Source organism: Mesoplodon bidens, assembly GCF_964165515.1.
Source record: "Mesoplodon bidens genome assembly, chromosome: 9".
Classification (NCBI taxonomy): domain Eukaryota; kingdom Metazoa; phylum Chordata; class Mammalia; order Artiodactyla; family Ziphiidae; genus Mesoplodon; species Mesoplodon bidens.
Window position 1 is genome coordinate 56,940,016 of NC_138166.1, and position 144,179 is coordinate 57,084,194.

Consider the following 144,179-nt stretch of genomic DNA (forward strand, 5'->3'; position numbering starts at 1 on the left):
TGCTCCGCAACGGGAGAGGCCACAGCAGTGAGAAGCCTGCCTACCACAAAAAAAAAAAAAAAAAAAAGAGATGCAGGGACTACATGAGCCCAACCTAGGCCCTTGCTAGCCTCTCCTAATTGTGCTGATACTGGGACCAGCTATAGCTCCAGGTGTTAAAGGCCCTGCTTTGCAAGGTCATCTGGTATGTCCCATGTCATCATGAAGCTGTGGTTGGTCATTGGACTAACCCAAGAACATGCCTTATAGGCTAATCCTGGACTTCAAAAACTAGCCAAAATGTTATTAGGCCTGCATCCACAGCAATGAAAATAGCATAAAATTGAAAGTTTGAAAACAATCTGAATATCCAACAATAAGGGACTGTTAAATAAAGATAGTGTTTCAAGCTGATAAACTAGTATACAGTCATTAAAAACGAAAATTAGAAAGAGTAGGTGCTAATAAGTTATAGTAAAGTTATAATTAAAAAAAGACAGAAAAGTAAGTAAACTGTAACTATATAAATCATTTATGTTTATGGACGAGGCTTAAAAAGAAAAACATGGCTTCCCTGGTGGCTCAGTGGTTAAGAATCTACCTGCCAGTGCAGGGGACACGGGTTTGAGCCCTGGTCCAGGAAGATCCCACATGCCACAGAGCAACTAAGCCTGTATGCCACAACTACTGAGCCTGCACTCTAGAGCCCACGAGCCACAACTACTGAGCCCGCACGCCACAACTACTGAAGCCCGTACGCATAGAGCTCATGCTCCGCAACAAGAGAAGCCACCACAATGAGAAGCCCACGCACCACAATGAAGAGTAGCCCTTGCTCACCGCAACTAGAGAAAGCCTGCGCACAGCAACGAAGACCCAATGCCGTGAAAAATAAATAAATAAATAAAATATTTTTTTTAAGTTAAAAATAAATAAATAAAAAGAAAAACAAAAAGATCAGAAAGTTTGTTCAGGTGGTAGAATTAAAATGACTATTTCATGAATTGCCTTTATTGATAAAATATGCTTGTGTAAGTAATTTTAAAATATATTCATATTTTTAAACCTAGAAATTTGACTCAGCAATACTATTTCTAGAAATGCAGTCTAAAAAAATAAAATAGAAAAAATATACATTTAAGATTATTCAAAATAAGCATTATTTATCAAAGAGAAATATTAGAAGTAACCTATGCTGCTAAAAATAGGGTCAGTTACATCAAGAGAACTGTGTGGTTACATCCTGAGACCTGTATAGTTATTGAGATGGTGCAGATTTATGTTTATAAATATGGATAAATGTTGCTGATATGATGCTAACCTAAAGAGAATACAGCTATGCATATACCAACACAAAGTTTGAAAGGATGCAGGCCGAAATATTAACAGTGGTTATGTCTGAGCATTGCTGTTTCAGTGATTATTTGAATTTTTGCCTAATCTGGATTTCTAATTCTTCTACAATTAAAATGTACAGCTTATGTAATTTTAAAAAGGGGGACAAACTTAGGCATACAACTGTGCTGCATATTCTTTCTTATCTTCTTGCCTGAAACAATCAGAGGCCAGTTTGATGTCCAGGTGGCGTGTGGACAGTTGTGTTGAGCCCTAGTACACACCCCTGTCAGATGCACAGATGGGAGCAGCTATGGGAACCTGTGGCCCAGGGGAATGAGTAGCAATCCCAGAGTTAGTCTTAGTTCTACCGCTACTTCTTCAGCGCTTTGGACAAGTCCCTTAACTGCCACTTCTAATATTTTTTGAAAGCAGATTGAAAATAAATTCCCTGAGTCTTATTTCTCTGTTTACCAAATGAGAAAGTAATGCCGGTCTCTCCTATCTTGCAGAGGGGCTTTAAGAATCAAGTGAAAGAATAGGAAAATATTTCTAAACATGTCAACATCATCATTTCAAAATGACAAATATGGACATTATGAAACAACATGGGAAAATGTTTTCAAAATAAGTGAAAAAGAAAATATCACATCCTTGCACATACACACTGATGACACTGATATCACAGTGAGTAATATTTTTACAGTATTTTATTGAGACATAATTTACATACAATAAAATGCCTAAATCTTAAGTTTACAGCTCAATGACTTTTTTCATAGGTATACAACTATTGGACAATCATCCAGATCGAGGTAGAGAACGTTTCCTTCTTCCCACAGAGTTCATTCACGGTCATTTCCAGTCAATCCTCACCCCCACCCCAGAGGTAATCTGACCTTCATTTTAACCATAATGTTAATATTTAAAGGTTGGTTAGGAATTTCCTGGCAGTCCAGGGACTCTGTGCTCTCACTGCTGAGGGTCCAGGTTCAGTCCCTGGTCAGGGAACTAAGATCCCACAAGCCGCGGGAAAAAAGTTATTCAAAAATCCATTCAAGGTCATTTGACATGGAACCTGAAGTCCTGGGTTCATGCCTGAGATCTGCCCTTTCCTATGGGGAAGTCACAAATGTTTTTTGTGCCTCCCATTCCTCATCTGTTTAATGGGAATGATAATTCTCCCATGGCCTTCATGGCTGTGGGGAAATTTAAAGCACCATGAGTGAGTCCTGTTGCAGTGTCTGCTCACGGGATGCACTTCACAAACGTTTGTTGCTTGTGTATTTTTCCTGTAGTGATTAGTGTTCCAGGGGTTGAAGTCCTGGCTTTGGATCTCTGTTGTCTCCCAACCCAGCTGAGCGACCTCGGTCAACTTTTAATCTATCTCTTTTGCAATTTCATCATCTGTAAATTAAATACCTATTCTATTTTCAGAATATACAACGTACAGAGAAAGGCACAAGAATCTGCATGCAAAAAGATTTTGAAAGCTGGAGCTAGGGCACTATTCTGAACACTGTGAGGCTTTCCCAGGTTATTTTTTTAAACCCTTTTGGAAATGGGCTCAGAGGACCTTGAACACAGTGGATTAGTGACGGAAGTAAGATCAGTTTTGTGTCATGTCCAGGTTTGACCTTCACACCACCAGACATCTCTCTTCATAGCCATATAATTTAAAAAGAACAATGAAAGCATAAAATACTCTAGGGAAACCACTGTCAAATTTTCTTTCACTGACAATTTTTTTTAAAACAGGACTGTTTTGCTCAGAGACTACATAATTACATTTTGTTATCTTGTCATCACATACTTCTTTTTTTTATATATATAATTCATCTAGTTAATCCATGCTTATTGAGTCCTTCTATGTGCCAGGCACCATTCTGGGCACTGGACACAAGCAATGAACAAACCAGACAGAGACCCTATTCTCATGGAGCATACATTCTGGTGTGGGAGGTGGTGGTTGACAAAAAATATATACAGCTCCATGATCTCTTATTTCCAGTGATGAAACTGAAAAAGCTGCAAAGTAGTACCCTTGGCCCTAAACAGTATTCTTTTTATAAGGAAATATTTGTTTGGATTTACCTAAAAGTCAGCTACTTTCTATGTTCACCATCTTTTCTTGTGCTTTTTTCTTTGAATTTTTGAATTTTATTTTATTTATTTTTTTATACAGCAGGTTTTTATTAGTTATCCATTTTATACACATCAGTGAATACATGTCAATCCCAATCTCCCAGTTCATCACACCACCACCCCACCGCGGCTTTCCCCTCTTGGTGACCATACGTTTGTCCTCTACATCTGTGTCTCTATTTCTGCCCGGCAAACCGGTTCATCTGTACCATTTTTCTAGGTTCCACATATATGCGTTAATATACAATACTTGTTTTTCTATTTCTGACTAACTTCACTCTGTATGACAGTCTCTAGATCCATCCATATCTCAACAAATGACCCAATTTCGTTCTGACTAATAACCCATTGTATATATGTACCACATCTTCTTTATCCATTCATCTGTCGATGGGCATTTACTTTGCTTCCATGTCATCACATACTTCTAAGACAACATGGTGTCATCTATATCCATGACAACAGCTTCCAGTGCCTACTTCTGCCTTCGCCATGGGAACATGGAAAAACACAAGCATAATTGAGAGAAAAATCCCCAAACTGGATTTAATACAAAGTAAAAAAAGGCAAGCTTGGCAAAGCAAGAACTATTAGTAAAATACCTGGATGGTAAGAGCAAAGTGGAAACTGAGTATTTACAGTATATTATTAAAGGCAAAGCAGGAGAAGTTGTGCTTAGAAGCATTTCTAATAGCATTGTTTTATTTTTCAATTCCAAAGGTAATTCTTATTCATTCTAAAAAAGAAATGCTAAAATTGAGAAAAATTCACTATGTATTTTGATATATATTCTTCAATCTTTTTCATGCATACTTTAAAAAATCTTAGAATCAGATATAAACTCAGCTGTGCAAGGACTGTAACTTTTGAAACTTCTATATAAATGAACTTAATATTTTTTTCAAGCCCCCTTCCATCTAGGAGTAGAAAGTGACTCTCAGTAGATTTAATATCCCTCCCCTTTCTCTGCCCAAGGCTGGGGGGAGGGAAGAGAAGGCTAATGTCAGGTCTGAGCTCATTTTCATCTATCTACACTGGCTTCTTCAACTTTTGAATCTTAAAAATCTTCATCTCGGGCTTCCCTGGTGGCACAGTGGTTGAGAGTCCGCCTGCCGATGCAGGGGACACGGGTTCGTGCCCCGGTCCGGGAAGATCCCACATGCCGCGGAGCGGCTGGGCCCGTCAGCCATGGCCGCTGAGCCTGCGCGTCCGGAGCCTGTGCTCCGCAACGGGAGAGGCCACAACAGTGAGAGGCCCGCGAACCGCAGGAAAAAAAAAAAAAAATCACCTCTTCCACTGAGATGATGACTACCACATATTGAACGGGGAGAGAGCAAATGTTTCTAGGAAATGTGGGGGATCCTTTCTTAATCTCCCCAAAACATAATTACATTTTTGTTCAACTGCAACTTATTCCCTCATATGGATATTATAATTTATTTAACTACCTTCTATTATTAGATATTTTAGTGGGAATTTTATTTGCTTCCTTAGCACAAATTCCTTCAACTGAGATTGCTGTATCATGTGATATGCTAATGTTTAAGGATTTTGAAACAAAATGTCAAATTATCCTTGATTGTAGGAATTTACCCTTCCATCATAATATGAATTTCTATTTATTTGTACATTCCACACAATATGGTTTTGATCTTTCAGAATTGAAATAAATCATAAAATTGATATATGTTAATTAAAAAAATTAAGCAGTACTGAAGACCAATCAGCAGAAAGTGAAAACCCTGCTTCTCCCAACTCTACTCTCCACTGTTTTATCAATATCTTTCCAGGATTTTTTCAGATAGTAAGGTAGAGATAGATAGATGATAGATAGAGAAAGGGGGGGGGCCAGAGAGACAGAGACAGACAGAGAGACAGAGACATATATAATATATATAATATAATGTAACATAGAGATATATATGTTTTTAAAAAACAAAAAATGGAAATATATATATAGTTTTATAACTTTTTAAACCTAATATATTATAAACGGATTCATCTAATATTACTGAATATCTATAACAGTATATAAAACATTGTTTTATATACTATTTTTCCATGTCAATAAATATAAATCTGTATAATCATTTCAATGGGAGCATAGTATTCCATGCTATAATACACCATAAGTAATTAACAAATTCTCTACTATTATCATTTAAAGCTACATTTAATTCTTGTACAACCACCTTTGTATTTTTGGATTATTTTCTTAAATTTCCAGAAGGGGAAATGCTGAGGCAATGGACATGCACATTAAAAATGTTAATACATATTCCCAGATTTATCCTAAGAGATGGTTAACCTCACCAATAGGGTATGAGAATTCTTGTTTCTCAACATCTTTACCAAAATGGGCACTCCTTGTCTTCTTAATTTTTGCCAACCAATAGTCAAACAAACAAAAACCTCAGCTTGCTATTCTATTTTGGTTTTAATTAGTACTTATTTCTATATGCAGTTGAGAGAACCAATGAAACTTCTGAGCAGGGAAGGAAGGACTTTGCTCATCAATGTGAGGCCTGGAGTTTCAGGAGGAGGCCTAGAGGCAGGGAGACCTGATGTGAAGTACTGAGGTGTGAAGCAGGCTGTGAAGGTGGGATTGGCGCTTCAGGGTAGTCAAAATCCAATTAAAATCGTCTGGATGAAATATCAGGACAGTGTGGACTGATGTGGTTATGACTAAGAAAGATCAAACTGAATCATTTATATTGTCCTTTAAGAAAGAATTAACAAAAAGAGGATGATATGCATGACAAATTTGGGTGCATTTAGCCAGTTGTATGGAGGGGAGAGGGAACCTGACCCTAATGCTCATGAATGAATAAATGACCTGCCCCAGTGTACCCTGGGGGGAGAGCTAGATAGTTCATTCAAACCTACCACAACCTGGATTTTTTTTTTCAATTTAGCAGAATAATTTTTTTCTCCTGAAGGAAATCATGCTCACAAGGGAAAAAAAAATCAAACATCACTAATATTTATACAGCAAAAAGCAAGTGTCCTTGTCTTAAGATTGCCAGAGTTAGACACTGCTTTCCTTCCCTCTCTAGGTATAGTAATGATAATAGCTCAAATTTTTTTAGTGGTTACTACGTGCCAGAAACTAAACTTCCTACGTATATTAACTCATTCAACACCCCCCCAACTCTCAGAATATGTTCAGTTTATGACCTCATTTTTCAGCTGAGAACACTGTATCACAGAGAGTTCAGTAACTTGAGCAAGGTCGCAGGATTTATGAGCCGTGGAGCTGGAATTCAAACCCAGATGGTCTGGCTTCACAGCCCGTTTGCTTATAATCACACTGCCTAAAGTTCTTTTCAAGATAGAGGGATGGACATTTCTGGACACAAAGAGACAAGGGCCACTAAAAGGGCTTTACATTATTTCCTATCACAGGGATGCTAAGCAGATTTCATCTACCTGACTTCAGAGCTGGTGTGGCCCCCTGACTGGTAGGGGTGGACCCAAGTGGTTTGTCCATAGCTGCACATTATTACCATTTCTCATCTGTCCTTCCTGGGTTATATAAGTATAGGAATAGTGTCTCTACATAAGTTTTAACAAAGTGGTTACAAATTCACCTTGGACATTATTATTTTTCAATCCATAACTAACTTATTCTTTTTTTTTTTTTTTTCGGTACGTGGGCCTCTCCTGTTGCGGAGCACAGGCTCCGGATGCGCAGGCTCAGCGGCCATGGCTAACGGGCCAAGCCGCTCCGCGGCACGTGGGATCTTCCCGGACCGGGGCACGAACCCGCGTCCCCTGCATCAGCAGGCAGACTCTCAACCACTGCGCCACCAGGGAAGCCCCCTAACTTATTCTTTTTTATCAGCTGATATTCCATTTCCTTATTTAACCAATCCTCTGGTAATAGATGTTTAGATTGTTTCTAAACAATGCCGCAATGAATATCTTTGGGTAGAAGTCCTTTCCATAAGTGAAAGCCACACTATATTCCTAGTTGTGAAATCATTATACCAAAAGGTATATACATTTTAAAGTTTAATAGATTGTACTTAATTGCCCCGCAAGGTATACCAATCTGCATTGCCATCAAAGTGTATGAGAGCATCCACTTCGTGGATTAAATACAGTTGACCCTTGAACAACTCGGAGGTTAGGGGTGCCAACTTCCACGAAGTCAAAATCCACATATAACTTTACAGTTGGCCTCCCATATACGTGGTTCTGCATCCTAGGATTCAAAGAAATGTGGATCATGTAGGACTATAATAGGTATTTAGTGGAAAAAAAAATCTGGTATAAGTAGACAGCACAGTTCAAACCCTTGTGGTTCAAGGTAAATATACCTCTGTCTGACCGTCCCCACCCTCACCTCCAGAAATCTATACACTGATTCCGCGCTTCCAGGAAGCCTCCTGGTCAATAATTCTGCCCCCTGGGCAGAAGAGGAATACAGTTGATAGAGGACATGCCTATTCCCTTCACTGGATACTTATGTGCTCTTCATTGTAAAATTAACAAATAGACATGGTATGGTTAACCTAAGTCTGTCTGCTTAACTCTGGCTTATGGACAAAAGCAAATTTCTAGAGCCACAAATCTATGCATGAGACCCCAAAATGCTGTGACAACATCAAGGCACTGGTCATCACAGGTGGGGCCTTATGCTTTCGATGATAAGTTTGTTTGTTTTAAGTCAGATATGACTCCAGTTGTCTTTTTTTTAATATTTACTTATTTATTTGGTTGCATTGGGTCTTAGTTGCAGTAGGCAGGCTCCTTAGTTGCGGCTCAGCAGCTCCTTAGTTGTAGCATGCAAACTCTTAGTTGCAGCATGCATATAGGATCTAGTTCCTGGACCAGGGACTGAACCCAGACCCCCTACATTGGGAGTGCAAAGTCTTAACCACTGTGACACCAAGGAAGTCCCTTGATAATAAGTTTTAAATTTAAAATTACTGGGGGTAGAGAGGGTGGAACATGTAGAACCTTGTAGATCACTGAAAGGACTTTGGCTTTTACTCTGTAGTGGGAAACTATTGAAGGATTGCCATCAGAGGAGGATCTTTAAGGGGAAAAAATGCAGTAGAATTATCCTTTTCTCACTGGTCCTCCAAAGGGGTTTTGTGAGAACTTGGTTAATTGGTGTCACATTTAGAAGCCCTCTACTTAGTTGTTCTTTCAAGTCAGAAAATAAATCAATCAAGATTTTATATGCAGTATCATCTTTTAGATTTGGTGCTTACGTTATATGGCGTGGCTATGGCTGGATCTGCTCCACATAAGCAGATAGGGACGATGCATCACCTTACAGGGAATTTCACCACTGTTCTGTTAGGACCAGCAAGGATCTGGTCTTCAGATATCAGCGGGACCACTTAGATTTGCAGTTGGATACTTTCTATGCTTTGTTCTCCTTGATTTCTGCACTCCAAAGAGGTAGTTAGGCTCTTTAAATGTCCTTGTCTTATGTCTTTTTTACAGGACTTGAAGAAAGAAACTTCTTGAAAATGGCTATTCCTGCCTTTTGTGAAGAGATTATGCTAGGAATCCAGGAGTGGGCATGGAGGACAATGGATCAGGAATAGATTCCGGGAGAGATGGGCAACAGGCCGCAAACTTGGTAGTGTCCCCAGCAGGGGGCAGGCAAGCTAGACCCAGACAAAGGGATCCTAGCCTCTGCAGGGATTCCTGGTCCGCCACTCCCACTTCGCAGGGTGGCCAGACTTAACAGGGACCATGTGGCTTGGAAATGATTATATGAGTGGTGACTGATGAAATGGATATGACCTAGAAATCTGAGGTCCTCTGTTGTTTTCTAGATGCCCTGGAGCCCTCCAGTCTCTTGTGTGGAAGGTAAGGGAGCCCCAATAATGACTGAGATTGTACTTCTCACCAGTGTGGTGTGATGAAGACTCGATAATAATTAGATTGATTTAGAGAAAATAAAGAAAGGCAATACTTTGTTCATATCCTTTAGCAAGAACGCTGCATAGGTGATATTGTGTATTTCTGATTGCATCACATCAGAAGATCCCCTTATTTTAATTCTGTTTACACAAGGGTCTAGCTGTGTCACCTTGAGTAAGTTACTTAAACACTCTATGATTCAAAATTCTCATTAATAAAATGGGGAAAATAATGGTACTACCTTATAGTTTTATAAAAATTAAATAAGTTAATATATACAAAGCACTCAAAATAATGTCTGTATGTAGTGTTTGTTGCTATTATTATTCTTTATTTAAGTCATTATAATTCTTATTATAACCAAAACATTAATTTTTGGCTTGACACAAATAGCTGGTGGGAGCTCATCATGGCTATAGAGATGAATGCTGATGGACCTGGAAATATTTCTCAAGTCAAAACCAAAGCTTTATATCTGTACAACTGTTACTATTCACAAGCTTCTTCCGCATGCATGATTTCATTTGGTTCTTTAAACAAACCTTTGCAATGGGCAGATAAGGACTTCTGATTCCCATTTTATTTTTTATTATTTTTTATAAATTTATTATTTATTTTTGGCTGCGTTGGGTCTTCGTTGCCGTGTGCGGGCTTTCTCTAGTTGCTGCGAGAGGGGTCTGCTCTTCGTTTCAGTGCATGGGCTTCTCATTGCTGTGGCTTCTCTTGTTGTGGAGCATGGGCTCTAGGCGCAAAGGCTTCAGTAGTTGTGGCACGTGGGCTCAGTAGTTGCAGCCCGTGGGCTCTAGAGCACAGGGTCAGTAGTCGTGGTACATGGGCTTAGCTGCTCCACGGCATGTGGGATCTTCCCGGACCAGGGCTCAAACCCATGTCCCCTGCATTGGCAGGCGGATTTAACCACTGTGACACCACGGAAGCCCCAATTCCCATTTTAAAGAAGAGACATCTGAAACTCAGAGAGGTGTCTTTTAAAAATCTGTCCAGAAGAATTCGTTTGTATTTTAAGAGTATTAGGGCACCTGTGAAAAGGCTTGACAGATGACATTTTACTACTATTTTACATTTACAATATACATATTATATCACTATTGTTGAGATTTATCACATATTATATATTACATATTACTTATTACTGTTGTTGTTGTTGTTATGAAGAAACAGCACTGCTTAGGTTGGTAGCTCCAGTCTGGCTTCAGGTCATTTAAAATCCAGTACAGAGAATTTAAAGGCAGCTTAACTCAATCTACAGTAACAAGTCTTATTTGCACCTGTCTTAGAGTGAAAAGGGAATGATATCTTGGTCATGCAAAGACACAGTCTCTTTGAAATTTTGCTTAATTACTGTTGGCTTCTTTTGGTTCTGGGATGCACCTTATGGAGCACAGCTCTGAAGAGCAGGCAGTCACTGAGAAGCAAAGTCCTCTTCCAGTCATTCTCACTTGCTGGTGAGCTAACAAAGGAACAATTATATTCTGTTTCTGGCTATAAAATGAAGAGAAAATTCCCATTTCTCACCAATCTGGACTATGTATACACTTGAAATTTGAGGTATCTGGTAATCAAAATTGACAATAACAAGTAAAAATGCACCAGCAGCCTTTAACTTATGAAGAGGCTATTTTCTAATAGTTCATTTATCAGCCAGCTGTTTGGCACTAGGGCCAGAATTGCCTATTTCATCTACAAGAAATGCATAAGACAGTTAGACTACGCTACTGGGACTAATAACAGATGGAAGAAAAATTCCTACTATCCCATCCTCAACCCTGCGTATATTAATATCCATGACCACTGCTTGAGCAGGTATTATACATGTTGTAGAATATATGCTATTGAGCACTTACTATTTATTGTCCTAATAGTCCTAATCAAGCCTCGAGTTGTAAGTCTCTTGGGAATCTCCCAGATGCCCAATACCTTGTGAGTTATTTTAAACCTCTCTGATTTCCCTTGGGGAAATGCAGGCAGACAAGAATAAACCTTGTGGTATCTAATTGGAGGCACTGATGTATCTCATGATTTTGAATACATATACATATATTAGAAACTGAGATAGATATAAGTGTATATATGTGTATACATACTTATATTTCCCGGTTCTGTCCATTGAGAGGGACTAGAAGCAAGACATACTAGAAGCAATGAACACACCTAGCACCCAGGTCTTCATTTCTACATTAACTAAACATCATTCTCCCTGAAAAGGAATCAATGCTCCATGAGAAATGACTGATTCAGGGCCAGGGCAGAGAAACTACAAATGGGCCTGGAATGTCTTATTGTGCTGAAATGTAAGGAAGTGCTCAAAGAATTATGGGGGCATGTCAAAAGGACATAAAACCAGTACTGAGGGGCTCCCATTGTACAATATGTAATAATTTGTGCTATAAAAATAATTTTGATTCTTATAATCTATTGAATAAAATAGGAATCCTTGAGTCAGTTGTCACAAAAATAAATGAATAAACAAATGGAGAAAGTACATTTCTACCTTTTAGTAATACACCAACAAATAAATGTAGAAGGAATGACAAAATTAGAAAAACACCAATTGGTAACCACTGTAATAGTAATAAATGAATCATCAATAAATCCTAAAGTTTATGGTTGAAAGCTGGATGAGAAACAGGATATTTATATAAAGTATCTCTTCACAAAAATAGTCATTGATTACTTATTAATAGTACAAAATACTTACTAATTAACTTTACAGTGGGAAAACATGGGAGACGTTAACTTAACCAAGTGATAAGAGTTAACATCACCAGTAGTGGAACAAATAGACATGATGTGCCTTCTGATATGTTACACTGAGAAGAACACAGCATCACTTGTGTGTTTTTTTTTTTGCCAACAGTGCATAGCTTGAACATAATCACGAGGAATCATCGGGCAAACCCAAATTTCAGTGCGATCTACAAAGTAACCAAACTATTCTTTTAAAATATGTGAAGGTCATGAAAGACAAACTGTTCCAGAATGAAAAGACTACAGAAGCATAACAATAAGTGCAATTTTGACCTTGGACTGGATCTCAGACCTTAAAGGACATTATTGGAACTAACAGTGAAATCTGAATGGGGTCTGTGGATAGATGGACATATAATATCTATGTTAATTTTGTTGGTTATGTGGTTATGTAGAAGAGCTTTTTTGTTTTTAGGAAATACACCCTGAGGAATTAAGAGGTAATAAAACTTCATGTCTGCAACTTATTCTTAAATCTCTCAGAAAAATACATATGCAACATAAAGATAAAAATAAGGCAAATATGATCAAATGTTAACAATTAGGGGAATCTGGGTAAAGGATATACGGGAATTCTTTGTAGTGTACTTGCAAATTTTCAGTAAGCTGAAATTATTTAAAAACAAAACGTTAAGACAATGTTCAAAAAATAAAACAAATCACCATGCCTACAAGAAAATTCTGCTGAGCTTTCAAGGAATAGACCATTTCCAATTTAATAAAAGCCTTCCGAAGAATACAAAAGGGGAACTTTCCTGGCGGTCCAGTGGTTAAGAATCTGCACTTCCACTGCAGGAGGCATGGGTTCAGTACCTGGTCAGGGAACTAAGATACCACAAGCCGAGAGGTGTGGCCAGAAACCAAAACAAAATAAACCAAAACAAAAAAACAAAAGGAAGAAACACTCCTCAATTCATTCTGGAAGAAGGGGAAATTACAGACCTATCTCATACATGAACATAGTTGAGAAACCCTAAACAAAATATCAGTAAACTGAACCCAGCAATGTGCAGAAAAAATACACCTATATCAAATTCACTGTATTCCTGGAATACAAGTCTAATCTAGCATTAAAAGTTTTATAAATGCAATTGATTGCATTGATAGATTAAAGAAGTAAAACCCTATATTCTCAATAGTTGTTGAGAAAGCATTTGTGGAAAAAACCTTGGCAAACCAGGAAATAGTGAAATTTCTTTAGCCAGATAAAGAGTATCTACAAAAAACCTACAATCAAAATAATTCTTAGTAATAAAACATTAGAAACTTTCTCCTTAAAAACCAGGAAAAAGAAAAAGATGCTCACTATTATCACTTCTATTCTACACTGTACTAGAGTTTTAGCCAGTGCATTAAGTAAGGGAAAGAGGGAAGAAGGAGGGAGGGAGGGAAGGTAGGAAGGAAGGAGGGAAGAAAGACAGGCAAACATTAGGGTCAGAAATGAAGAAACAAAATTGGTTTTATTCACAGATGACAAATATCTACACAGAAAACCCAAGGTTATTCAGACAAATTAATAAATTTAGTAAGATGGCTGGATATAAAGCCAATATACAAAAAATCCATTATATTTAGATTCACCAGCCACAAAGATAACTTAATTTCCAAAATACCATTAACAATAGCAAAATAAAGACCCTAGTAATGGCTGGGACCTGGGGCCTTTTAGTGCCCTGCTTGCACCTGGACACATGTCTCCTCCAGCAGCAGAATACAAAGAAACTATAAGAGACTAAAAATAACTGCAGGGCTTCCCTGGTGGCACAGTGGTTGAGAATCTGCCTGCTAATGCAGGGGACACGGGTTCGAGCCCTGGTCTGGGAAGATCCCACATGCCGCGGAGCAACTAGGCCCGTGAGCCACAACTACTGAGCCTGCGCGTCTGGAGCCTGTGCTCCGCAACAAGAGAGGCCGCGATAGTGAGAGGCCCGCGCATCGCGATGAAGAGTGGCCCCCCGCTTGCCGCAACTAAAGAAAGCCCTCGCACAGAAACGAAGACCCAACACAGCAAAAATAAATAAATTAATTAATAAAAATATAACTGCAGGCATGTACAGTTGGGGCACATTATGAAAGAGATACACAAAGGCCAAAACTCAGCTGCCACTTCTGAGGTGCAGGGAGCAAAAGCAAGGTACTACCACATGATCCCTGCACACAGCACCACCAAGAGGGGTGGGCAGACACCCTAAGCCGCCCCTCCCGCCCAACCCACAGGTCCGCCCCCAACCCTCGTTGCATTTAAAGGACCAGCTCCCCACCCCCGCCTCCCCCTCAGGGAACAAGCAAGGGCACCTGTTACTTGTTCTCTCTGCCACTCACTCCTGCTCCACCAGTCCCAATAAAGCCTTGCCTGAATTCCTCATCCGGCCTCTTATCAATTGCTATTGATTAAAGAGTCCAAGAACCCAGGTCTTGGACTTGGTAATAAATTTAGTAAAAGTATACAAGACATTAAAGAACACTTAAACGCAGATATATCCATGTTCCTGGACGGGAAGATATTATCTTTGAAACGCGGCTCAAGAGCATAAACTCTGGATGCAGATTGCCTTTGGCTTTGCCACTTTGCAGCAGGCAAGTTACTTAAGCCCTCCTATCTCCGTAATAATAGCACTTACGTCATAAGGTTAAGAGGATTACATGTAGTAATGCATATGAGAAGTTTAGAACAGTACCTGTCATGTAGGAAAACTTCCAGAACACATGGTGAACTTGGGGTCGAAGCCAGGCGTTGTGGAGCAACCAAGTAAAAGCGTATTCCCTAACCAATGTGTATCCGCCTCTCAGTTCTTATGTTAGAAATACACTTCTATCTTAAGTCTCTCTTGTTTGGGGTTTTCCGTCCCTTACCCCTGAGCTTTATCCTAACTAATACACTGGCCAACTCAAGCGCCACGACCAAGCCCTGCTCTCTCCTCCATCTTCCACCAGAGCTGTTCTCCCAGCCTCTCAACAGCTGAGGGAGCCCACGTGACCCAGTTTGACCAATAGGCTGTAAGAGGAGTCCCCAGAGGGCTTCTGGGAAATTGCCCCTCCCCCCAAAGGGGAGAGCACCAGGGCAATAGGGCTTCTGGTGCTGCTGTCCCTCGCTTCCTGTCCCCTTATAAGCAAACTCTGAAGCAAGGATTTGAGCATCAGTGGTTTATTTGGAAGATGTTCCCAGGAAACATTGGTAGGGAAGTGGGGAAGAGATACCGGGAAGGTCAAGAAGCCAATAAAAGATGAGTTATCAAGGCAAGTCACCCAATGTGGCTAACTGAGACATATTCCCCCTGGGGGGAGCAATGTAGAACATAACTTTAATGTGATCCCCCCTTCCAGGGGCGAAGGAGCAGGATTTACTCACCAACTCTCATCAACTCTTGCTTGAGTGCTGCTCAAGCAGGTTTTGGTGGCCAGAGAGAGACCTCAGCAGGGTGAGGGATGCTGGCAGTTGGAAGTGGGGTGCTGGGATGCTGGCAGTTGGAAGCTGGGCCAGCACCCCTGAAAATGGAACAGGCCATAGGAATATGGGGTGATCGCATCTGCTACACACACCTTGCTTGCCCCGTTGAAATGGTTGTGAGAGCCACTGCAGCCATCTTGCAGCCATGATGGGAAGGTAGATAGAACTCAAGAGATGTGGACCCAGAACTCTGGTATGGAAGAGTTTCTGAACCCAAAGAGCAAAGCCCTACCTCAGGACTATCTGTTGTATAAGGAAAAAAGAAACTCCTCTTTATTAAACCACTGCTTGTTGGATTAAATGCATTCTTAATAGTCATACTGATTTTTCTTGATGTGTCACGCAGGGACACTTAGGTTAATCTCAGTGGGGTTAGGATTTTGGAAACCAGCCAGGAGACTTAATGATATTTCTGGTTTTTGCTTGAATGGAGAGAAAAAAAAAAGGAAAGCACTGTGGATGAGCAAGAGGTGGGGAGAGGAGAAGGAAGAATATGAGATAATATCTTTAAAATATTATCCTGCCACAGTGGTTCATGATGGCTAGAGCTTAGCATGTGGAGGCCAGACCTGCATCTAGGTTAACACCCCAGGCCCAGCTCTCACCTCAGTGTGTAGTCCGCTTGTCCCTTGCAGTTCTTTGTCCCACTCTCAGGTAGAGACCTGAGAACTGACTAAGAACATCAAGAATTCAAAACAATTCTGAAAAAGTCTGAGAACAACCTAAGTATGTAATTTGTTTCCCTGACCATACATGTTGGGTTTAAACTGATGTGGAGAAAAATCTGACCGGATATTGGAGTGTGGAAAGAGACTACTTAGAGTCACAAGGAAAGAGTGATACTTTCTGGGGAGAAATTACACAGCCTACCCTTCTTCCTTATGCTATCTTGGCCTCTTGTGTTTCTCTGTCAGGATTAACCTTATGGTTGCCTGCATTCGGTGCCTGAACTTCCTCTTTTAAAAGCTGCTCCTTCATGGGCTTCCCTGGTGGCGCAGTGGTTGAGAGTCCGCCTGCCAATGAAGGGGACGCGGGTTCGTGCCCCGGGCCGGGAAGATCCCACATGCGTGGAGTGGCTGGGCCCGTGAGCCGCGTCCAAAACCTGTGCTCTGCAATGAGAGAGGTCACAACAGTGAGAGGTCCGCGTACTGCAAAAAACAAAAACAAAAACAAAAAAACTGCTCCTTCAGTGACTGGTAGAAATTAACCTCAGCCTTAACAGGATCCTATTCCCTTGCTTCTTGTGGTTATGTCCCACAGTACTGTGTCCATATGGCCACCGTGTTCAGCCGAGGCTGGCAGATTTATAACTGCCTTCTACCCTTCTAGATACTATCTTCAGTGTACTGTTCTGTCTTGAACATTTTCTTTTCATGTTTTTTTTTCCAAACTTATCACCTTTCCAGAATCTTAAGGGAAGGGTAATGACAACATGTCAGAACTTTAGCTAGATTTACTCATATGTTACTGTCCCTACCACCCTGACAAGGTGTTGTTCTACCCATTGTGAGATCATTGATGGAGACATTTTTCAAGGTGTCCCAGAGGGATTGAAAGAAGGGGGTGCCTTTGAGATGTGATGTGATGGAAAAATTCCCTGGATGGAAGGTATGTGAGTCCTCCAAGAAGGACTATCAAAAGTTTGTTCTTCCTGGTACAAAAAACTGGAGGCCCTCCTGCAAGGTTGCCCCAGCCCAAAATCTTTACATGAGTTTATATTTGGGTCCTAGACCCTCTTCCAGACTTCAGGCTGGGTAGTTTGTCTTAACTACACACAATGCCTCTTTCTGAACCCTGCCTGGAAGGACTGGGTAGCTGCATTTCATTTTCTGGCAGGTCCAGGGCCCTGGGAGGCCTATGGGCTTGGTGGTACCTTTAGAAGTCTGACCTCTGACAAATGACCTCTGGGTTTTACCGAAGATCCTTTCCTCCTGCCAGGCATGAAAGAGGCAGAGCCTGGGCTCTAAAACTGTGGATGACTTGATGGTAACTAGCATAGGTTGTTATCTGATGACCCAAGGCCTCCTTGGTCCCTTGGCGCTGTGTAAGACCCCAAGACATTTGCCCAACCACAGCAGAGGTAGCCCCAAGAATAACTAAGATTGAATTTCTCACAGGTCAAGTGAAATGGGGAACTGGAGCCAGGTGGTTGATATAAAGAAAGTCAAGATGTTTCTTGCACACCTGAATTTATAGAGTGACATTAATATGGGTTACTTATAAACAAAGAAATTAAAGCTCAGAGAGTTTAAATAACACATCCCAGACTACACAGCTAATAAGCAGCAGAGTTAAAATTGAATGTACTTTTCCTTCCACAATCCAGGCTTTTCCCATTCTAACTTGCTACCTCTCAGGCATTATGAGAATGGCATTCTTTTCTGAAATTACTGCCAACGAAACCACTTGTAGTTAATCAAGACTGTCAATTTTGCTTTCTGAATGTTTCTCAAAACCTTTCATGTTCTCCACATTCATTGCCAACACCCTAGGCCATCATCTCCTACCTACACATTTGTAATAGCTTCCTAACTAGTCGCCTTGTATTCACTCTTCTCCATCCCACTCCCTTCCGCATTTCCACACAATCCAGAGTGATCTTCTTCCAAAAGAAAGCTGATCATATTCCTGTCCTATGTAAAATGCTTCACCGGCTTCATGATGTTTTAGAATTTAGCCCCAAATCTCTAACTTGGCAATTATCTATCCTATAACCACCTTAGCAGCTTCATCTCCTGCTGTCATCCCCCAGCTCTGTGCTTCAGCCACAGGACCTTTGCACATGCTGTTCCAAATGCCTCAAACACTCTCCTGTGTTCTTTCCCCATCCTTCCAGATCTTGTGTCAAATCCCATTTTCTTAGTGAAACTTCGCTTGATTCCCCCAGGTCAGGTCTTTTGGGTTTTACTTTCATAACATTCAATACTTTTTCTTCATAGCACTTAATACAGATGATACTTAATTATTAACTTTTTGGTTATTAGATTAACATCTGTCTCTCTTATTAGACTGTTAGCTCCATGAGGAGAGGGACAATATCTAGTGAACCAACTAGCTTGTGGACTGACACCTAGTGGGTGCTCAATAAATACATATTGAATGAATGAATAAACTTTAAGAAGATAAATATAAACCAAAGCAGGGGCAAAGGAAAGGGTGGCAATCATCTATGATTCTGAGTTTACTTTGATGGCCTTTCTTACACAGAGGGAATTGTGGAGAACAGAAATTTCAATATTTTTTAAAAAATAAGGAGGTATGGAGGTGATGTTTTCTAACTAGGGCATTGATATACAGCTGAAGTATATTAATTTCTGTACAGGAAAAATACTCCAGAACAGCCTGTGACTGGCTTCATCTGGTCCACACTAATTTCCAGGAAAAGTGAATCACAGTGAAACTGAAGAAAGAGAAATATTCCAAATAAGGCACTGGAAAAGGACAGACTGTGATTAGCTTTGTCTCAATGCTGCCTCACGCAATTCAATGCTACTTGTACTGATTACAAAAGGAACTGAACATTTCTATTGTTAATTTCATTTTCTCTCAACTGGAAATTGAAATAGGCTTTCTAGATAGTAACACTTAAAAAAATTCCAGAACCAAGCTGTAATCTTTTTAGGGCTTGACCAAGGTATAACGTGAGTTAGAAGAGACCTCTTTAAATAACTCATATCTTTGGCTTGATGAAAAGATATGGGTTGTTTGTTTTCTTCTCAGAAAATTTGTGGGTTTTTTTTCAAGGTTCCCTTTGCTTTGTGAAATAGATATTACAGGAAAAATTCACAAATGCTTTCTCTATTCTCCACACAATTCCGTTATTTAGTTGGAAATGTATTTCTAAGGAAAGAAAGGTTACCTTTATGTGTTAAAAATGCACCTAGAATTTGTTTTAATCAGATGTGGTAAGACCACAGACGTGGACGTGATTGTCACGAAGGAAGATGTTTATTCTCCCTAAACCCTAGATACAGGAGGCATACCACGCCATCCACACAGGGCCACATGGGGAAGGACCAGGGACAGGCAGGAGGCACAAGAGTGGGAGAGCGCAGAGCATGGCCCAGAGCCTTATCGAGATTCTTTCTTTCGGAAAGGATTGGCAAGGCAGAGTAGGTACACTGAAGAGATTTAGGACTGGATGGTTTGAATAATTTCAGCAGGTTCTGGGCTCTTTGGGTGGTCCCTAATTGCCAGCACCTGGCCTTGGGGCATTTTAGGGCAGGGAAAATACTGGCTTGATGTGTGACAGTTTGATAAGGAGAGGGTCGGGGTGAGAGTGCTGGATTGTCTGGATTGGTTGGTTCGTTTGTATATCAAAAGCGTACTTGCAGGGGAGTCGTTTGTTTTTTCTAGGAGTTGCCTGGCCCTGGGGATGGGGTGGGGAACAGTCTCTCCAGGATCAAGACCCCAAATACCAGAGCATCAAATATAGAGAAAACAAGTCAATACACCTTAGGATAAGCTGACTGAGGCTTTCTCAGCGGGTTTGTTTAGGTTTTTTTTTTCAGAGCGTTCCTTTTAGCTCGCTTCCTTTTTCCTTTCCTTTCCTTCCCTCATCTCCTCCCCGTTCCATCCTAGTGACTATTTATTGAGGCCCTACTGTCTGTGTGTCAGGCACTGTGTCTGGAGCTACAGATGTCTGCAGGCACAGTTCTTGACCTCAGGAAGCTCATAGTCTTGTGGGGAGGGTGGACATCAGCCTTGTGGTGGGGTTGGAACTTCAAGAATCTTTTCAGACTTGCTTTCAAAAAGTTTTTCTCCCGGGGCTTCCCTGGTGGCGCAGTGGTTGAGAGTCCGCCTGCCGATGCAGGGGACACGGGTTCGTGCCCTGGTTCGGGAAGATCCCACATGCCGCGGAGCGGCTGGGACCGTGAGCCGTGGCCGCTGAGCCTGCGCGCCCGGAGCCTGTGCTTCGCAAAGGGAGGGGCCACAACAGTGAGAGGCCCGCGCACCGCAAAAAAAAAAAAAAAAAAAAAAGTTTTTCTCCCTCTTTGCTGGTGTTGTCGTATCTACCTCTAATATTCCCTGTCCACTTCTGCTTTCTGGGCTACCTGATAGTGAAGAATTGCAGTAAATAAAAGGAAAAGAGGTCTGCCTGACTTTTAAGGGTCTCCTACCTGTGAGATGTTGGGCCTTAGGAATGGGGCTTGTACCTTCTTTGTAATAATCGTGGAGTTTTGTTGCAAGCAATTGTTCTGGCCACAATCCTCTAGTGAGTGGAGGTATTATTTTCTGTTTCATCTCATCTGGAAAATGTGTAACACTATTCCCCAAGGATGTCAAACAAATGAGTTATGGCAGAGACAAAGTAACGCATAACAGGGAATACCTGTATTTCCCCCATTTGACATTTATGTACTTTGACCACTCCCTTGGCAGGGGCATTGAAGTATAAAGTAAGATGGTGCATAAGAATGCCTGGCACATGGGACACCAATTCATGGCAACTGTTTTCAGAGCCAGTGCATTTTCTCGGCAACACCTGATCTCACTGTGGGCCAGAGCTGTGGCTGCTTCAAGAGCCCTGATTTTGTTTGTTTGTGGGTAGGAAATTCCCTTCATCTATGTGTATCTCAAATTTTGATTTCACTCTTGCATGATCACTTAGCTGGATAAAAAGTTCTAGGTTGTCAGTTGTTTTTGCTAAGCATTTCTGATATCTTGCTACTGCTGAGAATTCTATGGCCAGTGTAAATAATTTTTATAATCTGCTTTTTCTCTCTGGTAGCTTCATGGATACCCGTTTATCCCTGATGTTCTAGAATAGCACTTTTATTGCTCTAAGTGTAGTTTTATTCTTATTTTTCCTTCTTGGATTTTAGAGTGAATTTTCTATCTGAAGAATCATGCCTTTTAACAATTCTGGATAATTCTCAACTGTCATCACCTTAAACATCACTTCACTACCATTTAATCCAGTGTCTTCTTTTTGAGCACTACTTGTATTTATTTTGGATTCTCTCAATGTTATTATCCACATCTCTTAACTGTCTCTGTGATACATTCTGGGCAAATGCTGCAGTTATGTTTTCCAGTTTAATAATTCTTTCTTCACCTGTGTCCAGCCTAGAGTTTATCTCATGCATTAACTTCTAAATTTCATTGACTACAGTTTTCCTCAGAGTTTTAGTTGGCAATTTTTTGTTTTGTTTTGTTTTGTCTTTTGTGGTATGCGGGCCTCTCACCGCTGTGGCCCCTCCAGCCGCGGAGCACAGGTTCCGGATGCACAGGCTCAGCGGCCATGGCTCACGGGCCCAGCCGCTCTGCGTCATGTGGTACCCTCCCGGACCGGGGCACGAACCCGCGTCCCCCGCATTGGCAGGCGGACCCTCAACCACTGTGCCACCAGGGAAACCCCTAGTTGGCAATTTTTTATATCCAATTATTCTTGTTTTTCTTCTGCCTATTATGGATTTATAATTTCTTTTTTCTTTAATGGAATTGCTCATTTATTTGTCTCTTTTAACATCCTTAGAACATTCAGTGTTTTTTTTTTTTCCAATGCAGCTTCATCAAATTCCATGGCACAGAAATAACATAAAAGGACCATGAAAACAAAACATGAAAATAAAAAATAAAACAAACAAACAACAACAACAACAACAAAAAAGGACCATGAGACTTTGGACAATGGGCATCTCAGTGAGAACCAGTGGAGACTAGAGATCTGAAACTTCTTCAGATATTTAGCTCTGAGTAAAATCTCTGGCTCCTTTTTTAGCGGGGTGCGGAAGCAGGAATTGGATTGTGGGGGAAGGCATTAAGAGGACTTTAGTAACGCCTGAGATTGACTTTCCCACTAATCCAGTGCAGTAGGGTTTAGAGTCTGATTTATTTTCATAAACAAAATAGAGAAATGGGTCATATGCTGAAAAAATGAGATTATGGTTACCACTTTGTACTTACTATATGTGCCTTCTCTAAGAAAACAAAAATGAAAGGGTAATTTACACACCTTTTATAACCTGCCATTTTCCACTGCTTCTTTCCATCCTTACGTATTTTCTCTTGCTTTTGTTAACTTTTTAAAATTGAAATATAGTTGACTTACAATGTTGTGTTAGTTTCTGGTGTATAGCAAAGCAATTCAGATATATATATATTCTTTTTCAGATTCTTTTCCATTATAGGTTATTACAAGATATTGAATATAGTTCTTTGTGCTATACAGTAGGTCCTTGATGTTTATCTATTTTATATATAGTAGTTTGTATCTGCTAATCCCAAACTCCTAATTTACCCCTCCCCCCCCTTTCCCCTTTGGTAACCATAAGTTTGTTTCCTATGTCTGTGAGTCTGTTTCTGTTTTGTAAAACAGCTTTTTTGTACTGTTTGTTTAGATTTCACATATACTGATATCATATGGTATTTGTTTTTCTCTGCCTGACTTACTTCACTTAGTATGGTAATCTCTAGGTCCATATGTTCATTTTATTCTTTTATTTTGTTCATTGTTCAGATCAGTTGCTCCTTTATTTCTCGCATTTTGTCTTAATCCACTGTCTTTGTTTCGTTAATGAACTACTTGTGGGCACCCTAATTTTGTCCTGTGGAGGGAAGCTGGAGAGTGTGCTCCTTCAGGCCTGTCTGTTGCCATGGAGACAGAGACCAGCTGCTGCTGGGAGGCTTGTAAAGTAGAGCCAGTGCCAGCCAGGGTAGGAAGGGAAACCATAGCTGGCAGGAAACCATTCTGAGGTTGTCAGGTTGTCTGAGTCCCTGAAATGCTCCTCAAAGCTGCCTTGCCTTGAGGAAAGAGCTAAATGTCTTCTGCGCAGTGACATAGCAATAGGTGGACTTGATTGGGGTGGTCTGTCTCATGCACTGGAGAGCAATGTGGGAGAACATCTGGGCAAGGTCAGGGTTGAAGTTCACACGAGAGGAAAGAGACAAAGTTTCTCTCCCAGTTTGCCTCCATCACAGCAACCAAGGGGAAATTCCTTGAAGTAGATTTATGGTCAGTGGACAGTAATATGGGATTGTTGGAGCAGGAGAGGAAGAATATGATGATATGCATAATGTTCATATTCTAAGGTAAGTCAAGGAAAATTTAAACATAAAAATCTTTGTCTGCCCCTTGGCCTCCTCTCCCTGCTCTACTGTGCATTGTGTGTCTGCATTATGCATCTACCAGACCTACCCACCGGCAGAAATGCCTGCTCAACCATAAAGAACAACATTCTCCTAGCACCAACAAGACAACTCCTTAAAGATAACATTCCTTCTTGATTTCGTAAGGAGTCACAGTGACCCACCTCTGTGTACCTGCAGATCTGGATGGTGAAAACTATGTCATTTAATATACAGCCCTCTGTCTCAAAAACCTATATAACAGTGCTTTGACCTCTAATGGGCAGAACAGTTCTCTGAGCTTTCTGAGAGGCTGTTCATGGGTTATAATCCTCAATTTGGCATGAGTAAAATTTTCCATTTCTTTCTTAGATTGACTGATTAATTTTTCATCAACAATAGTCAAGAGTGATTATTTTTATTCACATTAATCTATATGTCTACATACTATTGAAAAAAGATTATGATGTAAAATGAGAAATCAAAATCCAAATTATTTGTTTAAAATTTTTGCTCCCATCCCGTTATTAGTTGTTTGACGATAAAACCAACTTTTGTACAGTATGCGTATGTACCATGGCAGTGTTTCTCAAGAAGGCAGGACAATCATGTAAATTTAAAGATAGAGTTTTGGATAGTATAGTATCAGTTAATTATAACTTCTGAACACCAAGTTCAGGCAACTTCCATTTTTATTGTCTGGATTTTGCAGTTTTCCCAGGAGATGGACGAAGGACTCAGTGTCTTTTTATTGACTCTGGAGTCAGAGGCAGGGCACAAAGCTGGCTTTCCCTAAAGGTCTAACTAAGGGCACTTTACCTGGAGATGGAAGAGATTCAGGAAGAGGATTACGTTATAATAAGAGCATTATAATGCTGTCAGAATCTTGGCTCCCTGTACACAGATGCCGAAGTGAGATATGGAGACAGAGTTTTGGAGGAGAAAGAAACGGTGGCCTCATTCTTTGCCAGGCAAAGAGGGGAACACAGCAGGCTGGCACGTCAAGAACTGTGCTCCCCTCCCTGGGGAATAGGGAGAGGTCTTATAGTCAGGGCTTGTGGTCAGGGGTATGGGATAAGGATCAAGGCAGTAACAGTCCTGCATTCTTCTTTCTTCTGCAGAGTTTCAAAAGGGTGGAGTTGCTAACAAGATTAGGGTGTGTGCAGGGTCTCAGGTGGTCTCCTAATCTTTTTTAAAAAATTAATTAATTAATTAGTTAGTTAATTTTGGCTGCATTGGGTCTTCGTTGCTGTGCCCGGGCTTCCTCTAGTTGCAGCGAGCGGTGGCTACTCTTCCATGCAGTGTGCGGACTTCTCATTGTGGTGGCTTCTCTTGCTGCGGAGCACAGGCTCTAGGGGCTCAGGCTTCAGTAGTTGTGGCACACAGGCTTAGTTGCTCCACGGTCTGTGGGATCTTCCCGGACCAGGGGACTAGGGCTCGAACCCATGTCTCCTGCATTGGCAGGTGGATTCTTTGCGGTACGTGGGCCTCTCACTGTTGTGGCCTCTCCCGTTGCGGAGCACAGGCTCCGGATGCGCAGGCTCAGCGGCCATGGCTCACGGGCCCAGCCGCTCCGCAGCATGTGGGATCTTCCCAGACTGGGGCATGAACCCGTATCCCCTGCATCAGCAGGCAGACTCTCAACCACTGCTCCACCAGGGAAGCCCTGGCAGGTGGATTCTTAAGCACTGTGTCACCGGGGAAGTCCCAGTCTCCTAATCTTGATGAGCTTCTCTGGTCCCTTTGATCTTGTCTCAGGTGGTTTCCTGGCTGCTCCTCCCTTGATTTGCAACTGTTGAATCTGCCCTTTGGACCTCAGGGAAGATCATGGAGGCTGGAGTCTTGCCTAAAAGAAATGGGGGACAAAAAAGCCTCCATGCCTGGGAGCCCCATAGGGCCCCACTTGGTTTCAATAATAATAAATAAAATTTATTGAGCACTTACAATGTATCTAGCACAGTTCAGGAGCTTTACCGGATTATTTCACTCAACCCTCACAACAACCCTATGAGGGTGCTTGTATTATCATCATTATTATCATCTCCCCTTTATTATCATCTATTATTATTATTATTATCTCCCCTTTTCAGATGGTAAAATGAGGTCCACAAAGTTATTTTCCCAGGATCACATAGTGAGAGGTAGTAAAGCTGGGGTTTGAATCAGTTAACCTGACCCTAGGAGCTACTTCAGAGGCAGGATTGGGGCAGGTAAGGGAATTTCTTCTTAAAAGCAATTTTATGGTGGTTTTATTAGCATTCAGGATTTCTTAAGCACAAGAGAGTCCCAGTTTTTTACCTGCCCACTGATAGTATAACAAAAAGTCACAACCTAAAAAAATTGGTGGTCACTTAGCTCAGTCCCCTGGATTCAGGTTGCACAGTACAATTCTTAAACTAGAAATACCACCTAGCAGCTAACCTGATGGAGTGGATTAAAATCCATTGCGTCATTCTATTCTGAATCCTTTTCATATTCTTCCTTTCTTTTAGGGCCATAATTCTAACAGATATTTAAATGACCTCCCATAGATTCTCTAAAAGTTTTTTTTTTTTTTTTTTTTGCTGCTCTGCCCACATTTGTAAGGGTGTGCTCTTGATGATACTAATCCAGAAAGATTTTAATTTTGCAGAAGCTCTTAGGATCTTAGATACATATTGCATTTTGTTTTCCAGTCAATGCTTTTCTTTGTGGAGCATAGGGAAAAGAATTTGAAAAATACACTTTAATTCGATTTTCAGAAGTGATCATGTTTACAGTCACTTGTGTGTTATAACTGGGGTGCAATTTTAGGAAGTTAAATACAGGTGATTCAAGATTCAGTGATGCAATGTCAGGATCCAAGATATTAAGACACAACATTGTAGATTTAGAAGTTTTGTTATGTTAAGCCAGTTTGGGTATGGAGGATAGACGTGTATATTTTCAGGTGGGCCTGTAATGGCACGGAATGATCATCAGAGCTGGCTGTGTCTAATGGGAAAATTCATGCTTAAATAATGAAATGTTAGGCTCCTGTTAAAAAAAGAGACAATAGGCCCCAAATGGAGTCACTTATGCTAAGCACTTATGCTGAGACATCACCAAGTGGGAACTTAGTACCTAACTTAATAGTAGTTTCAGCCTCTCCCAGTAAAGGAACGCAGTCAATCTGCAATTACCTGGTCAGCACTGGCGAGGTGAATCTCCTTGGTAGACCCCTGTCTCTTCCTAGAGAAAAGACATGACCTTGCCATGACCCATCTGCTTTTTGCTGTGATAAGTTCCTTGTCTTGCCTCCTTATGTCTGAAAAGACTTTCATTTTGTACAGCTCCTTAGAGCTCCCTCCTATCTGCTGGATTGGATGCTGCCCAATCTTGAATCACTGAATAAAGCCAATAAAATCTTTAAAATGTACTCAGTGGAATTTTATTGTTTTTAAAAACTACGTTTATTATTCTGCCATGTAGTCACCCATTAGCGGTTTAAGTGATTATTGCGGTTTTCCATGCAAACAGGTGGGTCAGATGCAGCCCAAGGTGCCACCTGGAAAATGGTTTACTGATTCAGGCTCCTTGGCAGACCTCATTTCTTTCCCCCCAAAGTTTCCTTGTGAAAAATTTCAAACATACAGAAAAATTGAAAGAAAATTTCAGTAAACACCCATATGCCCAGCACCTACGTTCTATCATTGACAGTCTACCGTTATCTACCATCCCTCTTCCCCATTCATCAATCCTCCCCTTAACTAAGGGGGCGAGGCGGAGTTAGCAAGCTCAAGGTGGCTTTCCAGTGGCGATTCCAAGGGCGCGACTTGCACCCCTTCAGACTCAGCTTGGGGCCAAACACGGTGCCTCCTCCGCAGCCCCATTTCGCGGACGCGGGAGGGGGAAGGGGGCTCCGAGCGCGCTGCGCACCCCGGCGGCCGCTCGGCTCTCCCTAGCCCCTGGGGCGGAGGGGCCGCCTCCAGGTCCGCGGCAGGGGGCGGGGCGGACCGGCGCCGGGCAGCACCTGGGCTGGGCTGGGCGGTGCGGTGGCCGGGGAAGCGGGAGGCGGGCGCGGAGCGCGGGCGCGGGGCCGCTACGTGCAGCGCGGGGCTGCGCTCGTGTGCGCTCGTCGCCGCCTCCGACGCGCCTTTGAGTCAGCAAGTCCGTAGCCCGCCTGCCCGCCGGCCCGCCAGTCCTGCTGTGCCAGGCTCTGCCCGGAGGTGCAGCCCGTAAGTGACAGGAGACCTGCTGGGTAGGCCTCCCCCGCGCCGCCGCGGGGAGGACCGCGGCTGGGAGCGAGCCGGCCGCCCTTTCCTTTCCTTTCCCGAGGCGTGGGGGCCCTTCCTGCTGCGCCCAGGAGCCACTCCCTGCGGGCTGGGAAGAGGTTTGGGTCTCCTGGGATTGGAGCCGGGCGCTGCCTTCTTTCCTGCTGGGGAGGAGAAACTGGTCGGCCTGTTTGCCAGGGGAGGGCAAGGATCGGATCGATCCGGCTAAAAAGACACCCCGGGGAGAGGGTGGAGCAGAGTTGGAATCCTGGATGCCAGGAAAAGTGCTGAGGCACCTTACACCAGGCCGGGTTGTGGGTGGGTATTTTTTAATTCACGAAAGGGTAGCTTTGAGTTTAGAAATTGGGAGGGGTAGGCAGGGGGTTTTCGTGGGATTGTGGGATTGCGGGAAAAGGCCCGAGAGAAAATCCACGTTGACTGATTACTAGGTCTGGTGCCACGCGAAAGCAACAGCCTGTTTTTCAGTTCTGATGCATCATACTTCTTTTTTTTAAAATTTAATTTAATTAATTTTTATACAGCAGATTCTTGTTCGTTATCTATTTTATACATATTACTGTATATATGTCAATCAAAATCTTCCAATTCATCCCACGACCCCACTCCGCCGCTTTCCCCCCTTGGTGCCCATACGTTTGTTCTCTGATGCATTATACTTCTGTAAGATGGTCTGCGGGTGATTGAGGGGAATGGTCACGAGGACGTAGAGCCACATGTCCTGCTCGAAAGGAAGGGCTTCTATTTCTGCAAGGCACGTTTACGTGTAAGAATAATGGAATTAGAAATTTAGAGCAGGAAGGAGGCTTTCATGTGATCTCCTTCAAACCTTTCATTTGAGGGATGGGAAACTAAGGCCCCAGGGAGGAGAGTCGTTCAGCGGTTCAGCAGGGTGGGAGAAGAAACAGGCCTAGATTCTGGCGGACTTCTGACTCCAGCGTTCTCCCCACCCCTAGGGTCCTGGGGTGGGTGTAGGCTTGGAATACATAAACAACCTCTTCTCCCCTGGGAGTGGGCTGGGTGAGTGAAGCCACTGGGGAGAACTGGCTGCTCCATCCTTGGACCAAACTCAGCTGGGGTGCCTCAGTCTGAGAATGGAGGTGAGTGAGGTGCTTCTCCTGCTTCTACCATCCCTTCCAGTGATACCTAGTCCTAAAGCCTTTTTTTTTTTTTTTTTTAAGGCATGGGAGATTTAAGGTTGCCTAATGGGACTGTTTTGAATAAAGATACAAAATAAAATACATCCAGAAGTAAATATATATAAGATGTGAAGTAAGTTGATTAGCACTGACCTGTATTTCACTGGATCACCCTGTTTCGCCTGCCGGTCTATTTCATTTTCATTTCCGAGGTGACTATTTCACTAGGGAGGAAATTGGTGTTGAGAGTGGGGACTTCTTGCTCAGGTGACACTGCTCCTCACCAGATGTCTCTTGACTGACTGGCATTCTGCTTCTCTCCCCACCATCCTGGGCTGTGGTAACTTCCTCTTATTTTACTTAGGGGAAGGCCTCCCGGATCTTGGTATCCAAAACGTAGAAATAAACACCTTCATTCTTTCCCATATAAAAGTTTGTTGTTTAAAGACTAACGTGTTCTACTGCAGCATTTCTACTTGATTTTGGAGCATTCTTTTTTCTTTTTTTTTAACATCTTTATTGGAGTATAATTGCTTTACAATGGTGTGTTAGTTTCTGCTTTATAACAAAGTGAATCAGCTATACGTATGCATATATCCCCATATCTCCTCCCTCTTGCGTCTCCCTCCCACCCTCCCTTGGAACATTCTTAATAATAGCTTTTCTCAGCCTTAGGGTCTCTACTTTCATTTTAGAGGGCTTAGTTTGTTAGTTCAGCTATTATGGGAAATGGCTTCCTTTTCCTCTTTTGGTGTCAGGGCTGTGGTTTAAGAACCACTTGCGAGGGGTTTAGAATTGACTGAGACCAGGGTCCAGCCTTTGCAGTCTTCCATTTCTAAGAGTGGCAAAGGAGGGCTTTTGGCCAAAGTCATGGTTGACCTCCATGGAGAATAGCCCGCATTTTGAACTGCTATCACCGTCTTTTTTTTTTTTTTCCTCTTAGAATCTAGTAGGTATGAATCAGCTTTTATGTTCTCTAAGCCCTGTTCAAACTAAGAGGTTATATGTGGTAGTGGTTACAACTTCTGGTTTCAGACTCATTAGTGTTGAAATCTGGGATTATCATTTGCTAACTGAGGTACTGTTAGCAGGGCACTTCACTCTCAAAGTCTGATTTATCCTTTATTCAGAGATAAAAAAAGGAACTGATAATCCTTGCCTCCCAGAACTGTTCATAACATTAGTTGACATTTAATGAGCACTGATTATGTGCTAGGCATTGTGAAAAGAGTTTTTATGTGGCAGGCTCATTAATTCTTACAACAAACTTCTTTTTTTTTGAATGTTTAAAATTTATTTAATTTTTTATACAGCAGGCTCTTATTAGTTATCTATTTTATACATATTAGTGTATACATGTCAATCCCAATCTCCCAATTCATCCCTCCCACCACCACGCCGCTCTCCCCGCTTGGTGTCCATACATTTGAATCCTTACAACAAACTTCTGAAGCAGATTCTGTTTGCATCTGGGAGAAAATGAGTTATCAAGATATCTATGGCTTTCCTAAACTCTTCAGCTCACAATCTTAACCACCCAGCAAATGTGTCCCAGATTTCTATAATATGGAATAGTTATTTAGGGCTTAGTGTGTGCCAGGCCTGGTTTCAAATACCATATGTATATTAACAATCCTTCAGATAGGTATTTTTAATCCTCGCCTCCTTTTTTCTTTTCTTTTCTTTCCTTTTTTTTTTTTTTTTTTAAATAACAGAAGGAACAGGCACAGAGCCTAAGTCAATTAGTAAATGGTGGAGCCATGATTTGAATGAGGCAGACTGGCTCTGGAATGGGTACTCTCCCTCAGCCACTTCTCTGTGAATGTAGGTAAAGGGCTTAGCCAGACCTCAATCAAGGGCAGCTCTTAATTGGCATTTTCATTTATTTTTCTCTAAGTAACCACTTCCTCCTCCCAGTCTCTGGGGAGGAGATGCTTTTAGTTCTGGAAATGATTCAACTTCACTTAAGGTTTTGTGATTCTGCATACATTTCTGTTGTATTCTCTGTTATTTTTTAAAAGCTTATGGTAGGTCTCAGTGATCTTGACCCTGGGAATACAGAGATAGGCTTTAGGGAGTCTGTGAACTCCCTGAAAATGTATGATTTCATACTCTTGTGCAAGAGTATATTATTCTGGGGGTGAGAATGTACAACTTACTTTAGATTCTTAAAGTGTCACCCATGGTAGAAAGAAAGGTTAGTAATGACTATTCTAGTCCAATAATCTTGTTTTACAAATGAGGCAGCCAAGGCCCAGTGGAGAGGCAGTATAGTTTAATCTGAACTATGCAGCTAATTAGAAGTAGAAAGGGGACTAAAACTCAGGTCTCCTGACTTCCAGTCTCATATTATTTCCATCACACCCCAATACCTCCTTTTGGAATGAGTGGTGCCAGGTGAATAAATTATGAAATGCCAACAGACGCCCGACTCTCCCACTAGGCTTCCCCACTGTGGGGGAGACCAGCAAAGCTTCCTGGAAGCTCTATCAAAATATATCATCCTTGGCATGCCATCTTGTTAGCTGAACCACTCTACAGTGATTTAGGATGGGAATCTACAATGCTGAGAAATACAAGCCAAGAGGATAAAATTTGGGGAAAAGACTTGGAAAGAGTCAGAACATGCATTGGTTGAGGCACAAGGAGGCTGTTTAGGCCTCTTGGTAGAATTGTAGTATTGGAAAGTTTTTGCCGAGAGATTTGTAAATTCAAGCAAAATTCCAGTAAGTCTGAGATTAAGGGTAGGGTGTGAATCACCGGGAAGTCAGCCCACCTCTTAGCCAAAGCTTGATGCCCCTGTGACTAAATAGGACTAATATTTAGTCTTATTAGAAAGGTTTAGTCCTAAACCTCATTAATATCAGGTAAGTGTGGATTAAAAGCAACCATGGTGGGACTTCCCTGGTGGCACAGAAGTTAAGACTCCACACTTCCAGTGCAGGGGCCTGGGTTCAATCCCTGGTTAGGGAACTAGATCCTGCATGCCACAACTAAAGATCCACACGTGGCAATGAAGATCCCATGTGCCGCAACTAAGATCTGGCTCAGCCAAATAAAATTTTAAATTTTTTTAAAAAAAGAAAGAAAAAAGCAACCATGGTGAGGGCATGGGAAAATAGATTGTCACCATATACTTCTCTGGGGAGTGTAAATTGGTACAACTTTTTGGAAAGGCACTTTGGCAGTATTTATAACATTTAAAACTTTGCATACTTTCTGATGTATCAGTTCCCCTTCTAGGACTTTATCCCTCAGAAATACTTGCCTCCTTGAACAAAGGAGGAAATCGCTATAAATGAGCTGATATGGAGAATGTCTATTATATATTAAGTAATGAAAGCAAAGTACAGAGCAGTAGGTATATTATGATCTCATTTTTTGGGGGAAAAAATAGTCTGTAAGGATATGCCCCTAATCTGTAGACAGTGATTATGTTTGGGCAGTGGAATTGAAAGGGGTTGGTAGTATGGAGGATTTCATTAGTAGATTCCTATTTTTAAAAATCTTCTAAATTTTGAATTGATTTTAACCTTACAGAACAATGACCAAAAGTAATAAATCTTTTTTTTTTTTTTTTTTTTTTTTTTTTTTTGCTGTACGCGGGCCTCTCACTGCTGTGGCCTCTCCCGTTGCGGAGCACAGGCTCCGGACACACAGGCTCCGCGGCCATGGCTCGCGGGCCCAGCCGCTGTGCGGCATGTGGGATCTTCCGGGATAGGGGCACGAACCCGTGTCCCCTGCATCGGCAGGCGGACTCTCAACCACTGCGCCACCAGGGAAGCCCAGTAATAAATCTTTTACTTTTAAAAATAATGAGTATATAGTACTGAAAATAAAAAAAATAATTCTTAAGAATACTTCTGATAAAAAAAGGACATAACATGATATAAATGCCTAGGGTATTTGATATAACATAACATAACAAAAAGGACATAACATGATATAAATGCCTATGGGTAGGGTATGGTTTCCCATGCGTGGAGGAGCCAGTCCTCTGGATTTCCAGGTGAGCTGTCCTCTCCCCAGCTGCCCTTTCTGCTACTCATTCCAAAGATGTGCCCCAGCCCCCACTCCTGAAGGCAGGAGTTGTATGTAGCAAGGAAGTTGCTCAGTTCCGAAGTACATTGGCCCTAGATTATGTAGTCTTTAAGCATTTAAAAAAATATCAGCATTCGTCTCTCAATTTAGTTTTTGTTTCCTGGGTATAGCGCAAAACTAGTTCTGTTACCCTTTCATGGTATTTTCTCAGCATCCTCCCTCCACCTCGACCCCGGTAAACGTCTAACCTGGGCTTTCTGACTTTGAGAGTCCAGATTGCATATTATCCACCTATGCAGTTAAAAACTGCACTCAAGAAATATATTCTCTTGAGAACATATTCTCCTGTAGAAGAGAATATAAGGGAAGAATATTCTCTCTTACTCAACAAATCTGGCTCATTAATAGTGGAAATTGGGCTTCCCTGGTGGCGCAGTGGTTGAGAGTCTGCCTGCCGATGCAGGGGACACGGGTTCGTGCCCCGGTCCGGGAAGATCCCACATGCTGCGGAGCGGCTGGGCCCGTGAGCCATGGCCGCTGGGCCTGCGCGTCCGGAGCCTGTGCTCCGTAACGGGAGAGGCCACAGCAGTGAGAGGCCAGCATACCGCAAAAAAAAAAAAAAGAAAAAAAATAGTGGAAATTATAATGAACTACATATGTAGATATCTTTGATGTCTGCCATCCCCCACACCCCCACCGCCCCGACAGCCTGGATATCCTTAGGAAGATAAGAAAAAGAAATCTCGAACCCCTTTCGGATTCAGACTGGAAATTCCTAATTTAATTCCTAATAGCTGGTGCCCTCCTCTAGGGAACGCTAGATTCCTGGAGATGGAAAAACAGAAAGAGGGAAGGGGGGAGGGGAATAAAAGGGGGCACCAGAGGACGAGACAGACTTCATCTAGTCCTAGTTCTGTGTCCAGGCATGTGATAAAGCTTTCTGACTTGTTTCCAGAAAAAATTTTTTTATATGTTTGGCATGATGACAGGTTTAGGAAAGAGATGGGGACCAACACCTATGCAGAATTCACCACACACCATGCACGGCCTTGGGCACTTTGATTTACATTATGTCATTGACCCCTGTGAAATAGGAATTATTATAGCCATTTTATACTGTGCAGAGATATTTCATGACTTGACCAAGTAGATAAGGCAGGAATTGAACCCACAGCTGCTTCCATGCCTGATTTTTATTTTTCTTCCGTGCTCTATTTTAAAATTCCCACCATTGTGTTTACTTTTAGGGCCAAGATGGCATGCTCTCTGACAAAAGGATTACGGGAAAATTTTGAAAGCCATACTGGGTGCATTATTAGCTATAGGACTATGAGGTTTCCATTTCTGATCCTCAGACATTCTCCATTCAGATTATAAAAGGCTGTAATTTGAGGGCTGCGTTATCATAAAGATTTTCAGTGATATCATAGGCAGCCAGGGTTTTGTCCTAATTATTTACGAACCGTGAGGTAGATTTAACACTTAAGAGCATTTTAGCTTTGAAATCAGTGGTGGAAAGTTATTTTCTTCTCCTTTTTTCCACCCCCCTTTCCCATTTTCCATCGCAGGTGTGCATTTTCCTTCTTTGTGCCTTTATATGCTTCCCTGATTCCGCTGAGGCTCCTGCAGCATTTGGCCAAATTTCCCTGAGCATCATAGAAAACATGGAAGGACACACGCAACTCAAGCCTCGGGGGCCCAGAACCTTAAAGGGCTGTCATCAGTGTAGGGTACCTGTCCCTGCTGAACCAAGCAAGCTGGGGTGGACGTCCCTTCAATGCATTCCTCTGGTGCTTAGATGTTAAATAGTAATATTAGACTATCTTTAGTTTTGGAGAAGAAAGACACATTCTCTTCTAACCTAGGTGTCATCTGGGGGCCTGCCAGTCCTTGTTCCTTAGAGAACCAATTAACCTTGGTGAGAACCCACGAGCCCATGGCCCAGGGAATTCCAAAGGCCTCCCAGGTTTGCTGCTAATTCCCCGGGCTGTGCGCTGGGGGAGGGCTCACGTGTTCTTCCTGGTTTACCTTGGTGACAGCCCTGACATGTTGATGGAGAAATCCACCCCACCACGTGCTTTGCTGGTTCAGAAGACTTTGCTAAGCTAGTGGAGCAGTCACCTTGCGGGGCTCCTGACCTTCTACGTTCTCCTGGGTCCCTCTCTCAGTCTTTCAGCCCTGCCCCTCCCCCTCCTCCCTTTCCCATGAGCTCCAGGGTCTTTTCTCTTTATTTTGATGACTGTGGATGCTCCCCAGTTCCTCTCAGACTTACAAACCCAAATGGTTCCAAGTGCGGAACAGAGCAGGGGGCATTGTACGTAGGGAACCTATGCTTCTTAGAAATTATAAACACAATACACGGGAAGGAGGTTTCTATTACTGATAATTATCCTCCCCTTTCTCACTGACACAGTGGCTCTGTTCGCTGTAGAGTGGACAGCTGAGGAGAATGCAGGTGTTCCCACAGCCCTGGGTTCTGGTGTCTCAGAGCAGGAGACGTGGAGCCTTTCTGTGGGCTATCTCTGGGTAATCAGACCCCGAGAATCAGGACTCCTTCTGCCCAGGTGCACGTGAAAATTCCTACACCAGGAAATCAACTTAACCTTTTACAGGGAGGCACAGACTGGTCGCTGGCTTTTTGCAGCCAGCTCATTTCCCTGACGGTTGGGAGACCTTGAAAAAAATGTGACCTCTGTTTTGAGAACTTTACCAAACTGAGTCTGTGGACAGATATGAGTCAGATGCCTTGGATTGCAGTCAGTGCTTCGGGAAGATAGTTTAAGGAATAATAAGTTTGGCATTTTACTCACTTTTAAAAGGACTTTCTCTATGTCTTTTCTCAGCCTTCTTGGGTCAAGGCCAGGCATTGGACACCCCTGGGTAAGTATGTGCCGCAGGGAATGGCCAAGGTGTGTGCTTCACCGCGTGGGCTGTTTCAGAGCATATAGATTTAAAATATTCTGCTCCTGTAAATATTACTGTCCCACCTGACAAATCAGATACTTGAAGGGGACATTTTTAAAAAGGCACATTTTTAAAAGGCACAGTGCTCTGTGATCATCAGGAAGAGACCTCAGCATTTCCCCCTTCAAGGGTCTTGGAAAAATCTAGACAATAATGAGCAGTGACAGTAGCTGACACAGTGAGCTCCAGGTGCGTACCTCCACATTCGCTCATGTGATCTGTCTTTACAGTGGATCCATGAAGCAGGCTCTTATCCTCATTTTACAGATGAGGAAGCTAAGGCACAGAGACGTGAAAGAATTTCCCTGGGCAAGGGGCAGAATAAGAATTCGCAGCCAGGCTTTTTGGCGTTCACTGTGCCCTTCCTACTCCTGTTAGGGGGACACTCCTTGCTCAAAAGTGAAATCTCCCTTCTTGCTGGCGCCTCAGATGCCTTGCCAGTTCTTCCTATCCGGACTACCCCTGGTGCTGCTGTCTTCCCATGTAATTGAACTTGCCTCCCCAGTGGCAGTGCTTTGGCCAGAGGTGGCGAGCTTGGTGGGAAGACTATTTCCAGTGTGTTGCAGTGATTTCCTTTTTGAAAGAGAATTTATCACTCAGTTTAAAAGGGGAACATTTAATGCTGACTTTTGTCTCCAATTTGCATGCCTGTACCCTTTTCTTATCTCAGCCCCAAACTGTTCTCCAGGTGCCTGAAGACTGTGCCGTGTGGATGTCCATCATCATCGTAGCTTGTTCCCAAACTGAACTCAGCTTCTTTCTCTCTTACCTCTAAAAACAGACCTCCTTTCCAACTTCCCCATTGCCTATGACCCCAGCCTTCTTCCTGTCACCGGCTGGTGAGTCAACCTTGACTCCCTTTCTTCCATCACGCTCTGTCTTCAAGTTATTCTTGTTACGTACATCTTTTTTAATAAACTTGATTTTTTTTTGGCTGCACAGCTTGTGGGATCTTAGTTCCCCGACCAGGGATTGAACTGGGGCCCCCTGCAGTGGAAGCACAGAGTCCTAACCACTGGGCCACCAGGGAAGTCCCTAATAGACTTGATTTTTTGTGTTGTTGTTATTTATTTATTTATTTTTAAATGACCATTTCGTATTTATTTATTTATTTACTTTTGGCTGCATTGGGTCTTCGTTGCAGTGCACGGGCTTCTTGTTGTGGTGGCTTCTCTTGTTGTGGAGCATGGGCTCTAGGCGCACGGGCTTCAAGAGTTGTGGCATGTGGGCTCAGTAGTTGCGGCCCGTGGGCTCTAGAGCACAGGGTCAGTAATTGTGGCACATGGGCTTAGCTGTTCCGCGGCATGTGGGATCTTCCTGGACCAGGGCTCGAACCCAAGTCCCCTGCATTGGCAGGTGGATTCTTAACCACTGAGCCACCAGGGAAGTCCCTAGACTTGATTTTTGAGAGCAGTTTTAAGTTCACAGCAAAACTGAGGGAAAATACAGAGACATCCTATGTCCTGCCTGCTTCCCCTCTCCCATTATCAACCTCAGCATCAGAGTGTACATATGTCATTACAGTCAATGAACCTGTACTGATACATCATTGTCACCCAAAGTCCACACTTTACATTGAGGTTCATTTAACTCATAGTGTTGTACACTCTGGATTTTCACAAGTATATGATGTGTCCACCATTATAGTATCACACGGAATGATTTCACTGCCCCCCAAATCCTCTGGGCTCTGCTTCTTGTTATTTTCAAATGCGCTTGGCCATCCCCCCTCCCATCTTGAGTTCATGATCTCTTCTGCTGGCCGGTGCATTCCAGCAGCCCTGTGATGAAGCTCACGGCCTATCAATCCATCCTCCACCCCATCCCCAGATGAGTCATCACCATCGTGGCAGGCTTCCGTGTACTACATCCCTGCCTTTAACAGAAGTCAGCATTCCTCCTCTCGTCATTCAGGACTTCCCCATCCTAGGATGCCCACTGAAGCTCTTCCAGACTTACCTCCTTGTGATATTCTGCCAACACAGTCCCTTCACTCTTGGTTGACTGGACCCCTAGGTATACTGAAAGTGGTGCTGCTGCTGCTTTTTAATTTTTTTTAATTTTTGGCCATGCCATGTGGCTTGCGGGATCTTAGTTCCCCAACCGGGGATTGAACCCGTGCCCCCTGCAATGGAAGCTCAGCGTCCTAACCACCAGACCGCCAGGGAAGTCCCATGTGGTGCTGCTTCTTAATCACCCCAGGCTGGTCCTGTTTTCTCTGCTTGTCCTCATGCAAGCATCGAGGCCTCATCAAGTGCTACGTTCTTCGTGAAGCTTCTCTCTCTCCACTGGCCTCCTTCCTGTAATCCTGTTACCAGTGCTATTTTTTTTTGGCACATACAGTGAACTTTGTATTAGAAGCAAACTGTTTCATATCTGTGTCTGGACATCTTTAGGTCTTAGAACTCAGAGAGTGTGACTTAACCCTCGCCAGGACCAATCCTAGAACCATCACACAGTGGGCTCTCAGTGATTGCTCATTGAATTGGATTGTTGTTGTCCTCTAGTTATTCTTGGGGGTCCTCCTTTATAGCTAATGACCCTAAAGAGGTCATATGAAGGCACTACACTTCTCTCAACATTACCTCCTTTCTGAGGATGAAAAAGTCATTTCCAGATGTTTGGTTGTTGGCTTTCCCAGTTCATGTATAGACAGAACTCTGCCCCCAACCTGACATCCCTAAAGCATTTGAGACATTAATAACTCAATGTATTGGTTGATATTCTCCACTTATTGCTATCTTTTAAGCATTTATCTCTAAGCATGTACCTTGGATGCCATGTTAGATGTAGGCAGGTACCGTGTGGTACCTAGCTGGGTTTGGACCCTGGCTCCTTCACTTACTAGCTGCATGACCTTGGACGCTATTTCCTTATTTGTAAAATTGGGATAATAGGGCTTCCCTGGTGGCGCAGTGGTTGAGAGTCTGCCTGCCAATGCAGGGGACACGGGTTCGAGCCCTGGTCTGGGAAGATCCCACATGCCGCGGAGCAAGTAGGCCCGTGAGCCACAACTACTGAGCCTGCGCGTCTGGAGCCTGTGCTCCACAACAAGAGAGGCCGCGATGGTGAGAGGCCCGCGCACCGCGATGAAGAGTGGCCCCCGCTTGCCACAACTAGAGAAAGCCCTCGCACAGAAACGAAGACCCAACACAGCCCTAAATAAATAAATAAATAAATAAATTAAAAAAACACATAGTGCCATGTCCCGCCCCAGAATTCCTAAGTCAGTGGAGCTGGGGTAGGATCTGAGAATTCGCTTTAAAAAAAAAAAAAAAAATTGGGATAATAAGACTTGCCTGTGGAGCTATCTTGAGGATGAGATGAGATCTTTCATGTTATAGTCTTTGTACAGTGTCTGGCGCCATAGTTAAGTTATTTTTTTGTTGGGTTGCTGTTTTTGATTATGAATGGTGTGTCTTTAACATCATTCTCCAGTCTCATCCTCCACAGTCTAGTGGAGTTAGGTCAGGAGGAAAGAGAGAAGACAATAGAGGAAGGCACATGGCCTTCAAGACATTCCATCCTGGATTGTTGCTGGATAAAATGCTTTATTTTCTCCCAAGATGAATGAGTAACCATGAGCAGAGGTGGGCTGCGGGAGGGGCCGGGAATGTGTTCTCTGTCCATCCTCCCAGCCCACGTGGTTGGACTGCTTAGAAACTTGATGGTGATGTAGAAATGGAGAGAATTAGCTGGGACTAATTCAATCAAACTTAATTGACCCTATTTTTTAATTTATTTTTTTTATACAGCAGGTTCTTATTCATTATCAATTTTATACACATCAGTGTATACATGTCAATCCCAATCTCCCAATTCATCCCACCACCCCCACCACTCTGCCGCTTTCCCCCCTTAGTGTCCATACGTTTGTTCTCTACATCTGTGTCTCTATTTCTGCCCGGCAAACCGGTTCATCTGTACCATTTTTCTAGATTCCACATATGTGCGTTAATATACGGTATTTGTTTTTCTCTTTCTGACTTACTTCACTCTGTATGACAGTCTCTGGGTCCACCCACGTCTCAGCAAATGACCCAATTTCGTTCCTTTTTATGACTGAGTAATATTCCATTGTATATATGTACCACATCTTCTTTATCCATTCGTCTGTCGATGGGCATTTAGGTTGCTTCCATGACCTGGCTATTGTAAATAGTGCTTCAATGAACATTGGGGTGCATGTGTCTTTTTGAATTATGGTTTTCTCTGGGTATATGCCCAGTAGTGGGATTGCTGGGTCATATGGTAATTCTATTTTTAGGTTTTTAAGGAACCTCCATACTGTTCTCCATGGTGGCTGTATCAATTTACATTCCCACCAACAGTGCAAGAGGGCTCCCTTTTCTCTACACCCTTTATAGCATTTCTTGTTTGTAGATATTCTGAAGATGCCCATTCTAACTGGTATGAGGTGATACCTCATTGTGTAGTTTTGACTTGCATTTCTCTAATAATTAGTGATGTTGAACAGCTCTTCATGTGCTTCTTGGCCATCTGTATGTCTTCTTTGGAGAAATGTCTATTTAGGTCTTCTGCCCATTTTTGGATTGGGTTGCTTGTTTTTTTTAATATTCAGCTGCATGAGCTATTTATATATTTTGGAGATTAATCCTTTGTCCATTGATTTGTTTGCAAATATTTTCTCCCATTCTGAGGGTTGTCTTTTCATCTTGTTAATGGTTTCCTTTGCTGTGCAAAAGCTTTGAAGTTTCATTAGGTCCCATTTGTTTACTTTTGTTTTTATTTCCATGACTCTAGGAGGTGGGTCAAAAAAGATCTTGCTGTGATTTATGTCAAAGAGTGTGTTCTTCCTATGTTTTCCTCTAAGGGTTTTATAGTGTCCGGTCTTACATTTAGGTCTCTAATCCATTTTTTTTTTTTTTGGCGGTACGCGGGCCTCTCACCGTTGTGGCCTCTCCCGCTGCAGAGCACAGGCTCTGGGTGCAGGCTCAGCGGCCATGGCTCATGGGCCCAGCCGCTCCACGAAATGTGGGATCTTCCCGGACCTGGGCACGAACCCACGTCCCCTGCATCAGCAGGCGAACTCTCAACCACTGCGCCACCAGGGAAGCCCTCTAATCCATTTTGAGTTTATTTTTGTGTATGGTGTATTTTGTGTATGGTGTTAGGGAGTGTTCTAATTTCATTCTTTTACATGTAGCTGTCCAGTTTTCCCAGCACCACTTATCGAAGACACTGTCTTTTCTCCATTGTATATCCTTGCCTCCTTTGTCATAGATTAGTTGACCATAGGTGCATGGGTTCCTCTCTGGGCTTTCTATCTTGTTCCATTGATCTATGTTTCTGTTTTTGTGCCAGTATCATATTGTCTTGATTACTGTAGCTATATAGTATAGTCTGAAGTCAGGGAGTCTGATTCCTCCAGCTCCGTTTTTTTCCCTCAAGAATGCTTTGCCTATTCGGGGTCTTTTGTGTCTCCTTACAAATTTTAAGATTTTTTGTTCTACTTCTGTAAAAAATGCCACTGGTAATTTGATAGGGATTGCATTGAATCTGTAGATTGCTTTGGGTAGTATAGTCATTTTCACAATATTGATTCTTCCAATCCAAGAACATGGTATATCTCTCCATCTGTTGGTATCCTCTTTAATTTCTTTCATCAGTGTCTTATAGTTTTCTGCATACAGGTCTTTTGTCTCCCTAGGTAGGTTTATTCCTAGGTATTTTATTCTTTTTGTTGCAGTGGTAAATGGGAGTGTTTCCTTAATTTCTCTTTCAGAGTTTTCATCATTAATGTATAAGAATGCAAGAGATTTCTGTGCATTAATTTTGTATCCTACAACTTTACTAAATTCATTGATTAACTCTAGTAGTTTTCTGGTGGCACCTTTAGGATTCTCTATGTATAGTATCATGTCATCTGCAAACAGTGACAGTTTTACTTCTTCTTTTCCAATTTGTATTCCTTTAATTTCTTTTTCTTCTCTGATTGCCGTGGCTAGGACTTCCAAAACTATGTTGAATAATAGTGGTGAGAGCATCTTGTTCCTGACCTTAGAGGAAATGCTTTCAGTTTTTCACCATTGAGAATGATGTTTGCTGTGGGTTTGTCATATATGGCCTTTGTTATGTTGTGGCAGTTTCCCTCTATGCCCACTTTCTGGAGAGTTTTTATCATCATAAATGGGCGTTGAATTTTGTCAAAAGCTTTTTCTGCATCTATTGAGATGATCATATGGTTTTTATTCTTCAGTTTGTCAATATGGTTTTTCACATTGATTGATTTGCGTATATTGAAGAATCCTTGCATCCCTGGGATAAATCCCACGTGATCATGGTGTATGATGCTTTTAACGTGTTGTTGGATTCTGTTTCCTAGTATTTTGTTGTGGATTTTTGCATCTATATTCATCAGTGATATTGGTCTGTAATTTTCTTTTTTTGTAGTATCTTTGTCTGGTTTTGGTATCAGGGTGATGGTGGCCGTATAGAATGAGTTTGGGAGTGTTGCTTCCTCTGCAATTTTTTGGAAGAGCTTGAGAAGGATGGGTGTTAGCTGTTCTCTAAAAGTGTGATAGAATTACCTGTGAAGCCATCTGGTCCTGGACTTTTGTTTCTTGGAAGATTTTTAATCACAGTTTCAATTTCATTACTTGTGATTAGTCTGTTCATATTTTCTGTTTCTTCCTGGTTCAGTCTTGGAAGATTATACCTTTCTAAGAATTTGTCCATTTCTTCCAGGTTGTCCATTTTATTGGCATACAGTTGCTTGTAGTAGTCTCTTAGGATGCTTTGTATTTCTGTGGTGTCGTAACTTCTCCTTTTTCGTTTCTAATTTTATTGATTTGAGTCCTCTCCCTCTTTTTCTTGATGAGTCTGACTAATGCTTTATCAATTTTGTTTATCTTCTCAAAGAACCAGCTTTTAGTTTTATTGATCTTTGCTATTGTTTTCTTTGTTTCTATTTCATTTATTTCTGCTCCGATCTTTATGATTTCTTTCCTTTTGCTAACTTTTTGTTTTGCTTGTTCTTCTTTCTCTAGTTCCTTTAGGTGTAAGGTTAGAGTGTTTATTTGAGATTTTTTTTGTTTCTTGAGGTAGGCTTGTATAGCTATAAACTTCCCTCTTAGAACTGCTTGTGCGGCATCCCATAGGTTTTGGATCGTCGTGTTTTCATTGTCATTTGTCTGTAGTTTTTTTTTATTTCCTCTTTGAGTTCTTCAGTGATCTCTTGCTTATTTGGTAACGTATTGTTTAACCTCCATGTGTTTGTGTTTGTTATGTTTTCTTCCCTGTAATTCATTTCTAATCTCATAGCGTTGTAGTCAGAAAAGATGCTTGGTATGATTTCGATTTTCTTAAATTTACTGAGGCTTTATTTGTGACCCAAGATGTGATCTGTCCTGGAGAATGTTCCTTGCACACTTGAGAAGAAAGTGTAATCTGCTGTTTTTGGATGGAATGTCCTATAAATAGCAATTAAATCTATCTGGTCTGTTGAGTCATTTAAAGCTTCTGTTTCCTTATTTATTTTCATTTTGGATGATCTGTCCATTGGTGTAAGTGAGGTGTTAAAGTCCCCCTGTATTATTGTGTTACTGTTGATTTCCTCTTTTATAGCTGTTAGCAGCTATAAAACTGTTAGCAGTTGCCTTATATATTGAGGTGCTGCTATGTTGGGTGCATATATATTTATAATTGTTATATCTTCTTCTTGGATTGATCCCTTGATCATTATGTAGTGTCCTTCCTTGTCTCTTGTAACATTCTTTATTTTAAAGTCTATTTTATCTGATATGAGTATTGCTGTTCCAGCTTTCTTTTGATTTCCATTTGCATGGAATATCTTTTTCCATCCCCTCACTTTCAGTCTGAATGTGTCCCTAGGTCTGAAGTGGGTCTCTTGTAGACAGCATATATATGGATCTTGTTTTTGTATCCATTCAGCAAGCCTGTGTCTTTTGGTTGGAGCATTTAATCCATTCATGTTTAAGGTAATTATCCATATGTATGTTCCTATGACCATTTTTTAAATTGTTTTGGGTTTGGTTTTGTAGGTCCTTTTCTTCTATTGTGTTTCCCACTTAGAGAAGTTCCTTTAGCATTTGTTGTAGAGCTGGTTTGGTGGTGCTGAATTTTTGTAGCTTTTGCTTGTTTGTAAAGCTTTTGATTTCTCCATCGAATCTGAATGCTATCCTTGCCGGTTAGAGTAATCTTTGTTCTAGGTACTTCCCTTTCATCACTTTAAGTATATCATACCACTCCCTTCTGGCTTGTAGAGTTTCTGCTGAGAAATCAGCTGTTAACCTTATGGGAGTTCCCTTGTATTTGTCATTTTTCCCTTGCTGCTTTTAATAATATTTCTTTGTCTTTAATTTTTGCCAATTTGCTTACTATGTGTCTTGGCGTGTTTCTCCTTGTGTTTATCCTGTATGGGACTCTGCGCTTCCTGGACTCGGGTGGCTATTTCCTCTCCCATGTTAGGGATGTTTTCGACTATAATCTCTTCAAATATTTTCTTGGGTCCTTTTTCTCTCTGTTCTCCTTCTGGGACCCCTATAATGCGAATGTTGTTGCGTTTAATGTTGTCCCAGAGGTCTCTTAGGGCTATCTTCATTTCTTTTCATTCTTTTTTCTTTAGTCTGTTCCGCAGGAGTGAATTCTACCATTCTGTCTTCCAGGTCACTTATCTGGTCTTCTGCCTCAGTTATTCTGCTATTGATTCCTTCTAGTGGAGTTTTCATTTCAGTTATTGTATTATTCATCTCTGTTTGTTTGTTCTTTAATTCTTCTAGGTCTTTGTTAAACATTTCTTGCATCTTCTCAATCTTTGCCTCCATTCTTTTTCTGAGGTCCTGGATCATCTTCACTATCATTATTCTGAATTATTTTTCTGGAAGGTTGCCTATCTCCACTTCATTTAGTTGGTTTTCTAGGGTTTTATCTTGTTCCTTCATCTGGTACATAGCCCTCTGCCTTTTCATCTTGTCTCTCTGTGAATGTGGTTTTTGTTCCACAGGCTGCAGGATTGTAGTTCTTCTTGCTTCTGCTGTGTGCCCTCTGGTGGATGAGGCTACCTAAGAGGCTTGTGCAGGTTTCCTGATGGGAGGGACTGGTGGTGGGTAGAGGTGACTTGTTGCTCTGGTGGGCAGAGCTCAGTAAAACTTTAATCCACTTGACTGCTGATGGGTGGAGCTGGATTCCCTCCCTTTTGGTTGTTTGGCCTGAGGTAACACAATAGTGGAGCCTACCTGGGCTCTTTGGTGGGGCTAATGGGGGACTCTGCGAGGGCTCATGCCAAGGAGTAATTCCCAGAACTTCTGCTGCCTGTGTCCTTGTCCCCACGATGAGACACAGCCACCCCTCGCCTCTGCAGTAGACCCTCCAACACTAGCAGGTAGGTCTGGTTCAGTCTCCTATGGGGTCAGTGGTCCTTCCCCCTGGGTCCTGGTGTGCACCCTACTTTGTGTGTGTCCTCCAAGAGTGGAGTCTCTGTTTCCCCCAGTTCTTTCAAAGTCCTTCAATCAAATCCCAGTAAGCTTTAAAGTCTGATTCTCTAGGAATTCCTCCTCCCGTTGCCGGACCCCAGGTTGGGAAGCCTGATGTGGGGCTCAGAACCTTCACTCCAGTGAGTGGACTTCTGTGGTAAAAGTGTTCTCCACATTGTGAGTCACCCACCCAGTGGTTATGGGATTTGATTTTACTGTGATTGTGCCCCTCCTACCATCTCATTGTGGCTTCTCCTTTGTCTTTGGATGTGGGGTATCTTTTTTGGTGAGTTCCAGTGTCTTCCTGTCAATGATTGTCCAGCAGCTAGTTGTGATTCTCAATTGACCCATTTTTTATTGGGCACTTACTCTATGCCAATCATTCTGCTTAGTGCTAAGGTTATAAAGTGTGAATGATTTAGACACGTCCCTGACCTCATGGCACTTTTGAGAGGACAGGCAATAAACAAGAAGGTAAATTAATAGATGAAAATAATACAGACTGTGATACATTCTAAGGAAAAAAAATTAAAAGGATAGGGCATTACTGGGGGAATTTGCTTTAGTGGGTGGTCAGGCAAGGCTCCTCGGAGGAGGTGTCATTTAAACCAAGGAGCCACCTTGGTGGGTTGGGCCGGGGAGGTGGGGGGATGTCAGAGGGAACAAGAGGTGCAAAGGGCGTGAGGGGGGAGTTTCAGAAATTACCTGGTTAGGGTGAATGGAAACTGTGATGGTGCAGAAGAGTTGGGGGTACAGAAGAGAAAGTGTGTGTGTATAGGGATTGTGCAGACACAGACCCTGTCCTCTGGACAGTGATTTCCAAAAATTTTCTACCATCAATACACTTGAAGGGGCATGCTATGCACTCGTGGGGTGGCACTGTTGGGGGGTGGGTGATGGGGAATGCTGGGGTATGTGTGATTTGAAAAGAACCCTCCATAATTTAAATATAACTCACCTTCTCCCCCTCCATAAATTGAGAAGCACTGCTCTTGATGACCCACTCAGAAGCCTTGGGATCTGGGGACATTTACATCTCTTACTTCTCAATTAAATTTTGCAGGGTTATATAGGCACACTGTAGAATTCTGTCTGTTGCTGAGAACATTGGCACAGACGTTTGAGGATGAGTCACTGTTTAATTGGATCACTGTGTGGCCCATTTAAATAAATAAATACTGTTTTTTGAAAAGAAAAGTTATTCATGTTCTTTGGACATTATTCGGAAATGCCTTTGGAGATGTCCTTTAAGATTTTAATGCATATGGATGTTGTCCTTTTGTGGAGAGAGGCGGTGGAGCAGAGAGGAGAAAACAGCTTCAGGAGTCCTCAGTGTGAGTCTGGACCACACAGTGTGGCTTTGGGTGGTCGTTTACCCTCTCTGGGTATTGGCTTGGGAAGTTCTCTTCTGTAAAATAAGACAGATAAGTCCTGTGCTGCCTGTCTCACTGATTGTCATGGGACAATGTTTTATAAACCGCAAAGTATCAGAAAATAAAAGTTTCTGTATAAAAATTAAAATCTGTTTGCATATGTTATAGCCAGTAGCACATTATAACCAGGATGTAATCCAAGACCATAGAAAATAACTTTTCACTGCTCATAGATGACTGGTCTCTAGAATAATCCAAAGGAGCATATTTTTATAACTTTGCAGTAGGAATGGGCTTTCTAAGTATGGTACAAAACTTAGAAGACATAAGGAAAAGATTGATAAAATTCATTGCTTAAAAACAGTTGGCATAGCAAAACCCCTGTAAGCAAAACAAAAGACAGGTTACAAATGGAAGAATATATTTGCGCTTCATGTTATGCATTAGGGATTAATTTCCCTAATATGTAAAGAATTATGAATCAATAAGGAAAAGAACAGAACTCTATAGGAAAATGGTCAAAGGATATGAACAAATAATCCATATAATATAAATTAGTGGCTCCTAAACACATGAAGAATGCTTGACCTCACACATAATTTTTAAAATACCAATTGAAGTACATTGAAATATATTACATTTCACCTATCTGGGGTTGGCAAAAATAAAAGATTTTGATAACCATCCGTGTTAGGGAAGATGTGGGAAAACAGAACTCATACATACACACTTGGCGAATGTGTATTAGTTCCCCGCAGAGGGCATGTTGCCAGTATCAGAGTTAATAATTCACATGGCCTTGCTTGACTCAGACATTCCACTTATAGAAATTTATCGCTCAGACAAATTCACAGGTATTCGCTGAGCACTGTTTCTAATAGCAAAAGAGTATCTATCAGTGGGGGCTGGTGAAATGAATTATGCTGTGGCTGCACAGTGGCATAGTATACAAAAAGAGAACCAGGATGCTCTGTGGATAGCTGTGGAGCAGTCTATGTTGTTAAGTAAAGAGGGAGGCATGGGAAGGACTGTATGTGATGCTACCATTTACAGAAAAGAAGGTGGGGGAGGTAATAAATAGGAGTATATTCTACTTGCAGCTGCATAAAATTTCCCTGGAAGGATACCAAAGATGACTAAGAGGCAGAAGAGAGAGGGTGAGAATGTTTATTCTTGACCCTTTTGCATTTTTTTTACATTTTGAAACAAATGTTGTTTTCAAAAATAATAAAAGTAAAATACAAAGCAAAAAACAGAAAGTAGTGATGAGGTAGGAATTGAACTGAATGCAGTAGATTCATTAGCATTGTATTTGATCCTCAGATTATCAAACATCTTTATGTGTCCACCATGTACTATCACTATCACTATTTGGGGATACTCCTTCAAAGAGTTCTCAGTTGACTTGGGGGCACAGAGCTAATGTCCACCTCAATCAGAGGCCAGTGAGAGGACCATATAATCAAGCCTTCAGGGGCTGGTGCAGCTGAAGTATGATGGGGACCATGGTGTTCAAGGTTTATGTACAACGATTGTGGTAGGTAGAATAACAGCCTCCAAAGATGTCCACGTCCTAACCCCTGGAACCTGTGAATATTTTTCCTTGCATGGCAAAAGAAACTTTGCAAGTGTAATTAAGTTGAGGACCTTGATTAATGGGGAGATTATTCTGGGTTATGCAGTTGAGCCCAGTCTGATCACGAGAGTCCTTAAAAGCAGAGAACCTTTCCTGGCTGTGCTCAGGGAGATGCGACCACAGAAGGGTCAAAGAGATGATGTGTTGCTGGCTTTGAAGATGGAGGAAGGGGCCATGAGCCAAGCCTCTGGAACCTAGAAAAAGCCAGGAAACAGATTCTCCCTTAAAGTTTCCAGAAAGAACACAACGCAGCAGATGCCTTGATTTTAATCAAAAGAGATCTGTGTTGGATTTCTGACCTACGAAACTGTAAGATCATAAATTTGTGTGGTTTTAAGACACTAAGTCAATGGCAATTTGTTACAGCAGCAACCGGAAACTAATACGAAGATGATGTAGAAATACCCCGAAGCTTTACTCGTGAGCTTTCTAATCTAGAAGGGGAGAGAAGACAGGAACCTAACCAGTCCTCACACCCAGCCAGTGTGGAAAGTGGCATGGAGATTTGCAAGGGGTCAGGGGAGGCCTGGGGAGAAGGTGGCAGTTGAGTTGTGCTGTGAGAGGCACTGCAGCTCCCTGCTTGGGGGCAGGGACTCTGGTGCTGCCTGCTGACTCTGCCTCCTGCTAGCTATGGGGCCTTGAGACAGTCACGTAATCTCTGTGCCTCAGTTTTCTAATCTGTAAAGTGGGGATACTAATGATGCCTCCTGAAGGGGCTGTTGTGCAGAGGAAAGGAGTGGATGTGTGTACAGTGCTCGGAGTAGTTCCTGGCCTTCCTAAGGGATGTGGGAGTGTTTGCAGTTGATATTTTGCCCTCAACTGGGGTGGGTAAGGCAGGGATAGGCAGAGAGGGGAGGGGGGGCATCCGGAGATGCCGGGCCTCCTGCCTGGGAGAGGAGGAGGGGGGCACTCACCTCAGTGGTGGGAGCACTGGTAAGGAGCATGGAGCCAGATGATGGTGGCCTTGGAAGCTGGGCTGAGGCGCGTCCACTTTGTGCTTGAGCGGGTTCAGCAGGTAGGATGACAATGAGTGCAGTTAGGGTGCTGATCAGGTTTCTTTAAGTGGGGAGGCAGGCTTAGTTTCTGAGCCCTGACTCCAGAATCTGCTTCCCCCTCCCCTTGTCTTCTCTGTCTCCTTACCCTGAGTGGCCTGACCTCTAACCAAGATGATCACATCTCATCCTGCCTCTCTGCCCCCCGAGCCACCCTGGAGGTATGTCTGGATCAGGGGCCACCACCTAGTACCTGGTACTAGACCCCAGGGCTCAGTGTCTCTAGAGAGAGAACACTCTGGGGTCTATAATGGCTCTCCTGCATGGACACTCATGGTTACGTGCTTCTTCAAAGCCAGTTTTCTGCCTCTGCTGTGTCCCCGCAGAGAGAGGAGCAGAAACCCCAGCCCTGTGGCTTTGGCAGGTCCCCAGGGGCTGATGGCTGGGCCTGCCGTGTTGTCTTTCAGAAGCTGGCTTCCTTCCGGCCTCGGCCATTCTGGGCTTTGCCTCTCAGCACGTAGAGCTGCTGAGCCACCAGGCTCTTCGGGGTTCTTGGAGAGAACGGCACTTTAAGCAGAAATGGGAATCTGGATTTCCCAGACCCAGGGCCTCTTCCCTGTGTGTTCTCCCTCTGCCTTGTGGAAATTCCTCTTCCGCCACCACTGCTCAGATTCCTCTTGCTGACTCTGGGCTGCCCAGGGCCCAGAAGTCAGGGATCCGTCCCAAAATAAGGCACCTACCTAGTGGCTGGTTCTGTGCCAAGCAGCTGGTAACAGCTAGTGATGAGACAGACACAGCGCCTGCCCTGCTCTTGTGGGGACAGATAACAAACAGCAAATAAAAGCATTATGGGATGTCGGCTTACAGGTACACGGTAATGTCTATGACAGGGCCGAGTTGTGATTTGAAATGGTGGCCTTTGGTTGACCAGGACCAAGGCCTCCCCGTGAAGCAGCGGCCTGGCTGGTGGTCTGCTTGGTCCTGGGCGGTGGTGGGGAGACGGCTGAGAGCGCTGTGCTTTTCCTTTCCCTCAGCCGGTTTCCCCACCTGGAGCACAAGATATCACATGGTACATCCTTCACCGCAGGCACATCCTGCACCGAGGTGCCTCTCAGGAAAGAACCGAGGGGTCACATGAAACAAAAACGTGAAGTTAGCAAGGAAAAGGAGAGAGAAGCTAGGGTGTGTGTGTGTGTGTGTCAAAGAGGCGCGAAGGGGTGTTTGTGTCAGCAGCGTTTTAGGGATGTTGGTGTTTCTCTCCCTTAGTCCTTCCTGGAGGGCTCACTAGAAAACCACTTAGCAGATACCTGATTATTAAAAAAAATAATTAAGTTTATCGTGGTAAAAACATTTAACACGAGATCTACCCTCTTAGTAAGCTTTTAAGTGAACAATACAGTATCGTTAACGATAGGTACAAGGTTGTATAGCAGATCTTTAAATGTATTCATCTAGCAGATACTTGATCTTGTTAGAACCTACAAATGGAATTCTTTCCTCCCCAAGGCCTCCCCAAGGTTTCACTCACCTGAGGCACTTTTCTTGGTCAGGAAGTTGCTTAACTGGGCTTTTCAAGATGCTTTTGCTTGTCTGGTGCGACCTGCTTTATCCGTAGCTCTCTGAAAAGACTATGCAGAGGAATTATCTACCTATTAAAAAGGGCAAATAGTTTAGGCCTTATGTGAGTTTGAGGCTCTGCCAAACCAGTGCAGCTAAGTTTGTTATTTCCCTGTTTGTCCTGAACATTCATGTAGCAAAGCCCCACCTCCTGCTTGTCTCTACTTTCTCTCTCCTCTTAAAGTTTGTTGTTCACTTGTGGCATAAAAATAAAAACATTATGAAATCGAGCCTGTCATCGTGCTAATCAAATCCTGAGACCCTAAGAACCTCACTTTTTGACAGGCAACACATATAATTTTCTTTTTCCTTTTTTAAAAAAAATCTTTTTAGACTAAAATAAGTTGCCTGTGGATGTGTTTTCAAAGGGTAGTCTATTCTCATAAAGGACTTAATCCTTCTTCTGGTTTAATATTTTTATACTAGGAGTGAGTATAATGTGGCATGGTGCTATGTGACTTGCTTAAAATATAGTGTTCTGAAACCCTTGGGCTTTTCCTTATAACAGTGACTTGTGAAGAAGTGCTGAGATTTGATAATGGTTTTTGTTTTTGTTTTTGCTGCGTTGAGTTTTCCTTGTGGTGCGCGGGCTTCTCATTGCAGTGGCTTCTCTTATGGAGCACGGGCTGTAGGCGCGCAGGCTTCAGTAGTTGCAGCAGGTTGGCTCAGTTGTTGTGGCGCATGGGCTTAGTTGCTCCATGGCACGTGGGATCTTCCTGGACCAGGGATCGAACCTGTGTCCCCTACATTGGCAGGCTTATTCCTAACCATTGCACCACCAGGGAAGTCCCCTTGATAACTTTTTTTGTTGTGTATATAGCTTCCTTTATTTCAGTTGATTTCAGTTTTCTAGTTGAGTGTTAAGAACCTAGCCTGTGAATGGCATGTGATTCTGCTTAAAATATTTTAAGAAAAAAGATATTCAAGGAAGGGACTAGAAAGCAGATTACAATAGTGGGAAAAGTAATCAAAACAGAAATGAGCCATACGTAGTGAAAAGAATCAACCAAAATGAATCAGAAAAGCGATTTATTGTTAACAGTGTATTAATTGGATTGATGAAGAGTCCATACCTCGCACTGCCCTCGTTCAAATGCGAAGATGCTGCTGTGTCCGTCTCACCACTGCAGCACTTTGTACCTGAGATCCTTTTCCCGTTCCGAAAAAGACCTCTGCCTCAGCATTATCTTGACCCTCCGAGTGAGCAGCTGGCGTGTGGTGCCTGCACATTGACGAACACTGGGCTGCCTGTGCTTCCTTGGTGCGTTGCCCAAGTGTCTGGGTGATTTCTGAGCACTGTTTTTTCCCATTTATTTGTTCAATCAGTGTAAATGTGTGCAGAGGACCCATTAAGTGCCTGGTGCTGTGACAGAGGCCAGAGGCCCTAAATAAAGAACAGTGAGAGTTGTGTTGTCCCCAAGCCTACAGTTTGGTGGGGAGACAGACATTAATTCAATACTTAAATGAATAAGGGTAAGACTATCGCTGAGATCAGAACTACAGAGTTAGACCATGGTGCAGCGGAAGTGTAACGAAGGGGATTTGCCTGTGCTGGAGGAAGTTAGGGCGAGCCCCCCTGAGTTAGTGAGAATGGAACCGAGATCTGAAAAGTGAGTAGCAGTTATCTAGTGACAGATGGGTTTGAATCCCAGCATTGCCCTTGAGCAAGTTGGTGACCTTGTGGCGGTGACCTTGAGCAAGTTACTTCCCCTCTCTAAGCCTTAGTGTCTTCATCTGTGAACTGGATGGTTGTGAGAATTAAATGACACAGTGCACAGCATATACTCAGCATGGTGCCAGCATACAGTTGATGCTTGTAAATGGTAGCTGTTTTTATAACTGTCTGTGCTTTCTGTTTATTTTGCTGGACACTTTGAAAAGATACTTACTTAAATCTTTCCTTGTTCTGGTAGCAGGAGCCACTAAATAACTGAGAATAGTTTACTTGGAAAATGGAAGCTAAAGGGAGATTTAATGATGGTCTTCAAATAGGCCAAGTGTCCTCAGCATCTAAGATGTGGGAAAGGTTCTTATAGAGCCTTTGGTGTGAAGTCACATTCATGATGGGGCTGCCTTGGAAGCAATTGGAATATACTAGGATTTTAAGACACGAGTATTATTAGATCACATCTCCTACATTTCTCATGGCAGTCAATCATACATGGCTAGGCTAATGTATATTTTCTGTTCTAACACCACGTTCTATTTGCCCAGTGATTTTTGCTGCAGTGTTTGTAGTTATGTATGGATATTTCTTACAGCTAAATGTGCAGGGGTCCCTGTGCATCCTTTGGGAAAGGCAAGTCTTGCTTTTCTCTCTTTGATCTGTGGAGATATACATGTATATGCATATATCCAGTCCAGCTTTTTACCGGATTGGATATGTAATTTTATGCATTTTCCATTGTTCTTACATTTTGAAAAGAAAGGTACCAAGAATTCAGCCAGTGGTCAAACTTAATTTTTATTTCATGCTTGCTAAGTGCTTTAATTACTTACCTGATTTAGTTCTCACAGTAACCTTATGGAATAGGCACTATTAAGGATGCTTTTCCCTCCCCTACAAGAAAATGGAAGCTCAGAGAGGTTAAATAACTTGTTCAAGGTCACACAGCCATGAGTGGCATAGTTGGGGTTGAACCCAGGTGTGAGTGGCTCCAAACCTGAGCTCCAAACACTCTGATGCTGCCTTTCAAGCTAGTTTTTGAAGATTATCAAACCCCTGTGTCAGCAAGGTAGGTATGTGTCCAAAGGTCTATTATACTTTTATATGGTCATGAGAAAGGCTTATGAAAAATGTTGATGCCTCTGAAGAGCATGAGGAAGCTTATGGAATTTAGATTTATTCAGTGAATCAGAAGTGGACACTGTAGCAATGTCTTCTAGATGATTTTCCTGATTGTTATAAACCTTGGTTTTGCAGTACAGACCTTAAGGAGCATTAGTGTATATCAAGCAAAAATTAAATATGCTTATGTGTATTAAGGGTTTATACTTAAAATAACCTTTTAGTTTTTTCCTTATTCTTACCTCAATTCCTATATTAATAGCTTTACCATCTTCAGGTCAACCGTTGTTCGCTGCCTTAAATCTATTGGGGAACTACTTCACATTCATCTGGAAGCAAGGGGAGGATGCATTATAAATAAATAGTATATTCAGAGATGGATGCAGGCTCTGTGGGTGGAGTTGGAAAGGTATATCAATGAGACCTTCGGCCAAAAAAACTGTTGACTATCAGTGCCTGATACCGCTGCAGACTGGCAGAGCTCACTTCTAAACCGCTTTGCTCTGCACTTCTTGTTTTGTTTTCTGCTAATTCAAATCCTGCTTCAAAAAGTAAGTGTTCTTGGGCTTCCCTGGTGGCGCAGTGGTTGAGAGTCTGCCTGCCGATGCAGGGGACACAGGTTCGTGCCCCGGTCCGGGAGGATCCCACATGCAGTGGAGCGGCTGGGCCCGTGAGCCATGGCCGCTGAGCCTGCGCGTCCGGAGCCTGTGCTCCGCAACGGGAGAGGCCACAACAGTGAGAGGCCCGCGAACCGCAAAAAAAAAAAAAAAAAAAAAGTAAGTGTTCTTGATCAGAACTAAATAAAAATCCAACCTGACATGTCAGCTAAGGGAGGGAGAAATATCAAACAGTTGCTGGAGAGAGGGCTTGAGTGGTCCCTTCTCCAGCTTTGCTTTCTGTCCTAGTAATTGGTTTTTCCTGATTCAGCAAGAGGAATAAAGATGCCTTGGGGGGGGGCTCTTGTTTATTTTATATATATGTACTTACATATTTATTTGATCTGTATTTTCAAATCACAAAGGTAATATATTAAAAGAAAAAGAAGTTAACAATCCAGGAGTGTATCAAGTAAAAAAAAAAAAAAAAAAAAGGAAGTCCCCCTCCCCTGCTCCAATTGCATTCATTTTTTTTAAGTTAAAGATTTTTTTATTGGAGTATATAGTTGCTTTACAATATTGTGTTAATTTATACTGTACAACAAAGTGAATCAGCTATACGTATATATATGTATACATATATTCCCTCCTTTTTGGATTTCCTTCCCATTTAGGTCATCACAGAGCACTGAGTAGAGTTCCCTGTGCCATACAGTAGGTTCTCATTAGTTATCTATCTTATACATAGTATCAATAGCATATATGTGTCAATCCCAATCTCCCAATTCATCCTACCCCCCCCTTTCCCCCTTGGTATTCACACATTTGTTCTCTATGTCTGTGTCTGTATTTCTGCTTTGTAAATAAGGTCATCTATACCAGTTTTTTCAGATTCCACATATATGTGTTATTACATGATATTTGTTTTTCTCTTTCTGACTTACTTCACTCTGTATGGCAGTCTCTAGGTCCATCCTTGTCTCTACAAATGACCCAATTTCGTTCCTTTTATGGCTGTGTAATATTCCATTGTATATATGTACCACATCTTTTATTTTTTTGAATTTTTGAATTTTATTTTATTTATTTTTTTATACAGCAGGTTCTTATTAGTTATCCATTTTATTTTATTTTATTTATTAAATTTTACTCATTTATTTTGGCTGTGTTGGGTCTTTGTTGCTGCGTGTGGGCTTTCTCTAGTTGCGGCGAGTGGGGGCTACTCTTTGTTGCGGTGCACAGGATTCTCATTGCGGTGGCTTCTCTTGTGGAGCATGGGCTCTAGGCGCACGGGCTTCAGTAGTTGCGGCATGCGGGCTCAGTAGTTGTGGCACACGGGCTTAGTTGCTCTGCGGCATGTGGGATCTTCCTGGACCAGGGCTCAAACCTGTGTCCCCTGCACTGGCAGGCGGATTCTTAACCACTGCGCCACCAGGGAAGTCCAGTTATCCATTTTATACATATTAGTGTATATATGTCAATCTCAATCTCCCAATTCATCACACCACCACCCACCCCCTGCCACTTTCCCCCCTTGGTGTCCATATGTTTGTTCTCTACATCTGTGTCTCTATTTCTGCCCTGAAAACCGGTTCATCTGTACTATTTTTCTAGATTCCACATGTATGCATTAATATACAATATTTATTTTTCTCTTTCTGACTTACTTCACTCTGTATGGCAGTCTCCAGCTCTATCCATGTCTCTACAAATGACCCAATTTCATTCCTTTTTATGGCTGAGTAATATTCCATTGTATATATGTACCACATCTTTTATTTTTTTGAATTTAAATTCTAAAATACTTTATTTTTTGAATTTAATTTAATTTATTTTTTTATACAGCAGGTTCTTACTAGTCATCAATTTTATACACATCAATGTATACATGTCAATCCCAGTCGCCCAGTTCATCCCACCCCCACCACCCCTTAATGTCCATATGTTTGTTCTCTACATCTGTGTCTCAGTTTCTGTCCTGCAAACCAGTTAATCTGTACCATTTTTCTAGGTTCCACATATATGCATTAATATATGATATTTGTTTTTCTTTTTCTGACTTACTTCACTCTGTATGACAGTCTCTAGATTCATCCACGTCTCTACAAATGACCCAATTTTGTTCCTTTTTATGGCTGAGTAATATTCCATTGTATATATGTACCACATCTTCTTTATCCATTTGTCTGTCGATGGGCATTTAGGTTGCTTCCATGACCTGGCTATTGTAAATAGTGCTGCAATGAACATTGGGGTGCATGTATCTTTTTGAATTATGGTTTTCTCAGGGTATATGCCCAGTAGTGGGATTGCTGGGTCATATGATAATTCTATTTTTAGTTTTTAAGGGACCTCCATACTGTTCTCCATAGTGGCTGTATCAATTTACATTCCCACCAACAGTGCAAGAGGGTTCCCTTTTCTCCACACCCCCTCCATCATTTGTTGTCTGTAGATTTTCTGATGATGCCCAGTCTAACTGTGTACCACATCTTCTTTATCCATTCCTCTGCTGATGGACATTTAGGTTGCTTCCATGTCCTGGCTATTGTAAATAGTGCTGCAATGAACATTGGGGTGCATGTGTCTTTTTTAATTCTTCTGGAATCTTTTTCTATGCATCTCCAAGCATATCAGTGTATACAAGTGTACGTACACACTGAAACAATGGGATCACACTGCATGTTGTTCTGCAATTTGTTGTTTCCACTTAGTGCATCCTGGACATCCCCCCACCTCAGCACTTCCAGATTTCCCTCTTTTTTGAACAACGGCAAGGTATTCCGTGAATGCAGCTCACTTTATTTAATCACTCCCTTAGGAATGGGCATTCGGTTGTCTCAACTTTTTTAGTTATAAACACAGCCACAGTGAGCAGCCTCACGTGTGGCTTGGCGCCTGGGTGCTGGTCTTTCTCGAGGATCCCTTCCCAGAGGTGGGGCTGCCAGGTCGAAGGGTGTGTGAGCTCTAGACTTCGGAGCCAGTGACCCTGTGTTCCGGTCAGGGTGGAGGTGCGAGCTCTGGCCTGACTTGGATGGAATCCTGTCTTGGTTTCCATGAGGCGGGCAAAGCAGCAGCACCCGGAGCCCTGGGCCTGGACAGAGCTAGTTAATGGGCATGATGCTTGTCCCAGCTGTTTCACCCTTTTCCAATTTATGAAGGTAACAAGTTTCAAATCTTGACTTTTGCTTGACTCCAGATGAATTCACAGAGAACTCCGGTATGCCAGGTCTGCTCCTAGAACAAGGCTGGTCTTGGTTTTCTTTCCCACTCCCCAACCACCTGCATTTGTTTTCCTTCTTGGTATTTTGTTAACCGTTGGACTTTAAAATTGCTGACAAGATCACAAGATTAGCCTTCTTTGAAAATGACTCCCACTGGCTTAGTTTAATTTGATCAGTTTTGTGACCCCTTCCCCCCTGAGCCCTTTCCTGGCCAGACTACCTTGGCCAAGGTTCCTTCCCAGGTGCACCGCAGCCCGGTGAGCTCATGGATTCCACACTGACAGCTTCCCACTGTTTTGGTGAGGCAGGCAATGAGTTATGTACCAGGAGGTAGCGAGGGAGGCTGGCTGACCGCTGGGCACCCTCGTGACTTCATTGTCCTCACTTCTCTGTGTTCAGCAACGACTTATGTTAAGGGGCTGAACAAGTCACTTAGATTTCTCACTTATAATTTTCCAAGTGGTTTTAATATTGGGCTCTGACATGTCTTAGGGGAGGGGTTATTTTTCTAGACACATTGCTCATGCCACTCTCCCTCCACTGCATCTCCCATCTCCTGCCCACCCTCCTCCTCACCATGGCAGGCGTCACTAATTGATTGAATCATTGATTGATCCTGCCTCTTCCCATAGAGCCAGAGGGCCTGGCACTCTAGGATTAGAGTTGGTACAACTGTGGGCCTAGTAAAACCTCCAAGGGCCACAGTTGAGAAGAAGGAGTGAGGGGAATGCAGAGATGAATGGTACCCAGATCTGTGGAATTCTTGGATTTTTAAAATGATAAAAGAAGGTTGAGGCCTAGCACAGGATCGCTAACCTTTTTTTTTTTTTAAATAAATTTATTTATTTTATTTTTGGCTGCTTTGGGCCTTCATAGCTGCACGAGGGCTTTCTCTAGTTGCGGTAAGTGGGAGCTACTCCATTGCAGTGTGCGGGCTTCTTATTGCAGTGGCTTCTTTTGTTGCGGAGCACGGGCTCTAGGCATGCGGGCTTCAGTAGTTGCGGCATGCAGGCTCAGTAGCTGTGGCGCACAGGCTTAGTTGCTCCGCGGCATGTGGGATCTTCCTGGACAAGGGCTCGAACCCGTGTTCCCTGCATTGGCAGGCAGATTCTTAACCACTGCACCATCAGGGAAGCCCCAGGATCGCTAACTTTTTGCTTTCCATATAAAGGGCATAAAAACCTCCTCACAACCTATCGGATACAATCCCTGTTGTCGTATAAAAAAATATTTTGATACCCCAAAAGTAAGAAAGGCATAATCTAAGAATAATGGAGAGTCCTTTAAATTGAAAGATTTTAGCTTTCTAAAAATTCAATGCATTGTTTTCTTTTTCCCATTTTACTCTGGACTGTTAAAAACTTGGTCATGGACCTAAATGCCATATAGGGACCCCTGTTATATATTTCAGACTGCTAGAAGTTTTTTCTTTATATTTTAGTGGGGGGGGTCCTACAAAGCAAAACTTTAATTCCTTTAATCCAGATGATATTGTTTATTGGTGTTGATGATGTGTTCTTGGATGAATATTTTGTTTCATTAATTTCATTATTTCCACATAATAGTACTGGTTGATCATTTTGCAGAATAACAAAAAGGGGTTTGTAGTACTTTGCTGATTGAATAAGGATCTGTTCTCACGGCAACTCTCCCATCCACTGTCGTTCACTCATTCTAGTTACTTGCTTTCCATCTGCTATTACGGGCTGGGCACTGGGTGCAGCAGTGAACTGGGCAGAGTCTCTGCCCTCTTGGAGTCCACATCACAGGGGAAAAAAAAATACATATAAACAAATACTATAGATTCAGATTGTGTTGAGTGCCATAAGGAAAATAAAATAGTGTAACTGGAAAGAGAATGACTTTGGGAGGAAATTTTAGTTAAGGTTTTGCAGCAAAGATGCCTCTGGTGACATCTGAGTTGAGGACATAGTCAGAGAAGATATAGAGAATAACATTCTAGAAAGAGGGACTAGTAAGTGCAGAGGCCCTGGGATGGAATGAAGTTGGTTTATATGAGAGATGGAGAGAAGGCCAGAGGGGCAGAGAGTAAAGAAGAGAGGGGAAGCAGGGGAAGCAGGAATGTAGGCTGGGATCAGACCACATGGGGCGTATAAGACATGGCAAAGGCTTTGGAGTTTATTCTTATTGCAGTGGGCAGCCATGGGGGGACTTCAGGCAGGAGAGGCATTTGATCTGAATTTTGTATTGAGAGGATCACTGCATGTGTGGCGCATGGATTGTAGGGGCAAGAATGCAAAGGCCACACACACACACTGGAATGGGTCTGGGAACCCTTGATCAGGGAAGAATGAAGAAATTCATTGGTCTAGAAGGGAATAGGGGACTCCCCTGTTCATAAAAAATAGAATTTGTGAAATTTCCTCCTAATTACTATTTCTTTTGACTCTTCCTCACCTATACACTGGTCCTGTAAGTACCCCACAAATTCACTTCCTTTAAAACTATCTTGAAGCCACCTACATGTTCAACAATAGAGGAAAGGTAGCATCTACCCAGTGGAATGCTATGACCTATTATCTAGGAACCTAGAATGCTATTTTTGTTGTAATGAAAATTGAAGAAAGAATATATAGGTTTGTTGAAACACTTGATTATGATGATAAAAAATATGCGTGTGAGAAAAAGACAGCAAAGAAATATACCAAAACTGTGGTGACAATTGTTTATAGCAGTGGATTATGCTAGGGTGACCAGAAATAACTTACCATTTAAACCACAGTACTTTTGAGCACTCTTAAAATGTGTGTGTATGTGTGTGTGCACTATTAGTAATTACAGTGTGATGAGTATAAACCAGGACTGTCCTGACTCACCCAGGGTATGTGGTCACCCTAATTACGGGTGGTAATTTTACTCCTCTGTTTTTCAAACTTCCTGAATTATACTACTTTAAATTTAATTTGAACTAAAATATGTAAAAATAATCATTTTGCTTTAGAATATTTACTCTCGGAGGTCAGAGAACATTTCTTTGGGCTCTTATACTTAGTCTGTCCTCCTGACCATGCGGAATGACTATGTTGGTCTCCTTCAAGCTGGGAGGCTTTCCAGTTGTGATCATTTTTTCCCCCTAGATTGTCATGCAGGAAGGAACTAGAATAGCACTTGCAGATTCCAAGATGCCCTTTTCCTGTGACTGATGAGATTATGACCCCAGTAGGTTCCAAATGACCCAAGGGCTTGCTTAGATTACTTGGCAGACCTGGTCTTCTTCTTCTTTTCTTTTCTTTTTTTTTTAATTTCCCAAAGCAGTTTTCAAATTAAATGTTAGTTTTGGGGATCTGCCTTTTAATTTCTTCTACTAAAGTGTTCCTAATATAAATTTATATTTGACTGAATTTTATATAACTTTGTAGTAGTGAGCTGTAAAGATGCAATGTATTGGCTCACACTTATAGTGCCAGGAAATAAAATCAGAGACAGATTTTTAAAGTATGTGTAATCTTTTCAAACTCAATCTGTATCAAGAATCAGTGCCGGGACTTCCCTCGTGGCGTAGTGGATAGGAGTCTGCCCGCCAATGCAGGGGACACGGGTTCAAGCCCTGGTCTGGGAAGTTCCCACATGCCGTGGAGCAACTAAGCCCGTGAGCCACAACTACTGAGCCTGTGCTCTAGAGTCCGTGAGCCACAACTACTGAGCCCGCGTGCCACAGCTACTGAAGCCTGCGCGCCTAGAGCCCATGCTCCGCCACAAGAGAAGCCACCGCAATGAGAAGCCCGTGCGCAGCAATGAAGACCCAATGCAGCCAAAAAAAAATGGATCAGTGCCAAGGGATCATGGCCCTGATATTTATCTGCATGGACTGTGGGGAGAAGGTCGTACCGTCTAGTTAACGGTAAGACCAACAAATCAGTGATTCCTTTGCCTTTTAGCTTTTCCACCTTCAGATGCAAGAGAACAAAATACTTTGGTTAAGAAAACAGAACGAACGTGCTCCTCCAACTGTTCACTACCTTGTGAAAGAGGGAGGAACTTTATATATCAAACACGACAGGCCAAGGACCTGGGCCAGGTGACAGGAAGCCGCATGTCTGATCCCACTTTTGCCTGAAGTCTCACTTTCCACCACTCCCTGGAGCCCAGCCACAGCGAGCCACTTCCTGTTCCCCAAAGTGGCTTGCAACTTCTTGCCTCCCTGGGGGTAAGCAGACTGTCCCCTTCACCTGGAACCCACCGCTGCCATCTTACCTCCATCCTTAGGGCAACACAACAGAAGCTTATAGGGATGACCAGCATGGGCACTGCAGCAAGACCGCGTGGGCTCAAATCTCAGTTCTGTCGCTTAGTAGCTTTATGACCTTTGACAAATGACTTGTTACCTTCTTGGTACTTCTGTTTTCCTAACTCTAAAAGGGGGATAATATTCATATCTGCTTCATAGGATTTTTATGTGGATATATGTAAAGTGCTTAGCACAGTGACTGTTGGTCAGAAGGACTCTCTGGGTGTTGGTTATTATTATTATCTTTTGAAGTCTGGCCTGTCCTATAAGCCTGTGTCCACTAACCAACGTGGGATTTAGGGACTGAGGACCTAAGTTTGAATCTGAACACTGCCCCTTGTGTTGGGTGGCCTTGGATGGTTACTTAACTTCTTTGAATGTCGGTTTCCCCATCTGGAGTACAATAAATCACATGGTTTCTGGGTGAGTCATGTGTGAACCATGTGTGAAATGCCTGGCTTAGTACTTGACAACTGGAAGACAATCTGTATGTGTTATTTTCTGTTCCCCTCCCCACATAGCACTCTGTTTACCACCTGATGCCTTGTACCTGCTTGGTTGCGTCTCCTCCATTAGACTATATATTCCTTAGTTTTCTTTGTTTCTACACAGCATTCATTGATTCTTTTGTTTGATTTCCTCATTCATCTGTCCACTCAGTCATTTTCTTTATTCATGCATTCTCTCTCATTTGTTCAAAAATCATTTATGAGCAGTTGCTAAGTGTGTTGGGCCCAGGAATCTACCATTGTTCCAGCTCGGGTCCAGGAGAAAAATGACAAGAGCCTGAATTAGGCCAGTGACATTGGGGGCTGTGAGAAGGGAATGGACTTAGCAGGCAGTTAGAGAGAGGATGGTCAGGGCTTGCTGACCAGCTGAATTTGGAAAGTAAGGGAAAGGAAGCAATCAAAGACAGTCTCTGGGGCTTCCCTGGTGGCGCAGTGGTTGAGAGTCCGCCTGCCGATGCAGGAGACACGGGTTCATGCCCCAGTCCGGGAAGATTCCACATGCCGCGGAGCGGCTGGGCCCGTGAGCCATGGCCGCTGAGCCTGCGCATCCGGAGCCTGTGCTCCACAACGGGAGAGGCCACAACAGTGAGAGGCCTGCATACCGCAAAAAAAAAAAAAAAAAGACAGCCTCTGGGATCTCACTTGAGTCAATGTGTGGATACTGACACCACTAACTAAAACTGGATGGCATAGGAGGTGGTAAATTGGCTGCGTTTTGGAAGGGCCAGGAAGAGGTGTCATGTGACAACCAGCCTGGATTGGACACAGTCAGTTTGAGGTGCCTGAAGGATGTCTGGACCGGGATGTCTACTAGGAGGTCTGATTGTGGACTCCTTTGCATGTGAGATGGGGGTGGTGGCCAAGACGGAGAACGAGTATAGAGTGGAAGAGAAGAGGGCTGCCAGTGGCCCTTTGGGGCATTACCCTGATTAAAGTGGAAGGTGACAGTGAGTCTGTGGCTTCTCCTGGGAAGCCATGTATGGTTCCTCACCACAGAAACCCCTCATCCTCCGCCAACCACACACCACTCACTGTCTGCAGGTCAAGACCAGCCTTTGGGGTGTCAGTGCAGAGGTGGGGAGAAAAATGCCCCCTTCCCCACGGGGGCCTCACTGCATCACCTGCAGGCCCTAAGCTGCAGCGAGTGTCTGTCTCCTTCCCCTGCAGCATGTCTCATAGAACCCTTCTTGAATAGATGCTGTGGTCCCTCTCTCTTAGCAACTGTGGCTCATCACTTTCTCTCTTGTCCAATTGGATATGCACAGATGAGGAAGCACACCAATAGCTACTTCCCCTCATACACACCTCTGCTGCTACTCCTGTGTCTGAGCCACTATCACCTCTGGTCTGCACCATGTCAGTAGCCTCCCAACGGGCCTCCCTGCTTCGGCTCTGGCCCCTGATAATCTATTCCCCACCCAGCAGCCAGAGGGATCCTGCTAACGCATAAGTCAGACTATGTCACTCACCTGCTGGAAATGCTCCCATGGCTTCCAGATTCTTCACTGTGGTCCACAGGGCACCTGCCTCCCTCTCTGAGCTCCTCTGTCTCACCCACCACACTCCGTCTGACCACATGGCTTCCTTGGCTCCCCAGGTACGCCAAGCTTGTTCTGCCTTGGGGCTTTGGCATGAGGTGATTGCTCCTCCTGGAGTGCTCTTTCCCAAGACTGCCTTGTACTGGCTCCCTCCTGCCTTTCAGGTTTCGGCTCAAATGTCACCTCCTCAGAGAAGCCTTCCCTGATGACCCGAATGTGAAGTCGTCCCCACCAAGTCCCCATAATGACTCTTGATCACATCATCCTGTTCCATTTTCGTCATTAAGCTTGTTTATTATCTTTTTAAAAATTGAAGTACTGTTGATGTACAGTATTATATGTTACAGGTGTACAATATAGTGATTCACAATTTTTAAAGGTTATGCTCCATTTATAGTTATTATAAAACATTGATTATATTGCCTGTGTTATACAATATATCCTTATACCTTATTTATTTTATACCTAATAGTTTGTACCTCTTAATCCCCTACCCCTACATTGCCCCTCTCCCTTCCCTCTCCCCAATGGTAACCACTAATTTGTTCTTCATATCTGTGATTCTGTTTCTTTTTTGTTATATTCACTAGTTTTGTTGTATTTTTTCGATTCCACGTATAAGTGATATCATATAGTATTTGTCTCTCTCCGTCTGACTTATTTCACTAAGCATAATACCTTCCGAGTCCATCCATGTTATTACAAATGGCAAAATTTCATTCTTTTTTTATGGCTGAGTTGTACATTTATTGGAGAACTTTCCTTCTCCTCCCACTCTGATGTAAGTGAAACCCGGGACCTGGGGTTGTTTTTTTTTTTTTTTTTTTGCCCCATCTACAATGTCTGCAGCAGCGCCTGGTCTTTCATAGGTTGATGAATTAGGCAGGGCTGCCCATCTACACTGGGATGAGTAGAACCTGAGCTTGCTTGCTGGGGAAGGAGAAGGGACTTATGAAAAGAAAGAAGCTGTAGTTATTAAGGGGGTGGAATAATTGATGGGCTGAGGTCTTGGAGGAGGTTAGGGAGATAAGATCATGAAGACAGGAGAGAGTTTGATGCTTTTCTTTGAGACTAAGGGAAGTGGGTGAATATATGGGTAGATTTCAAGGCAGCTGAGGATCAAGATGAAGAGTGTAAACCTGATGGTCTTACTATCTGATGAAGTGGGAGATACAGTTATCAGATGATAGAGGAGGAGTAGACTGGGAGGAGGAAGGAGGCTGGGTATGAGAGATAATGGTCTGAAACTGCTGGATGAGTGGAAAGACTCCTGAACCCTGGAGGGCTGCACTTAGGCTGGAACTCAGAACCCGGTGATGGAGCCTGTCACAGAACGACTGGATTTTTCTTCAGTATTGGACAGGACAAGAGAGAAAGTGGAGGAGGCAGAGGCTATGTTGATCCATGTTTGGGGGACTGGCAGGTAGAAGGAGCTATGTGTCAATGGAGCAGGAAAAAAAGGATGCTGGAGGGGGAAGAATATTTGAATGGTAGAAGGAAGTGAAGTCCAGAGGGAGAATAAGAAGGGTAGGATCAAAAGTTCTGGTGGCTTTTCATTCAAGTGGAAGAGCAAATTGGGTGAGAATGAGGAAGTGAGTAAAGGAAGGGTGGGCAGGTGGTGGTCAGAGGGGACTTTTTAGTTTTCCATTTCAAAGAACAGTTCCTGGTTGGGATGTAGCCACATGGTAAATACATTGTTGGTAAACAAAGTGTTAGGTCACAGGAATGAAGGAGAACAGGCTAAGGTGAGACCAGGGAATGTTAGGTCATTCTGTGAATGAGGTCCTCCTTGGAAGGATCAGGAAAAAGTGGGGAGGAGCACACAGAGGAGGTCCCTAAAAATGTAGAAAGGAAGAGCAGGAGCCTGGAGAGAAGGAATTGATGCTAGGAAGTGAGGAGAAGAGAGTTAGTTGGTCCCATGCCTGGGTTCTGGGTACTTCTTGGTAGGTTATTGTCTGGAGATAACAGTGACCAGGGAAATTTGGTTTCTCCTGGTCCTGAAAAACAGGAGTGCTGAGGAAATGAGTAGCTTTGACTTGGGAGGGTTACCATGGAAGGAGAGGGTGGAAGAACCAGGACCCAGCTAAGATAAAGCTGCTGAGATAAGTGCAAATGTGGGACATTTGCTGGCTCTGGATTGAGGGTTCCAGGGGCATATTGGAAGGCAGGGTTAGGAGAGATGGCGGAGGGACAGGAGCCAGGTAGGGATGAGAGAACCCCAGGGGAGGGATGATGCCTGGAGGGCCTTCAGCTTGGCAGACGTTGTGGTTTGCAGGATGAGTGACACTAGGGCCACGAATGAAGGGTTTCAGATAGTACTTTTTTTTTAAGTGGCTTTGTTGTGATATCTGCATACTATACAATTTCCCAATTGCAGTGTACAATTCAGTGGTTTTTAGCATATTCACAGATACGTGCAACCGTCATCACAACCAATTTTAGAATACTTCACTACCTCATTTTCACTGTCCTTTAGCTATCACCCTCTGTACCCCCAATCTCCACCCTTCCACCCACTCCACCCAGGCCCCAAGCAACCTGGAATCTCTTTTCTGTCTCTATAGAGTTCCCTATTCTGGACTTTCATGTGAATGGAAGTCATATAATATGTGGACTTTTGTGACTGGCTTCTCTCACTTACCATGGTGTTTTCAAGGTTTATCTCTGTTGTAGGATGGGTCAGTATTTCATTCTTTTTTATTGTCGGATAATACTCCATTGTATAGACATACCACACTTTGTCTATCCATTCGCCCATTACTGGACATTTGGGTTGTTTCCACTTTTTGACTATTATGAATAATGCTGCTATTTATATACCAGTTTCTCTGTGGACATATGTGTATATACCTAAAATAGAATTGCCGGGTCAAATGGTAAACTATGTTTAATTGTTTGAGAAAATGCGAGTGTTTTCCAAAGTGGCTGCACCATTTTATATATCCACCAGCAATATATGACAGTTCCAATTTCTCTACATTCTTGTCAACATTTGTTATTATCTGACTTTTTGATTCTAGCCAGCCTAGTGGGAGTGAAGTGGTATCTCATTGTGGTTTTGATTTGCTTTCCCAATGACTAATGACATCACGCATCTTTTTATGTGCCTATTGTCCATTTGTATATCTTCCTTGGAAGAATGTCTATTCAGGATCCTTTGCCCATTTTTGAATTGAGTTGTTAGTCTTTTTATTATTTTTTCCAGCTTTACTGAGGTACAGTTGACAAATTTGTGAGATATTTAAAGTGTACAACGTGATAATATGTGTATACGTTGTGAAAGGATTCCCCCACTGAGTTGATTAACACATCCACCACCTCACTTATTTACTTTTTTTTTTCTTTTTTGGAGAGAACATTTAAATTCTACTCTCTTAAAAATTTCAGTTATACAATACAGTGTTATCAACTGTAGTCACCATGTTATACATTAGATCCTTAAGTCTTTTTATTACTGAGTTGTAAGAGTTCTTTATATATTTTGGATAGTACAAGTTCCTTATCAGATAAATGATTTGCAGATATTTTCTCCCATTCTGTGCGTTGACTTTTCACTTTCTTGATGGCATCCTTTGAAGCGCAAAAGTTTTTAATTTTTGTGAAGTCTAATTTATCTATTTTTTCTTTTATTGCTCATGCTTTTATTATATCTAAGAATCCTTTGCCAAATCCAAGGCCATGAAGATTTACCTGTTTTTTCCTAAGTCTTCATAGTTTTTGCTCTTAACATTTAGGTCTTTGATCCATTTTGAGTTAATTTTTTTTTTTTTTGGTACGCGGGCCTCTCACTGTTGTGGCCTCTCCCGCTGCGGAGCACAGGCTCCGGACGCGCAGGCTCAGCGGCCATGGCTCACGGGCCCAGCCTCTCTGTGGCATGTGGGATCTTCCCAGACCGGGGCACGAACCCACGTCCCCTGCATCGGCAGGCGGACTCTCAACCACTGCGCGACCAGGGAAGCCCTGAGTTAATTTTTATATATGGTATAATGTAGGGGTCCAACTTTATTCTTGGCTATCCTCTTGTCCCAGCACCATTTATTAAAAAGACTGTTCTTTCCCCGTTGAATGGCTTTGGTACCCTTGATGAAAACAGTTGATCATAGAAATATGGGTTTATTTCTGGACTTTCATTTCTGTTCTGTTGGTCTATTTGTTTATCCTTGTGCCAGTCCCACACTGTCTTGAGTACTGTTGCTTTGTAGTGAGTTTTAAAATCAGGAAGTGAGAGTCCTCCTACTTTGTTCTTCTTTTTCAGGGTTGTTTTGGCTGTTTTGGGTCCCTTGAAATTAGATGTGAATTTTAGAATTGGTTTGTCAATTTGTACAAAGAATTCAGCTGGGATTCTGATCGATTGCACTGAATCTATAGATCATTTTGGGGAGAATTGCCATCTTAATAATGTTAAGTTTTCCAATCCATGAACACGGGATGTTTTTCCATTTATTTAGATCTTCTTTAATTTCTTTCAACAGTGTTTTGTAGTTTTCAGAGTATATGTTTTGCACTTTTGGTAAATTTAATCCTAGGTATTTTATTCTTTTGATGCTATTCTTCAGGTAGTGTTTTGATGGGAACTTTTGTGGTAATACTTTTGCAAAGTCTTCTTATCAGGTGAAGGGGTAGGGTGAGTGGAGAGTTAAAAAAAATGTCTCTCCAACTGTTGGCTGGAGAGAGGAGCAGGGCATTTTCTGTCATTCTTTAGGAGGCTGTGTGCTTAAGTCTTTCATGGTCCTATGGCAGGCCACTGAGGGATACATCAGCCTGCGAAGAACTCCATAAACCCAAAAGCCAATGGTTTTGTGTGGTGGGGGAGGAGAGTGAGTAGCTGAAGATTGATCACTCTTGATTAATAGGAATGCAATCCGATTGGACTAATTCACATTAATATTTAAGTTACTAATACCCCTCCCCCAACTTCTGAGATTTGTCTGCTTTTCTTTTTTGTTTGTTTGTTTTTTTTTGCGGTACGCGGGCCTCTCACTGTTGTGGCCTCTCCCGTTGTGGAGCACAGGCTCCAGACGTGCAGGCTCAGCGGCCATGGCTCACAGGCCCAGCTGCTCCGTGGCATGTGGGATCTTCCTGGACCTGGGCATGAACCCGTGTCCCCTGCATTGGCAGGCGGACTCTCAACCACTGCGCCACCAGGGAAGCCCTGTCTGCTTTTCTAAAAGGGGAAAATGAGTAGCCCAGATGAATCAGTAATAGGAGAAATTTAGTAGCATAAAAAAGGAAGGAGACGTTTGGGAAGTGTGAAAAATATTTTTGGATTTGATCTGGGAGGTTAAGGTTCTTGTGAGGAAAGAGGATGTCACAGCACAAGTTAGGAAGTCCATTGTTACCTGCCTGTCTGCTCTAGCGGTCTGCTTCTCTCTCCTACATCTGCTTTTTATGGCTTTTTTCCTTCCTCTGTTTATCCTAGTTGTGTTTTGCTCTCCCCTCAGTGGCTCTCCTTAGCATGTGTATGAAGGGAGGTGGAGGTCAGGCCCAACATGCACATGCCTGTGTCCGGAGCATCTGTAAGTCTAAGGTAGCACCTTTCCTAAATGCCACCAAAATGGTTGTGAGGCTAAAATTATATATATATATATATATATATATATACACTTTTTTTTTCTTTTTCTTGTCTCTGGATTTCAAACCCTAAATTTGTCCTAGCATCATATTCATGACCACAAATGGAACCCATTGTAGAGATTATATCATAGAGATTAGCAAGTTAGTGGTTTCATTATTTTATGTGTTATGAACCAGTATTTTTTTAGACTGCTAACCCTCTTTAATATATTTTTGTGTATGTGTGATCAATGCTGGAAAAATTGAATGGTTATTTTGTTTGTCTTTCCAACATTAACTGAATTTCAGATTTCTGCTTTTTTTTCCATTTTGGTCTTGCCTTTTGAAAGTTCTAAGATTAGACTGAGGAAGAACAGCTTGGGCCTGATTTACACATGGTTCTGCACACCTTGCCGCCCTCCTCCAAAGTGCACGGCTGCCCCACTTCAGTCCGTTCTCATGTTTTGGTGTAGCTCTTTTTTCTTTTTCTTTTTGGTTGAGGTCTTTTGATTGCACAAATTGGGATCTCCCTCAAGCTACCTTGAGTACGGTGCTGCTTATTGTAAGGACACTGTGCATGGGAACCCAGGAGACGCTGGGCACTTAAGCCACTGGGGAAGTAAGAACTCTGGGTTACGGTGCTGGCACCAGGCAGCCCTGTGGACATCAGCAGCTGAAGCCGGCTTCTGTAATTCAACTTTTCTGGTGGCTGGTTTCTTTAATATATCAAGAGATCTTTTATTTACGTCATGGCTTCTGTTTAAGCATAAGCTCTGGTCCCTTAGAACTCCAGTTAAGACATCATTATCTCTCCCTTTTCTCATCATCATTTCCTAGCTTCAGGACCCAGAGAACTGCCAAGTCTTAGTGTTTCCTAGTCTAAATGCTGGGAGGGAGCTGGTGCCCAGCCCTCCCTGCTTTCCATGCCAGGCCATGCCTCAGGCACCTGGCTAACCTGTGCATGGGCTTCCCTGGAGTCTGATGCCCATCACTGATGCTGTTTCCTGTATCCGAGGAGGGCCCCCCAGGTGATAGAAAACAGGGCTACCTGTAGAACTACCCCTCCAGCAAGACCCTGGCCAAGAACTTCCCCCTAGGGGAGATTTGGGAGGGCTATACCGGCCCCCACCCCCTGCCCCTATCCCCACTACAGACCTGCAAAGGACATAGGTAGCACCGAGAGCAGGTCTGGGAAAAACTGGCACTAAATTAAACTTTGAATTTTAAATAACCCCACTGATGGCATATCCTTGTACAGATGAAAGTAAGAAGCCAGTGATTTTTTTAATTTAAGTAGAAAAATTGCTGAACATTTAGGAGGAAATGAAACAAACACTGAAAGTGAAATTAGCTATTTGTTTTTTTTTTTTGGAGGGGGGAATAATAAAAGTAATTGAATACATTGTTTACTATCTTTTAAAAAATATATGGTTTTCTGGGAGTTCCCTGGTGGTCCAGTGGTTAGGACTTGGTGCTTCCACTGCCGTAGGCCTGGTTGGGGAACTAAGATCCTGCATGCCGAGCCATATGGCAAAAAAACCATATATATATAGTTTCCTTTTTCTTTTCCCACTTTCTTATTGGACTGTAGTTGATTTACAATGTTTCAGGTGTACAAAGTGATTCAGTCATATATATATGTACACACACACACATACACACACACACAGACTTTTTCAGATTCTTTTCCATTATAGGTTATTACAAGATATTGATATAGTTTCCTGTGCTATACAGTATCCTTGTTGTCTACCTATTTCATATATAGTAGTGTGTACCTGTTAATACCAAATTCCCAATTTATCCCTCCCCCCCCTTTGGTAACTGTAAGTTTGCTTTCTATGTCTGTGAGTCTATTTCTGTTTTGTAAATAAGTTCGTTTGTATCATCTTTTAAGATTCTGAATATAAGTGATATCATCATGGTTTTCTTACTTTAACAAATGCATTGTAAACTTCAGGAAAAATACAGAAAAGAAGGAAATAAAACAGAAATGACCACTGTTGACTTGTCACATGTAGGCTTCGGTTCTTAAATAAATAAGAAATAAAAACATACGTAAAAAGATCACTTAATACTTCTTGAACAGTCCCTACCATTTAATATTCTTTTTTTTTTTTTTTGTGGTACGCGGGCCTCTCACTGTTGTGGCCTCTCCCGTTGCGGAGCGCAGGCTCCGGACGTGCAGGCCCAGCGGCCATGGCTCACGGGCCCAGCCGCTCCGCGGCATGTGGGATCTTCCCGGACTGGGGCACGAACCCGTGTCCCCTGCATCGGCAGGCGGACTCTCAACCACTGCGCCACCAGGGAAGCCCCATTTAATATTCTTCTGTAACATAATTTGGAATGGCTACAAGGTGGTCTCTTCTGCAGCCCTACCATAATTCACTTTTCCTAGTGTACTACTTATGGACATTTAGGTTTCTATTTTATTTGATTTTTTAAATGAAAAATACTGCATTGTGAACATTCATATAAAAATTAATTGCACGTCTGGCCAGTTTTTTTAGGTTGAGATTCCAGATGTGGAATAATTGAGTCAAAGAACATAAGCAGTTTAAAAATGCTTTTGAAACATATGGCCAAATTGTCTTTGAGAAATATTGAAATAGCTCACATTCCTACCAGCAGCATTCAGTCCCATTTCCCATGATGCTTGCCAGCAATGGATATCATTGAAGAAACATTCTAATTTGATAGACAGAAATATGGCATCTCATTTTTATTTGCACTTATAGCAAGGTTAAACATTCAAAATAGATTATTGACCTTTTTATGAAAAAAATGTTACTTTTAATTGTGGTAAGAAACATAAAATTTACCATCTTGCCTGTTTTAAGCGTACAGTTCAATAGTGTTGAGTATATTCACATTGTTGTGTAACAAATCTCCAGACCTTTCTCATCTGGCAAAACTGAAACCCTATACCCATTAAACAAGAACTCACCATTTCCCCTTCCTCCCAGCCCTGGCAACCACCATTCTACTTTCTGTTTCTATGAATTTGACTACTTTAGAAACCTCATAAAGTAAGTGTAATCATAAAATATTTGTCTTTTGTGTCTGGGTTATTTCACTTAGCATAATGTCCTCAAGGTTCATCCATGTTGTAGAGTGTGTCAGAATCTCCTTCCTTTTAAAGGCTGAATGATATTCCATTGTGTATACACACACCACATTTTGCTTATCCCTCGTTTGTTGATGGACACTTGATTTGCTTCCACCTCTTGGCTGTTATGAATAATGCTGCTATGAACATGGGTGTGCAAATGTCTCTTTGAGATCCTGCTTTCCACTCTTTTAGATATATACCCAGAAGTGGGATTACTGGATCATAAGGTAATTCTACTTTAATTTTTTTAGGAACCTCCATACTATTTTCTATAGCAGCTACACCATTTTACATTCCCACCAGCACAAAGTTTCCAATTTCTCTATATCCTCACCAATACTTGTTTTCTGTTTTTTTGGTAGTAGCCATCCTTATGGATGTGAGGTGATATTGAGTACATTTCATAAGCTTTTTGGTCATTTGTACATTACCTTTGGAGAAATATCTATTCAAGTCCTTTGCCCATTTTAAAAATCAGGTTGTTTTCTTGTTGAGTTTGACCTTTATTGTTGTTGTTTTGTGAATTGATTGTTAGTAACCTTTGTTCACATTCCTACAGGAATATTCTTTGCTATAGATTTGTAAGAGCTTTCCAAAAATTAAGAAATATTAATACCTTGTCATACATATTATAAATATTATTATTATGTGACATTTGTCTTTAAATCCCTTTTCAAACATACAGCAGGTTTAATTTTCATATGGTCATGTCTATCACTGTTTTCTCAAGTTCTTTGTATTGTTTTTATGTTTATGTGAGGGTAGGGAGATGTTTACTAACCATACTACTAGGACCAATTCCTCTCGGTGTCCTAGAGGACTCCTTGGGGACTTCAGTGCCCTAGGGAGCATGATGGCCACAACATAAACTCCCTGGCATGGCCAGCCTTTCCCCTGTGAGGCAGTGAGCTGGTGAGACATAGGCATGGCACAACACGGCTCGCTCCTCTGTGCACACTTGAGGAGCCTCAGGCACAGGACAGGGTGCAGTGGGAGGAAGTTCTCCCTTTGAAGGGTGGGCACAAAGCTTTTGAGAACCCCAGATCAACACAGCTACTGGATGCCCCTGGAAGTAGCCACCCCCTGCCCCCCACTTCTTAGATACCTCTGAGACTGACCCAGGCTATTCAGCCAACTCCCCTTGGACCCTCTCAAGTGCTCCCTGGGGTTCCTATCTCACACCCTTTCCGCCCCTCTCAGTACCAAGGCTCTTGTCTAACTGTCTTATAAAATAACCCTCTCTGGAGGCAGAACTGTAATAGGAAAGGAACCAGGTATTCCCCAAGCATGGGTGTCCCGTAGTGGAGTCTCTTCTCTAAGACTAGGCAGGAAGCAGTGTCAAAGCAAGATGGTGAGACATGGAGGGAAATAATAATCAGATGGTATCTTTTTTAGTTTTTTGCCTTCTCCACACCCAACTTACAGGCCTGTCCCCAGCCGGAAGCCCCCCACTCTTGGAACCTGGCCACACTTCCCGAAGGGAGAAGAGGTTAAGTATATTTTGTTTGAGGGCTGACGACTACTCCTAACACAGCAAAGAAAAGAAAGATAATAAAGTCGTTTCCTTGTAAAAATACACTCATCTCCCCTTACTCTTAGGCCTTGTCCACCATGAGGTTAGTTATGAATCCACCTGCACTTTATTCTGGAAACACATGAGGTTTCTCTTGGTTTCTGTATTGGAAGTACAGGAAAACGTGTCTATTTGGTTTATGAAATTGTATATTGTTATGGTGGGTCAAAAACTGTATATTTTTGATAAAACCAGTTTCATTCTGTTCAGGATATCCTTGTGACTTTGATGTAAATTCAGATCTTGTTTCATGATTAACAAGTTTGTTGTTTGGACATGGGATGGTAGGAAAAACCAAAACTGTGCTACTTGAACCTCACCCCCTTCTATTTTCATTTTAAAGAAATCTATAAACCGTGCTTGTTATTCCTTATTTCACCGGTGGAGAACATGTGTAACCCTTTTTCACTCCACTCACATATAGAGCCTAGTTTTGGTCGGTAATTTGCTTGGCGGAGAGGAGACCACCATTAGGTATACAGACCAAGCTTAGCGATACAAAGGTTGCCCTCTGGTGATTTAAGAAAGGGCTTTTAAGGTATAGAACTGAAAACACACTACTCGACTGCTCTGCAGCAGGGGTCGGCAGAGTACTGTCACCTGTTTTTGTGGATAAAGTTTTACTGGAACACTGCCATGTTCATTTGATTACTTACCATCTGCGGGGACTTTCTTACTACAAATGGCAGATTTGAATAGTTGCAGCAGAGTCCATATGGCCTGCAAAGCCTCAAATGTTTACCATTTGGCCCTTCATAGAAAAATAGTACTGACCTCTGCTCTAGAGAATTCTGTTTGTTTCACAAACATTTTCTGTTTTATAGAAGAAATATTCCAGGGTGAAAAGTGGAGGCAGGTTTCTCCTGGAGTTTCTGGTTTTGGCAAATCCTACTGTCAAGGTGGTGATGCAGTCATGAAGACACATGTTGAGTCTCTCAGAGGATTCTCCGTAGCTGCCATATTTCCCAGTAGGGGGTCACCATGTAGCTCTGTCATCTGTGTGTCCCCAACTCTAACCTGAATAACAGGTTTGAGAAATCATCCCTGTTGTTTGGAATGGCTGTGAGACTGACCAGTTCTTGTGAGGAAGGTAAGCGGGAGGGAGAATGGATTGCGGTGGGTGACTATGGACGTGGGCTGTGGCTTCCTGGTTGTGGTGGGGAGAGAAAACGCTCCAAGGACAGCCTTGTTGATGGTCACCTGGGGTCAGATCGCCACACTGGTTCCTGTTTGGTCTTTCAGTGAGGCAAGAATTCTCCATATCCATTATTTTGACAGGCATAGGGGCTAGCCTGGGGAATTTGGAAATCTAAACAAATGAAAAATTTTACAACCCACCAGGAGGGCATAGTCTATCAGGGGACAGTTTCTGACTAGCGGCTTCGGTTTGCTAAATTATAGACATCTAACCTTTTCTCTCAAACCATTCTATCGTGCTATCATTTAATTTCCTTCTCCTCATCAGTAAATGCCATGGCAAGGTCCAGTACCAGATGACATTTCCTATTGCGTTATAAAAGTAGCATCTTTTCCTGCGTTTGAATCCGCTGTTTATTTTACATGAAGTAAAAATCTTCCATAATTTATGTTTGAGTCACTATTTCTTCTGTTGAATAACAAAAATTCAACCAAGTAGATTTAAAGATCTAATTAACATTATTGAACGATTCATGAATTGGGCAGCATCCCGTCTAGCAAGTAGAGGGGGGCTCCAGAGGGCTGCAGAGAGGGAGAGGTTTTCAAAGGCAAGACAGGCCATAAACAAACAAAAAGATTATTTCTGGCTTAGGTAACCTCCCTATGGGGGACAGAAGGAGTTACCTCATCTTCCTTTGGGGGGATCCAAAGAGTGACCTAATTGGTGCTGACTAGAAAATTTCACATTTTCTAGTTAGGATTACATTCCTGGGGAAGGTTGTAATGGCAGTTTGGTTAGGTATTAAGTCTTGGTTTTAGCACAGGTGTCTCCATTTTGGGCCTGTCATTTCTTTTTTAATACTTCTGATAGAATTATTGTGTTTATTTTTAAATGATTGTTACCTGAAAAAGTGTAAAATTAATTTCTGTTCACTGGAAAAATTCAAACAATGTGGAAGTGGATGGAGTGGAAAATGAAAGTCTTCTCCCCTCTAACCCCACCCCCATCCCTCTATCCAGCTTTAAAATATTAAAGCTTGACTGTGTGTTCTCTGTGATGTTTTGGAGCCAGTTTAAACTTTCAGCTTCCTATTTGTACAGTTTGACTTGGTCTCTAGCATCTCAGGTGGCCCTGTGAGAACTGTTGAATCCTCCTGCCTTGGGTGGGGGTGGGTGAAAAGCTCAAGTCCTTTGGGGAGAATTAAATTAAAGACCCCAAATTTGAACCGTTTGTCCAGCCACACAGTCATGGAGGCAGCCTCAGGCAATGGGAAGACCTGTGTTGGGAAGCAGACTGGCTTGAGTTCACACTGGACTAACTGAGCTCTCTCCCTCCCTGTGTGACCTGGGGCAACCTGCTCCCTCCAACCTTCTGTTTTCTTACCTGAAAAGCGAGGACACTCAAATCTCCCTCACAGAATGGTTGTGCAGTTTACACAAGAAAACGCAGATGTGCTTTGTTGGAGACATCCAGTCAACTGGGAGAAAGAGGATATACAAATATTATGATGCAAGTGAGGTTCATGCCAGCAGGGACTTGCACAACACGCTGTGTAATGAGGGTGAAGAGCTGGGGCAGGAGCGGGGAAGAGGGGTGGGAGTTGGCAGGACGATCTGGAAGGGGTGGAGGCATGGGGTCAAGGACCCACCCGATCAGTGTTTCGGCAGAATCCCAAGATGGAGGTAACCCATGGCCTATCCTTCAGCCGATGCAGGGATTCCTTCAATAACCTGAACTCTTGAGCTGCTCCTCCTTCCAGCCTCCACCCCTTTGCACACGCCAGTCCCTCTGCTTAAAATGCCTTTCTCCTGTAGCCTTCCTGGCTAAATCACACCACCCTTTAGGCCTCAGCTTAAGTGCCACTTTCTCAGTACAGCCTCCCCAGGCGACATTCCCCCACCTCCCCATTTAGTCTTTCCGTTCTTTCAAGAGGCTGTCCTTTCCTTTCCTTTCCTATCATTTCTACACTATATTTATGAAGTCATCTCGTAAGCTCTGAGTCTGCTCTGCCCTCCACTCTATGTTCTACTCCTACTCCAGCACATGGCACATAAATACTGAGTGAGTGAGTGAGTCAATGAATGAATTCCCCCTTCCCCAGCTACGTTCCCAGTCTGCCTTTCTAGTCTAATCCCCAGAGAGCCTCTCCGTATTAGTTTCCTGTGGCTGCCATAAGAAATTACCACCAACTTTGTGGCTTAAAACAACAGAAGTTTATTCTCTTCACCATTCCTGAGGCCAGAACTTTGAAATCAAGGCGTTGGCAGGACTGTGCTGCCTCCGTAGGCTCTAGGAGAGAAGGCCTTCTTGCTCTTCCAGCTTCTGGTGACTGCAGGTATCCTTGGCTTGTGGCTGCATCACTCCAGTCTCTGCCTCCATCTTCACATGGCCTTCTCCTCTGTGTGTGGATGATTTCTTCTCTTCTGTCTCTTATAAGAAGGACACTTGTCATTGGATTTGGGGCCCACCCACCTGCAAAGACACCTTTTCCAAATAAGATCACCTTCACAGGTTCCAGAGGTTAGGACACAGACCTACCTTTTTGGCAGCTTCCCACCTTCCATGAACCCTTTCCCTCAGCTGAACTGGCCTGGCCCCCATCTCTGGATTGTCCATCACGCTTTTCCCCCATCCTCTGTGTATGTCACTGTCACACCTCTTCCTCCTCTTTCCGTGAACACTGAAATTCCCCTGTGGGTCCTCTTGCTCGCTCACTCACTCTGGCTGAAAGGAGCTTCCTTCCCCTTGGAAGCACAGCCACTGCTCACGGTGTGGCTCACTCACCTCCTTCGGGAGCTCTTTCCTCTGCCTGCTCTGGGTTCTCCTCCCCGACACTCACCACGTGGGAAGCACCCACTTGCTTCCTCGTATTCCCTACAGTGCCAGGGATGTTCGTGGAGACTCAGGAAATACTTGTGGATGATAATAATCATCTGGAAAGTGGGGTCAGACTTACATTATCAAAATAAAGGCAAATCGTGACCATGCAGCCATAGCCACCTTTCTATTGTAAAATACCTGTGCATGCATATAGTGAGAGGATTCAATTTTTTTTTTTTTTGGCAGGGAGTAGGTGTTAAGTCCAACTAGCTAAGTGGGGTTTTAAGGAACAGTAGACAATCTTAGGAACAGGCAGGGCCTGGAATCAGCCGAGAGGCTGACTGCACTGACTGGAGTCTTGGAATCAAGGTTCCCATCTTCATCCCTCTTGGGGCCACACCATCTCTTATCTGAACTCTGGAGTAGTTTAAATGTCACAGGAGTGACCTGTCCCTTGAAAGCTTGGGTTGCTGGTGAAACCGTCAGGGCTGTTCTCAGTGGTGGATCTCTGGGCACCTTTTCCATTCTCTTCACCTCACTGCCAACCAGCATCCCCTGCTGCCCCTCATGGCCCTCTGCTCCCCAGCATCTCCAGCCTCCTCTGATTTCCCCAAGGCTCCAACTCCAGCCTGACCCTGCCTGGCCTTCAGTGTGAGGGCCGGTCATCATCTGGCTGTCTTGGCCTTGCCATGTCCTAAACTCCCAATTCCCAGATGGACCGATGTTCCCCTTGGTTGGGTCAGCAGGAGACAGGGTGGGGGAGAAGCACAGGTATACTTTTCAGAGACTGTGGGAGGGCAGGCTCTCAGGGGGGATCTGGGTGGGAGGCCCTGAGAGGCATATCTGCTCCTGTATGGAGGTTCCAAATCACTGAGTGTTGGTATCTTATTTTTCAGGTCGATCGTGTCCTGTGTTGAAGATGTTTCCAGAACAGCAGAAAGAGGTATGTCATCAGAAAGCCCAAAATAGATAATCCATGTGCTTTGACTCACTACAGGTTAGTTCTTCATTCTCTAACCATAAATCTGTAGAGGAGAGTCAAGATACCACAGGATGTCGTAGAAGGGGGCTAATGAAAGAACAAAACAGCTGCCCTCCTGAACCTGCTGACCCCCACTCCCCAGCATCAGTGCAGCCTTCTTGGCCCTACCCAGTACGAAGACCAAGCATGCTTCTTCCTTGTCCCTGTGTTAAACAGTACTGGGACCAAGGTGCTTGCTTCAGGAAATACCTTCTCTGTGAAGGTGGCCAAACTGCAAGTCTCCACACTGCCCTCACTTCTGATACCAATTTCAAATTTGGAGGCTCCCCAGACCATCTTCAGTTTTGATAATTCACAAGAAAGACTCAGGACTCACTGAGAGCAGTTATACTCACTGTTATGGTTTATTACAGGGAAAGGATACCAGTTAGAACCAGCTGAAGGAAGAGATGCAGAGGGCCAAGTTGGGAAGGGGCCCAAATGCAGAGCTACTGCTTCTTCTCTCCACAAGGAGTCAGTGTGTGATAATTTCCACAGGGAAGCTCCCCTGTGCCTTTGGTGTCCAGAGTTTTTATTGGGGATCATCCTGCCTGCATGGCCGACCTTTTTGTCCACTCCTCCCGGGATCAGACTAATACCTTTAGTCTCTAGTTCCTCCAGAGGTCACAGCTGATACAGCGTGGCCCTAAGCCTCCATCATATTCACATTGTTAAGACTGTCCAGTGGCCAAAGCCCAGGCAAACAAAGATACTCTTGTCAGGCAAGACATTCCAGGGGCCTAGAGATCACCTCCCAGAAGCCAAGGGCAGAGGCCAGACCTCCTTTCAGGTAAGCTACACACCTGTATTGGCCTGAGAGCGGAGCTGTGCTGACAGCCGGCACTATTCCAAAGGCTACCCATGAAAGCAACAAAGACTTTTTTCCAATGAGAAGCTTTTTTTTTTTTTTTGCTTGGCTGGTTTAATCACGCTTTTTAAAGTTCATTTCAGTTAATAAAAACTAGACACAAACTTTAACCAACTGCATAAAGAAAGCATTATATTGACCTTACAAAGTCCTTTATAATAACTAATTATATAATAATATTATGACATTAAGCAGTTTTAAACTGGAAAGTCCTTCCATTGAAAAAGAAAATACCGTTAAGGAGAAAGAGGTATAATGCCCAGAAATTTACTTGAGCCTCTGTCAGCAAGAAATGAGCACAGCAAGGCGAAATTCTGAATGTGCTGTGACATACTACTGTTCATCACGTATCAATTCATTTTCTATGTGTGGCCAGAATTTCTTGGTTTCTCTCACGTTGCTCTTAGAACAAAGTCCAAACTCCTCTGTGGTTTCCAAGGCCCTGTATGATCTGACCCTGCTTCTTTCCCCAGGCTGTCTCCTCCTTCTCGCTCCACCCAGTGCCCTTCTCACCACCCAGTGCCCTTCTCACGCCTTATTCTGGAAACTGGATTGCTCTGTGTGCCCTGGGCCCCTGGGCTTTCACAGATGTTTTTCCCACTGCCTGGAATAATCTCTCTCCCCAGCCTTCACACCACCTTGACAGGCTGACGACTCCTTATCTTTCAGGCCTCAGCTTAGAAGTCAAGGAGAGGCTTTCCTAAAGCCTCAATTATCAAGATATTTTTATCTCAGCAGCTACCCCATCAGCACCCTGTAGTTAATGCCAGTTAGAAGTGGAGGAGGTTTTGGTTGAGCCTTTAAATATCCTAGTGGCTGGTGGTTGTTTAGTGGAAAATAATTCAAGTCCCACCTAACTGCATATATAAGGGCTGAATGCAATATCACTGATTGTTCTAGAATCTAGACCAGGGGGGCAGTGTGTGTGTAAGCCCTTTGTACTTGGTGCCCACAGGAGACATTGCTAATTAATCGTAAGGTTGACATGTGAATTGAGACCTAGTTACCATCCTTGTTCAAGATGCAAACGGCCCAGGACTGACATCTTGGTTCTACCTAAGCTGGTAGTGCCAGCTTAGAAGTTTGGTAAAATTTTTTTTTTAAAGTTGGGGCGGGTAGAGTGGGGAGTCGATTGCAGTCTCTCTTGTTAAAATAGCTTTATTATCGCAATAAATCTAGAGAGTGGAGAACAGGGAGGGAGAGGCTCCCTTGTTAGCTAAACATGTTCCATTTGCACATTGGTTTGAATTCCCACGAGAGCAGTATCCGTGCTGATGGATCTTCCCTGTAAAAAGGCCTTGGCATCGGGCCATTGTAAAATTAAAATGAATTCAGATTCATTCATGCATGCAGCTTTAATTTACAATTAAAATATTATGGTTACATATTTTAATAAGAATAATTAGGTGGACCCAACTGAATCAACTCTTCTGTTTAATGAGACAGAACCCAGAACCCTAATGAAAAGGTAGGTGGCTGTGACAGGAGTTTCAGACGGCGTCTTGTGTGGAGCCAGGCGTTTTCGTTCTCTTTATATTCTAACACCCAGAATGAATAGGTTGATCTTCCTGCATCACTAAGGACCTTTGGCTTCAGCCACATTGAGCTCATCTTATGTGATATGTAAATAAGCAGTTTACACTCTTTCATGGAGTCTGACATTCTGGCCCCTCCAAGGAACTGTGTTTGTGTCTCTGCCCAGGGCTTGCTTGGTGTAAGTGGGATAGTCCTATATATGTGATGTGACTGGAAGGGTGGGCTGAAACCTCTTTTCTGTGTGTGTATGTGTGTGTGTGTGTGTGTGTATCTCCCCAACTCTCCTGGATCATGATGGCTGAATTCTACCTTTAGAGATTCATACCTTTTGTATAAGAGTTTTTTCTCCTTCAAAAGGTACATACTTTATATTGGATATAATAGTAATTAGCATTTATTGACACTTGAGTGACAGTAAATCTACAGCTCCGTGGCAGGAGATACCTTGAGTGGAGCAGAACCAAGTGGGCCCGGGACAGTTCCAGGCGCCATGAGGACCCTGCCACACAGGGCCCTACAGGGAGAGATGGGAAGGATGTGCTGCTGTTTTGGATGTGTTGGCTCTAAGCTTAACATTTAAGTGTTCAAGATACACTTACACTGATTGATGGTAACATTTGGGCTTGCTCTAGGAAAGCATGGTTTTAATATTGATTTCTGATTGGAAACTGACTGAGCTGGGACCAGTGAGTAACGTTAAAGGATATCCCATAAGCAAGACCTCCACCTGGTGTCCTGCGGTGCTGGGGACTTTGAAGGGAAGTGACAAGACCAGACCCTTTCCCAATCCCCAAAACTCAATTTGTTCTTCCTTCCTCCTTTCCTCCCTGCCTATGTGGCGTGATGTAATAATAGGGAAAACTGGGCATGGGATATATGGGAATTCTCTACTGTCTTTGAACAGTTTTTCTGTATATTTAAAACTGCTCTAAAACAGTTTTAAAACAGACAACATTGAATTATATGTGCTCACACATAAAGATTTCTAAAAGACTGTGCAATGAATAAACCAAGGTACAAAACAGTATTTACAGTGTGCTCCCATTTGCATTAAAAATTATATATACATGTATATACACACACACATATATACATATATGTGCCAATTATGTGTATAATAGAAGAAGTATATAAAAGTCCTAGATAGGCTGACAAGAAACTGGAAGTCCAGTAGGAGGAGACTTCATTTTCATGGTGTTCTCATCTGTACTTGAAATGATCTCTCTCTCTTTCTTTAACCACATACATATTTTATTTTTATAATAATGAAAAAATCTTATTTTTCAAAGGTAGATAAGTATTAGGATGTCATTATGTTAACAGTGTCAGTACCTGCTGGGCTCATGGTTAACGCTTTCAGATTCATGTTTCTGACTTACTTTCGCTTTCAAGTGCCACATGTGTCTCTTTTCATAAAGCAGTCCCCTTGAGATGACCTCTTCCCTTCTTCCCTTCCTCCCTTCCTTCTCTTCCTTTACTGGTTTTAACTTTTCATTATAAATTTTAAACACACAAAGTAGAGAGACTAATATAATGAGCCCTTATGTACCTGAGGGTTCAAGAGTTAACACGTTATTAATTCATGACCAAGCTATCACCCCACCGCCACCCATTCCCTCCTGCTACCACACAGTGAATTATCTGAAACGAATTTTAGGCATAGTGTAATTTCATCTGTCAATATTTTAGTATGCATTTATAACAAATGACCCTTCTTAGAAACAAACCACATTATCATACCTTAAAAAAATTAACATTAATTCCTTCATATCATCAAATAGTCAGTGTTCAAGTCTCCCTGATTATGCTGAAAAAAAAATTGTATATTTGGTTGTTCTAATCATGATCCAAATAAGAACTACACGTTGCATTTGGTTAATATATTGCTTAAAACCTCTCATTCTGCCCATTTTCCCCCTTGTGCCATTTATTTGTTGAAGAAACTGCATCTTTTGACCTATAGATGTTTTCACATTCTGGATTTTGCTGATCGTGTCCTTGTGGTGTAGTTTAACACAGGTTGGCAATTATTTCTTGTTGTAAAAGATGAGTTTTTTCCACTAATGTATTATGAAATACAAAAAGGTAACTCTCCTTAATTCTGGACGCTGCTTATGTAAAGAAACTCGTAACATCATGAATCATAAGTCATGTAAAAGGCAGGCCTAGTTGAATTTCATTCACAGCTATTTATCCCGACATAATAAAAGCTTTCTTAAAAGTCATCGTTCAAAACTGCCAGAGAACGGCATTTAAACACACTCCAAGCTATAAAGTGACGAGTAACATTCCTTGGAGGTTGTCTTTTAGGTTATTTGTCATAAATATTATTAGGAAATAAAGGAAGGTTACTTGATACATTCCTTGTGCCTTTCAAGCATGTTATTTATAGAGAATGTAGTGTGTGTGAAAGGGGCTAGATTTTAGTTTTGAGATTGTTATGTGGGAGTCCTGGATAGAACCCTGGTGAATAAGACATTGGTTAAATGTCAGTGCCTCGCACAGAACCAGGACTCAATACATTTTAATTGAATGAATGAGTCTCCAGTTCAAATACATAAACATATAAAATGGGTATATTCTTTGGAAGAGGATAAAAATGGCCTGAGAAAGTGAGCATAAAATGAAACAAGTTTTCATTTTTGTGGTAGAAGATTCTCATCAAGGCTATGAAAAACTAATACTAACACCTAGAGATTCTTTGTTAGCTTTTGTCTGTACTCATCTTTTTGTAATAAGAATAAATATTTTTACAGTTAGCACACAGTTATGTTTACTGTACTATAAAAATAGTAGAAACTGTGATAGGTATGTAGTGACATATCGTTGTGGTGTTAATTTGCATTTCCCTAATGGCTAATGATCTTGAACATCTTTTCATGCGCTTGTTTGCCATCTGTATGTCTTCCTTAGTGAAATGCCTTTTCGTGTGTTTTGCCTATTTTCTAATTGAATTCTTTGTTTTTTTTACATGTTGAGTTTTGAGAGTTCTTTATGTATTCTAGCTACAAGTCCTTTGAGGGATGAGTGATTTGCAGATATTTTCCAGCCTGTAATTTTTCTTTTCAACCTCTTTGCAGGAGGTGCAGGGCAAAGTTTAGGTTTGGCGAGGTCTAATTTAGCTCTCTTTCCTTACATGGATTATCATTTTGGTATCAAGTCTAAGAACTCTGTCTAGTCATAGGTCGCAAAGATTTTCTCCTATGTTTTTTTCTAAAAGTTTTATGGTTTTATGTTTCCATTTAAATCTACGATCCATTTTGAGTTAATTTTTACATAAGGGGCAAAGTTCAGGTCAAGGTTCATCTTTTGGCCTGGGGATGTCCAGTTGGTCCAGAACCACTTGTTGTAAAGGCTATCCCTCCTCCATTGAATTGTTTTTACACCCTTGTCTAAAATCAGTTGGGCATATTTGCATAAGTCTATTTCTGGGTTTTCTATTCTGTTCCATTGACCTGTGCCCCTCTACCCGTACCACACTATCCTGATTACTATAGCTGTATAGTAAGCCTTAACATCAGGAAGAAGGATTCCTCCCACTTTATTCTCTTTCAGAATTATTTTGACTATTCTAGGGTCTTTTCCTTTCCATGTAAATTTTAGAATAAGGTCAGCTGTATCTTCAAAAATTTTGCTGGGATTTTTACAGGAATTGCATTAAACTTATAGATCAATTTGGGGAGAATTTATCTCTTTACTATGTTGACTCTTCCAATACATGAACACAGTATAGAATATACTTACACAGATATATACAAAGAAGTATATACTTCTTCGATTTCTTTCAATAGCATCTTATAGTCTTCAGCATACAGAACCTGTACATCCTTTGGTTTTGAATCTTCTTTATAATCAGTTGGTTAATTCTCAAACATTTCATGAGCACTTACTAATGAGTGCCAATACTGTGCTTGGTGCTAGAAATATAAAAATGAAATACAAGGCCTTTGAGAAGCTAGTGGGACAGAGTTTCAGAAGAACTTGTTGTTTGAACTGATGTTTTAGCTAATAGCAAAGAAAATAATTTTTTCCCCTCCAAAATAATGCCCTTTTGTGAAATTGGAAATATAGTGAAATCGGAGATTTATTATTTATTGTTGAAGAAGCACCCAGTAGAACATGTTTGAGAGCACAGGCTTTGGAGCAAGGCAGACCAGAGTTTGAAACGTAGCTCAGCCTGTTTGCCATTTGACTTTGGGCCAGTTGCTTAAGCTTAAGAAGCCTTATTTTTCTTATCTGTAAAAAGGGGGTGATAATATTACTGACCTCTTAGGATTGTCATAAAGATTAAAGGAAAACATGTATAAAACACTTTCCACAGTGCCTGGCACATGCACATGGCTTGTTCAGTATGGTTATTTTTATTGTTGATTTATTCTCATATATCAGGGCTAAGGAAGAAAAGACGAGGTAGATGGATAAATGGATAAAGGTTGAACCTGGGGTGGGAGTTGGGGAGGGAAGGGGGTACACTGAAATTGAAGAGTGATGATTATAAGACAACACAGGAATTAGACTTTCAAAGAGTGCAGTTCTCCTTCTTCAGAAGTTTGTTTTCACATGGAGAACAGTAGGGATCAGTTAGCTTAAATTTTTAATTCTACTCTGCCTGACTTCTTCCTTCATACTGGATATAATCATTAGGCCCAAGAAGTCATTAAAGTGTTTAATAAGGTTATTAAATTGACTAACTGCTGCTACTGAAGCAATTTTCATAGGAAATCCATATGATTCTAGTTATGGAACTTGGAGCTGTCCTTTGTGGCTGACAGGCTGTCAACCTTCCTTTGAAGGATGGTGGGCAGCATCATGAGGGATGCGTCTAATTAAGAGATTATAGGTGAACCTTGGCTTCCTGGGTGTGCTATTCGTAGCTGGAAGTATCGTGAAACTTCACTAATTCCTACTAATTGCAGATTGGGGGAGGGGCCCATCTGAATTATAGAATATTTTAAAATAAATGTACTTTTATTACTTTCAAGTACATTTTTTTTATTTTATTTTTTTTTTTGCTGTGCGCGGGCCTCTCACTGTTGTGGCCTCTCCCGTTGCGGAGCACAGGCTCCGGACGCACAGGCTCACAGGCCCAGCCGCTCCACGGCATGTGGGATCTTCCCAGACCGGGGCATGAACCTGTGTCCCCTGCATCGGCAGGCGGACTCTCAACCACTGCGCCACCAGGGAAGCCCTCAAGTACATATTTTAACTCCAACTATGCAAACAAATTGTTGTCTGGTACAAGTCTTAGGGGACTCAAGTTATTGGCGCTCTCAGAATGATTTTCAATTATTTCTATGTAAATAGGTGCTTCTGAAGTTCTTTAGGGTGCTTGAAAACAGTTGATTCTCATAGACCTTAAACATTGCTCTTGTAGCCATGTGCTGTTAAATTGGCACACCCTTAGAGGAAGGGGTTTGTTAAATTAAGATAAACTTTAGACCAGCTGCTAAATAACTTATCATTAATTCATGGAGTCCAAGAACCCAAGTGGATGAGGTTTTTATTTCAGTTGAAGTTTGATCTCATCTTTTTTTTTTTCCTGAAGCCAGTTCATTTATTCCTGCAGGCATGCATTTATTCATTAAATGATATTAATGGACTGCATTGGGTGTGCCAGGCACTCAAGTCATGCTGGACAGCCTAAGCTACCCTAAAGGAGCTTAGCATCTAGCGGAGGAGGCCTGCAGGTAATTACAGTGCAGTAAGGCATGGTGAAGAGGGAGAATGCCCAAGGTCTGCCCAGAGGCGGTAGGGGCTTGGAGCAGAGTCAAATGAGTCAGACTGGGTGAATCTGAGGATTTCCAGAGGAATTCCAGAAGGATTTCTAGAGACTGAGTTGCATTTGGAAAATGGATTGGAGTTAGCAGAAAATAAAAGAAAGAACCAGATGATGGCGATGAAGGAAAAAGCAGAAACTGGGGTGAGGACAGCAGTGCAGGCAGAGAGAACAGCATGTTCAAAGGCATGCAGGTGTGAAATTGCATGTTGTGTATGGGGATGTAAGCTTCGCCTTTGGAGGTAAGGAGAGTGAAAATCATGAAACGCTATATTGTGCTAACTACAGAGTTTGAACTTGATCTTGAAGGTTATGGGGCAGGTTTTGTAGGATTTTCAGCAGGAAAATGACATCATTAGATGTGTGCTTTGGAACCTTTCTTGTTTTAGTGTGGGGGATGAATTACGGGCCCCGAGATCAATTAGCAGTCCCTGCATTAATGTTGGGCAAGCAGTCCTTGGGTCAAAGCACTCACAGAGGGAATAGAGTTGTGGGTGGATCAAGAAGGGTGAATCTGGAGGATGCGGTCATTGAGTCAAATAGAGAAGTCTGGGGACTCTGGGTTTCTGGCTGGGGTTGCTGGGGATGAGATGAGGAGGAGGATGTGGGAAGGGTGTGGACTCTTTGTGCTCGTGGGATTTCCCAGTGAGCTGTCTAGGCAGGAGGCTGGATATGTGGGGAGATGCCTGGACTGGGATGGAGAGAGAATCATCAGCTCACGCTGAGCACTTGAAACCATATGTTTGGATGAAGTCATCCTGGAATCCTAACAGGGTGTGAAGAACAGCAGCCTGGGATGGCTCTCAGGGCAACAGCAACGTTGAAGGGAACGATAAGGAAGAAAGTTCGCCATTTAGCGCTTCAACCAAGTTAAAGATTTTCAGGATTGAAAAAGCATTTGGAGCCTTAGCACCACAGTTAATTTTGAGTGTTCATTTAAAGTGCATTGCTATGTTCTTAGGAGATTCTTTTTCCAGCATGACTTTAGAATATGTTTTCAACATATCTTTCCTACATAAAGATTAGTCATAATGAGTAATAATAATGGTACAATCCAAGAATTACAATCCACTAAGATGAGGAAAGTAGATTCTTTACTTTAGAATCTACAGTATTCATTATGATGTTCATTCCTTTTACAAATATTATGAGGGGCCTGCTCCAAGCAATTTCTGTGAAATCTTTAGGTCACTCTGCCTTTCACTGAAAAATTACAGTATTAAAGTGTTTGCAACTCGATTCTTAAATTAATAAATTTTTACTTAAAAAAAGATATATATCTGGATTAGCTTTTCTGAATTGCTTATTGCCAAGGTCTATGGGAAGACCTCTGTGCTTTGGGTTTATAAGCATTTTCCTTTCTACATAATAATAGTTGACTGTCATGTAGCACTTAATGAAAATTTTCCCAGTGCTTTCACAGGTATTTTTTATATGATCCTCCTAACCAACAGCTGAGATGAGCCGGACAGGCATCATTCCTATTTTCCTGATGTAGAAATGGAGGCTCAGTGAATAAGTTCATAATTTAGGAAGTAAGTGAACCAGAATTTACCCCTGGTCTTGTGACCACAATTTCAGTGCTCTTTCCGTGAAAAGGGGCATGTTACTCAAAGTGTAGATGTCAGTAGTTAGACAGTAGTGAACAAATACACGGAAAAAAGTCCTGATTTTTTTGAGAACTATTTGTCATTACTACCATCTTCAATTAATAACATGTTGAGTGTTCAAGGGGTCTGTGATGCTGTGGTAACTGTGGATTTTATAATTTTAGTTCAGAAACCTTTTTTTAAATGACAGGTTTGTAGAAAATTGACAGATGCATTTCTTTGTCTTTTCATTTTTGTTTAATCTGAGTGGAGGCCCACTATTTCAGTAACAGGTGCATATCTTCTACTGTTAATATGGAACACTGAGCTGTTGGAAATATTTAATTTCCCCTGTGAGATATTCAAGAACTTCTGCCTCTCCAGTGGAAAAGTGGAGCTGCCAGCGCCCTGTGAGGGAGTGTGGCTTACATGTGACCTGATGACTAGCAGCCTTCTCCCTTAGGCTGGCTTCACGGGGGTAGGATAACCTTGTCAGCCCCTGTCAGCATTCTGCCTTGCCCTGAGTGTGTTGGGGGCAGTTGGAGGCTTAGCTGTGGTCTACCCTGGATTCTGGTCTTCTCTCCTATTCCTGACCTGTCTGTCCTTCTGTTCATTGATTCATTGGTGATTGATTCACTCCTTCTAAGAACTATGGATGTGTGAAAAGCACTCTGGGAAAATGAGTTACACACACACACACACACACACACACGCACGCACACACATGCACTAAGGGCAGGGTGCCTGGGTTCTGTTTCATTTCCACCTCTGGGCAGGATCTACTTTACCCTGACCCAATCACACTATATGTAAGAGGCCTTCTTACTAACAATTGTCTTTATAGACCCTCTTATAATTTAGAATACGCTTTTGAGAAAAAATGGCCAAATGGTGAACTTGATAGGTGGCAAAAGCGATTTAAGGGAATGTGGACTATTTTTCTCCTCCTCTCTTAATCCTCTGTCCTGAAAAATTCTCATTATATTATGTGCATAACAGAATGGAGGTGCTCTGTGCAGAAAACCTCATAATCTTTTTTCTTCTTCTGCTCTAGAGCGCTGACGGCCCGCTTTTCAGACGTGCCAAAGCAAAGCAGTAAGAAATGCCTAAAATTTCAGCCCTGAAGTCTTTTTTTTCAAAACAAAAAGTTAAAATATTTAAAATGAAATTCAGTTAGCAATGAATTGTTATGCCAAACATAACACTTTTTTGTTGTATGTTTTCATATTTTAAAATTAAGCTGATTTAATAAAGAGCACTTAAAAAAAATATATTGTATTTTAAATTTTACCCCCTATTTCCTGTTCTTACTATCTTTAAAAAGGAACAAAATGATCTACTTTGTATTTTTTTTTAACTTTTCTAACTCTTATCTATAACATGAGATTGTTATGAAGATGAAATGATTGACTACATGGGAAGGTATATTTTAAAAATAGAAGAGTGTGTCAAAGGTGCTCATCTTTCTATCACTAAGTTAGTAGTGCTTATTCTCAGGAAGTCGGGGTGCACACACAAAGTCATTTTCAGCTCTCCTTGCTTGCTTTTCACATGACCTTTGTCACTCTTTCTTACTTGGGTTCTAGCAAGTGATTTATCAGGCAGGGCCTATAGTTTTAATTCAGAGAAATGAAGAAAGTAAGAAATGACCACTTTTAAAACTTGATAAAAATGTGAACCTATTTTTCATGATGCAAAATTAAAAATCAGTTTTAGAGTATCTGTTCTTATTGTCTTCACATAACCTGTAAAACTATCCAAAAGTGCACCCAGCTCGGTTTTGCGTTATTGTAAAAATTCCATCTGTGGCAACAGCGTTTTTTAGACTTCCTGTGGTGCTTGATTCATTAACTTCTTGTTTTTTAAAGGATTACAGCCACAGTGGTTAAAGCTCATTTCAGTTTTGTCTTGTACAGTCATTTCTCTCAGCCCTTAGCCCTATTTGCAATTCTGAAACCTATTTCTTTGCTTGTGATGCCCTTACAGGAATTTGTAAGTGTTTGGGTTCGAGATCCTAGGATTCAGAAGGAGGACTTCTGGCATTCTTATATTGACTATGAGATATGTATTCATGTAAGTATGCCGTCAATAGTCCATAGAAATCATAGTAATTTTTAGGTAGCATACATTTGATGGGATACTATGATATACTTATAATTGAAATTTATAAAAATTTTTCGAATTCAAAGAACTGAATTTGAATGATTACAATTAGTGCTTGTCTCTTAAATGAAGTAGTACAATGGTTCCTAAAGTTCTTTATTTGAATTCCTTATTGTACCTTTGTTAATATTTTAATGTTTATTGCCTTCATGTATGAAGATGTGAATACATCTAAAATTCAGAAAGAGTTTTTATAGCTCATTAATGGTATTTCTTTATGATCTGTTATAGCATATTTCTGGAGACTATATTGCCTGATAAATCTTAGGTTTTGAGAGGATGTAGAGTTCTCTGGAAAAGAGATGTGCAGTGTTTTATATGTAGAACAGGAAAGTAGGAAATGAATATATGGAATTATTTTGCCTTAGTCTCAATTCTGAGTAATTAAGATAAGTAAATAACTAGAAATGATTTACTTTACTTGGAAATAGTACTGTATCATAATCTCTTGAACAGTGTTGTGTGGTGTGTCGCCTCCTCTGATTATCTTGAATGAGGGTCAGCAATCTTTTTCTGTAAAAGGCCAGGTAGTAAATACCTTTAGCTTTGGGGGCCATACAGACTCTCAAAATTACTCAGTTCTGTTGTTGTAGGGTGAAAGTAGCCGTAAACAATATATAAATGAATGAGTATAATTGTGTTCCAATAAAAATTTATTAGTGAAGACAGGTGGCGGCTGGATTTGGCCCACAGGTGTATATAGTTTATTGGCCCTTGATCATGAAGATAGTCACTTCTTTTGTCTAATTTAGTCCAGACTTTTCTTGAGAGCATAGAAATGGGCTCAGATTTTATCTGTGACTGTATAGAACAGGTGAGATAAAATTTAGCCATCTTTTGATCTTCACATTGTTAATAGCTACATTGGTATATTGGGTACCCAGATACCACCCACAAAACTTCTCTTTTTTCTCCTTTCTTCCCTTTTTTCTTTCAAAGTTCCCCAACTTAGAAAATAAAGTAAAAACTCAGAACTGCTTCTTTTGATGATTGTGTTGAAGCCCATTGCCAGGGTATGCCTTGTATTTAGATTTTGTTTTGGTTTTACTCATGAGGTCACACCAGATATGCATTCTGTGTGGAAAACTATAATACAAGTATGTAAGACTAAGCATTTGAAAATGAAATGAAATTCTTTAGTTGCCTTTTGACTTCCTCTAAAAAATTTGTGGGTCCTTATGACACACTTTATAGTAGGCATGAAATTTAATTATCTACAGGGAGTTAATGAAAGTATAGATCCTTCTCTTCTACATAAATAACGTGACTTGAATTCAGAAATGTCCATCTAAAACCAGACATAATGGGTTCGACACATGTTATTTGGTGGCGGCTCTGGTGTTTCTCTGAGATGCTAATAAATTGACAATGAGTAAATGTTCTTGGCTTGATAGATAGCAGAAACAAGCAACTAGATTTAGAGGAACTTAATAAATTAGTGATCTCAGTGTAGCCTGATCCTGAAGAGTATTCTACGTATTGTTGTATGATTAGGAATGGGTGGGGAGACTGGAGAGTTCTTGTTACCCTCACTTAGATGCTGTACCCATAGAGCTTTGCAGGTAGAGAAGCTGGTGTTAAACGCACTTAAATTAACCTCAAGGGAAATGATACCAGGCAACTCCGAAGTTGTAGCATTTACTTGGAATTTTAAACTAGTGGACTGTCGAGGTGGGTAGTCCTTCATATATCCTCTCCTGAGCTTGTCCTGCAAATGCAGGACTTATAGGTAGACCTTTGTCTGGTGTAGGCACCAGATGGATCTCCAGTTATTGCATGCACAGTGATTCTGAGCAGAGAAATGAAAAGCAGTTGAACTGAACTCCACCTCTGTCTGAGGTTCAAGAGGCCCTGCAGTGGCCTGGTTCTCTCTGGGGAGAGAGCACTGAGAGGATACTCACCCAGCCCTTGTTAGGGCACGAATTCTGGAGTAAACGGCCTGCTGCCTGAGTTCCTAAGGGTCACGTTAGAGGGAGGCCCTGGTGTGCTTTGAAATCCACACACACAACATTATTATTATTTTTTTTGTATATAAATTTATTTTACTTATTTATTTATGGCTGCATTGGGTCTTCGTTGCTGTGCACAGGCTTTCTCTGGTTGCGGGGAGCGGGGCCTACTCTTCGTTGCGGTGCGTGGGCTTCTCATTGCCGTGGCTTCTCTTGTTGCGGAGCATGGGCTCTAGGCACGCGGGCTTTGGTAGTTGTGGCACGCGGGCTCAGTAGTTGTGGCTCGTGGGCTCTAGAGCACAGGCTCAGTAGTTGTGGCGCACGGGCTTAGTTGCTCCGCAGCATGTGGGATCTTCCCGGACTAGGGCTCAAACCCGTGTCCCCTGCACTGGCAGGCGGATTCTCAGCCACTGCGCAACCAGGGAAATCCCACAACGTTATTATTGTGACACAGACTCCATCCAATGCGTTTGCTGCCATATCGTCCATGACGAGATTTAGGCCAATAAGTATTCTGGGGGCAAGTCTCTTAACCTCTCTGTATCCTGAGGTTCTTTGAATTTTAGGAAGTTCAGGAATACCAGGAACTGTGCCATACATTTCATGGGAACAGTTAGGAACTAATGTACACCATCCCTGACACTTTCCAAGGAAAACAGTGGCTGGGTGCTTATTAAGTGGTAGGTTGATAACAGTTTTTGAAATGATATAAATCTTGGGGGCAAAAAAATTTCCCATTTGGCAGTGTAAAGATTATGAAATAGAATTTTGAAATTAATAGGCAGAATAGAGATCTACTTACAAAACCAACAGACAAATAAGCCAGTCTCTTGTTTTACAGAAAGGAGGAACACACATATTTACCAGCCTTGTGTTTACCCAGAGGAGAAGCATTGCTGTTTTGCTTTGGGTAGGGACTCTGAGGGTGGCTTTTTCTAAGTTTGCCTTAAGGTAGCTGGAAGGAAACCAATGTCTAGTCACTAATAATACTATTAAGAGATAACATTTGCCATGTGCATATTATCAATCCTAATAACAACAACCCTGTGAAATTGGGATGTACTATTTCATCCCCATTTTACCATTCAGGGAACTGGAGTTTAAGTGACTTGCTTTATAGCAGAGCCAGGACTGGAATTTGGGTCCTCCATGCACATACTCGTCCTGTGAACCACGTGTCTCTTTTTACTTGATCACGCTTCCTTGCACATCTAAGTAGAGAAGGGAAATGCTGATCTCTTGTTTAAAAGTGATTTCAGGATTCTGGGTGATTTGTGTGATCTGTGGCGATGGCCATATCAAGGACACAACAGCTTCCATGATGTCATGTGAAGGACCAAGAGAAGGTGTTTCTAATCCCCAAAGGCTTCTCCACGGATGGATGGATGGGGTTGAATGCAGTGGATGACCCTGAGCTCTTATTGGTCATTTATTCTTCAGGATTTATTTAATGTTTATGATTTGTCTCTGAAGGGAGTGCTAATAGGTGAGCAGGAAGCTACTTCAGGACTCAGGGAAGTGCAGGGTCATGCCTTGCCCCAGGACAACACTGCTCATTTATGTCACCCCAGCTGTCTTCATGGATGCTATATTGGTGGGTTATGTGCACTATTTGAGTCTGGCATAAATGCAAATGTATTTTTGATTTTTAAAATCCTACTTTAGATGAATATTGGGGGCATATAGGGAGTTATAGATATAAGAAAAGCATTTTTTCCTCAAGTGAGGCTTATATTTTTTGTTTTCTTTAAACAGACCAATAGCATGTGTTTTACAATGAAAACATCCTGTGTACGAAGAAGATATAGAGAATTTGTGTGGCTGAGGCAGAGACTCCAAAGTAATGCATTACTGGTGTAAGTGATTTAAAGAGTATATTGAGGAGACCTTATTATTATATTCAATATTTTAAAATTTGACATGCCACTATATATAAAATAAACAACAGTGATTTACTGTATAGCACAGGGAACTATATTCAATATCTTGTAATAACCTATAATGGAAAACAATCTGAAAAACAATGGAAAACACCTGAAACTAACACAGTATTGTAAATCAACTATACTTCAATTAAAAAATTGACATGTATTAAGATATATAAAATATGAAGGATTTTGTAGGCTTTCTTCTTGATCGCAATATATAGCTTTAGTTAGTTTTTTTTGGCTACTGCATCTGAATTCAAAATTTATCACTTGGATTATACCAACTTGTATGAGTATTGACCATGAAAGTCCTCAAAAATGTTTAAAAAATTTTTTTTGTTTAAGTTAATTGATTTTCTCGCACCCTTATTATATAATATAACCATATAATATGTATATAATAGTTGTGTGATAATTATCATGCACAATTTGCTTTCATTTTGAGGGATTTCTGTAACTAAACCACCTTAATTTGATGATTGAAAACGTTTTTTTTCTTTCTCATAAGACAACTGCCAGAACTTCCATCTAAAAACCTATTTTTCAACATGAACAATCGCCAGCATGTAGATCAACGCCGTCAGGGTTTGGAAGATTTCCTCAGAAAGTAAGTATGCAGAAACTTTTGCAGCCAGATTGGAGATATGAGCACAGTGCTTTGCAAGAGTTGAGTGTCCTGTGATCAAGTCGGGGAGAATGTTTCTGTTTCTAAAACGCTAGTAATCTGCTCTGGAGGGACTCTCAGTAGTTCATTTCCTATATTAGAGCGCCATCTTGTGGCTCACATCACACAGTGCATATTCGGGACCAAACTTTCCAGAAAGAAAACAATAAACTAATTGAATCAGATAATAAATATATACTCCCTTAAGCTATAAAGCAGAGCCAAATTGCTTGGGAGTTTAGCTGACAAAAGTAAAATTTGCCAGGAAACAAATGTGCCTTATTAAAAAGGCACTTCTTAGAAATTCTCTTTATTTACAACATTTAGGATCGACAGACCAAAATCAGCTCTACGATGGGCTGCTAATACCCTTCTGAGCTCCTCTAAATGAATAGCTTAGTGATACTCTTTGGAGAGAATGTTTATAAGGGAGTATTAATTGGTGTTTGAATAGTCTCAGTGGGTTATTAACTCTGGGGTACTTGGTGATGGTTGGTACTGCAGTGAAAGTGACTTGAATTCACACTGCTATAATTCCCCTTTTTTCCCACTCTGGAATGCTGGAATACCTACCTATCCCATGGGACAACACAGTGGTTTGCACACAGACCCTAAGGCCAGACTGCCTGGGTTCAAATCCTGCTTCTGCTACTTATTAGCTGGGGACTTGGGCAAGTCTTTTACCTCCTCTGTGCCTGTGTTTGCCCATCTATAAAATGGGGTAATAATAGTATCTACTTCATAAGGTTGTCTAGAGGATTAAATCAGTTAACGAATGTAAAGCACTCACAACAGACTGACATATAATGTGTGGTATCCAAGTATCGGCCATTATTTTAATGCACTTAAATGAAATAGCTTTGAGCTAATTTTTCTATCTTCCTATTTTGTAGATAAGGAAATAGGATGAGTCCTATGACCACTAGTTAGTGGCAGGGCCCAGTCTCCTGAACTGTCTTTTTCTACTAGCTTCACGATCTGAAGCCATCTCCTTTTGAGCTTCCTACACGGTAACTTTGAGCTAGCCTGAAATAATATACTGCCCTCTCCCCATATGGCTCACTCATCAAGGGTTTGGGTGTTAAGTATCCACATGAATATTAACATTTATTTCTATTAGATTGATATCATGCTTTTCCTTTGAGGGGGTCATGGAGACATACAGAAACATCCAAGATTATAAATTGAGGGAGGGTTGGTAGAGAAAAAGAAGGCAGAGGAATAAAAATGACAAGAGACAAGAAGAATTGATTAACCGAGCCAGGTTCTCGGGAAACCTCACAGTGGTGTTCTTTGGGGTATCATAGGCATGACAAAGACCCTGTCAAGTTTCTTCTGCCCTTTCCCTTTGGGGATAGCTCCAATTTTAATTGTCTGTATGGGACCCAGGTGGCTAATGGCCTCTCCCTTAAGACGTGGTCCCCGCAGCCAAGTTTGCAGAGTGGCTTGTTGTTCCAGATGCTGCTCAGGGAAGCTGCAGACTGGCCATTGCCAGTGAGGCCTGGACAGAGCTAGTCAAATCCTGCAGTCCCCACAAGCGTCGGGGAGCTACATGTTTTTGGTAGAGGAATCTCCTTATTTGAGATCAAAGGACAGCCTGTGTCTCTATATTTATGTTGCTGGTTAAGTGCAGGGCATGTGTTTTTCGACCAGGAATCACTTCATTGTTTTAAACATGACCTTTCCTTGCACAGTTGGTCAACCAGATTCATGCCAGAGTGAGGGTCACTGGGCTGCAGAGGGGTTGTGCTTAGTTACTCGAGGTTGTTTGGGCATGCTGTGTCCTTGGGCAGTTTTCTGATTGAATTTGATGCAGAGGTCATAATGGAAAGTGTTGTGGGTCAGGGGCTTGAGGAACTGGGTTCCAGGTCTCCTGTGAATCTTGGCTTCTGATTGTTTTCTGGCTCTTCGACCTTGGAAAAGTCACTTTATTCCTGTGAGCCTTGGTTTGCTAGAAAGAATGCAATAATGTGGGCTTCCATGGTGGCGCAGTGGTTGGGAGTCCGCCTGCCGATGCAGGGGACGCGGGTTCGTGCCCCGGTCCGGGAGGATCCCACGTGCTGCGGAGCGTCTGAGCCCGTGAGCCCGTGAGCCCGTGAGCCATGGCCGCTAGAGTCTGCGCGTCCGGAGCCTGTGCTGCGCGATGGGAGAGGCCACAGCAGTGAGAGGCCCGCGTACCGCAGGAAGAAAAGAAAAAAAAAGGAGGAGCCACCGTAATGAGAAGCCTGTGCACCACAATGAAGAGTAGTCCCCGCTTGCCGCAACTAGAGAAAGCCCCTGTGCAGCAACGAAGACCCAACACAGCCAAAAATAAATAAATTAATTAATTAAAAAAAAAAAAGAAAGAATGCAATAATGTAACACATGTATTGCCGACCTCATGGGTAGTTAAGTCATTCAGAGGATGGCTTGGAAAGGACTCTGCAAACCTATTTATTAAGTGACTGCTTTGGACCAGGCTGGGTACTGGGGATATAGGACTGCACAAGATGGACACATATCCTTGACCTCTTGAAGCTTCCATTCTAGTGGGAAGCAACTATATACATACCAGGGATGGCTAGATTCATTAAAATTGGATCTGGATTACCATCCAGAAGTCAAATCATGAAACGGACACCAAGTTCTCTTGTGATGTTATTTGTTCCATTATGGTCTGTGAACATTAGTCTCCAAGCGATGAGTTTCACATTAAAAATGAGAGCTGGTGCTTCTACGTGGTTTGAACCTGAAGGAAGTAAGGAGTCTAATACCACACGGTTGGATTCAGTCCTGACCTAAATGCCCTGAATACTGTGGCCCTTCCAATCCTCGCCACCGTCTTTCCTGTGCCCCTCAGATTCTGATGCATAGTCTTCATGTTCTTTGTCTAGTTTGTGTAGAAATAGCAACCTCACATCTCTTTGCCCCGGGTACACCCCCTCTGTCACCCCAGCCTAAGCCCACTTTGGGAAACTGGATGTGACATGCAACTCAGCCAGCCATCTGTGTCCTGACCCCACCTTGCTGTCCTCTGAGGCCCTGTTGGTTACCCATTAAGTAGGGCCACCGTTAGCAGCCTGTACCTTGTTTGTCGAGCACTTTCGGAACTTGAGAGGGAAACACCACAGCATTAAAATGTGAAACATGCCTGTGCTGTAGATTTTTAGCAGGTATTTTTAAAACTTGGTTTTTAGGTAAGTTTTGAAGTTATGAACTAAGAGCGCTATGTATGTTCAAGCCCTTTGAAACCAAACTGCTGCTGTCTCTGTGCATAGGTGTGTGTCTGTAATACAAATATATATTTTTTCCATTTTAAGGTCATTTGTGAAGTAATACATAATTAATAGCAAAGTACATATCCAGGCCACTCTTCATAGAGGAATTAGAAAGTTGTTTCTTTGCCAGGATATCAAATAAGAGTAATTTATACTATTTTATTGAACACTGGGTATGTTTAGCTTTTTACATGTTTTATCTCAATACTTACAACGTTAGGAGTCAGGTTTCATCTCAGTTTTATAGACAAGGAAATTATAAGAAAGGTAGAGGCACTATATTAATCCCAGGAACTGGCAGGTGTATAATTAGAACTCTTAAATGCTAGCTAAATTTGGTCAGTATGATTGTGAGATTTTTCAAATATATTCATTTTTCCTCAATCTTGGCTATACTCTCCCTTTGGGGTCTCCCCCTACCCCCAGTTACTTTCAAATTGTAAGTCACTTTTACTAATAGTTATGAAAAAAGAAGTTATAGACTAAATGATAAACGCTGTTGGTAAGTTTCTAACTATGAAATTGGCATTCCTACTAATTTTTTACATTTGATTGCTATCACAAATGGGAGCCAGCTTTCCTTCTTTACTGAATCCACCCGCATTAATATAACTACATGTACCGTACAATGTAGACTTTTGTATTACAGTTTTGTATTTCTTAAAAATTTAAGGAATTGAATAAAAAAATTTTTTTTGCAAAAGGATACCATGGAAACACTACAGCTAGTTTTATACACACACACACACACACACACACAATTTTTATGTCTTTGTGTTCAATAGAGGGCACCACAGCACAGATCATGAGTGTCTTCAATGAAGATTTGTAGGTTTTATTTTTCTCATGGTAAGAGGTAAACAGGCTGAATTAATTTTTTTCCCTATATCAAACTGCTAACCTTCCACACGCTATACAGATGTGTATACATATCATTATAGTGGGTTCAGTAGACTCAGGGCATCCTTAGTTAGAATTACATGGTTTTGCATAGCTATATATATTCTCAGCTGAACCAATATATAATACACCTAATAAAATCACGTTGTGGAAAACCAGATTTTCAGCTGTGTTTAATTCAAGGAAAAACAGGTTTTGCTTTGTTTAATTTAAAAGTTGGTATGGAGAAAGGAATAACTTTTTACTTGTGTTGTAAATATCCTTTCAGAAATTCCTTTAAAATTCTAGAGGCTATTTTTTGTTCCTTTTATAAAAAAGGCTTGAAAATTGTATACATTTATTTTTATGGAGGCTTATAAAGATGACATTTTATTGCCTGTTTTACAAAGTACTCTTTATATTAAGTTTGAAGTTGATTTTCTGCTGTTAGATTTGTTGGTGGAAAATGTGGCACAAGTATGACTAAGGTAAAAATAAGGTTTAATATTATGGCAGTCACAACACTCTCTGATATATAATAAACCAGATATTACTTAAAATGAACTAATTATGCTCACTGAACCAGATGGGAAAACACTCTAAAAATTTTGTATTTTTAATTTTGGAATGAAATACTGGACTGAAAATAAAAATCCTAAATACAATAAAAAAGTATTTTTGCTTATTTAAAACTCATACCCATGGAGTACGGTGGCATAAATTTAGCCAATCAGACAGAAGCAATTCAAAAAACCTAAACTGTGCCTGGCACATGTTTTTGAACTCAGGGCCTGTGTGGGTGTTCAGATGTTCCCTGAACATCCTTCTCCCAGTTCAGGATCGTGAGCTGGGTGTACCGGGCTCCCTCTGGCTGTTCACCTGTGTGTCCTCCAGATGGCAGTATTAAGCAGAAAAGAAAACACTGGGAAATGAGTCTAATGCACAGTAAAATTGGAAATTGAATTATAGCTCAAGAAAAGACAGTAGCCTTGAGGTCCCGATCAACCTGGACTCTGATCACTTTTGTTTGCTGTACCCATGTGTTAGGTTACTAGCAAGTTAATAACAGTGTGTGACCAGTTCAAGGCTCAGTAGAATTGCTTTAGACATGAAATAAAGCTAAAATGAATTTGTGTCCAATATCATTGGCATTAGTGCTCATTACTTTTGTGGTGTAATGCCTCAAACCATCTAAAATCAGTTTTAAAGATTACCCATTATTTTATAAAGAAAATACATTTCCAGCAGAAACAAAGCAGTAAGTATAATCCTATGAACAGTTACTTGTAACATCACTGGCAGGAAACCACTGACAAAGGACACAGGAAACACTCCGTTCAAACTTCACAGCAAATGCAGGGTAATATTAATGGGTCGTTGCTATATAAATCTTCTCTTGATTTGAAGCATTTAAAACAAGAGTGGTAAACATTTATAAAGGTAGAAAATAAATCTCAAAGAGTAGTAAAAGGGATTTACTACTTTACTCCTTATACTTGGTAAATTAATCTTTATCATGTGATATGGTCATCTTCTGAGGGCATCCAGGGCAGAGGACATGGAGGTAGTGTAAATATTTAACTGCTTTGCTTGAGACTTTGCCTTTTAAAAAGGCACAAAGGTTTTCCTTTTCCTTTTAGTAGGTCAGTAAAGAATATTTCTCAAACTACATTTGTAAGCCTATTTGAAGCAAAGAGGACAGCTAGATTTTGGTTTTGATACTGTACATTTTTAGACGCTTGCCTTCTTGAAGAAATAATTCTGTTTTATATGGAAGAGAAGGAAATATTCCAGTGACCCTGGATTTTAAGTAAATTGATATGAATGGCCAAAAGAGATTTACTTATCTAATTACTTGTTTAAAAAATGCAGAATGTAAAGTAAGTTTCGTTTGGTATGAAATACATACTCTATTTTTCATAGATCTCCATATGAAAAATCCCATGTTGGACAGAATTATACTTGGGTTTCAGTGTTTCAGTTTTGTCCCCTATATCTGGTCTTAGTGTCTGTGTTATATCATTATCAAGCTATTAATAGAGACTAAATTATCCTACATCAAAATCTTTGCTAAAAAGAGAAAACCAGTTTTTATTTAAATATAAGGGTATTCTTTGACATGCATTTCAGAAAAAGACACATTCACTGCTAATATGAATTTGAGCACGTGCAGATTTTGCTACAGGGCAGTTTTTCATTCTCCATGTAGTTCTGATGCACCTGCTGAAATTTGTATTCTCTTTGTAAACTTTGATCTTGCATGTGGGAAGGCTAGTATGTACTTATTACAAAATTATCATACTTTAATTACATATATGGTAAAATTGGGAGCAATTTTATTTAGGGACTCATTTAAAAATAGATAAGTAGTGCTGCTGAAGATTTTGTAGAAATTTCTAGTCAATCTTAAGTATTCAAAAAAGCCACCTCTCAACTGAGCCCTTGTGAACACGTATATAAGCCTCCTTGTAAAGTTTGAAAATGTAAGACGTGCTGAGAAATCTATTGACTTTTCAATATAGTTTTTAATAGTTGTTGAAAGTTTTGATGTTTTATGGCAGCCGAGCCAATAAAGATCACAGAATTGACATGCGGGTTGGCAGTAAATTTTTTAAAAGCAGAATAAAATTCTGTGACTATCTAAGCAAAATATTTCCATAATTAATCCACATGGTCATAACAGATGGTTAAATTGAAGAAATGTCCTTGAAGTTATTCTTTTAACAGATGTTCTTAACTATTAGCTTCATGTTTTTACTCACCTAAATTTCCAAATAATGGAATAAAAGTTAACATATGCTTTCATCCCTTTAATAGGCAGAGTCGTAATTGATGCCAAGTTTGCCATAGTAGAGAAATTACTTCAGTGGCACATTTCTAATGTTTTTTTCTTTCCCACCCTATAACTGTCCATCCCCGTCCACTGGTCATGTCTCCTTTTTTCTTTTACATAGGGTCCTACAGAATGCACTTCTGCTTTCAGATAGCAGCCTTCACCTCTTCCTGCAAAGCCATCTGAATTCAGAAGACATCGAGGCATGTGTTTCCGGGCAGACTAAGTACTCTGTAGAAGAAGCAATTCACAAGTTTGCCTTGATGAACAGACGTTTCCCTGAAGAAGAAGAAGAAGGAAAAAAGGAAAATGATATAGATTATGATTCAGAAAGGTATTTCCTTGCATTTTGATTTAATGTATACGTATTTATATAATACATCGTGCACATATGCGTGTGTATAGATATATACACACACTCCACTTTTTTGTTGATGTAATACTAAGATAATGAAAAAATTAATTGACTGAGATTTTATTGAGCCGTGACAGCTCATCATAGTAGTCTTCACACACACCTCCACACTGAATTAATGAATGCAGTAGAAATTCAATTATCTGCATTCTGATTATGTGACTTTCATTTAGTCAGACTTGAATTATTCGCGTTTAAATTATCTCGCTAAAAAAATATCCAACTGCACTCCAAATGGCTAATTAAAAGTCCAAATTTCCTGTCTCTCTCTGTGACTGGAGATAATTAAAGTTCTCCTCTGTTACTCAGGCTTTGAGTGTGTTGTGAAAAGCAATTTCCTCTTTTTATTATTTTCCCCCTCTCTTCTTTTCCAGTTCATCCTCTGGGTTTGGACATAGTAGTGATGACAGCAGTTCACACGGATGTAAAATGAGCACAGCTCTGCAGGAATCCTGAAAAATAATTCTAATGTTACCATTTTAGGAATAGCAAACTGTGTCCAGTCGTAGAGCAGAAAGCTTGCTAATAATACATTCTTACCTAAAGCTCACTGTCACATTAAGTATTTAAATTCGTAAAGATGTTGTGTTGTTTATTAGTGGTCTTTTTATGTTGTCCTATTTTGGCTAAGCTTCTGTAAAACGCTAAAAGCCGGTGAATGCAGTATTCTCCTTGATAGGCGCACGCTATTGGTAAAACAAGATCCTGCCCTCAAATGAAATGACTTATATGTTTAAAAAAAAACTAGTTGGCTTTACTGTATTTTAAAAGATAGGTAAATAGGTAGCATTTGAAATCCAGATAGAGCATTCCTTCTTGTATCACTGGGGCAGTGTTAGCATAAACACAGCAGGTATGGTCATAGCCGCTACGAAGACTTTCGGCACAGACCAGAATGCCTCTCTCAGACAGGCGGCTGGAATTCTGTGGGTACCTCCCCTGCACTGGGAAAACACTTTTGGGGTGGTTGATTGAAATGTTTTAAGAGTGTTTAACCTTTCCAGTATTCTATTTCACATGTAAATGGAAAATGTATCTTATGAATAGAGAGACATGTTAAAATAATGTTTACATCTTAGAGAAAAAGCCTAGAAATAGCACTAGTCATTTTGCTTATATTTGCAATATATAGATTCAGAAATACATTTTCATTGTCCAAAATCAGCTTTAACACATGGTTTCTGGAAACAAACCATTTGTTTTCATTATCTGTGTGTAATTAGAATTATAGGTTCATGATTTATTTTCTGACTTTATGTGCAATTTCTTATCACTAGATAACTTCCAGTGTCAGTGACAGTTGCTTGTTACTTTTTTAAGTTAAAAGTAGGATCTTATGAAAGTTAATAAATTTTGCCAATAAATATTCCCATAATTTAGAAAAGGATATGAACTTGCTAATTTCAGAATTATTCATTTTTAAAAAGTCCTTTCTTTTAAGGCACTTGCCTGAGCATCTATAAATGCTTATTTTATAAAGCAGTAATTAAATGTCTTTTTTCTTTTTTTAGTGGCCCAAAGATTAAATGTCTTAGATGAAGTATATTGAACTTCAAATTTCAGATAAAGCAGCATTTTCTTGAGATAATTGTTCAAGTTTCTTCCTTGTTGAATGGTACAAAATATCTCTGAAATTAACAGGAAGATATTTTTACATAACTGGTATAACTTGTTGCTTTAATTAAATATTACCTCACCTCATTTTAACTAGGAGTTTAAAAGTATTATTTAAAGAGTCTTTGAAATGCTTGTAACTAAGAACCAACAGAAAAAGTTAAATTTAGAATATGAATGATCTCCTTAATTTCTCCTTTTTGTTTGCTCTAAAACATTATTGAACTTTTCATAAATATTTTGATTTAAGGTATCTTGGATCTTGTTACTTTGTCATCTAAGACTCATTATTTTAATACAGGGGGAAAAAAGATTTAGCAATTTCTTTTTATCTTGCTAACATGTAAAGATTGCCATCCAGTCATTTGAGTGTGATCCCTAGGTCCTTGGCAATACGTATTTGCATTCACGTTATTTCTGTTTTACTGCAATTTTGAAAAGCATATAACGTGCCATCAATCGTCATGTGATTTTTAGATGATGTAACTATAGCTATCAAAATTGATATTAAGTAATGCCTAATACTGTGATATGTAAACTTCATGAGATCTTCATTTTCACATTAAACATGAAAAAATCAACTCCAGTTTGTTGGATCGCTTATTTTATACGAGAATATTATTTCTTCTGTCTTAGATCTAAATTCAGTGTGTTTCTGAATGATTAGTAATTTTTAATGAATAATTTTGGTAAAATTTGGTTTCATATTCACTGTAGTTGTGTACATTTAAGGTTTAGCCTTGGTTTGGTTGTTTTGATATCTAAGCACTGGCTTCTTTAAACTGATTTCCTGCAGCTGAAATATTTAAATGCACTTCAGCCCCCAATGGCTTTCTTGTTTTGTTCAAGTCTCTTATTTTTCTCCGCCATATTTTTATAAAGCTTTCTTTAGAAAAAGAAAACAATTACTTAAATAACTAAATAGCATAGATGTTTATTTAAAACTATTTTAAATGTAACAAATTTAAAGAATTCTAATCCTGGTTGCTTTATGATTTACATACAAAAAAACTGTATTTCCCTGGCTAATTCTTAAAGGGCACACTTACTCACCTATAAAGATAGTTTATGTGTTCTGTTTGAGAACTGGTTTTATATATAACCCAAAGGTGTCAACAATGAAAGTCAATAACCTGTTACTTAGGGCTTCTTTTAAAGTCTCGCTTGGAAGAAAGTGATTTAAATTCTAGTCAAAATTTCAAGTTTTAAAAATTACTAAGGAAAAACAGAAATGTTAATCTTTAAGTAGTTATGTCCCTTAAGATATTAAATACATTGCAGGAGCTTTTTAAGCCTAGTTCACATTTTACTAAGTAATTAAATACAAACAAGTGATACGCAATAACCTTACTATAGTCTGGTAAAAAAAATAAAATTTCTTTTATGGCTACTAAGAATCTAAACAAATTCATTTATCCTAGCCACAATTACCATTATATCCCAACAGTAAACTGAATGTTGTTTTGAACTCAGTTTATGTTTTTTGGTGCCTTAAGGAGTCATCATTATTGAGCTTCTGTGGTACAAATAAGGTTTTCAGTATTTCAGCTATAAAGGAAGACCCTTTTCCATGAAAGGCCTCTAAAATTTTAAGATAAAAATAACAAAAGTTTATTCTATTTCTAAATAGTTTTCCTCTTAATATTTAAATCACTTAGTTGGTATCCTATGAATACAATGCAGCATCTTTTCAATGTAGGAACAATTTATTTCAATACAATTTTCTAATTTTGTTTGGAATATAGACCTTTATTACATATATAATATATATACACATATTTTCAAATACACAAAGCTGTCTGAAATTAGTTATTGCAGTTTGACAGTCAAAGCATAGATACAGTTTCCTTTGCACATAAAGGTCATAAAAAATTAATACATTTTAGTAGAATGGAGTTCAAAAAGTTTAGGACGTAAATAAGCAACAATCTCTTTAAGTTTGAAGTATTTACAAAGGATTTTGGCTCTATTCTTTGCCATATGCAGCTCACAAACGAGTCACCATTGTTCCTTTAAGTCAGGCACAATTGCTCTTCACTCTTGCTGGAAACTTTTCTAGATCGTTGTTATGAACAGTGCATTGGACACTAATTTATTTTAGCTGCGCAAACTCTGGTAGTGACCCTTTTCTCTTTCTCCAAAATTCCAAAGACTTGTTTTCAAAAGATAGGAAACGAGAAAAAAAATTAAGCTACAGTTTTCTAAGGAATTTAAACTCTGGTCTAAAGACACTATGCAAATGGTTTATGCTAAAGAGGAAAATACCCTTTCTCCCCCGACGAGAAGTGTAGACCCATCCAAAGCCCCACACCGCTTGTCTTTGCCGCTAGAGGCACAGCACGGGCATAACTTGCGGTTGTTTTTGCTTGTTTCTTACCTCTGGGCCTTCTTTATAGCTCTGCCCCCCACCCCACCGGCGGCGGCGCTCCCGTGGCTGCACCCGGGCCGCCTGTTGGCTGCAGCGCCCGGCCGGCTCGCGCACACTCGCCGCGCTGCGGCCCGCACACGCGCGCTCCCGCTGCCTCCCGCCCTGGCCGCTCAGCCTCCGGCGGCGGCGGCGACTGCGTGGCAGGTAGCGAGCCAGTCGGCCTCGGTCCGGTAACCCATGGCAACCGCCCTGGTAACCCATAGCAACTGCGCGGCGGAAAGAAAGGGGGGGAGAAACCCGGGTGGAGGGGGACGGCGGGTGGTGAGTGGGAACAACAACCGCAAAGAGACAGGATTTACAGCACCGACCTGCAGCGCCCCCTCCCCTGCCCACCTGCCTCGAACGTGGGCACCGCGAGGTCCCCTTCCCAGAGTTAGAGTGACAGCTTGGCGGCTTGAAAAAAATAATAATAAAATAATGCAGAGGGGGCTGGGGTAGTGGGTTTGGTGCAGGAGGGAGCTTTGAATACCGATGACCCCCTGGGGCCTCCTGGTTCAGTCGTCTCCGGGTCCCCGCTGGTTTGGCAGCGCGCGTGGAGCCGGCCCCCGCCGCTCGGGTGGGTTTCGGGCTTGGCTGGGTCAGGGCGGCCGGGCCGGGGAGACGGCGGCGGCCGTTCTCAGTCTAGGGCTGGACCCGAGTCTTTGTTCTGCAGATGCTCGCGCGGCACTGCGGCCTCCGCCCCGCCGCCCGGCCCGAGAAGGGGCGACGACGCGCCGCCGGCGCGGGTGTGGTTCAGGCCTAGAGCGGCCCCGGAGCGTCCCGGGGTCGCGGCGGGGCTGGGGCCAAGCCCAGGCGTTGCGAAGGTTTTATCTGCGCACGCACCACACACATTAGTCGACCCCTTTCTCTTCTAGTCTCCCCAGAACCCTAAATAAAACCTGCGGGTAAGCGCGCCGTCGCGTTAATCCGTTAATCTGTCTGGGAAGGGAGGGGACCGACGACGCTTGGTGTAGGGACTGGCTCGCCGGGGAAGAAGCGCGTGCCTCTGGGTCCAGAAACGGCCCTGGGTCAGGGTTTAATGTGTGTATGTGGGAGGGTGGGGGACGTATAGGGAGGGACAAGTCCGTCACCCCATCAGGCCCGGAGCCCAGAGGCCGAGCTTCCTTTACCCTGGAAAAAAGCGCGCGGCCCGCGGCGACCCGATGCAAGGCTGCGGGAGGACAGAGGGGGGCGCTGCCGGGCCAGCGCGGTGGCCCGGCGGTCCGCGGCAGAACGCGCCGCCTGGGGTCTGGCCAGCTGTCTGTGTGGTGGCGTGGTGTTAGGGCTCCCAAGTGGAAAGAACCCACGCCTCACACAGCTTTCCGTCGGTGCTTGGGAGCATCATCTGCTCGCTTGTGTATTCGCAGAACACCCAGCCCTCAAAAGGATGAAGCAGGAAACAACCGGAACAGGTTCCATTGGATACAGAGTACCTAGGTACTTAAAAAGTCCACTCCATCAGGAAATGTAGTGTGGTGAAGAGAGATGGCACTGGACGCCTATAGTTCTAGGTATACATCTAACTAGTTGTGATTCCAGGTGCATTTTGATGTTTTAAGAAGGATAAGGCCCGGATAATTTTTGAAGTCCTTTGAGATTTTTTTTCTTTTTCTTTTTTTTTTTTTTACATCTTTATTGGAGTATAATTGCTTTACAATGGTGTTTTAGTTTCTGCTTTATAACAAAGTGAATCAGTTATACATATACATATGTTCCCATATCTCTTCCCTCTTGCGTCTCCCTCCCTCCCACCCTCCCTATCCTACCCCTCCAGGCGGTCACAAAGCACCGAGCTGATCTCCCTGTGCTATGCGGCTGCTTCCCACTAGCTATCTACCTTACATTTGGTAGCGTATATATGTCCATGCCACTCTCTCGCTCTGTCACAGCTTACCCTTCCCGCTCCCCATATCCTCAAGTCCATTCTCTAGTAGGTCTGTGTCTTTGTCCTTTGAGATCTTAATCCTCAATTATTCTCCCTCTGTAGGTGTGTGCCAGTTACAAATACAAATAGCAAAGCCTACACAAAGACCTGCACAAGTATAACATATATTTGTACAATATATGGTCCTGAAAAGGTGAGTAGATCAACAGTGTTTTATATATCTAATACTTTTACTGGTAAACAAAAGGGAAACTGGCTAAAGAATCCTATTTTAATCCTTTCATAAGGAAAAGAATCTTCTGAATATATGCTTTTGTTGCCACAGATCTTAGGGAAACTTGGTTTATTTTCACAGACATGCACGTTCTGGGCTCTGCTGCCTACTGGGCACCAGGTACAAAGGAGACTGTAAACTCTCAGACCTGTGTAAACTATAAAAGATAGCTTGCCTGCCCTGGGATCCATTCAGTACAATCCCAGCCCTCTGCATAGTGGTGTACTGGGAGCCCTGTGCTGTAGTTTAATTTTTTTTTTTTTTAACAAAAGCAATTACAGAAAAGTGCAAATTTAACGTGTGACATTTAACATTTTGCTGTGGCAGGCAGCCTCCACTTAAATGGGGCCTTTCTGCAGAACAACAGGAGCCAAAAGGCCTTGTGTCATGGAGTAATGTAAGACACAATCTGGGCTGCAAATGCACAATGAATCGGGAAGGATTTATGTAATTAATTGACCAGTCTTAACCTGTTATCGTGATGTAAGGAATTTGGAACTCATTAATTTGGGTTCTGACAGATTTCATATTAGAGCTGGCAAATATGGATTGAGCCTCTTATTCTTGTAGCAGCTGGAATTTTCATGACAGTGAGGATTAGTGAAGAAGACCTATTGCTGGAGTCAAACTGCCTCTTTGTAATCAGTAGCTCTGCTCTATATTAAAAGGATAATGGGGAAAAAAAAAAGTAAGAAAAAAAAAAAGGAAAAAGCATATTACCTGGCTAAAGGAGCGGAAGGGGCTGGTGCTCACACTGCTGGTATGTGTATTGAGCTCAAGCATCTGCAGTTGAAAACATTAATTTCAATCATAAAGTTAGCTGGTTTCTCAAGCACCTTGAGAGCACGTGAAGGTAGAAGGGTCTCAGGGTCAGGTTTAGTATAGTTGTCAAAGTTAGAAGGGATTAAAGATGGAGGCTTTGAATTTCCTCTACATGCACACAGAAATGTATGAAGAAGGACATAGAAGTCTTACGAGGGGCAAATGGCATTTTCTGAATATCATATCCACAAATGAGCGATTCAGAGCCCTGAAGGAGAAACTGGCTTTCTAAGGAGCCACTGACTGTCTCCTAGTCAGAGCTCCTTCGTGGACCTCATGAAACCCAGAATTCACATAATGAGCAGTTCGTCGATAATCTAATTTGTGTCCTTTTCACAGAATACGATGTTTAATGAATCACCCATTTGGAACTCTCTAGTTTCTTCTTTGAGATTTTAAGAAAATCCAGTAAAAATCTAACTTTCATTTTCACCCTCTTTGATAATCAGAAAAATGCTAGGTTGGGAAAAAGTTCCAAGATTAAACTAAATGCTTTTTCTTTTCCTTTCTTTCACAATGGGTTTCCCCAATTACTGTGCAATGTGATAAGGTTAATATAACAACTGCCGTAAGGATCATTAATACAGGAAGATAAGCAAAGTTGCACGTTTAAAACATTTTCAGGGTATCATTTGCCTCCTTCTGCTAATGCAGAATACAAGCACTGCATATTTAACTTTTTAGACATAAAGCCCAGTTGACCTTTTCTAGTATGTTATTCATACTAGAATATTCATAAATACTCTTCAAAGTTGGATACTGACTGCTCTTGAAATATGTTTTTAAATTTGTATATTACTTAAAAAATTTTCCAAACAACTTTAATTTTAATATAAGAAATATTGTTACAATGTGAATCTTTGCAAAAATGAAAGGATTTCCAATCTCCTCTCCCACTTTTTTTGCTGTCTTGATTCCAACCAAATTCCAAAGTAAAGAATTTTTTTTTTTTATTTAGTGATAATGGGATATGATTTAGCACTGAAGTGCTTGGTACAAAGATTTGTTTTGTGATTATCTTGTTAAGGTGTGGTTTCTTCAGCTTTGGTTCCATTTAAGTTCATGCATAAACAATGGAAATTTGCATCAGCATATTAATGTTATCCTTCACGTTGAGAGCAAAAAAAGAGCTAGTAGTTGTTATTGGTATTATTATTTCAGTGGGAAGTCTGTGAAGATAAACAATTGATATCAGCAAGACTTGGATAACTCGTATAAACCTTGACAAGGGCGATTAATAGTGTATATAAACACACTTCAAATTTGTATACATCATCTCAGCTCTCACCTAGGGATTTCTTTGTATTTTTTTAAAAGGGTAATTTGTAAGTTGACAATTACAAGGTTATCAGCTCATGTGCTGTATGTACTGTTTATATATTGGAGGTATGGAATGGACACTTTGAAGTGTGATTTAGCCAAGAGGGTGTTGACAGGAAGGAAGTCTAGTGAATGGGGTTCTGGCTCTGCCACTAACATATACCCAAAGGCAGCTCCCACCCTCTGTAGACTGCAGTTTCCTCATCAGTACAATAAGAAGACAATACAGAATGTCTTTAAAGGTGTTAATAAGGGTTATAGAAAGAAAGAAAGAAAGAAAAAGAAAGGAAGAAAAGAAAAAAGAGGGAAGAAGGAAGGAAGGAAGAAAGAGAGAGGGTGGAGGTTTTCATGGTCTATTACATTATTTCTGCAGGACTTCTCAGTGCCTTTCATATGTTGATGTACAGTGAGTGAGAGAGAGAGAGAGAGAGAGAGAGAGAGAGTGTGTGTGTGTGATACTGTTTTTAAAAACCGTATGCAAGAAGACAATAAAAATTTTATGATCTTTTGAATCTATAATACTTTGGATTCCTTCCCAGAATGGTTAAGGGACACCTGTGTTCATCCTAAGTGTTCCTGAGGCCAAGGTGTGAGGGATGTGTGGACATCACCAAATGAGAAGGAATCCCGTTCTGAGACTAGGTTCTGTAAAGAGGCAGGGAGTATGGTGCTAAGTTTAATCTTAGGTTCACTGCCTAAAGATGAGTGACTTGGGGCAGGTCCCTCAACCTTTTGGAGTTTGTTTCTTCATTTACCACATGAAGATAATAATACAACCTGAGGGCAGGTGTGAGGTGCTGATGAAATCACTGCGTGTTCCCGGTACTTGGAAGAGTCTTTTCATTTCCCCTCCTATGCCTTCTTGCTTGGCTAATTTCTCCTTTTCAGGACTCTGATGAAATGCCTCCCGGTGCAGATGCCCACTCTGACCACACCCTCTACAGGGCAGGGACGCTTGCAGTGTTTTCTGGGCAGGATCTGCCTCACATTCGCACATGCCTTTCTGGCAGCACCCATCCCCCTGTGCTGCATCGTTGTTCACCCATCTTCTCTTCAGGCAGTAGCCCCCGGAGGGCGAGGACTGCATTTTATCTCTGACCCGTCCCGCCCTCCCAGTGCCAGCCACAGTTTAATAAGGAGCAAATTTGTATACATTGTATCCAGAGTCAGGGATGAATTACTGTCCTAAGTAGGACCCTTCTTCTTTTTTTTTTTTTTAATTAAGTTTATTTATTTATTTGTTTATTACATCTTTATTGGAGTATAATTGCTTTACAATGGTGTGTTCGTTTCTGCTTTATAACAAAGTGAATCAGTTATACATATACCTATGTTCCCATATCTCTTCCCTCTGGCGTCTCCCTCCCTCCCACCCTCCCTATCCCACCCCTCTAGGTGGTCACAAAGCACCAAGCTGATCTCCCTGTGCCATGCAGCTGCTTCCCACTAGCTATCTATTTTATATTAGGTAGTGTATATATGTCCATGCCACTCTCTCACTTCGTCCCAGCTTACCCTTCCCCATCCCCATGTCCTCAAGTCCATTCTCTGTGTCTGCGTCTTTATACCTGTCCTGCCCCTAGGTTCTTCAGAACCATTTTTTTTCTGCATACGGTATTTGTTTTTCTCTTTATGACTTACTTCACTCTGTATGACAGTTTCTAGGTCCACCATCCACCTCACTACAGTAACTCAACTTTGTTTCTTTTTCTGGCTGAGCAATATTCCATTGTGTATATGTGCCACATCTTCTTTATCCATTCATCTGTTGATGGACACTTAGGTTGCTTCCATGTCCTGGCTATTGTAAATAGAGCTGTAATGAACACTGTGGTACATGACTCTTTCTGAATTATGGTTTTCTCAGGGTATATGCCCAGTAGTGGGATTGCTGGGTCGTATGGTAGTTCTGTTTTTAGTTTTTTAAGGAACCTCCATACTGTTCTCCATAGTGGCTGTATCGATTTACATTCCCACCAACAGTGCAAGAGGGTTCCCTTTTCTCCACACCCTCTCCAGCATTTATTGTTTGTAGATTTTTTGATGATGGCCATTCTGACTGGTGTGATGTGATTGTAATTTTGATTTGCATTTCTCTAATGATTAGTGATGTTGAGCATCCTTTCATGTGTTTGTTGGCAATCTGTATATCTTCATTGGAGAAATGTCTACTTAAGTCTTTTGCCCATTTTTGGATTGGGTTGTTTTTGTTTTTTTTTTTTTGATATTGAGCTTCATGAGCTGCTTGTAAATTTTAGAGATTACTCCTTTGTCAGTTGCTTCATTTGCAAATATTTTCTCCCATTCTGAGGGTTGTCTTTTCATCTTGTTTATGTTTTCCTTTGCTGTGCAAAAGCTTTTAAGTTTCATTAGGTCCCATTTGTTTATTTTTGTTTTTATTTCCATTTCTCTAGGAGGTGGGTCAAAAAGGATCTTGCTGTGATTTATGTCATAGAGTGTTCTGCCTGTGTTTTCCTCTAAGAGTTTTACAGTGTCTGGCCTTACATTTAGGTCTTTAATCCATTTTGAGTTTATTTTTGTGTATGGCATTAGGGAGTGTTCTAATTTCATTCTTTTACATGTAGCTGTCCAGTTTTCCCAGCACCACTTTTTGAAGAGGCTGTCTTTTCTCAATTTTATATTCTTGCTTCCTTTATCAAAAATAAGGTGACCATACGTGTGTGGGTTTATCTCTGGGCTTTCTATCCTGTTCCATTGATCTGTATTTCTGTTTTTGTGCCAGTACCATACTGTCTTGATTACTGTAGCTTCGTAGTATAGTCTGAAGTCAGGGAGCCTGATTTCTCCAGCTCTGTTTTTCTTTCTCAATATTGCTTTGTCTATTCGGGGTCTTTTGTGTTTCCATACAAATTGAAATTTTTTTCTAGATCTGTGAAAAACGCCATTGGTAGTTTGATACGGATTGCACTGAATCTGTAGATTGCCTTGGGTAGTATAGTCATTTTCACAATGTTGATTCTTCCAATCCAAGAACATGGTACATCTCTCCATCTGTTAGTATCGTCTTTAATTTCTTTCATTAGTGTTTTATAGTTTTCTGCATACAGGTCTTTTGTTTCCTAAGGTAGGTTTATTCCTAGATATTTTATTCTTTTTGTTGCAATGGTAAATGGGAGTGTTTCCTTAATTTCTCTTTCAGAGTTTTCATCATTAGTGTATAGGAATTCAAGAGATTTCTGTGCATTAATTTTGCATCCTGCTACTCTATCAAATTCATTGATTAGCTCTAGTAGTTTTCTGGTAGCATCTTTAGGATTCTCTATGTATGGTATCATGTCATCTGCAAACAGTGACAGTTTTACGTTCTCTTTTCCGATTTGGATTCCTTTTATTTCTTTTTATTCTCTGATTACTGTGGCTAAAACTTCCAAAACTATGTTGAATAATAGAGGTGAGAGTGGCCAGCCTTGTCTTGTTCCTGAAGTTAGAGGAAATGGTTTAAGTTTTTCACCATTGAGAACAATGTTGGCTGTGGGTTTGTCATATATGGCCTTTATTATGTTGAGGTAAGTTCCCTCCATTCCTACTTTCTGGAGGGTTTTCATCATAAATGGGTGTTGAATTTTGTCAAAAGCTTTTTCTGAATCTATTGCGATGATCATATGGTTTTAGTCCTTCAATATGTTAATATGTTTTATCACATTGCTTGATTTGCATATATTGAAGAATCCTTGCATTCCTGGGATAAACCCCACTTGATCATGGTGTATGATCCTTTTAATGTGCTCTTGGATTCTGTTTGCTAGTATTTTGTTGAGGATTTTTGCATCTATGTTCATCAGTGATATTGGCCTGTAGTTTTCTTTCTTTGTGACATCACTGTCTGGTTTTGGTATCAGGGTGATGGTGGCCTCGTAGAATGAGTTGGGGAGTGTTCCTCCCACTGCTATATTTTGGAAGAGTTTTAGAAGGATAGTTGTTAGCTCTTCTCTAAATGTTTGATAGAATTCGCCTGTGAAGCCATCTGGTCCTGGACTTTTGTTTGTTGGAAGATTTTTAATCACAGTTTCAATTTCAGTGCTTGTGATTGGTCTGTTTATATTTTCTATTTCTTCCTGGTTCAGCCTTGGAAGGTTGTGCTTTTCTAAGAATTTGTCCATTTTTTCCAGGTTGTCCATTTTATTGGCATATAGTTGCTTGTAGTAATCTCTCATGATCCTTTGTATTTCTGCAGTGTCGGTTGTTCCTTCTCCTTTTTCATTTCTAATTCTATTGATTTGAGTCTTCTCTCTTTTTTTCTTGATGAGTCTGGCTAATGGTTTATCAATTTTGTTTATCTTCTCAAAGAACTAGTTTTTAGTTTTATTGATCTTTGCTATTGTTTCCTTCATTTCTTTTTCATTTATTTCTGATGTGATCTTTATGATTTCTTTCCTTGTGCTAACTTTGGGGTTTTTTTGTTCTTCTTTCTCTAATTGCTTTAGGTGTAAGGTTAGGTTGTTTATTTGAGATATTTCTTGTTTCTTGAGGTAGGATTTTATTGCTATGAACTTCCCTCTTAGAACTGCTCTTGCTGCATCCCATAGGTTTTTGGTCATCGTGTTTTCATTGTCATTTGTTTTTAGGTATTATTTGATTTCCTCTTTTGATTTCTTCAGTGATCTCTTGGTTATTTAGTAGTGTATTGTTTAGCCTCCATGTATATGTATTTTTTTACAGATTTTTTCCTGTAATTGATATTTAGTCTCATAGCATTGTGGTCGGAAAAGATACTTGATATGATTTCAATTTTCTTAAATTTACCAAGGCTTGATTTGTGACCCAAGATATGGTCTATCCTGGAGAATGTTCCATGAGCACTTGAGAAGAAACTATATTCTGTTGTGTTTGGCTGGAATGTCCTATAAATATCATTAAGTCCGTCCTGCTTAATGTATCATTTAAAGCTTGTGTTTCCTTATTTATTTTCATCTTGGATGATCTGTCCATTGGTGAAAGTGGGGTGTTAAAGTCCTCTACTATGATTGTGTTACTGTCGATTTCCCCTTTTATGGATGTTAGCATTTGCCTTATGTATTGAGGTGCTCCTTTGTTGGGTGCATAAATATTTACAATTGTTGTATCTTCTTCTTGGATTGATCCCTTGATCATTATGTACTGTCCTTCTTTGTCTCTTGTAATAGTCTTTATTTTAAAGTCTATTTTGTCTGATATGAGAATTGCTATACCAGCTTTCTTTTGATTTCCATTTGCATGGAGTATCTTTTTCTATCCCCTCACTTTCAGTCTGTATGTGTCCCTATGTCTGAAGTGCATCTCTTGTAGACAGCATATATACAGGTCTTGTTTTTGCATCCATTCAGCCAGTTGATGTCTTTGGTTGGAGTATTTAATCCATTTACATTTAAGGTAGTAATCGATATGTATATTCCTATTACCATTTTCTTAATTGTTTTGGGTTTGTTATTGTAGGTCTTTTCCTTCTCTTGTGTTTCCTGCCTAAAGAAGTTCCTTTAGCACTTGTTGTAAAGCTGGTTTGGTGGTGCTGAATTCTCTTAGCCTTTGCTTGTCTGTAAAGGTTTTAATTTCTCCACTGAATCTGAATGTGATCCTTGCTGGGTAGAGTAATCTTGGATGTAGGTTTTTCCCTTTCATCACTTTAAATATGTCCTGCCACTCCCTTCTGGCTTTCAGAGTTTCTGCTGAAAGATCAGCTGTTAACCTTATGGGGATTCCCTTACATGTTATTTGTTGTTTTTCCCTTGCTGCTTTTAATATTTTTTCTTTGTATTTAATTTTTGATAGTTTGATTAATCTGTGTCTTGGCATGTTTCTCCTTGGATTTATCCTGTATGGGACTCTCTGTGCTTCCTGGACTTGATTGACTATTTCCTTTCCCATATTAGGGAAGTGTTCAACTATAAGCTCTTCAAATATTTTCTCAGTCCTCTTTTTTTTCTCTTCCTCGTCTGGGACCCCTATAATGTTGGTGTGCTTAATGTTGTCCCAGAGGTCTCTGAGACTGCCCTCAATTCTTTTCATTCTTTTTTCTTTATTGTGCTCTGTGGTAGTTATTTCCACTATCTTATCTTCCAGGTCACTTAACTGTTTTTCTGCCTCAGTTATTCTGTTATTGTTTCTTTCTAGAGAATTTTTAATTTCATTTATTGGGTTGTTCATCATTTGTTTGCTCTTTAGTTCTTCTAGGTCCTTGTTAAACGTTTCTTGTATTTCTCCATTCTATTTCCAAGATTCTGGATCACCTTTACTATCATTACTCTGAATTCTTTTTCAGGTAGCCTTCCTATTTCCTCTTCATTTGTTTGATCTGGTGGGTTTTTACCTTGCTCCTTCGTCTGCTGTGTTTTTCTCTGCCTTTTCATTTTCCTTAACTTACTGTGTTTGGGGGCTCCTTTTCACAGGCTGCAGGTTGGTAGTTCCCGTTGTTTTTGGTGTCTGCCCCCAGTGGCTAAGGTTGGTTCAGTGGATTGTGTAGGCTTCCTGGTGGAGGGGACTGGTGCCTGTGTTCTGGTGGATGAGACTGGATCTTGTTTTCTGGTGGGCAGGACTGCATCCAGTGGTGTGTTTTGGGGTGTCTGTGACCTTATGATGATTTTAGGCAGCCTCGCTGCTAATGGGTGGGTTTGTGTTCCTGTCTTGCTAGTTGTTTGGCATAGGGTGTCCAGCACTGTAGCTTGCTGGTCGTTGAGTGGAGCTGGGTCTTAGCATTGAGATGGAGATCTCTGGGAGATTTTTGCTATTTGATATTACATGGAGCCAGGAGGTCTCTGGTGCCCCAGTGTCCTGAACTTGGCTCTCCCACCTCAGAGGTACAGGCCTGGCACCTGGTTGGAGCACAAAGACCGTGTCAGCCACCCATCTCAGAAGTAAAGCGAGAAAAAAGAAAGAAAGGAAGAAAGGAAGGAAATAAAATAAAGTTATTAAAATAAAAAGTTTAAAAATATAAAAAGTAATAGAAAAAGGAAAAAATATAAAGTAGAGAGCAACCAAACCTAAAAACAAATCCACCAATGATAACAAGTGCTAAAACCTATGCTAAAAGAAAAAAGAAAGAAATATCAACCAAGCCGAAAAACAAATGCACCAATGATAACAAGTGCTAAAAACTATACTAAAAAAAAAGACAGACAGTTCCCTAGAACAAATGGTAAAAGCAAAGCCATACAGACAAAATCACACAAAGAAGCATACACATACACACTCACAAAAAGAGAAAAAGGAAAAAAATATATCCATCTATATATATAAAAATAAAAAAGGAAGAGAGCAGCCAAATCAATAAACAAATCTAATGATAATAAACTCTACATACGAAACTAAGATAAACATAAGACCAGAAACAAATTAGATATAGAAAGCAAACCCCAAGTCTACAACTGCTCCCAAAGTCCACTACCTCAATTTTGGGATGATTCGTTGTCTATTCAGGTATTCCACAGATGCAGGGTACATCAAGTTGATTGTGGAGATTTAATCCGCTGCTCCTGAGGCTGCTGGGAGTGATTTCCCTTTCTCTTCTTTGTTTGCACAGCTCCCAGGGTTCAGCTTTGCATTTGGCCCCGCCTCTGCGTGTAGGTCACCTAAGTGTGTCTGTTCTTTGCAGACAGCAGGGGGTTAAAGGAGCGGCTTATTAGGGGGCTCTGCCTCACTCAGGCTGGGTGGAGGGTAGGGTACGGAATGCGGGGCGAAGAGGCTGGCATGACGTTGCACCAGCCTGAGGCGTGCCGTGTGTTCTTCCGGGTAAGTTGTCCCTGGACCACGTGACCCTGGCAGTGGCAGGCTGCACAGGCTCCTGGGAGGGGAGGTGTGGATGGTGACCTGTGCTTGCACACAGGCCTATTGGTGGCTGCAGCAGCAGCCTAAGCGTTTCATGCCCGTCTCTGGTGTCTGCACTGATAGCCACGGCTCGCGCCCATATCCGGAGCTTGTTTAGGCAGTGCTCTGAATCCCCTCTCCTTGCGCACCCGAAAACAATGGTCTTTTGCCTCCTAGGCAGCTGCAGACTTTTTCCTGGACTCCCTCCCGGCTAGCCGTGGCGCATTAGCCCCTTCAGGCTGTGTTCATGCAGCCAACCCCAGTCCTCTCCCTGGGATCTGACCTCTGAAGCCCGAGCCTCAGTTCCCAGCCCCCACCCGTCCCGGCGGGTGAGCAGACAAGCCTCTCGGGCTGGTGAGTGCCGGTCGGCACCGACCCTCTGTGCGGGAATCTCTCCGCTTTGCCCTCCGCACCCCTGTTGCTGTGCTCTCCTCCGCGGCTTCGAAGCTTTCCCCCTCCGCCACCCGCAGTCTCCGCCCGCGAAGGGGCTCCTAGTGTGTGGAAACCTTTCCTCCTTCACGGCTCCCTCCCACTGGTGCAGGTCCCGTCCCTATTCTTTTGTCTCTGTTTTTTCTTTTTTCTTTTGCCCTACCCAGGTACGTGGGGAGTTTCTTGCCTTTTGGGAGGTCTGAGGTCTGCCAGCGTTCAGTAGGTGTTCTGTAGGAGTTGTTCCACGTGTAGATATATTTCTGGTGTATCTGTGGGGAGGAAGGTGATCTCCACGTCTTACTCCTCCGCCATCTTGAAGGTCTCCTCTATGTAGGACCCTTCTTAAAGCCCGTTTCCTGTGGCAGAACGAGCAAAAGTAGTAGAAGACGAACTTCAGGAATGGTAGTAGGTAATTCAGAGATGTCTGCCTCCTTGAACTTGAAAATGTTGGTCGTCCTGAGGGTGTAGGAGAACCCTCTGTTACAGTGCCTCATTTCCATTTCTCTCCAGCAGTAGACCTTGAAATGGTGATGTAGTTGTCCATTCATGAGGTCTACGTGGCAGTCAGTCAATGCTTTGCTCAAGATTCCTCTTTTCTTTGATCAAAGAGACCATTTGATGAAATACTTTGGTGAAATATTTCATTTGGTCACCTTGTTTCTAAGGCATCGTGCCTAGCGCAGTGTGTACATACTAGATTGACGTTCAATAAATGATTGATGATTAAGTTGAAATACTTGATTATATGGACAGGCTAGCATGTTCTCCAAATGTATGCTGCTATGTCATATAAGCCCATAAAGCTGAAACCCAGTCTGGCTTTCAAAAAGCAATTGAAAAATAATTTAAAGCTTTACTAAGTTCTCCTTAAAGAACACTGAAGGATTCTAATTTTAACATCCAAAACTTTCTTAAAAGCCCCAGTCCCTCTTCCCTCTCTATCTCTAGATAGATGGTCTATCTATCTATGTACACCTCACATTCCTTGTCAGCTTTTTTCAAACTCCTGACAACTGTAGATCCCAAACTTCCAGATCCCAGCCCACACTGGCTCTTGTCTTTCTCCTCCTTTTCTCTAACCTTCTTTGCACTTCTCCCAGTAGCCCTTGGTATAAACCCAATCCTCTCGATTCCTGCCCACACTAATTCCAACCTGTGCAGCCTTAGCTCAGGAACTAGTCTGGCAAAGACAGAATTCTCCTGAAGGGTGGGGGCAGGAGGGCTGAGAGTGGAGTGTGGAGTGTGCTGGGGGGCAGAGGGTGGGAACAGGTCAGCTATACTCACAGCCGATTTTTTTTTTTTCCTGTGAGCAAAAGTGGGCAAAATGAAACCTGCAGTCTAGCCCTGCAAAGAGAACTTCCCGAAACTCCTCATTTTGTTTAGTTTCAGTGAATAACAAACATTAGTTTGCATCTCATTTTTGCTTTCCTCTTTGTTGGTTTGCCTACGGAGTTCACCCTCTGACCTTCACAGGACCTCCCCTAAAAGCCATTGTGTGAAAATCTACCTTATTTCTAAGGACTATTGGAGGAAGAGTCTGTGACCTTCTTAGGCAATTTATTACAAGGATTAACGACTCCTTTTAGAAAATTATTTTAACCCACACGCCTCATGCTACATGTTAAGCCCAATCTATGGCCAGGGTCAGTGTGGGAGAGGCTGCTGTGAGGCCACAGGGAAGGGCAGAAACCCTTCTGGACTGGAGAGCATCTTCCCTGTACACACACTGAAATTTAAAAGTCCTGAAAGCACTGTGCTGGACTGTGCCAGCCCTGGAGAGGGGGAGACAAAACACTGATGGGTCAGATGCAGCCTAAATGGTGGCTTAGAATACAACCATATTTTGTGTGGAGAAAATTAAATTTTTTCTTAATCTTTTATTGTCTAGTTGAAATGTTTTCAACATTACTATTTCATCCTAAGTTTTGCTGTAATAATGTAGGGTTCTTTTTTTGAATAAAGTTTGTCAATAGCTATATTAAATAGTAGACTTTCAAACTCAAAAGTGATATTTTTGTAAGGGTTTCGACAGTGAGTTGGATTGTGAGCAATTTAATTTAAGTTGGTCTTAGTGCAATCTAGGTGTTTGTGGTTCTGCCTGATCTCCAGAGGAACAAAAAATGTAACCATAGTAAAGGTTGATTGAGTTCTAACACTCTGCCAACCTATAAGAAAGCCAGAGAAAAGTAAAGGAATGGGGAAAGTAGGTGAGATTCTACTTTCTGTTAGAGTAAAGGAGACTTTTGAAACAGAATATAAGTAAATAGGGAGCTGGGTTATGTAGAGAACTCTGTAGCTGTAACAAAGGGACCCCACAATGCAATGGCTCAAATGAGCGAGATATCAATTTCTCTTTCAGTAAGTCTCCAAGGCAGGTGGGTAAACCCTGCTCCAGGAAGTCAGTCAGGGACCCAGTCTGGTGGGGTGGCTCTGCCATCCTCCACAGGTGCTTTCCAAGGTCACTACAGTCATTTCTATTTCCAGCCAGTAAGAAGGAAAGGGGACAACACATCTGGTGCAAGCACCTTTGAATTTATTTTTCAATAGAAAATTCCAAACATATCCATATAAAGGTAGGGATAATGTAGTATAATACATCCCCATGTGCCCATCACTCAGCTTCAAGTTATCTTCACATGGTCGGACTTGTACCATTATATCCCCCAGATATGTTCTCCTTTGATGGATTATTTGAAATCAAATCCCAGACATCTTTAAGCAGATGATCTGGAAGTTGTACATATCGCTATATCACTTGGTAGGAACTCAGTCACATGGCCACGTCTATCTACAAGCAAGGCTGGGCAGAGTCTCTAGCTGGGCAGCTGTAAACCCAGGAAGAAGGAAAGAGGGCCGTACTTGAGATTATAGGCTTTGAGGGAAGTCCTTGAGAAAGGCCAGAGAGATGGAAATTAAATGACTCAAGGAAAGAGTAAGGACATTTCTACACCGCAGTAAAATCCAAATGATGAGAACTGCATACTAACACCTTGTGAAAGGACACAGAGTTGTAGGCACTTGAATTTTCAGCAAATACAGCACTTGCTGAACAAAAACAGAACAGCAAAATGAAATGATTTAGAAAGGCACCACAGAAGCTTGCTTTTTCTCACCTGTGTAAAGTTAGCTGAGGGAATGATTTTACAGGACAGTCAATATATGTGTAAATTATGAACATAGGATATTTGCTTCTGCTGTTGAAATCCTGTCTCTGATGGTGTTAAAAGGTGTATGTGTGTGTGAGATTTTATATATATCCATGTAGTAAAAAGAACAAGGCACCACAGAACTTAAAATGAGCAAAAGATGAACTGGTTTAAACTAGTTTAATGGAACAATAATGCCAAGAAATATTTACTGAGCATATACTATATTCGGAGGATTGTCCTGGGTCCTCCAGGAGATACAATGATAACAAATACATAGTCCAGATACATAGTTCTCAGGGGCTCTCAATCCGAGGGCAGATACACATGAAAACATCTAACCATAACGCCAGACAGAATGAATCAGGGGCGGTAGCTGAGGGACAACTAGTAGACATAGTAAACATCCATTGTTTCACCTGTCCACTGTCCCTTCTCTTCTCACAAGTCTCTTGGTTTTCTTTGGGCTGCCCCTTTCACTCTCAGTTCACAGTGGAGCTGATTCAACCTCCATGTCCAGGTTTCTTTACCCTGTAAAATGGGTATACTGACCCTACCTCGAAGCATAATTTTGAGGATGAATGGAATTACTGTCTGTGAAAAGCATGTATATATGAGTTATTACCATTATTTCTGATTTGCAGTGAGTAAAATAAATGTATAAGAATAAAGAAAGTCATGAAATTTTCTATTACCAATATTGTTTGGGAATAATTAATTTCAAGACAAAACAAAATATAGGATGATTTTTGCTGTCATTTTCAATCACCATGTATATATTCATTTGACAGTGAACACTCTGTATTTACGAATTTGAATTTGGGGCATTTTCTGCATCCTGCCTCTTTCTGGTTTCCCATGCCCCTTCTTGCCCAGGCTGTTTATGCACATGCACCGCCCTGAAGCCAGGAGGCTACCCTTCAGTCCTCTGTCAGTTGGGCTGGAGAGCCGCTTGCAAACGCTTGCAACCGTTCCCTTCCCTTGCCTGCTCGCAGGGCATCTTGTTCTTCTGCCCTCTGTAGCCAGGAGGTTGCATATCTTGTGTCTTTCTAGAAAATCATTGATTATATTTATGCATTAGCTTTTTATATAGTAGGTTTTGAGTTAGATTTAGTCCCAGTGGCTGAAAGTTCAACGTTTCCTGAGTATCTTCCTCCAAATCCACAACCATATTTGGCAGTGAAGAAGCTGAGGGATGAATAGGCTTCCATGTTGCGTGGTTATAGATAGGGAGATGCAGGCAGAAATTTGCAAGCATTTGCATATATACAATTGTCTCTCTTATGTTTGCTTGCATGCTTGCTCTCCTCCTCTGCCCCCTGTTCTCTTTGTGCAGTGAATTACTAATACAAATACAGATGATGAAATTTCTGATCCCAGCTTGCAAAGTGGATGCACATTTTGGAAGGTATCTGGGGAAAATGGATAGATTCTCTTGATCTTGTTGCTTTATCCACACAAGGAAATGAAGGGGAGAAAGTAATTACAGGGACTTGTCTTTGAAAGCAGAATGAGTGGCACTGACACGATTTCTTTTCAGAGAATCTTGTAGAGATGCTATTTTCTTGTTAATACCAATAGGTATTTCCCTGGAAATAGAGTTTCCTTATTAAAATGTGTGTTCAGCAGATGGGACGCTGTCCACAGGAAGCAGGACAAGTTCCATGCTTGTGGCTTCAGAACAGAGCGGGTCTAGGGGCAGATGAAATGTGCCTCCACGATGGAGGTACTCCCCAGGGAAGCCATTATAGTGCAAATCCTAGAGGCACGAGGAAAGCAAATTTGCATCTTTTGGTAAACCACTGCTCCTGCACACTCAGGAATCACAAGTTCCTTAAAGCAGAAGCCTGACTTTGCTGGGCAATTGGAGGTGGTGGCTTAGTGGCCCTGATTAGGTGGCAGTAATATCAAGAAATCTCCAGAATACATTCCTATTAGCTATTAGAAAGTTCCATGGAGAAAAAAGCCAAAAAGCAACTTTAATTGGGAACTTTTCAGGGTAATAAGACTTTTCTTATACCTATCCCTGCAGTGAACCAAAAGTTAATATCTGGTAAGTAAGCAACTAAAATCAAGCCCCACATTTTCTTAAACAATCAAATGAATAAACAATGAAATTTTAATTGTCAATTTACTATATAAGTTATGGCATAATGTGATCAACTTTTGTTCCACAAATGCATGTCAACTCTTTATTTCTTTTTCAGTAATCTTTGATTTTACCTATTGTTGACCTTTTACTGTATGTCGTAGTAAATGCCAATTCTGTTTGTCTGAACAGGTTTCTAAACAACCCAAGTTTGTGCTGACAGCTTGTATGAAAAGAACAAATATTTGCTTTATATTTCATGTAAATGCTTGCATGCTGTCAAACAAGATGGGCTTAAAGAGGCTAAGATTTTGTCTTTCATGGCTCACTAAGGGACAGCTAATCTATATCAGAAATAATTTTAGATGTAGAACTGCAGTGCGGAAAATATAGATCTCCCACTGGTTGAAATGACATTAATAGAAAAAAAATTTAGCTGAAAAAGGTTATGAAATGTTTATTTTGTCATACAGCTTAAAATATGTTGGGAATAAAATAAAAAAAGAGAGAAATAGTTTAGAAGACTGTTTTAACAGCTATTACCCTATTGGAAATAGTTTAGTGGTATTATAACACTTTAAGTAGACATATAGGAAATGATATAACTTTACATTAGAACAGGGTTAAGTAAAAAACAGAGATGCATTATTTTAGATAAAGTAGATGGATTCCTTAAAATTACTGGTATTAAAGAAGTCATTGGGCAATAGTTGGGCTCCTTGCTTTCTTTCAATTCTTTCGGGGCATAGCCTTTATAGTCCATAATGAGGTAGGTAGAGGTACACTGTTATAGCTGCAGTTTTGTAGCGGAGAGAGAATGAAAGAAAATTTCTCTTAAAACTAAAAGCAGTGTTCATCCTAATGGTGATGTGGAGGTTTCAGCTGGTGTATGAAATTTGTTTGCAGATATAATGGATACCAATCTGAATATGAAATATTCATTATGTACCATATTGCTTCTGTTTGGATTCATGCTGTCTGCCATCTTAGGTGGAATTGTGGACCGATTTTCCCCTTTGACTCATTTCCTGTTTCACGATGCCTACTGTGCAATATTACTGGGATATGTCAGCCATGAGCTACCTTACTGGTGTGACTGTTGTTCCCACTTTCCTTTATACAACAAAGAATGAACTGTTCGTGTACTGCCACCTGCCTTAAACAACACACTTCATAACACAGAACAAGAATTTTAACAAGACCTCCCAGGGGTCTGCTGCCATTTTTAGAGGGAAGGTTTCCTACAAAGGAAGTGCATGGAAACTCCCAAGAGAAAGCTGTTGAAAACACCCCCGGTGAGAGGAACCGGTGTCATCCCATCTTATTGTCTACCTGTCACCACGGTCTTCTCGCGTGATTCTGACAGGCTGCTCTTTTCTCTTGTAGCCAGTGCTGCTTGATGTCATTTTCTTGGTTGAACATCTTTATATTTCTGACTTGTTACAAACCATTAACTAGTTTCTAGGTTTCAGTGTCCTGGCTACTTTTGACTAGTAAGTCATTTAGCATAGTAAGCTTTCCCTTTATCTTCTTCCTAAGGAAAATCTCTACATGAAATGATCAATGTTCCATTTTTTATGAATCCCAGCAGATAGGAAGTGCCTGTCATCGGATGCAAGGCATCTTTCTGAAAGCATATTCTAGTTCACATAATAGAACTTGACAGACACACTAGGTAACCATTACACTGTTTGTAGAGGGCTTCAAACACTTTAGGTGAAAAGCAGAAAATTTTATAAATTATACTTACTTGTGGTGGTTTCAAATAACTATAACCTTGTTTTTAATTAGATTTCCTAGATGAAATGTTTTCAAACATAAAATTCTTTGAATATATTTTGAAAAACATTCAGTGGTTTAACAGTTGTCAATCTCTATAAACATCCTTAGTTATGGGTAGCACTACTAGAATGAAGACTGGCTGCTTTGGACATGGATGTTAAAAATAGTATATACAGACAGGTGGCTTGATGACATATTGCTAAACCATTAGAAACAACTTCGGCTTTAGTCTGCTTTTGTAGAAAGCTACTCACATATGAAATTAATGTAACTAAAACCTTACATAATCTTTTTCCTAAATTACTCCCTATTCTTAAAGTTTTAAAAGTATGTTTTTAAAAAATACACTTAAATATTATGAGCACATCTATTAATGAAATGTTATAATATTTAAATCCTAAATGGTAATATTTATTGATTCTCGCCTAACTGACCGGTTAAAGGGATTTAAACAATCAGTTACTGACCTAGCAATTCCACTTCCAGGACGCTGTCTTAGTGAAATAGTTAAGCAAGTGCGTAGTATGTTCAGTGTATGTGGCATTGTTCTTTAATTGTGAAAAATCTGAGACAACTTAACAATCTATTAATAAGGGGATGGATAAATGAGCCATGGTACCTCTATAAAATAGAACACTATATTGTTGTTTAAAAACTGAACTACAGATGTATGTGCTGATATGGGGAATGTCTTTGATATATTGTTGAGTGAAAAAAGCAAATTGCAGTGCAGTATGTAGAGTGTGATACCATTTTTGAGGGTAGGGGAAACTCTATCCCTACCTCCACGATCTTTGTGTGAGCATAGAACACAGTCTGGAAGGATCCACACCAGACAAACTCTGAGTGTGAAGGAATGTGGGAAATAAGAAGACTTGATCTTTTGCTTTCTACACCTCCATATTGCTTGAATGTAGATTCTCTAATGTTTATAGACACCATGAGTTCACTTGGAAATCTGATTAAATAATTTAAAAAGGAAATTTCATGGCATGTAAAGGATAGGATGAAAAGAGATAAATGTAGCTACTTGAGATTTCTAACAAAGAAGCATGGCTTCCTTCCATTCAGTTAGCTCTGGCACTTAGAGCACTTGTGTCTCTCTATGTATTTTAACAACAGAACCTCAAAATCCGGGTGCACGTGCTGTCAAAACCGAGTATATATCATTCCAGGCAGCGGCAGTGGTCCTCAGTTGGTTTCTTGGTGCTGTATTTCAAGTCAGCTCATAAATTATTAATAGTACATGTGTAGGTCAGAGACACACTAACCCTGACAATCATTCTATAATATTCTCTCTTTAGCATTAGAAGAAAAGAGAAGGGAGTAATCAATATGCAACATCAGAGGTACATTTCACACAGATATGGTAGATGCACTTAGAAAAAAAGAGTCAGATCTTTACAAAAACCTGTCAGCCTGGCATTAATCTTGTATTATGAATAATGTGGCTATCTATGAATCTTTAATATTTTTTAAATGATGAAACTGTATGGTATGCTCTACCAAAGCAAATCTGATAAAATGTGAGAATAGTTTGATCAGTGAAGATGTTGATATACATGAATTAAAAAATTTAAACCTAGCTCATTAAAGCAGAAAAAGTAACAGCTATACTTTGATCTCAGGGTAAATTTTCAGCCACAATAAATTTAGTTCTACTATTATCCAGAATGCCTAGAAATTTTTCTTTAAACAAGTTATATAATTATTGTGTGGTTAAACCCATCATCCCATAAGACAAGAAGCTCTGGTAATATACTACTAGAAACCAATATGGTGCTGGTTCCTAACTTATAATAAAAGCTATATTTGAAAATTCCTTTTCAAATTCTTTTAAAACACACAGGTTTAGTTTCATATATAAGATACAGCAGTGCTTGAGAAAGATTATGAATCCAATGGCTTGTTAGAAATACTGTTGTATTCCTTTTTTTCCATGAAGTAATCCTGGAATAATTTGGTCCAGGTTTAATTTTCAGTGAAAGTATGAAAAGTAGATCAAGAATTTTGCTTATGAAATTTGCCTAATGAAGACATTTTAATCAGTGCTTGTTGAACTGAAAATAAAAATATAGTTTGTTTCTACAGATTTGAGGAGAATTAACATGTATCTGATTGTTAATATTTGATTCTTGTTCAATTATTTATGATATCAAGGAATGAATCTGTCAAGTAAATAATGAAATGCGTACATGTAGCATATGTAATTAGGTTAGGTGCATAAATCCTAAGTGTTCACTTTATAGTTGTCAGTGTAATATTTATTAATAATGAGAAATGTTAAGTGAAGAAAATTCTTAGCACAGTCTACCTCATTACTGTGGATTTTAGCAATTGCTGGTCAGAGAAGAAGAGGAGGAGAAGGAGGGGGGTGAAGAGGCTTCATCCTCTAGTTGTGCTTTAATTGTTAAAGATATTAGAGAACTAGAGCGCGTTTTCCTTTCTCCTGTTTAGAAGTATACGATTTGAACAAATGAGTTGTGGGTTTAAATAAATGATGCAAATGGAATAATTCCATATTGGAAAAATACAGGCACCAGGGTTCCTAAATCCAGATAATTATTTAAGGGGGAAAATTCAACTAACATTTGAGAACGAAAAACCTATTATATGATTGAGCTGTCAGATTCTAATCTTAAAATTTGGCTTTAAATTCACTGTGATGGTGAGAAGATGGAGAGCAATGCATCATCAACTGCATTCTTCCATTTTCCCCTTTCCTCACTAGCTAAACAGGCGTGGAAGAGAGAAGCACCTTATCAAGTACGTTTCTTGTACCCTGGTTTGGCCTGGGCTGCTGGGACATGTAATAAAACAGAGATTTGAGGAGATCTTAGGAGATCTTGAGGAGATCTTACCTGTGAGTGGGGCTTGATGGTACGTAGTGCTAGGTGGGATCTCTGGATATTATGGGCTGGAGGTAGAGGACAAGCTCTCTGCCCCTGAGGATATAATGGGGTGGGATATAATAGTCATTTTCACAATATTGATTCTTCCAATCCAAGAACATGGTATATCTCTCCATCTGTTTGTATCATCTTTAATTTCTTTCATCAGTGTCTTATAGTTTTCTGCATACAGGTCTTTTGTCTCCTTAGATAGGTGTATTCTTAGGTATTTTATTCTTTTGTTGCAGTGGTAAATGGGAGTGTTTCCTTAATTTCTCTTTCAGATTTTTCATCATTAGTGTATAGGAATGCAAGTGACTTCTGTGCATTAACTTTGTATCCTGTTACTTTACCAAATTCATTGATTAGCTCTAGTAGTTTTCTGGTAGCATCTTTAGGATTCTCTATGTATAGTATCATATCTGCAAACAGTGACAGTTTTACTTTTTCTTTTCTGATTTGGATTCCTTTTATTACTTTTTCTTCTCTGATTGCTGTGGATAAAACTTCCAAAACTATGTTGAATAATAGTGGTGAGAGTGGGCAACCTTGTCTTGTTCCTGATCTTCGTGGAAATGCTTTGTTTTTCACCATTGAGAATGATGTTGGCTGTGGGTTTGTCATATATGGCCTTTATTATGTTGAGGTAAGTTCCCTCCATGCCTACTTTCTGGAGGGTTTTTATCATAAATCGGTGTTGAATTTTGTTGAAAGCTTTTTCTGCATCTATTGAGATGATCATATGGTTTTTATCCTTCAGTTTGTTAATATGGTGTATCACATTGCTTGATCTGCATATATTGAAGAAACCTTGCATTCCTGGGATAAACCCCACTTGATCATGGTGTATGATCCCTTTAATGTGCTGTTGGATTCTGTTTGCTTGTATTTTTTTGAGGATTTTTGCATCTATGTTCATCAGTGATATTGGCCTGTAGTTTTTTTGTGACATCACTGTCTGGTTTTGGTATCAGGGTGATGGTGGCCTCGTAGAATGAGTTGGGGAGTGTTCCTCCCTCTGCTATATTTTGGAAGAGTTTGAGAAGGATAGGTGTTAGCTCTTCTCTAAATGTTTGATAGAATTCGCCTGTGAAGCCTTCTGGTCCTGGGCTTTTGTTTGTTGGAAGATTTTTAATCACAGTTTCAATTTCAGTATACTTGTGATTGGTCTGTTTATATTTTCTATTTCTTCCTGGTTCAGTCTTGGAAGGTTTGCTTTTCTAAGAATTTGTCCATTTCTTCCAGGTTGTCCATTTTATTGGCATATAGTTGCTTGTAGTAATCTCTCATGATCCTTTGTATTTCTGCAGTGTCGGTTGTTCCTTCTCCTTTTTCATTTCTAATTCTATTGATTTGCGTCTTCTCCCTTTTTTTCTTGATGAGTCTGGCTAATGGTTTATCAATTTTGTTTATCTTCTCAAAGAACCAGCTTTTAGTTTTATTGATCTTTGCTATTTTTTCCTTCATTTGTTTTTCATCTATTTCTGATCTGATCTTTATGATTACTTTCCTTCGGCTAACTTTGGGGATTTTTTGTTATTCTTTACCTAATTGCTTTAGGTGTAAGGTTAGGTTGTTTGTCTGAGATGTTTCTTGTTCTTGCGGTAGGATTGTACTGCTATGAACTTCCCTCTTAGAACTGCTTTTGCTGCATCCCATAGGTTTGGGTCATCGTGTTTTCATTGTCATTTGTTTCTAGGTATGTTTTGATTTCCTCTTTGATTTCTTCAGTGATCTCTTGGTTATTTAGTAGTGTATTATTTAGCCTCCATGTATTTGTATTTTTTACAGATTTTTTCCTGTAATTGATATCTAGTCCCATGGCATTGTGGTCGGAAAAGATACTTGATATGATTTTAATTTTCTTAAATCTACCAGGGCTTGATTTGTGACCCAAGATATGATCTATACTGGAGACGTTCCATGAGCACTTGAGAAGAAAGTGTATTCTGTTGTGTTTGGCTGGAATGTCCTATAAATATCATTTAAGTCCATCTTGCTTAATGTATCATTTAAAGCTTGTGTTTCCTTATTTATTTTCATTTTGGATGATCTGTCCATTGGTGAAGGTGGGGAGTTAAAGTCCCCTACTATTATTGTGTTACTGTCGATTTCCCCTTTTTTGATTGTTAGCATTTGCCTTATATGTTGAGGTGCTCCTATGTTGGGTGCATAAATATTTACAATTGTTATATCTTCTTCTTGGATTGATCCCTTGATCATTATGTACTGTCCTTCTTTGTCTCTTGTAATAGTCTTTATTTTAAAGTCTATTTTGTCTGATATGAGAATTGCTATACCAGCTTTCTTTTGATTTCCATTTGCATGGAGTATCTTTTTCCATCCCCTCACTTTCAGTCTGTATGTGTCCCTAGGTCTGACTTGGGTCTCTTTTAGACAGCATATAAAGGGGTCTTGTTTTTGTATCCATTCAGCCAGTCGATTGGAGCATTGGTTGGAACATTTAATGCATTTTGGTTGGAGCATTTAATGCATTTACGTTTAAGGTAGTTATAGATATGCATGTTCCTATTACCATTTTCTTAATTGTTTTGGGTTTGTTATTGTAGGTCTTTTCCTTCTCTTGTGTTTCCTGCCTAAAGAAGTTCCTTTAGCACTTGTTGTAAAGCTGGTTTGGTGGTGCTGAATTCTCTTAGCTTTTGCTTGTCTGTAAAGGTTTTAATTTCTCCGTTGAATCTGAATGAGATCCTTCCTGGGTAGAGTAATCTTGGTTGTAGGTTTTTCCCTTTCATCACTTTAAATGTGTCCTGCCACTCCCTTCTGGCTTTCAGAGTTTCTGCTGAAAGATCAGCTGTCAACCTTATGGGGATTCCCTTGTATGTTATTTGTTGCTTTTCCCTTGTTGCTTTTAATATTTTCCCTTTGTATTTCATTTTTCATAGTTTGATTAATGTGTGTCTTGGTGTGTTTCTCCTTGGATTTATCCTGTATGGGACTCTCTGTGCTTCCTGGGCTTGATTGACTATTTCCTTTCCCATATTAGGGAAGTGTTCAACTATAATCTCTTTAAATAGTTTCTCAGACCCTTTTTTTTTCTCTTCTTCTTCTGGGACCCCTATAATTTGAATGTTGGTGCGCTTAATGTTGTCCCAGAGGTCTCTGAGACTACCCTCAATTCTTTTCATTCTTTTTTCTTTATTGTGCTCTGTGGTAGTTATTTCCACTATTTTATCTTCCAGGTCACTTTTCTGTTCTTCTGCATCAGTTATTCTGCTATTGATTCCTTCTAGAGAATTTTTATTTCATTTATTGGGTTGTTCATTGTTGTTTGTTTGCTCTTTAGTTCTTCTAGGTCCTTGTTAAATGTTTCCTGTATTTTCTGCATTCTATTTCCAAGATTTTGGATCATCTTTACTATCATTACTCTGAATTCTTTTTCAGGTCCACTGCCTATTTCCTCTTCATTTGTTTGGTCTGGTGGGTTTTTACCTTGCCCCTTATCTGCTGTGTATTTCTCTGTCTTCTCAGTTTGTTTAACTTACTGTGTTTGGGGGCTTCTTTTTGCAGGCTGCAGGTTCGTAGTTCCCGTTGTTTTTGGTGTCTGCCCCAGTGGGTAAGGTTGGTTCAGTGGGTTGTGTAGGCTTCCTGGTGGAGGGGACTGGTGCCTGTGTTCTGGTGGATGAGACTGGATCTTGTCTTTCTGGTGGGCATGACTGCGTCCAGTGGTGTGTTTTGGGGTGTCTGTGACCTTATGATGATTTTAGGCAGCCTCGCTGCTAATGGGTGGGTTTGTGTTCCTGTCTTGCTACTTGTTTGGTATAGGGTGTCCAGCACTGTAGCTTGCTGGTCGTTGAGTGGAGCTGGGTCTTAGCATTGAGATGGAGATCTCTGAGAGAGCTTTCACCGTTTGATATTATGTGGGGCCGGGAGGTCTCTGGTGGACTAATGTCCTGAACTTGGCTCTCCCACCTCAGAGGCTCAGGCCGGACACCTGGCGGAGCACCAAGACCCTGTCAGTCACTCGGCTCAGAAGAAAAGGGAGAAAAAAATAGAAAGAAAGAAAGAAAGAAAAAATAAATAAAATAAAAAGCTATTATAATAAAAAATAAAAAAATATTATTAAAAATAAAAAAGGAAAGAAAGAACAACCAAACCAAAATACAAATCCACCAATGAAAACAAGCACTAAAAACTATCAAAAAGAAACCAAAAAAAATCCAGACAGATAAAACCCTAGGACAAATGGTAAAAGCAAAGCTATACAGACAAAATCACACAATGAAGCATATACATACACACTCACAAAAAGAGAAAACGGAAAAAAATATATATATAAAAAAGCAAGAGAGCAACCAAATCAATAAACAAATCTACCAATGATAATAACCTCTAAATACTAAACTAAGATAAACATACAACCAGAAACAAATTAGATGCAGAAAGCAAACCCCAAGTCTACAGTTGCTCCCAAAGTCCACCACCTCAGTTTTGGGATGATTCGTTGTCTGTTCAGGTATTCCACAGATGCAGGGTACATCAAGTTGATTGTGGAGATTTAATCCGCTGCTCCTGAGGCTGCTGGGAGAGATTTCCCTTTCTCTTCTTTGTTCGCACAGTTCCTGGGGTTCAGCTTTGGATTTGCCCCCTCCCCGCCACTGTGTGTAGGTCACCTGAGAGTGTCTTTTGGGAAGTCTGAGGTCTTCTGCCAGCCTTCAGTAGGTGTTCTGTAGGAGTTGTTCCACACGTAGATGTATTTTTGATGTATTTGTGGGAAGGACGGTGATCTCCACGTTTTACTCCTTCACCATCTTGAAGGTCCCTCTCCACAATACCTTCTCACCAGTGGCCAGGGTAGCGGAGGGCACCGGCAGGTACTGCTTTCATGGGAGCGGAGCTTCTGTGGGAAACTTCCCCGAGCTCAGGGGCAAACTCTCGTGGACTCTGCCCGCTGCGGGCCGCAGGGTGGGCAGGAGTGTGGTGTGGGAGCTGGGGCAGCACTGAGCCCTGCACTAGCCCTCATCCTCTGCCCGACTGGGGCTGTGTCGCCACCTGGGCTCCCAGCTGCTCCCACTCCTGCCACCGCCCTGCCCCCAACTTCCCCACTCTTAAGAAGAAATTTAAAGTAAGACTAGTCCCACTTTTTTGGCTGGACTTTACCATTTCCTAAAGTGATGCCTGGAACTATGGCAGCCATTTTGAGACCCTGAGGAGAACTAGCTAAGGACAAGGTCAATAAGCTGAGGATGGAGGAGTGGAAAGATGAGAAGAACCTGGGTCCTTGACAACATTAAACATGAATTAATCAACCTCAGTACCTGCTACATGAGACTTCCTACAGGAGATATTACATTTTCCTTGTTGTTTAAGCTAGTAGAGACAGGTTTCCTATTTTATTTACATCAAAGCTATTCTGTCAAAAACAAGAGGTGAAAGAAGCTTTATTTTATTGCCTTTAAGAGAACAGCTCATCCTTAAGCTGGGAGTGAGCTGTATATACGTTCTGCTGATAATATTTATAACCCATTTTACTTGTTTGAATAATAATATTTAAGTCCTCTGCTATTTGGACATGTGCATTATTTCTAGAATACCAGGTATCAATAAACACAAAACATATGCCAAATATTACTGAGAACAAATGCTAGACAACTCAATATTTTGTGTTGCTAAATGTGAGGAATGGGAAAGGCTTCTTGCAAAAGGTGGTATTTAATCTGGACTTGGAAAAGTTGGAGGTGAGGTTCAAGGGCATTCTAGACAATGTGGGCCCCCAACCTGCTGAACTGTATGTCATGGGAGAGGAAGTGCATCAGTATGATTTGGGGGTATATAACGGTAGACAGGTAAGGCTGGAGCTGGTTAGGTACAGATTGTGGGTTGTCCTGAATGTCTTGCTAAGGAGTTTGGGTTTCCTTTCCTCGGTGGTGGGAAACATTAGAGATGTTTGAGCTGGTCACCACTTATTGATTCTGGATGAATTGTTAAAGCATATAGTATATATTAATATTTTACATAGGTTTTTTGGCATATTTTAATAAGTGTGCATGGCTTTAATGAAACAATAAAAATCAATTTTCCATTCTAATTTGGATTCTGTGTTTTAAAGCAATTGCCAAGGGAAACAAGTAAGTGACTGGTTAAGTAGCCATTGTTTTCCAAACGTTCAAAACCAGACACAAGTTCTCCAGAGAGACTACTTGAAAGCCAGTAAACAACATTTCAAAGGCAGTCAAGCTCAGACACCTGGATGTGCACATGCAGGACAGTTAGATAGAGGGTCTGATGCTCTGGGAGGGAAGGGATGCCTTGCCTGTGTAGGCAAAGAGATGTCTTGATGGAAAAGGGAGTCGAGGAAAAGCTGCTTAGAGCCTTGAGACTGAATGAGGTTGGTGCCCAGTAAGAGAAGTTGGGATTGTGAGGTTCCCTTTGCCCAGGAGCAGAAGCTCTTCAGTCATTTTACTAATGAAGAAACGGAACAGAGTGGGGAAGAGACATAACGAAATTTCTCAAGTTTTCATTTGTTAACTTCTTTATATTTTCTCTTGTTCCAAAAAGGAATCAACCTTAACTATAATCCTGAATAATCATGAAGCAGCATGATTTCACTGCTGGTAGAGATGGGACTAGAAAGCCACTTTCCTAAACTTCAGCCGTCGCATGAATCGTACTAAATCTTGCAAATCTGTCTCCGTAGAGTAGCTTTGCTGCTGGTTACCAGGTGGTGGACACCGCCCAAATACACACAGCTCTAAGATACCATGTGGCAAGGAAGCATTTCCCAGAATGCCCCCGCAGATGTCCCCCCTACCTGGTGTTGGCCAGGACTGGTCATGTGCTCTTTTCTGAACCAAGCCCTGGACAAAAGAAAAAGCCCTGGGTTGATCTGATTGATTTATACTATTTAGGATTCACCCTTCAGTCACAAGGGAGGAATGGCTTGGGGGGCTGGGGGACGTAAGGGAGAAGGAAGAGGACATGGGACAGCAGTCTGAGCTGCAAGAAAAGCCCAGAAAATTGCGGAGTGGTTGAGAACACAGGCTCTGGAGGGAGGGAGGCCTGCTTTCTCACCTGTGCTCCACGCCTTCCTAGCTGGGTTACCCTGGGCTCCTTGCAAGGCTTGGCTAAACCCCGGTTTCCAGGAGAGCACTAGGGTCATTGTGGCAAAGATAAAAAAATCTCGGTAAAGCAGTGGGCATAATGTTTTGTGCATAATAAGCCTTCAGTAGATGTTTACTATTATTGTTATTGCTGCTGCTGTTTTTATCATTAATAAAAATGACCTCGCTCCTGCTCCCCAGAAGTTCACAAGGAGTCCACACGAAATAACCGCAGCTGTCGCAAGGCAGGAGGTGACTTCTTGCCAGGAGTCAGTCCTCCCCTTTTTCTTTATGCCAAAGGAAGGAGAGAGGCTCTGGAAACACAGCTTTTCCTTCTGCACACGACTTGCCCCCATTCCCATATGGACTGCTCAACTAGGCCGGGGGTTTGGGAAGGGGTTCTGCACGGTTACGCAGCAACATCCTGGTGGTGACAGGACCCTAAGGTCTGGGGAACAGGGAGTAGCACACCCCCTCACCTGCTTGCTCAGTGGGTGAAGATGGGGCGCTGGGGATGCTTTCGTCCAACTTAATCACCAGGGCAGTGGTAGTTGGGAACCAGGGGGGTCCAACCTCTTCTATCAGGGTTCAAGATTAGGAATCCTACGCCCAGAGTACTCTCTTTTTCTGGCATTTCCATACGTTAATTCGATGACAGTTAAGAGGCAGGGCATTTTCTTAACATTCACGAGCAAATCTTAGTAGATTAGCAATTCTCAGTCGCCCACACTCCGTGGCGTCCCTAGCCGGGCTCGCCGGCGGGGCGGCGGCGGCGCGGAGAGGGGGCGGCACTGCGCGGTGCCCGGGGGAAGGGGGCCGCTGCGCGGGGTGTGCGGAGGAGGCGGTGCTGGGCGGGGCCCCGCCTGAAGCCAGCTGCCGCGGAGGCAGGCGGCGAGACGGATGAGCCGTTTGCATTCGCCCGCAGTCATTTTTATCCGCGGAGGTAATGAAGTTGTCAGCGGCGCCCCGAGCGTGGCAGAGCCTGATATTCAAATAGGCCTGCCGGGCCCCGGCCTTCGCCCTTCCTCCGCCCCCTGCGTCCCGCGAGTACCCGGATGAGCGCGGCGCCGCGTCTCCCCTGCCAGCCGCCGGCTTTGTCTGTGGCTCGGCCCGCACCCGCGCCCGCTTTCACTCTCCCTGTCTTCTCCCTCTCATTGCACCCCCGCCCCCTTTGTGTCCCTGGGAAGACTCAGCCTCAGACCCCAGCCACCCCACCTGGGCTGACCCCCCGTGACCCCGCAAGCCCGGCTGACGGCACGTTTGGGGGGGTTAGTGGCAGGGAGGCCGCCACCCTCACACTGGGCGCCGTCCCCTCTCCTTTTCCCTCCCCCCAGCAGCCCCTCGCTCTCCTCTTCAACTCCATCTCCAAGAAAGAGGACTTGACACTGACAGTATCACTTTGGCGTAAAGTCGTTCTCTTCCCTTTCTGAAGGCTTATTTGTGGTCCTTTTTAGGATTACAAAGCCCCAAACAGATCTACCGGCTGAGGCGGCTGAGAAAAGGCGGTTCGGCAGGTTCAGCGCTGTCAGGAGATGAGACGGCAAGCTAGACACACACCTGCTTTGAGACAGGTAGTTGACGGGGCACAGTGAATGTTTAAGCTGCTGGGATTCGTTTTCCTAGGCCTCTGCAGCTGTGCGGTCCCCTGGGGCAGCCACTGGACACGTGTGGCTATTGAGCACTTGAAATTTGGCTGATCCAAATGGAGATGTGCTGTAAGTGTGAAATACAGACTGGATTGCAAAGACTGAAAAAAAGAATATAAACTGTCTCATTAATCATTTTAAAATATTGATGGGTTATTGAAATGATAATGTTTTGGATATATTGGGTGAAATAAGATATATTATTAAAATCTATTGTCTGTTTCTTTTTACCTTTTAAAAAATGTGGCCACAAAGAACATTTAAAATGACATACGTGGCTCACATTATATTTCTATTGGACAGTGCTGGTCTAGAGGCTTAATTAAGACCCAAGACCCTTCCCTCTAAGCCTTTCACCTTACTCTGCAGGTTCTTTGGAACAGGGCAGGGAGAGAGAGAAGGTTCTTGGATCTTAAGCATCAAATGCCCAGGCCGATAATTAGGAAGTAATCAGATTATTGAAAACCTTAACAACACAGAGTAGAAGCAGTGGCTTAGGTTGCATCAACTGGCTGTTCCTTTCCCTTTGTTCACTGTAAAGAAAGACCCACGCTCCCGCCACAGGCTTGCCGCGATTCCCTGGACTAACCGTGATTCCCTGGACTAACCATCCGTGTGCAAAGTTGGGCCTCTAGGAGTGCTTTGTGCCTTTTAGGAGTTATTTGTCGCACACTAAACTTGCTGACATGCCATTTAGAAGAGTGAATACTGTGTATGCACTGTAACAACTATTTCATAAGTATTTTTGGTGTACATTTTTCCTCAGCACGCACAGGGCTTCCGAAGTATGCATTGACACAGTGCGCTGCCAGTGATGCGGGCCTGGGGGAGTCCCTCAGTGTGCATCGACTCCACACACGGCCACGGCGCCTACAGGGCTTTTATGGCGCAGCTTGCCAATGATCCGTGCATTAAAGACTCCCGGAATATACATTGACATGGTAGACTGGAGTTGTTTGGGTCTACTGTGCCGATGATCTGGGGATAATTGTGGTGTTACGTACTTTCACTGAGATTGGAGTGTGCGTGGTCCTGATGGCAGAACCAGAACTGCCCCAGTTAAGCCCTGATGTGACTCTCTGTGTGAGGTGCATGGACCTTTGACCTCCTGCGTCATGGCACTGTGGCATTGCTAATGTTTGCGGATGTTTTAACTGACTCAATTGAGTTAGCATTTTTTTTTCCAAAAGTACTTTCTGTAATTCAGTACCTGGATTGGGGGTCCATGTACTGATGGTTTCATCTGGTCAATCATAAGCTAAAGATCTTGGAAAGGTCATATTTAAAGCAGAAAAAGTGGTTTAGAGAGAATAAGTTTGGGAGATGTGTATGAGTTTGAGAGGGTTAATATGGAATAAATAACCTAGTCTTGAGAAAACCTAGTTGCTTAAACTGAAATAGATAAAACAAGGAGGTGATCAGACGATGGAAGATGGAAGAAATCATAAAATATATTCAATAGAAAAATAATTCAAACACTGCAGAAGTGTATCAAATAAAAAATTGTCCTCTTCTCCCTTCCTTTCTTTGATACCATCCACTGTTACAATCTCTGTTAATATTTTTTGTATATTTTTTAGTAATTTTTATACATATACGAATAAGTGTATCTATTCTTTGTTTACACAGTGGGGTATTACCAAACCTTAACTCTCCAGTGCCTTGTTTTGAACTAATAATATATTTAACATCTCTCCTTCTCAGTGCCTTTAGATCTGTTGCATCCTTTGTAATGATTGCATGGAATTCCAGGATATGGATGTAACAATTTAAAAATTTATGCTACTTCAACCATCACTGCAGTGAATATCCTTATACATTTGCAGATTTGTGCAAACATGTTCACAGGATACTTTAGCAGTGGAAATGCTGGGACTAAGAGATGTACATTTAAAATGGTGATAAATATCGCCAAGTCAATAACCAGAATGATTGTACTGCTTTATACTGCAACTAGCAGTATGTGTGCCTATTTCCCCACTCCAGGTCAACGCATAGTTTTTTCATGGGAGACACTTCTAATGTTAGTGAATGAATTTTCCCACTGTGTTCTCTGTACAGCTTTATGGTGAGAGCCCAGCATTGGGGACTGTGATAAATGCAGTGAAGTGAGGAAATCAGGACCACAAAGTAGGAAGTCTCGTTAATCAAGATAAAAAACGATGGCTCCACAAAACACACTGAGATCAGTTGAATTTTGGTAATAGCTTATCAACATGGGAGAATTGGAATTAGATCACGTTAATTCATCATTCAGCAGATATTTGTTGAGAAGTTATAAGTGAATTCTCCATTGGATTGTAAGCCCCTTGAGAGCAAAACTGTTGTCTTTTTAATCTCTGTGGCTTCAACAGAATTATGGAATGGGGCCGGGCCTAAATTTTTTTTAAATCGCTGTTGTTATCGATTTGCTTGTTTTAATTTGGCCAGTTATTGTCACCATATACCTGGCTCTACCTGAAGTTGGATTTTCAAGATGGCTGACATTTTATCCTTGCTCCCAGCAGCTCACAGTGGAAGAGACAGCGGGATGTAAACCAGTCTGAAAATTCACATAGTATGGACAAAGTGAACATGAGCAGCTAACTGTGGTGGAGTAAATAGTTCCCCTGAAATCTGATATTTGAGCGGGGTCCTGGAAGATGATTAGGCAATGGTTTCCAGACCAACCAGGAAGGACTTCTAGACAGAGGAAGTCACAATAAAGGGATGGAGCTTTGTGGGATGGCTGGTGTGAATGGCTCACAGGGAGTGTGTTGGGAAGAAGGGGACCTGAAGGGAGGCACCACCTACTTACAAGGAAGCATTGAGTCAGGCATCCTGGAGCATCAAGGGAATGACATAGAGAGAGGGAGTGGGCTTCTCATTCAGGCTTTATCTCTGAATTGTAGTGGGGCATTTGGAAGTCCTGAGAATCCTGTAGCTTTAAAGTGCCTCATTTGTAATATGGGACATACAGGCTAGATAATTTCTAATATTTTTATCAGCTCTAAAATCCAGTGGCCTTTGAGCTATAGGACTTGAACTTGCCTGCAAGGACTTTATCTTCTGTGTGTGATATCTTGGGGTGTTCCTTTAAGATGGTAGTAAATGGCTGGCTGTAATTTGCTGGAACTAACTACCATGGACACGTACCGTGATCTCAAAGTCTGCATACAGTTTTGCCCCCACCCCAAAAAAGGGTTACTAATGAGAATGAAGAAGAAAACAAAACAATAGCAGGCAGTATAAGTCCTTTGATAATTACTCTTCATATGCCACTAAATCCTATCTTCACTGAAAATTGAACAGACACTGCTTAAAAGGTTTCTCTGAAGTGTATTGCAGAATTGGATGTCAAGTGTCCTGTTTCTTGGGATTCATATGCTGCATGAATTTCATTGGATTTGATAAGCATGCCATCCATGTCCTTGTCTGTGGCAGAGGGAAGCATTTTGATTGAGACAATGTCTAAGGACAGAAAGAACGCTGTGACCTATTGATTAGAGACCTTCCTCCAAGCTGACACCTTGAGAATTATTACCCAGCCCATCTTGCACCAAAGAACGAGGGACTTGCTTAAAGTCTGTGCTGACTTCCAGATGAACTTTGCGTAATTCCCCCAATTTTTAGGCTCAGGGTTTTCCAAGTTGTATTGGAGGCTATCTAGAAGCAAATAAAATAAACACAAGCAGACTGCCCATGGGACCAAACACATGGCATGATAACAACTCTTGTGACCAGTGGCTCGTCTAAGATATGGGAGTTTGGTGAAATTATTGAATTATTAAAGAAGGATGTTTTGCCAGTCCTATTGGGCACTGTTCAGAGTCTTGAATTCTACAAATGCAAGCAAGAGATCAGAGAGGCTTTGCTGAAACCTCACAGAGTCAAAGCCTCTGCCCTACACGTTGATATTGGGGATTTCCAAAATAGCTTCCTGTGAGATCATCTTATGTGTGGAATCCGTGGCAATGACTTCCAAGGGAGACTCCTGACTGATCCCAATTTGATGCTTTCTTTGGCATGGAGCGAGGCCTGGGCACTGAGAGTAAATTTTTAATTTTCTCAGAAATCAAACAGCAGTACAAGGTTGTTGAGAAATGAAGAGAGAAATTTTTACTGCCTGGGTGAGCAGGTGCCAATCCCAAATCATTATCAGGACTTTGGAGACAAGCAGTCCCTGTTCAGACAGCAGTGTTTTATCAATGATCCACTCTCAGATTCAAGATAACGGGTAAAGATTGTTTTGGAAGAATGGTAATTGTGAAAGAGTGTGTCCCTCAACCAGTATGAAGGAGAGCAACTGGCAGAGCATGTCATATATATCATCGGGTGGTAGGATGCTTAGGTATTTCTATACCAGTGAAGACCAGGAGATCCAGAAGTACCCAACTGGGGGCCATGAGCACCAGATGAAAGTAATGCTAGTTGTTAGTCCCTGACTGGTAAGACATCACGCTAAAATTTTTTCATGGCCATTTACCAAGATTATTGAGCCTAACCTCATGGTAGTTGTAGAGCTGATATTTCTGGAGCTATGCTGTGATTGTGGAGTTTGGCTGCTTTCTGGGGAAGCATAGGGAAGAACAAAATTATATCACTCACAATTAGTTTACAAAATTCGTATGTGCTTATGATCTAGCAAGGTAATTAGACTGAATCTTGGTGCTCAATAAGAACTGATCAATGATTGAAGAAGGAAGGAAGGAATGATCTAATGTTAGATAAACAATAAAACGGTAACAGTTGTTTTTATCTGGTACAATGTGTATGTATGAGGAGAGAAATGACTGCAAGCTTAAACATGTGGATTATAGGACCCAACTACTTCTCACTAAAAGTTAAAAGAAGAGAAAAAACAATTAGAAAAAACAATCCATTTTTAAGGCCTTCACATCCTTTGAAAAACCAATTATAGGAAGCTGTCTCAAAGTAGACTACATTTAATTCTAGACATGTCATCAATTGACTTGAAATCTTAAGTTTCTAATATAACAAGATAGTTTTGAATAAATCACACATAACTAGCTAACTGTACTAGTGTCTCAATACTTCAAGCCTGTGAAGCTCCTAATATTGAAGTGAAAACTGAGGAGAGAAAGAGGAGCCAATCGAACCTTATAAAGGTCATTCCAAGTTTATGAAAAAATATGATTGTCAGGATGAAGCAGGAAAGTTCCAATAAAGAAGCAGAATTTTTTCACCTTAGAAAATATGTGTAGCATCTCCACTAAGTGAAATTCATACTGCACACAGAAGATTGAATTCCTGTAAGAGGCATTTAACTGGGGGAAGACAGACCTCGCATACTTCACACCATGGAGCTGCAGAGAATTTAGTGTCATACCCCAGAATTGTTTTCCTGGCATAAAATGTAAGCTGTCTTGAGGATAAAACCTAGACAATAAGTTTCATTTGGCACCAGCATTTTTTTTTTTTTTTGCGGTACGCGGGCTTCTCACTGTTGTGGCCTCTCCCGTTGTGGAGCACAGGCTCCGGACGCACAGGCTCAGCGGCCATGGCTCACGGGCCCAGCCGCTCCGCGGCATGTGGGATCCTCCCAGACTGGGGCACGAACCCGTGTCCCCTGCATCGGCAGGCAGACTCTCAACCACTGCGCCACCAGGGAAGCCCTGGCACCAGCATTTTAACATCAGGTGTTAAGGGACCACCAAAGCTACAAGACAGAAAGCAATTCTTCAATGGCCAATGTAGCTGTTTTAAGAAGCACTGGATATTTTTACATCTCCTAGTAAATATGGAGATAGTCTCTCAGTGTACTTTTTTTCAGGTTAAAATGTTGTGTGACTGGATATGCTATTATAGTTTTCAAAGTGAGGTTAGCACACATTAGACACATTAAGATACTTGTTAAATTTTAAAGGCAAATTCCTCTACCCCTGAAATCAGCAATAAAACCTTCCTGGGTGATTCTTTTTAAAAAAAAATAAATTTATTTATTT

At 41.5% G+C, this 144,179-nt stretch overlaps 1 protein-coding gene across 2 annotated transcripts; it reads left to right on the forward strand.

Annotated features, from left to right (window-relative positions):
* Window positions 1-27,684: 27,684 nt before the first annotated feature.
* On the forward strand, window positions 27,685-105,259 carry SNX10 (sorting nexin 10). Of its 2 annotated transcripts, XM_081244320.1 has the most exons (8): window positions 27,685-27,825; window positions 35,903-35,939; window positions 79,093-79,139; window positions 90,973-91,059; window positions 94,854-94,954; window positions 95,535-95,633; window positions 102,781-102,993; window positions 103,449-105,259. In XM_081244320.1, the coding sequence occupies exons 3-8, from the start codon at window positions 79,116-79,118 to the stop codon at window positions 103,528-103,530; spliced, it is 606 nt and encodes a 201-aa protein (XP_081100446.1). In that variant the 5' UTR covers window positions 27,685-27,825; window positions 35,903-35,939; window positions 79,093-79,115; the 3' UTR covers window positions 103,531-105,259. The 2 variants fall into 2 exon arrangements, with proteins under 2 accessions (XP_081100446.1, XP_081100445.1); XM_081244319.1 differs by lacking the exon at window positions 35,903-35,939.
* The last annotated feature ends 38,920 nt before the right edge of the window (window positions 105,260-144,179 follow it).

Bases quoted from the DNA above. Each gene is read 5' to 3' on its own strand.
- SNX10 (XM_081244320.1), top strand. From the start codon at position 79,116: ATGTTTCCAGAACAGCAGAAAGAG. The intron at 79,140-90,972 runs GTATGTCATCAG...ATGCCCTTACAG, and splicing joins TTCCAGAACAGCAGAAAGAG to GAATTTGTAAGTGTTTGGGT. The intron at 91,060-94,853 runs GTAAGTATGCCG...TTCTTTAAACAG, and splicing joins ACTATGAGATATGTATTCAT to ACCAATAGCATGTGTTTTAC.